This window comes from Falco rusticolus, chromosome 18 (assembly GCF_015220075.1).
Source record: "Falco rusticolus isolate bFalRus1 chromosome 18, bFalRus1.pri, whole genome shotgun sequence".
In the NCBI taxonomy this organism is placed as follows: domain Eukaryota; kingdom Metazoa; phylum Chordata; class Aves; order Falconiformes; family Falconidae; genus Falco; species Falco rusticolus.
In genome coordinates this window covers 2,694,439-2,834,501 of record NC_051204.1, presented here as the reverse complement: position 1 = coordinate 2,834,501, position 140,063 = coordinate 2,694,439, and the positions used below count along the sequence as shown (strand labels likewise).

The 140,063-nt window shown below is 45.0% G+C and overlaps 5 protein-coding genes across 20 annotated transcripts; 3 read left to right on the top strand and 2 right to left on the bottom strand.

Moving 5' to 3' along the window:
* Window positions 1–26,043: 26,043 nt before the first annotated feature.
* On the bottom strand, window positions 26,044–50,940 carry BRCA1 (BRCA1 DNA repair associated). Of its 4 annotated transcripts, XM_037411042.1 has the most exons (23): window positions 50,681–50,940; window positions 50,139–50,238; window positions 48,059–48,112; window positions 47,648–47,728; window positions 47,056–47,144; window positions 46,039–46,184; window positions 45,235–45,343; window positions 44,244–44,289; window positions 43,636–43,778; window positions 39,813–43,175; window positions 39,059–39,144; window positions 37,282–37,456; window positions 35,922–36,054; window positions 35,592–35,758; window positions 34,828–35,153; window positions 34,092–34,179; window positions 32,524–32,601; window positions 32,005–32,045; window positions 30,592–30,675; window positions 30,124–30,178; window positions 28,873–28,946; window positions 28,310–28,370; window positions 26,044–27,244 (listed from the first exon to the last, which is right to left on the bottom strand). In XM_037411042.1, exons 2-23 carry the CDS (start codon window positions 50,216–50,218, stop codon window positions 27,141–27,143), a joined length of 5,583 nt encoding a protein of 1,860 aa, XP_037266939.1. In that variant the 5' UTR covers window positions 50,219–50,238; window positions 50,681–50,940; the 3' UTR covers window positions 26,044–27,140. The 4 variants fall into 4 exon arrangements, with proteins under 4 accessions (XP_037266939.1, XP_037266938.1, XP_037266940.1 ...); XM_037411041.1 differs by lacking the exon at window positions 50,681–50,940 and having other exon boundaries at window positions 45,235–45,340; window positions 50,139–50,227; XM_037411043.1 differs by lacking the exon at window positions 50,681–50,940 and having other exon boundaries at window positions 43,020–43,175; window positions 45,235–45,340; window positions 50,139–50,227.
* A 361-nt stretch (window positions 50,941–51,301) lies between these two features.
* NBR1 (NBR1 autophagy cargo receptor) lies at window positions 51,302–70,914 on the top strand. Of its 9 annotated transcripts, none has more exons than XM_037411056.1 (21): window positions 51,302–51,496; window positions 53,774–53,836; window positions 55,162–55,180; window positions 55,562–55,584; window positions 56,440–56,655; window positions 57,211–57,285; window positions 58,401–58,618; window positions 59,645–59,809; window positions 60,308–60,514; window positions 61,802–61,961; window positions 62,448–62,735; window positions 63,177–63,329; window positions 63,814–63,889; window positions 64,248–64,358; window positions 64,876–65,037; window positions 65,141–65,275; window positions 65,945–66,308; window positions 66,590–66,693; window positions 67,239–67,317; window positions 68,062–68,167; window positions 68,542–70,914. In XM_037411056.1, exons 1-21 carry the CDS (start codon window positions 51,338–51,340, stop codon window positions 68,713–68,715), a joined length of 3,057 nt encoding a protein of 1,018 aa, XP_037266953.1. In that variant the 5' UTR covers window positions 51,302–51,337; the 3' UTR covers window positions 68,716–70,914. The 9 variants fall into 9 exon arrangements, with proteins under 9 accessions (XP_037266953.1, XP_037266960.1, XP_037266951.1 ...); XM_037411063.1 differs by having other exon boundaries at window positions 51,303–51,496; window positions 66,590–66,684; XM_037411054.1 differs by having other exon boundaries at window positions 51,304–51,496; window positions 64,849–65,037.
* Window positions 70,915–71,225: 311 nt separating this feature from the next.
* TMEM106A (transmembrane protein 106A) lies at window positions 71,226–81,965 on the top strand. 3 transcript variants are annotated; one of them, XM_037411076.1, is made up of 8 exons: window positions 71,232–72,136; window positions 72,771–73,001; window positions 74,046–74,109; window positions 74,553–74,712; window positions 75,819–75,959; window positions 77,045–77,088; window positions 77,705–77,758; window positions 79,771–81,965. In XM_037411076.1, exons 2-8 carry the CDS (start codon window positions 72,788–72,790, stop codon window positions 79,889–79,891), a joined length of 798 nt encoding a protein of 265 aa, XP_037266973.1. In that variant the 5' UTR covers window positions 71,232–72,136; window positions 72,771–72,787; the 3' UTR covers window positions 79,892–81,965. The 3 variants fall into 3 exon arrangements, with proteins under 3 accessions (XP_037266975.1, XP_037266973.1, XP_037266974.1); XM_037411077.1 differs by having other exon boundaries at window positions 71,232–73,001; XM_037411078.1 differs by lacking the exons at window positions 75,819–75,959; window positions 77,045–77,088; window positions 77,705–77,758; window positions 79,771–81,965 and adding an exon at window positions 75,444–75,812 and having other exon boundaries at window positions 71,226–72,136.
* A 194-nt stretch (window positions 81,966–82,159) lies between these two features.
* Window positions 82,160–95,498, top strand: DHX8 (DEAH-box helicase 8). Its single transcript, XM_037411053.1, has 23 exons — window positions 82,160–82,304; window positions 82,658–82,743; window positions 83,340–83,412; window positions 83,848–83,933; window positions 84,555–84,664; window positions 84,773–85,072; window positions 85,366–85,510; window positions 86,071–86,274; window positions 86,763–86,850; window positions 87,163–87,260; window positions 87,581–87,728; window positions 87,877–88,058; window positions 88,499–88,693; window positions 88,897–89,082; window positions 89,589–89,799; window positions 90,137–90,318; window positions 91,059–91,199; window positions 91,518–91,673; window positions 92,481–92,618; window positions 93,037–93,165; window positions 94,234–94,430; window positions 94,564–94,743; window positions 95,279–95,498. The coding sequence occupies exons 1-23, from the start codon at window positions 82,193–82,195 to the stop codon at window positions 95,496–95,498; spliced, it is 3,567 nt and encodes a 1,188-aa protein (XP_037266950.1). The 5' UTR covers window positions 82,160–82,192.
* Window positions 95,499–105,522: 10,024 nt separating this feature from the next.
* ETV4 (ETS variant transcription factor 4) lies at window positions 105,523–123,408 on the bottom strand. 3 transcript variants are annotated; one of them, XM_037411070.1, is made up of 12 exons: window positions 123,164–123,408; window positions 122,983–123,079; window positions 122,453–122,500; window positions 117,163–117,216; window positions 113,400–113,526; window positions 112,057–112,215; window positions 111,396–111,640; window positions 109,125–109,196; window positions 108,960–109,028; window positions 108,399–108,619; window positions 107,260–107,361; window positions 105,523–106,619 (listed from the first exon to the last, which is right to left on the bottom strand). In XM_037411070.1, the coding sequence occupies exons 1-12, from the start codon at window positions 123,206–123,208 to the stop codon at window positions 106,404–106,406; spliced, it is 1,455 nt and encodes a 484-aa protein (XP_037266967.1). In that variant the 5' UTR covers window positions 123,209–123,408; the 3' UTR covers window positions 105,523–106,403. The 3 variants fall into 3 exon arrangements, with proteins under 3 accessions (XP_037266967.1, XP_037266966.1, XP_037266968.1); XM_037411069.1 differs by having other exon boundaries at window positions 108,960–109,196; XM_037411071.1 differs by having other exon boundaries at window positions 108,399–108,481; window positions 108,960–109,196.
* Between the last annotated feature and the right edge of the window lie 16,655 nt (window positions 123,409–140,063).

The following is a 140,063-nucleotide window of genomic DNA, read 5'->3' as shown; positions in this document are numbered from 1 at the left end:
CAGCGCTGTGGCTGTGCAGAGCAGCTGCCACCCAGCCCTGGCTGTGGGTCTCCCTGGGGTGCCCCTTCCCCCCGGGCAGCCCCAGCTCAGGGGTGGGCTGCTGCACTCCTGGGACCCTGCACTGGCGTGGGGCTGGATCGCAGCTCAGGAGAAACTGCTCCGCATTGCTTTGTTAAATCCTTGCTCATCAGTGGCCTTGTAAAGAATCAGCATGTGAGCAAGTGAAAAAAATAAGAAACTTCATACAGCAGCGACAATGCTGTATGTGTGCATTGTGTCGTGCAAGGTACAATGCATTGCTGAGGCTCCGAATGCTGCACTGTTTCTGGGTGTAATGCAGGGCAGTTCCACACCCCCCTGGCTGGTGCACAGGACAAAATGGTGTATTTTCTTTCAGGAATCAACCTGAATTCTGTCATTTTTTCCATTCAAGCCTAAAAACCATCCCATGTGTCTAGGGTGGGATGCCTTCCAGGGCAGCCAGTTCTGCAGCAAAGAAATGGCATGGGTTTGTCCACGGTTAAGCTGCCATTGCTCAAATGAAACTCTGCTTTAAAAACCAAGTATCATTGAGTTAATAGATCGATATCTGCCATTATCTGATGAGAATACCTAAAATACAGCTCTAAAAATCATATAGGGCTGTAACATACTGGAAATCTTTTTCTCGCGGGACATTTCACTATTTCCATAGACTTTGGAAAAGGTGATACTGTAAAGACACCAATGCAACAACTGGAGCTCATGAAAAGGAGATGCCTCTCCCATTTTGAGCGGGGTTACCTGTTTTTAACAGTTCTGGACGCTTGCTGAAAGAAATTATAAATATTACAGGTTCTTTGACGTCGAGGTTAAGTGCAGTTAATGAATAATCGCGTTCCATGGTGGTAATCGGTTTTATCTGCAGGGCCCCAGTTGTCTGATAATTTCTTGTATGGCAACATTTTTCTGGCTCATGTCTAGAATGTGAATTCAAATGTCAGAGCAGCTCTTGAGCTGCCACGCACACTCGGATTCATTCCCTGTCTGTGCACCCAGTGCTACGGCCAAGTAATGGTACAGCATTTAAATCACGCCACAAAAGCCGTGCAAGTGATATCTCCGGTGGGAACGGTGGAGGAAGAAGAAGCATTTCTCGGTGGTTAGCCTGGTGGGAGTGAATGTGACGTTAAGGTTTGCTCTGATGAGCCTGCGTTACGCTGGAAGCCCTCTGAGACCTCTTCTAACGGTGAAGCCCATCACCAAGGGGCTCAGCGCCAGGCGGGACTCCACGCATTAAGAACCTATGGATCAGCACCAGCCTTTTAAGCTAGAGAAAGAGGAAGACCTACCCCTCCTTAATGATATGCCCCAACTCAATCCCATCCCATGATTTCTAACAATATTAGCCGCCTGAATGATCTTTTCACTAATCATCCAACCTAAGCTCCTACCGTTCACCCCTACCAACCGCCCCTCCGCTAAAGCCCAAACTCCCAACAAAACGACCCCTTGACTCTGACCATGAACTCAAGCTTTTTGGACCAATTCTCAAGCCCCTGGTCCTAGGCATGCCGCTAGCCCTACTCTCCACGCTCTTCCCCTCCCTCCTATTCCCCTCCCTCGGCACTTGAGGAATCAACAGTTGCTTCTCCGCTCTTCAATCATGACTCATTCACCAAATCACAAAACAACTAATAATACCCTTAAACAAAAAAGGCCACAAATGAGCACTAATCCTCATATCCCTAATGCTGCTCCTCCTCATAATTAACCTGTTAGACCTACTGCACCCCCACTACCCAACTATCTGCAAACATAGCACTAGCCTTCCCTCAAGGGTGAGTTTACGGTCTCTGTAATGAGCTCAGGGGATCTTTACCTCTGATGGAAAATGCTGATTTAAGTCAAAGAAAACCAGCAGGAGGTAAAGGTTCCTTGAGCTGTCTAAGCCTTGGTGCCCTCGCTTCCCTGGGCTCAGGGTTGGGGATGGAACAACGCCTGTACGCAGGCAGCACCGGGGCATCTGCTATGTCCTTCCGGTAACGTTAATGAGAGATAATTCATCAGTATGTGTGAGAATGTGTGAGAATGGCAAGAACTATAATAAAACTCTATTATGATTCCAAGTTGGGTTTTAAGTGTTAATTAATGGGCACCTTCCAAGGCTGGATAACGTTACAGTGACAATTTCCTGAGAGCAATCCCATCTTTACTAATTAATCTGGTATTTAGTGTAATAGCATTGACCATAGTGAACTTAAATTATTGAAAAGAAATATATAAAGCCTTTATTAATCATTAATAGCATCTTCCTGGTATATTATTTTAATAAAGTTCCATGACCTGCAAGACTCACAGCCAGAGGAGCCCAAGGGGAAAGGCAGTAGAATGGATGATCAAATAGAAAGAAATCAAAAGCCTTTGAAGGTTTCATTTTTTCTGTCTCAGTTTACTTTCAAGCTCAGGGGGCATAAGGTCTTCCCAGCTTTGCCCGCTAAGTTTGGGTCTGACTGCACCAGGAGAGGCTGCAGCAGGATGGCTGGGATGCAGCGCACCCAACATCTCTTTGAATCCCAAATATGTTTTTGCTTTCGGACAGTGAAGGGAAACTCCCACCCGAGGCTCCTCAAGCCGGACTGTCAGAAATGGAAATCAGCCACAGCTCCCTGCGGGTGACGCCAGGAACGGACCGAGTGGGGTGGAGGTTCTGGGTGGTCAGCCAGAGAGTTTGAACCAGGCAGGGCCCAGTGCAGCTGCTGCCTTCGGGCTCATAGCTCTAATTCTAAGGTGGGTTGGCTGCGAAGGATGCTTCACCTGCAAGGGAACCGGCACTGCCTCGCCGTCTCGCATGGCTGCGCCGCAATAAGCCTTGGTATCTTACCGACAGCCTATTGCCAGTCAAAAACGTCCCCAGTGGTATTTAAACACATCTGCTCCCGCCTACGTGCCCAGGATGGTCCTAGAGGCTTGTGTGGATGGGGCACCACCAGAGCTCTTCCTACTCGGTTTGACCGACTCTAGGTAAATCCAGCAACTTTCCAGTTTCCCCACGGGGCTGGCTGTCAAATGCTGCTGCAACTGCAGCCACAGGGGTCTGGAAATGAATATTTGATATCTACTGATGATTGCACATGTAGGCAAATGAAAGCCAGCCGTTTGACATCACCCACAGAACCCTTTATTGCAGATCTGATGGTTTAGGCGTGCTACCGCTTCGCTACAAGAATGCATTTGCCTTCAGTCTATTTTGTGATGTTTATATACACTTCCAGAGCGTTCAGGCCTCCACCCTTCCAGGAATGAAATGAGATCATTTGCTCCAAAACCATCAGCCTCACATCTTTTGCTCTGATTTGAACTTACAATCTCCAAACTCTGTTATTTAATAACGTGGGGTTTAGTAACAGCGGTATAAGCAAATGCCCACACACTTCTGGATAACGTATTACTGTATTAGTAGTGTATATATATATATAAAATATATATAATACATGTATTTATATGATGCCTGGTCCTGGAGCTCACAGCCTGCATGTATATAACACATGTATATAACATATACATGTATTACTGTAGAGAAGTTTGCTTCTATTAGGCCAGTTATTACAATGCCTGGACAAATCACAGTCTTGTTATGTGGGGTACCAGTTTTTCAATTTCTGCATGGCAAAGTGCATATATTTTATAAAAGCACATTATTGTTATTTCTTTGGAACTGTGCAGTCTCCAGACAAAGGTAACAGTCCCTTGCTGTTCTCCGTTTGATGCACTTAACACTTCATGATGGTTGCCCTGCCTCTGTTCGGCACTCTGCCTCTTTTTTTTTTGAGCACCAATGCACTTTTGAATTAAACATTTTCAAATTTGAAACTGGCAAGCCTCCAGGATCCCTTAAGCTAAGACATCTGAAAAACCATCACGTTTTCAGCAGCCACTGGCCCCCTGGCTTGCACAGTAACATTTTGATTCCGTATTCCCCCGTGCTTTGCCGATTTGCAAGGGGCTGCGTTGGGCAAATTCACGTTTCAGCTCTGCCCTTTGCTCACTGCCTGAACAATCTGATTTCCTTTGGCTGGGGCATCATCTTGTTATGTACAAACTGAGTACATGCTGCTGTTTAACAGACAGACGTACAGTGCTCTTACGAAGGGTAAATAGACTGGAAATGCTGAATTCCCATAGTATTTAAAGGAATCAACGCAGAGACAGGAAAACAAGCCATCTAGCACAGCACGCAGATGTCCTTCATGCTCAGCTGCCTGTTGGCTCACAAGTGAGAGATAGATAATTACCAACAATCTTCGCCTCTACAAAATATTTTTACAAGTAACAGGAGAAAATAATCTCTGATAATCCCTTCCCTGTTAGCGTGTCTTTTCCTTTAGGAGCCAAGTTTTTTGTGCCCGTATTCTCTGACTTCAAAACCTACAGGCATCCTCACCCACAGATTCTCCAGCACTGAAACCAGTGTGCATCTGCAGTGTTAACGTGGAAGCTCTGAGTACAGACGCACAAGGGAGAGTTAATTTTGCTGTTGGTGTGACCAGCATAGCAGAGTCCTGTCAGAGACGGTCTCATCCACTCTGTGAAGACCGCACAGGGCTTAGTTGGCTACAGGGAGTCTCGGTGCTTTGCCGATCTAAAGTATCTTCCTCCATCTCAGAGTATCTCACAGCTTCGCCAGCCTGAGGTGCTGAACCCTGGCAGGTGAGCTCCGTGGTCCCCAGCGATCCCTCTCTGCTCCTGCAGCTGAACCGCTTTGTGGGGATCATGCCCATCCTCGGACTAGCTCCGAGGTGACACGGGAGCGGGTGGCTGACCCCAGGCCAGGTCCACGCGGGGACATCTCCTGCATCTCTTTTGCATCCTGTTGGTGCCTAGGAAGCCAGCTGCTCTTCCCAGGAGATATTCACAGCTTGCTGCGTGCAGCCAGCTGTTTCTCTGAGCCGTGGCATAAGCCTTGTGACATTTGCTGATGTGTGCACAGTGTGCACAGAGGCAAGTGTACCAATACCTACGTACAGCTCAAAAGCTGTGTATCCCCTATGTCCAGCTTACACAACGGAATGCACATGAGGCAGGAGACTTTCCTGATGTCTCTCATTCTACTTTGTAGTTGACTAAGAGCCTTTGACCGTTAACAAAGGCAAAATGCCTCACTATGAAGACTGATGCTGCTCCAGCGTGGCAGGCAGTGAGCAGCAAGACCGGGCTGTGTCATGAGACAGTCAGGGAACTTGCAGCTTTGCTTTACTCCAGCACTGCAAGAGCATCCTGCCAGGCAGTGTCTCCCGAGCCTCTGTGTAGCTAAACCTGCTTCCCCTTTCACAAAATCTCCCCTGCAGACCTGCCTGCACGGGACCGATTCTCTGACAAACGATGTGGTGGCAAAAGGAGAAGGGGCGACACAAACAGCCCCTTGTTGATTAACACTATTACCACCCCCAGACCCCGTGTGTGCGCTAACAGTGGTCACGGCACCATTTCTCTCGAAAACTTCAGGCAATAAAGGAAAAAGAAAGCTTATCTGCAAGAAAACACAATGCTAACGGAAGGGCTGCAAGCACGATGCCTTGTGTGGAGGAAAACCTGGGCATGTGCCCGGATCCTCAGCTGGCACCAGCAAAACCGCTCCTGGCCTGAAGTGTGGTGCTGACTCCATGATTAAACAGGAGTTGTTTTGTGGGCCTTTACTTCCCCGGGGAAAGCCTCCGTTTGGGTGAGATATACGCGAGCAGGGTGCCTAACGGGAATAATGTGTGGCACTAATTCATCGGCCTGGCAGCCCACCCTTTTCCGTGGGAGATCTTTACGGGAGCATTTCTGCCGTGAGAGTGCCACGCAGCCACCAGCTAGCCCAGGACCAGAGGCGGCGTAATTCAGATGTGACAAATCTCTCTCACACAGAGATGTCACCGGGTACCAAGCAGAGACAAGATACTGTTCAGCCGCTCTGGCTTAGGGATACCTTCTAGTAGGTCAGAATTCCCACTTCTGCCTTGTCCCCAAGCGAGTTGTCTATTGCTGGAGCCATTCCCAAACCTGCTTTTCTGGTCTTTCCGTGTGCAGTGTGCAGACGGGTTAGTTCCTGCTGTCCCAAGCCCAGCCTTGTAACTCTGTCACCATTAGAGTCTGGCTTGGATGTGTTAAAATACAGCTGGGTGTGACATAAGGGCAGTTAGAAGCCACCACCTGGCAGAAAGCTCTCTGTGGGCAGGGCTCAGGATCTGGAGCTCCTACGGGTCATGAATTTAACCATCTCTGTCTGACCTCTCCTGCCTGCTTCCTCTCCTTCCCCTGGGCTGTGCCGGCTGGGAGCGCCGGGACCCAGCACCATTTCCCACCGTGCAGACACAGCATTTGTGCAGTGAACTCCGGGCACCGGGATGCAGGAGCTGCCCTGAAGGGATGCAGGAGCTGCCTTGAAGGGATGCAGGAGCTGCCCTGAAGGGATGCAGGAGCTGCCCTGAAGGGATGCAGGAGCTGCCCTGATGGGATGCAGGAGCTGCCCTGAAGGGATGCAGGAGCTGCCTTGAAGGGATGCAGGAGCTGCCCTGAAGGGATGCAGGAGCTGCCCTGAAGGGATGCAGGAGCTGCCCTGAAGGGATGCAGGAGCTGCCCTGATGGGATGCAGGAGCTGCCCTGAAGGGATGCAGGAGCTGCCCTGAAGGGATGCAGGAGCTGCCTTGAAGGGATGCAGGAGCTGCCCTGAAGGGATGCAGGAGCTGCCCTGAAGCAAACACTGAAGCCCTGCAGACACGAAAAAGATCCGGCAATGTCAGTTCCTCCGTGAGCTTCTCTTCCTTCCCATTTTCATGGGTTTGATTTTCTCAGCCTCTCCTCTCTTTACACTTTTCTTTCCCTCTTTTCACTTCTCTCCTCCTTTCTCACATTTCTCCAACCCACTGGGATGGGTGACATGTTTCGGCAGAGGCTGCTACAGGCACAGCCAAGCTGGACACTTGGGGGGGGGGGGGGGGGGGGGGCGCGCTTGCCCTTGAGACCCCCTTTCGTAAGAAGGAGCTCTCGGGGGGCACACGTGCCTTGATTTCCACCAGAGCCCGGAGTTCTTAGGGGCTGAGAAAGTGGAGGAAGAGATGGTTGAATAATTTTGATTTGGGAAAAGCCCCACACTTCTCCAGCAGAGAGAAAGCTCTGCAGCGGTAGGGGGTATGCAGCAGCAAGGAGCAGCGGGGGCCAAGAAGCAAGACCTGCTCCCAGAGCTGCCTCACCGGGAGAAGGTCCAACCCACATCACCACGTATTGAAACGTACTTTGTAAAAATGCAGTTCTGCTCTGCAAACCTGCAAGGACCAACACGCCTCCCAGTAGAAACCATTTGAGAACCAAACTGTCAATACGCAGAGTTCCTTTTCTCCCTTACATTTTAAGACATACTAGATGAATAACAAATGCAAACATTAATAGTTTACAAACAACCCCCCCAAAAAACCAAGCTGCAAGTGCAGCTATTGATTTTTATTTATTCTTTCAGGTTTTTACCCCTTTTTATGCTTTTGTTGTCATAAGACTTACGTGAAGAAATCAGATACTCATGCTTGCAGTTTTTGGAAGCGCTTTGACTGAGCATCAATCTGATTATTTAGTGCTGTGCCTGCACCAGAAATTAGCAGATAAACAAAGAAAAATAGTAGATCTGATACATAAATGGAAAAATGTCTGTACATTTTCCTAAGCTGCCTTTGGAACCAAACCAAGCAATTAATACTAGGGAGTTTCCATTAGCTTTTATATTTGATGGCTGCTAGCAATATTTATTTAATATCTATTGGAGAAAAGGTACCATATTTTGAGGTGACTTGGCATGATCTATTCTGTTTGGTCAATATTTGCCTTAAACACATTTAACAAGAGCCTTTTCCAAGATGGTCAACCTGTCTTTAGACTTGCTGATGGAGGCAAACTTGAGCTCCCAGCACAGATCACAAGTAGAAGAGGAACCCCAGAGCCCCCGTCAGAAGAGACCCCAAGCAGACAAGAGCCAACCACCCAGCAGGGCACCCAGCAGGGCAGAGGGGACACCCCAGCTCCGGCGCTGCTGGTGCTCTCTGGGAGCACCGGGTGAGGTTCAGCCCCACCTGAGATCCTGAGCTTCTAACTTAATTCAAACACCCAACGGCTAACAAGCCATCCTCTTTTCCCTCTAAGAAAATACATCTCCTTTGTCCCATATTTACAGGCAGGGATGAAATGCCATTCCCAAACTGGAAATACTTTTACTTTTGTCCAGATTTTTGGGGATTAGGTCCAAGCCAAACATTAAACAGCACGTGTACCTGTGGTGCACAAATAACCACATCCTCTCTCACAGGGTTTCCATCTCCATCCAGAGACAAACAGACCGACCGAAGTCACGTTCCGCAGCGTGGCACTGATGCAAACCCCTGTACCCAGCATGCATGTTCCATCTTCCCCACCAAGTGGGAAACAGCCCAGGCGTGACATTTCCTCCCTGTCACTCTCCCATTTGTATTTCATTGGCATTTCTCAGCACACTGCAAGCAAATTATTCAACAAGCTAGATACCTGTGGAGAGAGGGCATATAAAACACCTCTCCAGCCAGCGGATCATCAATAACATCCCGTGTGGATCGATGAATATTTTCCATTAGTGTCAGTCAGCCTGTGAAGAGGAAGGGAAAGGGAGTAAGGCTATTGAAATGATTTTCTTGAGTGGTATGTGACACAGAGCATCGCTGAAGGGCTGCCTCCTCGCTCAACTCACCGTGGCACAGGGATGCAAAGGCAGCGGCACGTGGCAAGGTCTGGTCTCTGCTAACTTCAGCAACAGCCGTTAGGTTAATCCTATACCTTCTCAGCCCATAGGTTGATTATTCTTTAATAAACAGCTTATTCATGCTCACTGAGTTCAGTCAGCACCTTCTTTACAATAGCACCACCAGTAAGTCCCCGACAGCCCCACTGTGACACAAGCTAAACTGAGCATCCCAAGGAGCCTGCTCCTGCCCGTTCCCACAATTTCCTGGGGATAAACTCAGTGCAGCTCTGTTGTTGAAAGCTCAGGAGCAGTTGAATTATCAGCAGTAATTTTAGGTGGAGCAGGACAGTGCAGATGGGTACACAGGTGGGCACAGCCCTTTTGCTATCTAGGAAAGGGTCTAATCACAGGATGAAACAGCTGGGTGTCATCCTGGAGCCTGTCAGTCTTGCAAAACCAAACGATCCTAGTCCGTCTTTCATCGCAGGCGCTGCTACGAGTTATTAGCGATGAAAGGACTCCCTAGCAGCCCACAAATCCATTACAGAACACCAGAATTTCAGCCTTCTCAAGAGAGAAGCCTGTGCCAGACTAATAACTCTGACCTCCACTGCTTCAGCTTCGGTTGAGGTTGCTGGAACGCTATCAGGTCCCAGAAAGTCCAGAGTTTAACAGATTAAAAATTGTTCACAGAAAATGAAGTTTTCTCATGAAATTTGTCAAATGCACCAGAAATTCTAAGCAAACCTCAAAACTCTTGACCTGAGTTCTGCTTTGATTTTGTTTTCTGGGAATGAAGGGAAAAAAAAAAAAGTGTCTTATTATGCCTAGTGTCCCTTGGCACTAAAATCACAGTGTTTCTTAACAATTTTAGTAATATACACCTAAAAACTACTTTGAACCTCTGAAAAAAGCCTCATAACACGATTTTCTAACAACACTTTAGCAAAATTGATCCCAGGAGAAACCAACGATGTAATATCCTACGCTGAAGCATATTCTCATTCTACTAAATGCTGTTTCGAGACTCCAAAGGGTCAGGGCAAAAACTTACTACATAATTTTGTTCAGACACTTTTATTTGAAATCCTAGTAAGTTCCTCATCCTGGCCTCGGTTTAACACATTCACGGATTAGCTGCCACTGTTTCTATTTAACAAGGAGGTCACAAGAATGGGAAATGGAAAAACCTGAAGACTTGATTCTTATATATGCTACCTCTGGCTTACACCGCTCCGACATAACGCAGCGTCCATAGCCCATCCCAGCCTTTGCAATTGTGCAGGAAAGCCATAATATAAATGTAATCAGGCCCGATTTGAAAACCCCTGGACCACCGTCCTGGTTTCAGCTGGGATGGAGTTAATTTTCTTCTCAGTAGCCAGTGCAGTGCGGTGTTTTGGCCGTGATGTGAGAACAATGCTGATAACCGCACTGACGTTTTTAGTTGTTGCTGGGTGATGTTTATACTAAATCAAGGACTTTTTGGTTCCCTGGGCCCTGCCAGCGAGAGGGCATGGAGGGGCATGAGGAACTGGGAGGGGACACAGCCAGGACAGGTGACCCAAGGTAGCCAAAGGGATATTCCATACCATATGGCATCATGCTGGGTATATAAACTGGGGGAAGAAGGAGGAAGGGGGGGGGACATCTGGCATTATGGCATTTCCCAATTAACCGTTACGTGTGACAGAGCCCTGCTGCCCTGGGGGTGGCCGAGCACCTGCTGCCCATGGGAAGCGGTGAATGAATTCCTTGCTTTGCTTTGCTTGCGTGCGCAGCTTTTGCTTTACCTGTTAAATTGCTCTTATCTCAACCCCGGAGTTTTACATTCCGATCCTCCTCCCCATCCCTCTGGGTGAGGGGCAGTGAGAGAGCAGCTACATGGGGCTGGGTTGCCGGCTGGGGTTAAACCACGACATGAACCCTCACTGCTGCTGCAGAAGTGTGCCGCCGTGCCATGCCGTGCCGTGCCACTGTGGAGGTAACTACATTTGGGAGCCAGCTACACAGAGGTTACATTTGGGAGCCAGCTGCGCAGAGGTTACGTGCTGCAGCAAGACAACGGTGTCATGCAGGGCAAGCAGAAGCTGATGGGCAGGGCACAAAGTACCCCTTCTGCATTGCCAGGCGTGCTTCCGAAAACGTGTTATCGGTTCAGAAGCGAATGTTTGTTGTTGTTGAATAGCATGGCAAAGTATATGCAGTAGCGGTCAAACAGCAAAACCCCCAGGCTGGGGACTCAGAATTATTCGCCTGTGATTTGTTTATCTCTTTAGTTGGTAACAAACCAGCCTTTTTAGCAGTTTCCAAGTGTAATACACATTGATAGTGTGCCTTGGTCAAAATGCAAGAAATATAACCGAAGGCAGGCCTCCCCCTGCAACCCACTCATATGGGCACCCTGATAAGCTTTAATTACAGATTTGACCTTGGTCTTTGTCTGAAGAAGGAACATAAGGATGAGATGCTGTATAATTGCTGTCAGAAGTGGTTTTGCTCATTAAATGTCTACATGAGGAACCTTCTTCAGTTCTTGGTGTTGCCAAGTGGGCTCTAAGGAAATTAAAATCCTGGGTCTTTGTAATCGTCCTTATAGCCAGTTGGGTGATAATTAATGAACATACCTGACATCATTAAGCCAGCACGTATTCCTCTGCATCACTAGTCAGCATGAACTGTAAGGGTGGCGTAAAGAATAGCAGTGGAGCATTGGAGGAAGGAGCTGCTGGAACAAGGAGAGAGCGGGGGGCTGCAGAAAGCCCACGGACCAGAAAACACCTCGTGCTTTCTGCTGACAAATAGGCACCTTCCTCCTGCTTGTATCCAAACCACTGAACGTATCCACAGGGGCCAGGGGCCCCTGCTGCTCACCATTGCAAACCCATGAATGTAGCCTTCCAAGCCACTCTAAAGGTCATTTTCCATTTCCTTACAAGAGGGAATGGAGGTATGTAAGGATGCATTCAGGAACAAAGGAAGAATTGGTGCAAGAATTAGAAACAAAACTCTGTTGGTATTTTTTTTACACCATTGAAGAAAAGCACTCCCCCCAACCCCTGCAAGGGTAAAGCTGGTTTCAGCCAGAGATAAATTCTTAAGAACACGGCTGAGACCTTTGGAAAGCGCCCAGAGATAACAGTGAAGAGTGGCATAACAACCTGAATAGCATCCCGGGGAATTGTGCTGTGCATAAGACTAATCTCATTTTACTCACAGCTTGTATGATCCACCCGGGTACACCTGCTACATTCAGCAGCACCGTGCAAGTCTTCCGTCTGCGCGTAGCAGCCTATTTGATATCCCCAGGAATAAGCAGGGCTGGAGCCTTTTCTTGTACCTGTTACACTCACCAGCAGCACAGATGTTTCTCCACTGTGTTGACACACCTGCGTGTCTGTCCCTAGTAAGTAGAGAGCCCAGTCTCAAAGGGTTGCCTGTAATTCATTAAACCAAGAGCTCTGGTATTGCATCTGACAATCAGGAATAACATGCTGATTGTTTTTATACAGGAGCTGGGAAGCGAGCTAAATCAAAGAGAATTCTGACATAGATTAGGCAATCCCTGAGATAATTACTGAGTACACTGAACAGAGCAGTGTTTACCTACATATTAATGTCTGCCCATGTATTTATCTGTGAGATTATCAGACACTCTCACCCTGCCCTCTGCTTCCTCTAAGTTTACGCCTGAGAGTTCATGTTTGCTCATTACGCAGCTTCTCAAGCTGGGCTTTTACCTTTCCACCCACTCTGCCCTAGGACTTAATTCTGGGTTTACAGGCTCTAATTAGCCAGCAGTAATTTGACGTTGACATTAAAAACGCCAAATTCTCTTTCAGAAAAAGAAAATGGTCCTATTCCATCCTAGTGGTAGGAAAGCTCTGCAGGCAAAGATGGGCATTGCTGAGCTTCCCACTCTTACAATTCATCCCACGGGATCTTTGAGTGCTGGGGCGGCTTTCCCTGCCTTTATCCCGGTGCTCTCTGCTTGTGGAAGCTGCCGAGCACGGAGATGCCGAACCAGCTGCCATCCCCAGGAACAGCGGGGCTCTCACCTTAGCTTTGCTGCACCAAGATGCTGCTGCAAACCTTGCTGAAATTCCCCGTTTGCAGCAGGTGCCACAATCTCAGTGCCTCTTGTGCTGCCTTTTCGCCCCTCAGTTATTCATCTTTCCTGTAGATGTTGTCAGGACACCCTGTCCCCTGGAAAACCCCTGTCACTTCCATAATAAATAAGCAAAGCTCGTCAGCGCTGGACTTTCTACTGATGGCTTTTCCAAAATTATCCAGAGAATGATCAGTCAGCCCTCTTAAGACAGGGAAAGTAGATTGTGTTGAATGGGCTTGTGTCCTCCTCCGCCAAGGTGTTCACTTGTTCGCCTTTCCCCCGCCGAAGGGGTATTTTCACTTCAGAGCTAAACCCATGGAATAGTGTATCATCCCTGAGCAACGACGGGAGGTGGAGGGAAGGATCCAGCTGGTCAATAGGTCAAACCAACCTGTGGAAACAGAGGGGCCACCACCCTGGTTTGGTGAGGTAGGGAACAAAGGGCAGTTTCATATTTATTTATTTTTTTATTGCTGGTTGCCCTGAAAAACCCCGATGGAACAGGTAAAAACCAAACTTCCCTGTACACATAGATTTCTGAATGGCTTGGGCTGTCCTCCTCCTGCCTAACAAAGTGCAGTCCCTCCAAGAGACGGGAAACGTCAAACCGAGTGGTCCCAGGGACGCCTTCCACTCCCGAGGCCACCTCACAGCTCGGATGCGGTCAGGCACGGTGGGCTGGGTGGCAGCACACCCCCATGGGTGCTGCTCCTCTCCTGCTTTGGGATCCCATGTGCTGGGTGCTACAGGATGACAGAGCTGCAAACGGGTGCCAGCTTCCCTCAACCTGGCTTCAATCCCATCCCTCGGGCTCTTCTCTCGCCTGCTGTATCTTTCTTCATCTGCCAAAACTGGGGTCACTTCTGCAGCTCTGGATGTGTCTGACTTCAGGGTAGAACCGAGTCTGACAGGCAGATACGTGGAAATGCTGTATGGAATGCGACTGGGCTTATTACGCAGTTATAAGATGCTGAGCGCAGACTCGCCAGGGATCCCAACAGAGGGCGTGGGGACCCAGACGGCAAAGTTCCAAAACAAACAGCCTCCCACCGCAAAGGCGACAAGTCACCTTGTTGTCAGGCTGCTGGGGACTATCCCGCGTTGACGGCTGGCCGGACTGACAGAAGAGGTCTTATCATCTCATTTCTATAGCTCTAAGATAAGTGCCAAGAGGATTCCAGGTCTTAGGAAGAGGCAAGAGCTTCATTTAGCCAATCCTAACAGTCTGCCTGTGGAATTAAAACACGTTTCCTGGCACTGAAGAGCTGGCATCCTGTAAGGAATTTTTTTTTTTTTTTTTTAACGAGCCCTCTGCCCTGTCCCTCTGCTGATTCAGCATCTCTCCCCTGCCCTGCTCCCAATTTGTGTGCCAGGACCTGCATCCCCTGGAACAGCCTTCGGGGAGTCTCTTTGCCCTTCTGATGGCCTTGGCTGTGCAGACTCCGTGCCGTTCTCAGGCTGACTCCATGCACTGAGCATCCCGATGTACTTTTAGTACAGGCCATTGCAACAGGGCTGGTAGATGACGTCTGGTACTGGGGTAACCAAATCCTGCCTTGAAATTTAGACACACAGATCGGGTCTCTGGAGCTCTTTGATGCACCCCCTCCGACAGGTGTGATTTTCTACTGAAAGGTGCTTTGATCTTAGCACGCAGCTTTGCAGATTGGAAGGAAAGAAGGGAAGGAACCACTCCGTGTTTCTCGAGCCTCAGCAATACTCGGAGCACTATCGGAATGCTCAGGTCCCGTGTGGCTTCGTGCACTCCCTGGGTGACGTTTACAGCTTTGCTCGCGTCTTGCGTGGCCCAGGGATGGCTTGGCACTTGCCAGCTCCATACAGCAATCCTGGCGTTCTGGCCAAAAGTTCAAAGGCAATAAAGCAACACGAAGCCATCCCCACGTTTTGGCACACTGGAGTACAGACTCAATTCCAGGAGAAATTAAACGTGAGTCCAGGCTGGGTTTGTGAGTATGCATAATATTGCTTTTTTGCCCCCTTTTTTTTTTTTTTTAATTTTTTTGAAACGTATACTACTGAAAGGCTGGAACCTCCGACAACTCTACTAGGCTGCACATACCCTTTACATGATTCTGTCCCTACCTCAGCAATGTTCTCCACCTACTACTGAATAAGATATTAAGCACAGGACTGGTTTCACCTATTTTGTGCTCAGAGGAAGACCAAGATTGGAGCGCCGGGAAGCACCGCGGGGAGAAGGGCAGCCTGCCAACAGAGGTAGGCAGAGCCAGGCTGACGTAACGCTGCAGCAGAGCCAGGGGAAGACTGGAGCAGCAATGGTATCGTGGGGTGAGGCTGTGATTTGTGTGCACAGATGGATGGGAAGGGATGCACGTAAGAATCCAGCCTTGTTCTCACCTCTGACGAGAGCCACTGATCTTTTGGTGTCCTGGCAAAGAGATGATGTAAGAAAGAAATGCCAAGTTCAGAGTATGGATCTGAGGCGAGGAGAAGCACAGGGAAGATGCTGAGGTCCCTGGCAGTAGCACTGCCTTGTTTTTCTGCGAATAGTGTCCACCCCTGTCATAAAGTTCTTTCTTCTGTTCCAATAAAGTGCTCCAACCCCCTGTATTCAAGAAATGACAGAGAACCATTGATCTGAGGTGAAAAAAAAATCAAACTGCTCATGAACCACTTGTCTTCCCCATCTATTTACTCTGACCTCACCTGATTTTTTTTTTTAACAACTGTCACTTAATCGTCTTATTCCATTTAATCAATCCACCCATTGTAATTAATTGAAATGTACGCATGCAAAATGGCGAATGCTTTTCTCAGGAAGGGCCTTGAGGGAATGTGCTGTCAGCAGCGGCGCTCTGGAAAGCTAGTTCCATTTATATACATGAATAAATACAAATGCTGATGACTTCATGGCCTAAATATTAATGCAGGTAATTAAACATGCTTATTCGGGCAGGTAACAGCATGCCAGGCCCTGGCCTGGGGAGGCTCCGTGAACAGAATCTCCTCCCTGAGCCTCTTGCCCTTGCCTGTGCTGCGTGGATGTTCTTGGCCCTGGATTTATCTCCACAGAAGGGTGGGAAGGGGAGGCACAGAGGCAGGCAGGCAGGCAAGAGGATGACGTGCAAGGCAGATGAAGTTTCCTCCTTTTCTTGTTAACATCTAGGCAGCAGAGCACGCCGGGCATGTTGCTTTGAGGTTCTGAGGCTGCAGCATGGCTCCTGCTGCCTTGGCCTTGCGCAGACATTGCAGCCGCTCGCCCTCGGCTGGGCAGCCTCCAGCCCCCTTTTCCATACACCTCCGGGAGCCTCCCCAAGGAAAAGCAGCAGGACTGGGCTCGGTGCTGCCCAGAACAGCCCCCCTGACCCCGCCGCCATGGCACCCTGCAGCAGCGCTCCCCTGGCCTCGAGGGCCTGCTCTGCACCTGCCTGCGGCGCCGTGCTGCAGGGTGCTGAGCCGGGCTGCGCTGCTGCGGCTGCCTTGTCCTTCGGGCCTGCTTGGGCACCCCTGCGCCATGCCCTGGTCTGCAGCAGCCAGCCCCAGCACCTCCGCGGGCATGCAGCCCCTGCTGCAGCAATCCCAGCCGCAGCCCCCCCCCCACAGCCCAGTGACCCCCAGGCGCAGCCCCCACTGCAGCACCCTGCAGCCGCAGCCCCAGCACCACCACCCCCCCCCCAGCTGCAAGACCCCCAGCCACAGCCCCCCTGCCGCAACCCCCACCGCAGCACCCCCAGCCACAGGACACCCTGTCCCAGCACCCCCCCAGCTGCCGGACCCCCCCCCAGCCCCAGCAGCCCCCTGTCCCAGCCGCTCCCCCAGCCAGCTCAAGGCTCAGTACTCCCTGTGTGGCTCTCTAGAACTCTAAGCTTTACGAGTTTTGGGTGCTTCAAGGAAAGGGAAAGTAACTTTTAAACAGAAGGCAAGACCCTGTGCCTTGGGAAAACCAGCTCTCCTTTCCCTCAGGACATTTTTCCCTCCTCTCACAGGCCCATCGAAGAGTTTCTACTTGGAGTAAAAGGCAAGGAGATGCATGGCACGTTGTTGCAAAAGAAAGTTCCCATCCCTCCCAGTCATAGCACTGAAATGGTTCCAGCCAGTGGCTACCCCTTCTCCAGCCTTGTGCCTCCATTTACAGGATCAAATAGGGACCGCTAACGTAGAGATCTTAATTTCCAGCACTATTATCTGATGGAAGTATGAGAAAAACTACAGCACCCCTCGGAACGGCTACTTACTCCCAATAGTACAGCCACTCCCTGGCTTTTTACAGCTGTTTTTGTTCAAATCCTCCATAATTGTGGAGATTTAAAGGAACACTCTGAAGGTCAAGTCCGAGCCCCCATCTTTTTTCGTTTACCCACCTAGGTTTTCCCTACACCTAGCCAAATCCTCAGCTGCTTGGGTTTAATTTGCAGCAGCAGCAAGCTTTGTGCTTGCTCGGGGACTGGGGCAGGGGAAGCTGCAACCCCTATAGTCTGGTTGCCAGAGTCAAATTAAGATTAAGAAAGGGTCAGTGGTTTTTAGAAAACTGCGTGGTGATCAGCAAAATAATGAGCTGCTACCATACAACAGAGGGTTTGCTGTTGGTTTTTGTTGGGGTTTTTTTGGTGTTTTTGGTTTTTTTTTTGGGGTGTGGGGGAGGCAGGGGGGAGGGCTGTTTGCTGCCAGCAGTTCTTTGATTAGTATTGCCAGCACACGCTTGCACAGATGCACGTCTGGTTGCTTGGCTAAGGGTAGAGACAATCCCGGCTTCTTTCCACCTCTGCAGCTCTCAAGGGAAGGATTAACTGCAGGACACACCACACAAACCTCTCTACAATTCACTGACTCTATGAAAAATAAAATGAATTAATAATTTTACAATTAAAATGTCCGCGCTCAGCAGTTCTCAAGGAATGGGTACAGAACTCTGTGCTACGCCAAACGGTCTTAAACCTGCACCCTTTATAGGGAATTACCACTGAGTTTTCTTCCTGGGATAAGGGAAAAGAGGTTTTATTCCTCTGCTAACCTAAAGCGATAGCTCCACAAGGGAAAAGGGCATCCTAACGGGTTACAGGATCAGGTGCACAAGGCGTAAGAACTTAGTCCCCCAGCCCAGCGGTGATGCTTGGGCTAGAGGGACAAGAAGACCATCACCCTCTGGAGTTCCCCGCACATCAGAGCCCTCCAACCCAAGTAAAGGCTTCAGTTCCCTGCCATGAGGAATAATCACAACCACCAGGGTGAGAAACAGGTTGTAGAAAACTCTTTGAAGATTTCCCTCACACACACAGAGCTCTAGCCACAGCAACAGTGTCAGACACTTGGTTGATGGTGAGGATTTGGGCACCAACTCCTTCTCCTCTAAAGGATAAGCTTTTGATTTATGTTTGGCTAATCCTGAACAGGTTTGAGGCATTTCTCTCACCAGTACAGGTGATTTTCCCCAAGAGATTACTTAGGAAATAGAGCCTCAGTGAACGAAAAAGTCCTCCAAGCCAGGAATGAGAAATGCGTGAGAGCGCAAGCAGAGGGGAAAGCCTCCGCACACCTCCTCAGAAAGTTTCTGGAGAGGTTCTTATGAACAGGAGAAAATGAACAAAGGAATTAAGAGCTCGTGAGAAACGGTTGACCCAGCATCCCTGCAGGAGTGGTATAAATAGCTGCCCTGACTTACTGCATTCACCTTGGAGTGGTCTGCCTTTTGTCAAATCTTGCCTGGTAAATGCTTGAACAGCATCTTGGCAGCAGCTCTGCCAGCTTCAGGAAAAGGTTCGACCTTAAACTTCAGGGTTTCCTCCTGTTCTGCACCTTTCCACCGAATGGGCTCCAGTAGCCTGCAAGAGCCAAGCCAGACCCTAACACAAGCCACCGTTGTGGGCAACCCTGCACCACACAGGAGAGCTGCCTCCAAAGAGCACGCGTACAGCGCAGAGTTGTACACTTACACCAGCTTCAGCTGGAACGGTGCTTTCACCCAGCCCACAAACCGCATTTCAGCAGGACAGCCCAGGCTGATAGCTTTTCTATCTTCGGCTCGCCATTCAGCTCGGGGAGGGTTCCCTGCCCAGTAAAACGGCACAGAGCGACAGGCTGGGAAGTTGGCCATGACACAGACCCACTACACGTCGCCTGAAACATTTCATCCACTCTAAATTCAGTACCACCCCTTCCCATCTTCGACAGGCTGCTAGAACAGAGCCCACAGATCAACCAGCCGCGGCCTCCACCCAACCCCCAGCTGGGGCAATCCTCCTCATCTTTAAGACAGGGCACTGGTGGTGTGAGCCTGTTCGCAGCTGGGTTTTCTCATCAGCTAGCTTGGAAGCACCTGGCACATGCACGTTAAGACAGGGGATTGCCCTGTACAACACCTGCAAGATGCATGCACGGAAACTCGGGTAATGACGCAGCTTTTCTGGACGTTTTGGTTCAGAGGGAAGAGAACTTAGAGGCTGCTTGGGAGATGCCCAAACAGACAGTCTCCGATTTCCTTAGCTGATAAAGCCATAGAGCATCCAGGAGTCTGTTTGCTGGATGGATTGGAACCGGACAGAAGCAGAAAGGAGCGTAATGGGCTTAGGCAGGAGAGGCATGTGGCTGGTAACACTCGATGGAGACATGCATGGTAAGTGCAATGAGCCAGGATGGCTACTAGTCCAGCGTCAGGAGGATTAGCCGCGCACCTGAGCAATTGTTTGGATGAGCAATAGCACTGTTGGGCAGACACAGGGAAGCCAGCTCGTATTTGTAGGGTACCATCACCACAGAAAGAAAGAACCGTTTCACTCTACGGCTTGGTCCAGCTGAGCACAGCCTTTCTGTTGTGCTTTTCACCCAGGAATTGGGTACTGATCCAGGAGGGAGAAGATAAGTCAGACCAAAGCTTGCTTTTCACAAAAACAACTTGTCAAATCTTTGTACGACTAAGTGCTTCCTTTCAAAGCCTGCAATAACCAGACTTGCAGCTAAAAAAAAATAAATCCCAACAGTTTCTCCTGTGACCTTTTGACTTCCAACAGCAACTTCAGCACTGGAATTATTCTTCTGCAGGCAGGCAGCACGTCACCTTAAGTTCAAAAGTCCGCTTCGAGCCAGATGCCTATCCTGAGCTGCATTCAGATCTCCTACCTCTCTAAGGGCTAAGTGCTACCGGTACATCGCAGGCATGGCAGTGGGCAACGTATAAGGGAGAATCTGGCTAAGGATTTGACCAGGTACATCAAGGTACAACTGCTTTGCATCCTGCCTTAGGGAAAAAAAACAGCGATCTGCTAAAGGTCTGATCTTTACAGTAAATAATCTCCTGAAAGCTTTTTTTTTTCCCTAAAAAAAATTAGATATTGCAGTAGCAGCACTCAACACATGAATAAGTCACAGCCTGCACCAATCTGCCCTCCCTCACGTGCCTGTGAAGATAAGTACCTGTTGCCTGCCAAATACCATCACTCCAGCATTCTCAACATTAAAGGCTCTGAGTCTGACGAGCTGTGAATGTCTTTGCTCCACAGCAGAACAAGGAACTGCTTTGCAGAAGTGCTCTTTACATCAAAGAAACAAGCAAACAAGAATTGATGCTTTTCAAGTCTAAGCTAAGGCTTGTAAGCTGCTGGTAGACACATCATAAATAGTACATCCTTTCAAACAGACAAACCTGCATAGGTAAGAATCAGTTCAGAATCTAATGAGTGTATGACTTGAAAGTAACTGTGCCACCCTCCTCTGTTGCGTGACCTCTTGGTAATACACTGGCTCAAAGCTAAAACTACCTGTCTCAGATCCTGGCCCTTTCACAGACTGCGAGGAACAAAATCTCCAGCCCTTGTCTTGCTGCTACCCAGCAGTTTGCTGCGAGTGATACGTACTTTGGACAAAAGGCAAAGCAGGAGACAAGACACTCTGTCATTCCTACCTAGGAAAGGATGAAGAGATTAGTCACACACAAATGCTTGGAAGGACTGTCAGCACCAACGCTTCTCTGCCTTCCTTAAGTGACTCCTGAACTCAAGAGCACTGCTCCTGGGAGAGGTGGCTGAGTACCCAGCAGCCGCCTTTGTGTGTCGGTCTGTCACAGCGGCCCTAGAACCAGGCGAGCAGCACAAGTTACAATCCACATGGTTTCACTTTGCTCCAGCAGCCTTTACAGGACACAGTCACACCACCAGCACAGAAATCAAGATTTCTTGGCCTTTGAAAAATGCACTGCTGTGCTTCACAGGTGAACGACTTGGTAAAGCAAAGATCTGACGTGCAGGCATTCTTACACCAGTCCAACACAGCACCGTACGAACCACCTCTGAAGTGCAGAACTGCCTGCAGCCACCTCTGCCACCCCAGAACAGAGCCTGCGCCCCCCAACCTTACCCCACAGGCAGCCCCTGCACATTCCCCCACCTGTCAAAGTGCTGCATCGATTCCATAAGCACAAGTCTTGAAGACCCTTTCAGAAAAGCCCTTCTCACCTCTTTTCTGGGAAGGTGTCTGCTCTTACTGCCTGTTCAAGAAAAGCTATTACCTATACTCCAAACAATATTATATCAGTTTTATCTTCTTCAGCAAACGCCACTTGGTGTAGACGTCAAGCACTTAATATACAGCTTCAGCGAAGAATGGCGACGTGCGACTTGCGCTAAAGAATCCCTGCACAAAACCTGGAGAGTCCTTTCGCGGTCCCAGGATCATAGTTAATATTCTGAAGGAGAGCCAGCAAACACTCAGAACATCGGGAGAGGAGGACAAAGCCCTTACCTTCACTGCTCAGCCTCAGATCGCATCATCTGTCCTGCGAACCAGGTGAATTCATGGGCGTTTTCTACTAAGATGAATCGTTATAGATTATGCACAAGGTTTTTATTCATAATATCAGCAAAATAAAACTGACACCAGACCCAAGATGAAAACAATCCAGCAAATCACCAAGAATAATTATAGGAACACGCTGAATATTTCTTTGATTTACCATTAACTCTAGTAATGAGTCAGACAAGTGTTCTAATTGCATCGATGAATAAACTGTTCTCTTATAAATGGCTTCAGATCTGCAAGGAAATAACTCTTTCTGTATGGATCCAAATGGAGAGGGAGGATCTTAAAGAGTAAACTACTTCAGCAAAAAGCTACACGTCTAGTCGTTGCTGCTCATCAGCAGTACTAATAGGTCAGGTACTGAAACACATACAACTTCACAGAATTCAAAAGGAACACCTTTTCAGATTTAAGGCACCCAGAGAAAAGCCAATGTAAGGCAGCAGAACAAAGTTGTTGCAAAAGATACTTCTGTTGAACAAATCCCTGTCATCCCATGCCACAATCTGCCTCCTCTCACGGTGAAGGAGCCCGTGGTCTGGCAAACAGACGCTGTCTGGGGCTGGGATGCCTCCAGCCTGTACACAGAAATGCTCCCAGATGCACCTATGACCAGAAACAAAGTAGGGGCAGTAATATCTAACCTCAAACAGAAGGGGAACAAGAGAGAAGGCTCAATCATATCTGTAAAGCGTTTTGAAATCCACCATTTAATGCAGTTGGTTTATGACTGAGCAGTGTAACCCAGGCGGTGCCAGCACCATCTGCTCACCAGAGCCCATGGTCCTTCGGTCAGCTCGCACCGGTCTTGGCGCAGAAAAGACCCAGGCACTCTCTATAACATCATCAGTGAAGTATCATGAATCCTTGCTCCACTGTGGGGCTGTGTAGAGAAAGCCCCCAGCCAGGCAGTGCTGCAGCCCCTCTGGGATCCCACCTTTCCCCCCTGGAAGCCCTGTGCCGCACCACCACCACGTCACGTTCTGCCACCGGTCCCTACGCAGGGGGCTGCTGCTCCTTGGAGGGAAGGAGCTAGGTGAGTTGGAGTTCTCATAAATCAAAGATGCACTTTTGCAAAAAAGTCCCTTTCCAAACAATACTGACAAAGTGAAGTGGCTAGGCAGGGAGTGCAGGCTGAAGGGCTCCCCCTCCCTCTAAGCCCCCCCTGCCAAGCAGGAAAAAAGCGGGGGGAGATCTCTGTACAGCCCGATCGGAGCAGAGCCTGCTGGGGAAACCCCAGCTGCTGCCTTCTCCTTCCTTCACCTCCTACATATGTTAAGTGTATTTGCCACTTTAATATCCTTTTAGAGCAAGCCTCAAAGCTCATTTGCAATGCATAATGACTACAAGGCTCTGCTAGTAGATGCATTTAAAACCTCTACGTTATAGCACGGAGAACAAGCCCCCCTTCACCTCCTTTTTGAGCAGAAGCTGCCGCCCACAACTCATTAGGGATGCAAAGGGTGCACCCCAGCAAACAGCCACCAGCACCACCAATCACCCCTGTACCGAGGAGCCTACAAACCAGGATGCGGAGTCAGATGTAGAACAAGCAGTGTGCCAGCACCATCCTGCATAGTCAGGTTGTAGTTAAAACCTGACATAATTTGGCAGCTGTATTAAAGGGGATTCTTAGTTATACCCCACCCCCTACTGCTTTAGCCTTCTCCAGGCTAAACAAACCCGGCTGGAATTTCTAGCATGTGGACTCTTTCAACATATTAGCCTTCAACATGCATGCCAGGCAGGTGTTTCAGTACCCGCAACAGCTGCGATTGCACGTTAAAGACTTATAAGCAAGGAGGTAGACCAAGGAAGGAAAAAAGAGGAGTGACAATCTGGTTCCGCCTCACCCCCTTACATGGGAAGCGTCTGGTACAGCAAGGAGAAAGGCATCAGAGGCGCTGCACCAAAACATTTCAGATACCGATGTGCTGCACCATGTTCCAGGAGAAGGGCTGCCGTTTGCTCTCCCAAGGACCAGAAGCTCCCTTTGAGAAGCAGTAAAATCCTACATCAAAATTCAATATTGCCAAACGCAAAGGGCTTTTAACTACTGAGTAATATTTTTACTTTGATGCTTAATTACCCCCTACAGTCCACAACCCTCTCCCCGTTGCTTCAGTCTGTGGCCTCCACAATAGCTATGCAGCAAACAGCGATTACACATTTATTCCAACACCGCTAATATAACCCGAGCGGGCTCCGTCAATGCATAACTCCATGCTGCCTAGCAGCAAAATGTAAAGGACAGTCTGAATTAACAGGCTCCACACCAGCATGGCTGATAAGAATTCAAGATAAAGCTATACCTAATTAACATACATGAATTTTAACCAGGAATCCATTCCCATCTATTAGAAAATAAGCCCTGGACAGCTTCTATCCCCCTTGCCTCTCCCCGGCTTGTTAACAGTTTTGCTGGTAAGGTAAGGCAGCTTCACAGAAATACTTCAGCTCATTTGTGCTGGTGAAGAGGCCAGCCCAGAGCCCCAGAACAGCTCCGGGGGCATCAGGCTTTGGGCTGAGCCTGACTTCAGATGCTGCAGTAGACAAGATCCAGGCTAAATGTTTTTGATGAGCCTGCCCAGGTGCTACGCTGTGATTCCTCCTCTACATAACTGAAGGCTCAGTGAAGTCAAGAACAACAGAAACCATGCATGGCGGAGCCAGACATCAGGCAGAATGTATTACCCCGATTCAGATGCTAAGGATTCTCAACAACACCTTAAGGGGAACAAGGGACCGGTTGCAGCAATGCCAGAGACAAAGCCAGCCTGTTACTGCCCTGCGCAGGTCAGCTCTCACGGGCACAGGATGTACTTTGTTCCGCAGAAGTAGTAAATCCCTCTCCTTTGCATTAGGAATTAGTTAGCATTTAATAGCCTAAAGAAAAGGAAAGAATTCAATTGCCCCCCAACCTCCTATGTAGTGTTGAAAGCTTCCATACAGGAAAGGATAACTCCAGTGCACCAGCTCCTACTGGTCAGCAACAGCGTGGCCTGACCACGGGGTCAGGGCAGCCCGACAGAAGCCTGGCACAAAGCTGTGGCCAGCAGATTCCGCCTGCGGCCAGGACCGCGGCAGGGGGTCTGCACACCAAAGCACAGCACAGCTCCGGCTCCTTGGAAGTTGACCCTAACACAGCTGCATCGGGAACAGCTCTTGTTAAGTTTCAAAAGCAGAGCAGCTTTAATTACAAATATAGCACTTACCTGATGGCAAAGCCTCAGGCAAACCTCCAGCAAGCACCAGCCTTCCCTTTGTTTCTTCCCTCACTCTAGTGAATAATATAAAAGGCACATGCTGCTTACTAGGACAGTTTGTGTGTGCAGCCCCTTTAACTAGGTGTCTAGTTCTTTAATGATGTTTGATTCTACTTGTTACCCTCAGGTAATTACTGTAAAAGGCACAGCAAGGCCTAGCCATGTCTCAAAAACACATTCACCGCAGAGGCTGCCTACCCTGGGAAGCGTCAGAAAGCAAGCTGCTCCTGTGTGTGAGCAACCAGGGAGGAAACACAGCTTGATCTTCATGTATAAAACGGCATTTCCGACCCACAGAGTGGCTGGGATGCTCCAGGTACTGGGACTTTATTACTGAAGTCAGACTGGAATAGTCAATCCGGGTTCCATGGAGGCTACACCAGCCCCTCTTCAGCTGTTTACTCCCCAGGATATCCCTCCTTTATGTTTAGCCAAACCATTTTGCTTCATTCAGATCTTACATGAGATGCAGATTACTCCAAATGTTCACAGATGATACTTATTAGAAGCAGTTTCCACAAATCTAGTCTAGTCCCCTCCAAGGAAGAGGGGCGATGTCACGGGTGTCACTCCTACAGACAACTCTCTAGCTGGAGCTCATACCTGACCTGCTAGAAAGTACAACCTTTGCGTTAGGATCTGAGGGACAATTTCACAATGGCAGATGCAAAACAGTCTTGCTTGGCCTTTCGCTTGCATCTAACGGGCAACGTTTAGTCATGTCCCCCAGCTATCTTTTCAAATGTAGATTATAAAAAGCCCCACCACACACAACTAACTAATGTAAGCTCTAGAGATAAGAGCAGCATCAGTCTGAAGGTGAGGCTGTGTTTAACAGCCTCGATAGTTATGAAATAGTCACATAAAAGAAAGCAGTAATGTATGTCAACTGAGCAAATGCTTCCAGCACTTACACTACCAGCAGCAATGCCTAGTTAGGCTACATTTGCCTCCACTTGGCAACTACAAGCCACTTGATAACACAGTTGCTTCTCAGGTTGATGGAAATTACAATTCTGATTCCAGCTCTGAAATTCTAATTTACATTTTTTATCTCTTCCAGCAAGTCTCCATTCCCCTTCCCCATTCTGAGAGGCTGGACTTCAGATATTTTTTCATATATACCTCAATGCAAAGACTGACTGCTTCACATGAGAGTAAACAATTACGTAAAATACTTGCCAAAATAATTTTATTGCCTTTGAGCATTCCAATATTTATAAACATACTTTCTATAACTTTCCAAGACAACCTAGCAGCATCTGAGCACTGAAAAACTCTCTGAACTTAGCTACAATTTTAAAATTTTGTTTAAATAACTTTATGAAAACAGGTTTTCTTTCTGCTCTGGAAGTACAAAATTATTTATAAAGTTGAATTGTCTGGCAATAGAAACAAGCGATACTTTCTTCCACAAAAAGCAAATATTCTTTGCAGTCTCACTTTGCAGGCAGGGACTATTAGAAGCAGATTCTTGCAGGGCTTATTACAGGTCACTGGGATCCTGAAGTACATCAGTTCATTACCTCTTCATAGGCGCCACAGATGCTCCTCAGGTATTAATAAGATTGGCACAACACCGGTATAGGCTTGTGGTTTTAGGGATTGGTTTATGCTGACAATCAAGTGTTGGCTTCTCAGGGACTGTACTTGTGGAGAATCCTCCTGGCTAGGGCAAGCTGGCACTTGTATATACAACAAGACAGCTGTTTGTATAGTTTTCAACACAAGTACAACCCATGGCCTGAGATTAATCAGGGTGAAGCATTAGTAATCACAAAATAATATTCCCTTGTATTGGTATACACCCTTATTCAAGGTATGTATTTATGGAAAGTGAAAATACGGAGGTTCCTCAGGAGTGTAAGTACGTTTTAATTCAAGCCCTGAGCACAGTATTATGCTTTTAAATGACTGTCTCCAAAACACCCTCAAGTATATAAACAGGAACTGCCTGCAATGGTAAATAATAAATCACCATTTCTCTGAGGAGGCTGTGTTCTACATTTTCTAACTTTTAAAATTTGTTTTACATTAAAAGGACTCCTTTGAAATTAGAAATGTTAAAGAACAGTAGGTAATTCCATCTTTACATGGTAATGTTTAAGTAACTTTATTGTTAATAGAAATCTAGTTATTTTACTCTGAACAAGAACACTACAGGCACATAATCTCTGCGGAAGTGACTTAATTCTCAGTCCTTAAAATAATTACCAAATTATCAGCACTGATGAGAATTTGTGAGCAATGGAAAAAGAACTGCAGATCGGCCTTAGGACACAAGGTAAGCATCCAACTCCTGGCACTCATAGCAAGCAACACTGTCTAATACCCACTCTCGAGTCACCATGGCAACATTGTTCTTTCGCTGGATTGCTGTAAAACAAAGACAAAAAACAATAAAACCGTCACCAATGAGTCAAAGCAAGCTTTAGGTGAGCTCACTGATGTCTTTCAGGTTAAGCTATTTGCTTTCTCTTTGACATTTTAAAGGCCTTGATAAAAACCAAGAGTCTAAAACCCAGGACGTGGCACTACTACTTTTAACAATGCTGGTAATATTGCTGCTCCAAAAAGAATTAGCTGTTTGGCAAATGGTCAGGCAGGAAGTTTTGAACATCACAGAACAAACACTAAAAGCAAAAAGCACAGTCCTTGTTATCTTTTAATTTAGGACCTCTGTGACAGAGCCTCAGTTCCTGTCTGCTCAGGCACAGAGTATGAGACAAGCAATGAGTCTCATTAAGAGACAAGCAACAGAAGATTACTGAAGTGCTCCCAGACTGTTCTTCACCATTTCAGGATCTTTTGCTTTATTTTCTCATTTTCCCAGTGCCATGGAAACAGCTGGTTTTACATCATCCTCCTGCTCCATCTCTTTGTTGAACTCCACTGTAGCCTAACTAGCTCCCATTCATCACATAACTCCCACTATCTCATTTAAAAAGTAAGTTTGTCTGGAACACTTGCACTTTCAAAGTCTCATGGTTTCTCTGGAGCATCTTGATTAAAAAAAAAAAAAAAAGGCAAAGCTATATCAATTAATGCTTTTAGCTAGGTACTCTTGCCAGACCAAGAGAATCTTGTCCCATCTGAGGCTTTCTCCTAGGTCTCACTAATCCCCTACAGGCATGCCTCCATACCTTTTAGAAGGTATCTCCAATTAGAAAAGTTTCTGTACAGCTGATGATATGCAGAACAACAGAGCCAAGAACAGGATCTGCCTGCCAGACTACCTTTTAAGATTCTATTGCTGAGATAATATACCTTGTCCTTCTGGATTTTTCTTCCAAGACACACATCCACCTTCAGACACAGTAAGATTTTATTTTGATTTCGATTTCTCTACAAACCTCTCTGATAATTAACTTCTAAAAGGATGGAGGTGATAAAGACACTAATGTGTACCATAAAACAGTCCATGACAGTGTGTCATTTTACCTCTATAATCTGTGTTTTCCATCCAAGCATCTGGCTGCACAACCACGACAGCAGTAGAATTCTAGGATTTCAAGATAAGAAAATAAAAACGCTACTGTTATCTGTCTGTCATTAAATCACTCGCATCTATCTGCAGAGTGTGATAACTGGGCTAACTCTGCTTCAGTGCATCACTTCAGAGAGGACTTTAAGAAGTGGTAGTAGAAGGAGAAATACATTTGTTCCAAAGATTTTTTTTTTTTTGTTATTTCTCTCCACAAATGCTGTGACTAAGTTAAGGCACTAAAGGCTTTTTGCACGGGAAAGTGAGGCTCAGTGCTGATTTCAAGAGAGATTAGCTATCTAGCTAGAGTACTCCGATACACAGAGTAGTCAGAGCCCAGAACACAAGAACTGTTGCCGTGCAGTTTGGCAGCATTACTGTGCAGACAGTTCTCTCCAACATACCTGTATGCGTTAAGTCTTTGACAAGCCCATAAAGGCCATGTAACCTTTCAACATGTTGTATATTACTTAACTACAGACCATTCACTATGTGAAGCGCAACATTGATTAACACTTACTGCTGTGTGTGAGAACAGATGAGGTTGCTTCACGACGGTAGCACCACAAAGCTCCACCATCCATTCTAGATGTTCTGAAGAAATCACATATAAAATATTGAAGTAAATAGATTGTTTATCACGTTGAGACAGATACTATTCCCTAAACCCTCATGTATTTGCTCCAAGATGTAAACTATCATTTGAAAGAAATGTAAGCCTTAGTAGAGAATGTCCTTTCACTTTCTAGCCTGCGGAGGAACATTAACTCACTTTCTTCCCTTGCCCTATAGTCAGGACTAAACAAAACAAAACACTCCTGAAAAAGCAAAACATCACATGCCCAAAACTTAAGGAGAAAGACACTAACAATTTATTTCCTCTTATCATAAGTATATAAGACATGAAATTAAAATTAGAAATCAGAACTGTGATTATCCGTCATTAACAGAAGTAGCCAAAGTATTTAATTTCCACCAATTTGTTGAATTGATGGTGAAGATGACAAATAAGTCTCTCAAGTGTAAGAGCCATAATTGATGATTACTGCAGCAGGTGAAAGCACTGCATCCTCTGCGGTAATTACTACAAATGTCAAGAGACATGAGGATATTTCACCCAGTCAAAAATAAAGCTCTATTGGACAAATCAGAAAGTGCCTGCTGAATAAGGCAAAAAAATGGGAAGAGAGGTACAAATATTTTCAGTAGAAAAATTCTATCTTAAGTTTTCAAAACATCTACTATACTTTATTCACTTTCAAACTAACAAAAAGCAGCTATCCTGCCCAGCATTTTCTTTGCATATAAACTTCTGGCTTTGTTGTGTGTTTCACTTAACATCTGCTGCTAGAGAGAAATTACACTGAGGATGTGTTAACTGCTAGAAAAAGGATACTAAGACAGAAGAAAAAATGCTGATACAAGTGCTCAAACACTTCTAAAGCAATTACCAGACAGCATGATATTAATGCTTTTCCTTCATTGCTAGAGAATCAAACTAGGTAAAAGGCCTGTTTTGAAATACAGCAAAATTCCCAGAGCAGCCCTCTGCATCCAAATAGAGAACAGCATTTCCATCCTGTCTGGAGACAGAACTGGATAAAGTTCTTTACCCAGCCTGTACCTCATGTAGGCTTTTTGAAAGTTTCAGAGTAAAAAATACAAGAGCATCCAAGAAGAGGTCCAAGCAAAACTCTGGTGAAAGCACACAATCCCCCCCCCCAATATTTTTGATGCTCAGAGTTCATTTAATTCCACTGAAATGACACACCTGTAGTCATATCAATGAAAGGACCATAGCAACAGATCTCAAAGTCTTTGAAGATCTGAAAAAACAAGGAACACATTAACAAAGAACATACAGTATTGTTAAAGGACAATACTTAATCTGCTGGTTTCATTGCAGCTCTAGGACTGGTTATCAAGCTATCACTATTTCACAAAGTATATCTGAAGCTCTTGTAACCTACAAAACGAAAGAATATCATAAAAAAACCCCAACCCTGTGCTATCCTATACTGATGTTATAAAAAGATAGCATTCACTCCAAGCGCAGTGAGTCACAGAGCATAACCACTCTGCCGCTGACAGGGCTCACTTTTCACATATAAAAATGCTAAATTTGTACAACTCAATAATACAGAACAGCAGAGAAATTGGAAGAAGATCCAGATATTCATAGCCACATATATGAAACAGTCACAGCAGGACAGGATTTTCATCCCTGATGTGCTTATACCTTCTCAGTCAGAGACTGTCTAGCCCTCCTAGGACCTTGGTGGTTTCTCCCATTGATTACATCTCCTCTAACTTCAAAGTCCTCCTGGAAAATAAAATAAACAAGTAATCAGTAATTAGGAGACTGAGAACACTTTCCTGGTCAGTGTTCTGCATCAGAACAGGAAGAAGTCATCAGATTTCAGAACTGGAAACCTTGCTATTAAGTGAGCATGGAAAATTAAAAGGCTTTTCAGGAAAAATGGAGAGCAGTAATGAACCCCTGCAACATCAGACAACTTTTAAAGACAAATTATAGTTGCTACATAGTAGTCTAGCAAACTGTATAAAAAGAAGGGCTACACTCCAACACTATAATTAACTTATCAGTAAAGTCTCATTTGATACAAGTTACCAGTACATAATATCTGGATCTTCAACATCTATTTTATTTCAGGGCATTCACTTCGGATACAGATTAATAACAAATACAGTGCTGCGTTTAATAATTTCAGGCCTACATCTGACTAACTCCCATTTCTCCAATACTTGCTTGAAACTTCTCCAAAACTTCCACGCAGTCTAGCCCGCTACAAGAGTATGAAGAACACCTACATATTGACAGTTCACTTTGGGGAAGAAACCCCATCGTTTTCGTTATAATTGCAGGCTCTTCTCCTTGCTTGAAGCAATGTGACTGTATGACAATGTTAACAGCTGTCCCACATTCTAGCGTTCCCAGTTAATTCTGTAGCAACTTCCCCCTTGCACCTCAAGCACAGAAGGGCCTTTAACACGCCTTCCTAGGGCTTTTTTGGTGCCAAGATTTTTTCTTCTTCACCCTTGGCTTGACAAAAGGGCCTACATTTCATACCAGAAAGGGGGCATTTCTGCTCAGAGATCTATGAAATCCAGGCTGTGTCACTAAAATGACATTCTCCAGAAATCTGAACTAGAGAATGAAAATCCAAATACTACCCAGGAATACAAAAATCCACTTAAATCAGTCATATCAAATAAGCCAGTTCTACTAGGAAAGGTAGAAAATGCTGGAACAAGTTTTCAGTAGTTGACTACTTTAAACTTTAAAAACAAAGCTATGTATGTAGTTATGTTCCAATGTTATTTCCTTAAGCAAACAGCAGATCTTTTCCTCTATGCTGTAATCCATCAATATCAGTAGAAACACTTAAAAAATGCCTATCACCTCTTCCAAAAAATAGATCCATTATGCCTCCAATAACAATGAATACATATAGCCTAAGTGTGGTATTTGATCCTAGCATTTGGTAAAACTAGAATCTCAGTTTTCAGAGCCAAAGTTACATCTATTAAACGTTTAGACAACATCTGAGGTTACTAATAGGTCTATCTGTGTAACAGCATTGCCTACACATTTGACATATCATTCTTAAGATAAAACAAACCACCTTACCTCATTCAGTATCCTGCCTTCTGTAAAAGACTGAATTACCCCTAAATAAAAAGATCAGAACAGGACAAGTCATTTTATATAGCAAAATTGTTCTTCCACTACCAACAGTCTGACTTCATTGCTACATTAAATCCAAGGTATTTGTACTAGAGGGAAACAATACCACCTGATGCCAAAAAGAATTTTTTTACCTTTTATAAATAATATTATTTTTGCACTAACTGAGATGCTATGCATCTCATTTAAATTAAGAGGGAGGAAAGGCTTTTGTCAAGGTGGGAAGCAATCCAATGTGGTTATCTGAAAGCAGTGAAAGTATTCAGAAGAGAAAGAAGTTTGATGTTGCTGTTTGTTTGGGGTTTTTAAAATACATTAAAAAATATATTAAAGTATCTAGAAGAAACTCTGCAAAACAGATGCCAAGACATGAAGAAATCAGGGTTTTTTACTGGAACAAGTGAAGGGTATATTTGTGGCAAAAAGCAGAGACCGTTCAGCTCCAAAACAAGTTATACTTACACTGGTAACTAACTACCCATTTTCTTCCTGCAATACCCAGGAAGTACTTCAGTGTCCGTTCGCACACCAGCTCCTGATCTGCAGAGCAAACAAGAATAAGACCTCTTTCAGTTTTGTCATTAGTGAAAAGAACAGCTCAGGTGGTGTGTATCTAAAACCAGAAGTTTCTTGCTAAGTACAGCAGCAAAATACCAAGACCATTTATAGAAAGGTTCCAAAGTCCTACTGTCCTGATTCAGGAAACGAGCAGAAAGTAATCAATGTACAACTTCTGAACCCTTTTTTAGTTATTCAGTAAAGTTAAGAGGTAAGAAAACCTGTGAATGCTAGTCAAGACAGAGGGCACTAAGAGTAGGATTCGGTGCCCATACATGTTGGCATACATTTTTAGATGACCAGCCATTTAAGATCATCTTCTGTTCTACCAGCGCCACAGCTTCAGAAGGCAGTTAGTTTATCCTATCTGTATTTGTACGAAAACAGAACAATCCACTTCTCCAAAAAACATACGGTCATGGTGTCTATGATAGCCTTCCTGAAAAAAAAGGCAAAAATTAAGCCCATAGACTTGAAGTAAGAGGATTTTCTGGCTCCTTTTCTATGCTGGTTTTCAAAAGCAAGAAAGGCTTGTGTGGTAGACTGTATCCAAACAGGAGCCAGCTAGAAATGTTGCTACGAAGCAAAATGCAAGCATAGCATATAGCATACCCACACCCAGGTTTGGCTCAAAATATTTAGCTTTTTAAGAAAATATTGGTTAAGAGATGTGGTAGTAAAGTAAAGAACAAATGTAACCTAAGCCTAGACACAGAAATACAATAACTTTAATTTTACTGATGAATGTTACGCTTTTCTGAAGTCAATATAATGCTACGTTTCAGATTGCAATACATTTGTCAAATTTGAAACTGTATTATTGCACTGAAATTTCTATAAAGTCCCTTAAAGCTTTTAATAACGAGATTCTTGAGTTCTACTAAAGAGCAAAAACTAATTTAAGTACCTTAATTAAGCATGCAAATAATAGTTATGATGAAATATTATGGAAGCACACTTTCACTATCTACTACCAGCAGTTATACATACAATTAAGTCCTGCTTCCAATTTTCTATTAAACATAAGTTTCTTTCAAAAATTTAGAAAGAAACAGCATTTATAATCCCTGTAAGAAATTAGGAAACTAAAAATAGCATCCAACTTCCAGAATTTCTATATCTCATTTTTTTAGGTACTATGTTGTTTTCTTTTTTGGTTGGTTCTGAACTACTTCATGTTAACATGCACTAAACAGCTGAAAATTGTGACCAAACAGCTGAAGGAAAAAATTGAGTAACATTAGCTTCAAATCACACAAGGCAGCAAAACATACCCTCACTCTGACTCTGTGAAACAGAATAAGAAAGATTCCCAAAGTTTAAACAAAAAAATTATGATAGAGAAGAAAATAATGAACACCTTCTCAAACTTATTCAAATTTTTGCTGAACCGCCTGCTTGTTGGTTAGCCTTTAGTTAAAATTCTATATGATGTGTAAATATAGGATTTGTTCACACAGCTCCCAACAAACCTGTTTTTATTATGACATGAGTTGTTCCTTCAGTAATGTGATTGGATAAAGTGCTCTGAGTTTTTCTTGCAAACTTCTGGACCAGCAACTGAAAAGCAGTTAAGAAAATTAATAGCTAGCAAAACATTAAAAAACTCAACATCTCAAGTTTATAGGAGTCTGAAGCAATAATGTAATTAAATTAATGGTTTTATTTGTGTATTCTGTATATACATTTGAATGTATCTTTCCTTAAAAGTCAGTAATTTTGGCACCATTCAATAGGCTGAAGTAAAGAGCTCTCCTGACAGTAGTTTATAAACCTAAAGCCATATCCTCCTGGAAATGGATCGTAGAAACAGGTTTTTTAGCAATTCAGAATTGATTAATTACAGAAATGGATCAGAATTTGGGTAAAGCATCATCATCATCTGAGAACATCAAGGGAACTACCAAAGAAACTGCCCCCTCCCAGCCATGCCTCAAGGCTTTATTTCTAGAAATAAAGTTCTCTTGCTTTGGAATGTGTGTTTTTTCCCCTGGACAGTCATTTAAAAAGTTCAAATTTCACTAAGCTTCATGGTGCTGATAGCATTCTGCATATTTTTAGGAGTGAAAAAGTTTGACTTGAGTCACTCCATTACTAATCTCCAATTCCTGTAAGATTAATTTTCACTGTACGCAGACCTACGTTGAGCACTAGAGGTAATCAGGAACAATTAACAAGGGATCTCTAAAGCTTCTGGGAGATACTTACATTTTCACTTTGATTCAGACCTGATGCCACAATTGACATTTCTTTCCTGTTAGTCACCCCCGGACTTGTAGTATTTTCTTTCCCAGCTGCATTGTGCAGAGCAGATAGAGGAAGACACACACTTCTCTTCAATTTATGTTCTTGAGCGCAGCTTTTATTAGCTTTCTGAGCTACAACAGAACTAATTGTTGCTTCTTCAGTTCGAGGGTTAAGAAGCCTTACAGAAGAGGAAGAGTTATTTGGAATCCTGGTCACATTGCCACAGAGATTTGATAAGACAGACGAACTGTTTAGCCTGGTCCCAGATTTCTGCTCATCTGCGTTTTCTGAAGGAAAAGAAAAATTGTTCCTTGAAACAATTCCATCTTGTAGTCATGGTGGAAGGCTGTTGCTTTACCTTTTAAGTTTAGTTGCTGCAGTCACTTCCTCTCCTTATTTATTACCACACCTTTACCTCTATCATTACTTTTTCCTGACCTATAGCTGAGACACTAGAATATCTTTAAAACTTTCAGTATTGTATCTCTCAAGAAATGCCAATTTATATGCTAGACTGATAACTCCCATTACTGTCAAAATGTCCAACCCCATCCTGATGGGCAGCTATACAGTTGGGCTACCAAACAAAAAGTAACATCTTTTTAAATTGACCAGGAATATTTTAAAATCCTTGATTTACAAGAAAAAGCTGTGTCTTGCCTGTATGTAAAAACCTGAAAAAACAAGCAGAAATCAAAGTGCATTGGATCCCTCTTAAATGTTACCTGCTTCAAGTTGGCAATGACTATATTCTTGTACCGCTTCCTGCGCAGGTTTTGTCTTTTCAGAATGAGCTTTGTTCTTCGGCATACTGTCACACTGAAGACCTTTCTCCAAATGTAGTCTCTTTAACGAGCGGGATTTAGAAGATGGAAGCAACAATTCTGGAGACCTTGAGAGAGGGGAAATTGGTTTTAATACTTTTTTTACTATTCTAAACAACAGAACCACGTAGCAACAGCTAACGTACTGTAATTGCTCAAAAGTTGAGAGGTATTTAATTCAAGATTTTTTTAAAATAAAAGATTAGAAGTAAAAAACAAACACACTTTTACCTTTCTTTTTCTAACTCTTTGGTTTTATTGTTGAGAGAATCACTTGGCATATCATGGAGATCATTGGCTGACAATCCCTCTGAACTTCTGCCTTTATGATTTTCAAAATTTCCTTCTGAGGTTGACTTTGCCCCTTTAAAACAGAAAAATAGGTCTTAAACAAGCAAAATGAAAGCAACTGTTCTTAATTGTTTCTTCAGGTAAGAAGTCAAGCATTCTCTAAAATCTCAATCCAGACACACTTTAGAGAGACAAGTGTCCCAAAACAGAAATTTACACAAAATGCTAAAGCCATTTGAAGCACAGCTAGCAACTATGTTTTATTTCACATACCAAATCATCTACAAAACCAAGATGTCAGTTATGTATTAGATGGAAAAAGTAGGATATAAATAGACCAAGGCAAGTTTACACCATTTAGTGCAGTTTATGAATCCCCTCAACGCATTACTGTATCTCTGTTCACAACCTGTAGAGGCATTTATTTGATCGCTAAAGATGCCTGTAATCTGTATCAAATCATCAATAACTAATCAGTTTAAGTTTTTACAAGTCTGAAATCCATATTCTAGTACAACCATGTAAACACGCACTGTATTAACGGAATTATTTTAAGTAGCTTTCCTGTCTGAAGGAAACTAATTATCGATTTGCTGACTTACATCTTCAAGCAGGGTGTTCATAGTTGCCTCATGAATTTAGCTTACTGAGCTTCCACGTCACATTTCAAAGTCTTCTCTATGAAATAATATTCTCAAACTGTAGTAAGGTCGAATGCCATGCAATTCAATGAGCTTGTTAACTAAGCACGGATTCTACCCAGCCTGTTCAAGGGATTTACACACCACTGTAGGTATTCTCCTCCTCTCTGCTCAAGATCAGCAGCCTGACCTGTACTGTGTTGCTTTTGACAGCCAACACATACCCAACCTAATTTCTGTCTTGTTCCTTGATGCGCTAAAGGACAATTATTCTCACAGCAATAGAGGCCAAATCCTTTTGGGTGTTCAGCCACTGTGCCATGCCCCCTTACCCATTCCAGTGAAAGAAAACAAGAGTACAACTATAACTGACAGAACAGCAATGTGGATTAGTACTGCTAAATCACAAGGCCTACTCACACCATTTGAATAATTACACCATGTAATCTCACAAAGATCTGCAACAGGAGTTTAAGCTAGGTGTAGTAGCCAAGTTATAAATAAAACATGCATGTCTCACTGAATAGCTGAATTTAGGTAAAATTCTGCTAACACACCGATTTTGAATTAACACTATAATTTGTGGTAGAGGGAAAAAGAACTAATAATAGTAACAACTGTTTGTAAGAAAGCTGGGAAAGGTTTTAATTGCTATTTACCTCTTCCTTGTTGCATTTGTTCCATTCCAAGTATTCCTTTGCCACTGGAATGTGGCAGTTCCCTATGGATAGGTGAAAACCCACAGTCCTGACTTCCATGTTGCTGTAGCACTGCTTCAAGTACAGCCATTTCATGCTGAAGTTTTTTTAGGTTACTCTGCATAACATTCTTCTCCTGCAAAGGATACACAATATTGCCGACATTTAGCCAACTGTTTTAAACAGTAGATTGTTTGGTTTTGTTTTTTTTTTTACAAACACTTGAAAATTAGAAAACAGCAAAATTATTTTCAATTAGTTTTTACCGTATGTTCAAAAGGTCACTGCAGTGCTTTTACTGTAACAAAAAAAATGCACATAGGCTACATCAAAAGCAAAGAATGCAAACCACCACACAGTCATTTTGCTCTTCAAATTATTTCAGTTTAGGCTGCTCAGACTTTAATATGTCAGAGAAAAAAAATAATTAAAAAATGCTACACAGATTTATTTAAAAGTAATTTTGTCTCAACTGCATCGGTTTACTTTAGCCGCTTGAAATGAAGTTTAATAGTGAACATCAAGTATTGAGCTTCTGCACTTTCCACCATTACTGCAAGCCCTAAAGACATTTTTATTTATTCCTTCTAAACAATTTCATCCTATTCTTCCCTTCTCTATCAAAAATTACTATACCTTCTATTAAAAACATGCCATATACATCTCCCCATAAGAACAGCTCAGGCTTTCAAAGAATCCTTTTAAAAACCAAAAACCTCCACTACACAGGATAAAGCAGTTTCCACAGCGCTGAATACTACGTTCGTAGCTCTAGCACTGGCACCAAGTGGAGCTTGCGTGTTACTGAATAAAAACCTCCCAACCAAACAGAACCCCCCTACCACAAAGAAACCAAAAAACTCCCCAAGAATTCATACTGCCACTATTCCATTTAACCCAATATATCCTGAAATCTATCCTGAAATATATCCTGAAACCTGAAGGTCTATCAGGGAGAATGTCCTGCCAGTCGACTCCATTTTGCACCGATGCATTAAACGGAAGAACCATCCATGAAGCACAAGAATTAAATTCAGTCGTCTTTGACAGATATTAAAATGCATATGGGTTGTTAATGCTGAAGGGAGATTTGTCACAAGACCTACCTTGAAGTTACAGGATAACCCCCACCCCCCAAAATGAAACACCAAAACTAAAAGCCCCAGCCACCACCCTCACCACCCCATTACCCAATACATCAAGTCAGGCCATTAAGCCATAATTAATAGCAGAGAAAATACACTGTGCTAGACACACCTTTCATTGGACAGTGCCTGTAGGGTCTTATATCTATAACATTCTAACATGAAATGATTTAATCATTACCCCTAGAAGGCAAGACTCCATGCAGCTAAATATCATCATGTAGCAAATCCAATCCTTCTCACCAATCATTATAAATTCCTATCAATGAAGCTTTTAAGTACAGGAAGCTGATGTTTCCAGCACTAGTCAAGCATGGAGATTCAATACCTAGCATCTCCTACAATTAAGAACTGTAATCAATACCACATAACAAGTTACAGCCATTAGAATGTAATGTTACCACGGAAAGTGAAGTTGGACGAGTAATGGCATAGAAGCAATTCTACAATTCTTCATTACTCTTGGAAGTAATCTAGTGACACAAAGAATTACGATGAAAGCAGTTGCCTACTACACTGCCCTCACAGCTTTCATATACATGCTTATATCCTAGAATGTAAACTACTTTTAGAATTTAGTGCATAAAACTTACCTGTGTGGTAAGGATTTCACCCTGAGAGAATGGTTCACATGAGTCTTCCACATAGCTGTTTTCACTGTCATAGCCAGATCCTTGACCTTGAAGGAGGCGGAAGAAAATCTTAGTTAAAGAAAAAAAAAACAAACCCCAATAGTTATCTATGGTATCTTACCACAGAGACCTTTTAACCAACTGTTAAGTATAAAGTGACAATTTTTGAAAACACTCAAGTTAGAAGCACAGATCTACTTTAAGTGAACATTTCAAAGAATACCATGTCACACATATGGCAAAGTAACTAGAACTCAAAGTGTTTCAACAGTGATGAAAGAGCCCTAAATACTTATGAAAGCCATAAAAAGGTCAAAAAAAGCCCTACAGAATTCAACAGCCAATTTCAACAAATATTTCATCTGGGGAAACAGCTTAGGTAGGCTTTATAAAACTTTGCTGATAGATGCAAGTATCATATTACAGTAAGAAAGCTAGCATTTCACTCAGAAATTAATTCCCATAAAACAAACTCAGTCTGGCCTCTCATGCCCAGTCTATTCATTTTTGCTCTGAACAAAGAAACTGCAAATTCAGGAAAGAAACCACTGAGGGTTTTGTTTGATTGTTTAGGGCTGATCCTTTTTTTTTTTTTTTTTTTTTTTTAAGAATGTAAGTACCACAAATACAGAACTAAAGTTCCTATGCAAACAGCAAAAAAGCAAGGAGCAATGACATTACAAACAGCTCCAGCGATAAAAATCTTGATCTGTACCTAGGTTTGTTCCCATGTTTGGGTCTTCTTGGCATTCCTCTTTGAAGTTAGTTTTGCTTCTCTTCAGCCCTCTATTACAACCTTGAAAAGTTGTACTCTCCTTCACATTGCTCACTTGTTTGGATGTATGACCTTGTATTAAAGGTTTCTTTGGCTCTTGTGCTTCATCGATGGATTCTTGAGACATGTTGGACTGGGAAGAAAATAAGTTGACTGAGCATTCTGACTCCTGGCTTGGTGAAGCACATCCATCGCTTGGGGCAGCTTCAGGCATTTTCTGCATGTTGTTGTCATCATGACTTCCATCACGAGGTGATGTGACAGGACTTACTGAAGACTCTTTCTCAGGTGTCACTTGTTTACTGATCCCCAAAGGCGTGCTTACTGATTTGCCATTTATTAATGTCTGAAAACATGGTAAATCTTCATCTTCACTACATTCTTCATCTGAAGACTGCAGTTTCCGTGCTCTTCGAGATCTCCGAATACCTCGAGGTCTCGGCTTAGAACTAACATTACTGTTGTGTAGTTCTTTGACCAGGGCGGTATCACTTTTCACAAACACAGCAGATCTCTCTCCCCTATCAGTTTCAGAAAAGCTGATGTTCTCTTCAACGTCAGAGCACAATAAGCCATCAGGGGTTTCAGATGAACCTGAAAAATCACCATTCCCTTTAAGAGGTTCTTCTAGAGCCTCTGTGACTAAACACTCAGGTATCCCTATGCTAGTAGTTTGGCTTGCTTGCCCTTCAACCCCCTTTACTTGTTTTCTTTCGCTTTTGCTACATTTTTCACCGATGACTTCATAGCTGAATTCAGCAGACCTTTCCTGACAAGTTGCAGCACAAACTGTTGATCTGGACTGAAAATGTAGCATTGGTCCTTTGCTGTGAACAGCTTTGACCTTTCCTGCTTGACTGCTTGCTGAACTGAGGCATATTTCAGTGACTGTGTTTAAATCTGTTCTTTTGAAAGCGTGCTCATCTGTATTACTCTGATCACTTGGGGTTCTGTTACTTTTGCTTGGATTCTGTCTCACCTCACTTTCTATCCCTATGTCAGTTGACAGTGTCTTTTCATTTCCCTGTTCTTGTTGCGATCTGTTTTTGTCTTCAGTCCTAGCAGTGCCCACTCTTAGCGGTGTCAGATTCCCTTGACTTTCAGCTTGCGAAGTATCTGCTTTATGTTCCCCTGTGTGCAAACCTTCAGCACTGCTGACAGAACAAGTCATAGGACTAACACAAGCAGATTCATAGGTTTTAAGCTTCTCTTTCTCACAAACCCTACTCAAGCTTTCAGCAGTTTTCTCTTCTTGCAAGTTTTCTGTTTGTAAATATTTCCTATGCTTATCTTCTACCTGATCAGTACAGGATATCTTTAAAGTTTCAGAAGCAGCATCTTCTACTGCACATGCCTTCACGTGAGCAGGATAAAGGCTAAATGATAGACGTTTTGAATGCCTAAATATATTTCGCAGATACTGTGTGTCTAACTCGCTATCTTCAGCTTCCTTGGTCAATTCCAAAACATTTTTAGCCACTGGTGACTTTTTGGTTCTGAAGTCCCCTGGAACATTTTGTGTATCATGCCCGCTGTCCTGGGGACTAGTAGCACATGATTCAGTCGGCTCTTCAGTTGGGTGGGAAGCAGTTTGCACAACAGTCATTGAAGGAGACTGTGCGAGGAAAGGGCTGCCTAGTATTTCACCTTCTTGCGAACCTGTATCAGCTACAAAGGAATTACAATTTGAATGCTGACATGAAGGTGTAGGATTGAAGAGACTTTTCGCAATTTCTGCAGTGTCAGATGAATTCTTTAGACCGATCTGTTCTTCAGCTGCTTCCAGATGGCTACGCTTCAGCTTCCCGAGTGGCTTGTAGCTCAGAGTACCCTGGGGCTCACAGAGGTCTTTGCATTCAGAAGTGTGAACTAGCACATTGCTTTGGACTCCAAAGACAGACCCTTCACAATCGCTGTCATACTTTCTTGCTCCCTTAGTTACTGCTCCTTTACCTGTTTCTTTTGCCATTTCTTCAGAAAGTAACTGAAGCCTCCTGCTGCGCCTGACTTGTCTTTGCTCAGAATCAGCTTTCCCTGGTTCGTCACTGCTTGGATAGCTATCAATCTGTGGCTCAGCAGAATCAGGGGAAACAGAACTTCTATCGACTACTAACTGTAGAGCACACATGGTTCTACTAGATCGCCTGCATCTTTTTGCTGCAGAACTTTTTTTAGTGCTTTTCTGATCACCATTACTCTGTTCTAGCTCCCCATCACAGTGCTTGCCAGTCACCCCTTCAGTTGCTTTTTTCCACAGGGATCCTCCTCCTTGCTCAAGTTCTGCTAGCATATTATCCTCTCTATTAGAGAGGTGACTCTCATTAACAGCAGAGCCTTCATCACATCTTTTCTTTTCAGCATCTCCAAGGTGCCAGTTAACACTTTGAGCGCACCTATCTGCCTTTTCTGTATCCTTTTTCTTGATGAAATCCTCTGGTTGTAGGAAACTGGCATTCTTCCTTTTTCGCTTTAGTCCATCTTTGCTGGAATTAGTCAAGCTCTTCTCCTTGGCCACATCTTCCTTTTTTGTAGTAGTAGTAGGTAAAATGTCTCTTACAGTAACAGGGGTATTTGACTTCCTCTCTCTCTTGTATGTTTTCCCAAATATTTTGTCTTTGATGCTATCTGCTGTTTGTTTTGACCATCTCTTGTTTCCTTCAACCACTGCAACTTCCATGGAATCTACCATAGGGTCAGTCTTTTCTGAAATACAGGAATCTTTATCTGATAAAGATGCATCTCCTTCACCTGAAGCATCAGTTGCTCCAGCAGAATCATCCTGGGAAGAATTGGAAGATAGAATCTCGTTGCTTTTTGAAAACCATTCATTGACTTTCTGAATGCTTTGCTTCAGTCTCTTCCTGGAGACTCGATTCAGGGTAGCACAGGGAAGTGTCTCTGGCTGAAGTAGTTTCTCCACAGGAAGTTCTTTTTCATGGAAAGACTCATTCTCAGGTTCCTGTACTTCCACAGCTTCCACACTTTGTACAACAGTATCTATTTCTTTGCTTTTATCCAAGTTCCTCCCTGAGCTATCTTTTAAGTCAAACTCTTTGCTTTTACTATTGCACTGAGTTTGCTCTGCATCCATTTCTTCTGTGATCTTAAAGGAAGATGTGTCGCCATTTCTTAAGGGACTGGCATTACCTATTCTGTCACACTGCTCTGCAAGTAGGTCTAGGGCAAGAACATTCGAAGGAGAACTCTGATATTCAGTCATATTCACTTGGCCAGGTTTGGCATTTTCAGTGATGCTCCAAGTGTTTTTCTTGCTCAAGTTTTCCTTCGAGAAATCAACTTCACCTGAAGATTTATAGGTATTATAAATTATTAAGCCCTATTTTACACATACAAGAACAATAACAGGCTTAATGGCTACTTTGTTTTAAAAGAACTGTTCTTATTTCCCCCCCAAAACAGAGTATTACACTGCACCAAACTCCCTGTAGAGAAAGGGAGAAAGATCAAATTACATATATGTTCATCCAACTTCTTACTACCAGACAGTGCTCTCAATGTGTATTATAAAGGGTAATATGGCGTATGTAGAACAGAAAAAGTTTTGTACTTTGATCAAGTTACTTTTTTCCCTTCTGTTCCTGTGTACAAACTATCCACACTTTAAGTTTCTACTCTACAATATACTGTCAGTAGCTGTATCAACAAAACTACAACATACAAGACTGCAAGCACCTACACTGAAATCAAAATGTTAACTTGTGGTCTTTCTTTCAAGCTTTTGTCACCAAAATAACAAACGCACCTACGACATTTGGTAGAATTACTTCTTTAGCACCCAGCATGTCAGGCTGATTATTGCAAGAATATTCTTTCCCTTTCTCAGCATTCTTAAGTTCTTCTAGCTTTTCTTCAGATGAAGTCTGAAGTGCTGCTTTGTCTTCTAATCTGTTGGGGAGGGATATCTACTTTCACTACAGAGAAAACCACAATAGATATAACAGATGATACTTAATTTTCCCTTCTCGCTCTCTGAAAGTTTCTGGAGGAGCCAGGCTGCATGATTGACACTTGCTATAATTAGATCCCTTCACAGTTTTAGGCCATTTCTTAAAAAGATTCTCTCTTATACTTCCCAAATTTAACATTTACTTTCTAAAGCATAGTACATGCTTTTCTCTTGAAGATCTAATGTCTGTGTAAGCAATAAATCCTTTAGAAAACAGCTTTAAAGTATATTATATGACAAACTGATAGGAGTCAGCTACCCATTCTACCCTGATGCCCTCGAAGTTGAAAATCACTCGTCAGCTTGAAGAATTCTATCAGTCCTATTCTAAAAACTAAAACATAGAAATGAGAATACTGAACTAGTCTTTAGAAAGTAAGAATTCCTTAATCACCTTTACTTACCCAATATTGCTTGCCTGTTTAAAAAGCTCCTCAGATGAATCGGAGCCTATAAAAGAAAATAATCAATCAGTTACTCTGGTTGAAATGATTCAGAGAAAGATGACTTGCCAGATTCAGTGTTTACCATCACAGAAGCATGCATGCTTATTTGTTCTAGTGATAGATGCTTTCAACTTATTCAGTGAAAACAAGTTCAATTGTGCAGTATTTTACCTAATTATAATGATTTCTATGTACAAATATGTACACGGCTCCAGCACAAAATTATGTTTAAATACAGTGACTTGTAACAGAGAGCTACTGAGTTAATTAGCTAAGAGTTAGTTTCCGATTTCTAAATTTATACATGAAAGAGCTGCTAGTATTTACATTTTTGAAAGGGAAGTTAGAGAAATACATTCAAATATGTGTCTCTGACCCTTTGATCTTGGAAGAAGCAGTAAGAAAAAAGAGGCAATGAACACTATCCATTAAAAGGAGCAATTTCTTCCTTGAAGACACTAGGAGAAAATAAACTATGCAAAGCATCTATCTTTTTTCTATCAGCAGTCAGCAGCAGATAAAAAGGAAGTTCTGAAAAGCTAGGACAGACAGAGATGAAATACTCCTTTCTCAGTTTTCATTCTTATCTCTGGTTATTAACTAGAGCCTCAAGCGCTAGTGCCAAGGCTTAATATTCTTTACAAAACAGTAGTTATCACTGGTTATAACAACTATAACTTTCTTCACATCTGTACACATCTTTTCTTTGTATCTGGTACACTGAGCCTTTAAGGTTTACTACAGCAGTATAATTTCCTACAATATAATAAATCATGTAAAACCCCCTTTGACTTACCAGCTTGGAATTGTCAATCGTTTGACCCTTTATTCTCATTTCGGGTGTTAATGAGAAATCAATGTTTATAGAGACTTTGGACTTCATCACCTTTCATTACATTGCAAACATTACAAATAAGCTCAACTAGTGTGGATCTACAACAGATCTTACCAAACTCTATATAAATCCCTTTCTGAGAGCCACGTTTCTGGGTTTTGTTTCTTAGTGGACACCCTTTGACCCTGGTGTTTGTAAGCTGTGTATCCACATTAGCTTCCTGCTGACAGAAGAATGGAAAGGAATAGTTATTTATAACAGTAGGCTATTTCCAAAAAATAAGTAGCAATTATTAAAATACAGCAGGGGGCTGGCTGACACATACAAACTAAGTATTTAAATTGACAGCCTCCATACAAAAAATCCAATACATGTAATTTATCATACTGATACCCGTAATGGAATGTGCTAATAGAACCAATCATCACGCATTTAACAGCTCAAACCATTACCAGTTTTGTCTTCCTTAACATTCTATTCAGCATAGAGCAGATGAAACAAGAAACAAAGCACCACAAACTCATACACATAGCAATCACTAAGTTTGGTAATATCTTAAGATTTCTTAAGACATATTCATGGTCCTAACGCTAAAAAAGAAGTAAAAAGCCTACAAATAGTTAGACAGCCTCATTAAATAAGCAGTATGAAAAAGCTTTAAATCCTCCTTTCAGTAACAGAGCATATTATGGCTGTATTATCTTTAGAGTTCAGGTCTTCTTATGCAAACAACTTTAAGTGGGTTAGGAAGGCAAAAATATTTACATGTCCTTGTCTGGAATGAATATTCAAGTCAAACAGTGATCTGAACACCAGCCAAAACCTCCTATTCCATTCATTTATGTATATGCATGTATACACATTTCAAATAAAACATTAAACAACCCACAAAAATAAACTGGGTGGAAGAAAAGGTACCAAGGTGCAGTTTTCTTGTCCATTTTCTTTAGCACTTCTTTTCCTGTTTCTGAAGACCTTACTTTGGATGACAAAACTTTCTTTACACAGGGACTCAGTAGCAGTGGCTTCTGTGGATGTTTTAGGAACGTGATGACTGTTTAAAACTGAAAAGTGTCAACAGGAAAAAAAACTTTCTTAAATGGGACATGACAACAGGTATTATATATTAATAAAATAGCCTTGCACAGACCCTATGAAACTAGCGTATATACAGCTAAAATGCAATTATCAAAGAAAAAACTGATTAACTTTTTAGTCTGATTGTTCTTTATGAGTACTATTCAAGTATTAAGTAAAATTTGATCTTGCCAGCTAGTTTTCTCAACCAATTTTGCTTATATAGATAATCTAGCCAGAACAGGATCTAACGCTGGTGATTTTAGAATGTCTGAACAAGTTGAAAAGGAAGTGTAGTTTTTATAGCACAATATACTAAGAAAAAATTCACCCACCCCCAACAACACCTTGTTTCCCAAAATATAAAGCAGCATGCATCTGACTTGCCAATATCCTTTACAAGACATTGAGTACTAGGAAGGATAAATTGGATTCCAAAAGGATATATCTGAATGGGGCAAGTTAACATACACTGTTGTACCACTTGCTAATTCAGGCTCTAAGATGTCTAAGAAGTTAAAGCTGCAAGGTTGGGCATAATCAAGAGTGGGACTTTGTCACACAGCCATAGACTGAAGGTTATTTGGTACACATTCAGCCATATTTCAAGAATGGAAAATAAGATTGGTCGGAGTCATCAAACACACTAAAAACCCTTCAGATTTGTCAAGAGGTTATTGAAGGGAAAGCTTGGGAACTTAACGAAACTTATGCTTCTACATCCAAGAAAAAAAATCTGATAATTCTTTCCATACCAAGTACTGCACAGTAAACAAGATACACTGCAAATGCTTATGATACAAACGTCAAAAACTCATTTAAAAAAAAGAAGCGGGGGTATACATTCACAACACTTACACTTTACTCCAGTGTCAAGCTCAAACGCATAGATAGTTTCCAACAATGCTTCAATTAGTTGCTTAAATCTGGCATTTTCTCTCAGACTTCTGAAATAACATTACCGTATGAGTTGTTTTAAAACAGCAGATGTAAGGGTCAACTATTAATAGTTCTCCTTTAATTTAGGCTGAACAAAAAAAGGAGTAAAACTCCGAAGTGGAACATGAGACAATGAGAAATTGTTGCCAAGTAACACCACAATTCCCCAAAACAACCATTACTATGGGAATTAAAGCTATCACAAAATGAAAATTTCCTATTTTTCCTCACATAGGTTTAGCATAGAGAAATTAGTTGTAATGATTGAACAATAATACAGTCTATACTCGATAGCACAAACATTTGTTAAGAATGGCATCTTCACCTGCAGTAACTTGAAAAAAGTTTATACTGAGGTAAGGCACTAAAGAATTACTCCTTTAGAACTGACAGTTTACTTAACCACCTTTGTTTATTTCAGTCTTCTGCTAAGATGTTTTTAAGACCATGATTAACTTTTCCTTAGAGTTCAAGCTTTTTATCCTCAAACCCATTTGCAAAGATGCATTACCTCTTGGTAACTTCAGTCTTACACAGAGGACACTGTACCACACCTTTTTTCTTTCTATTGAAGAGCTTAAACATGCAGAATCTAGGGGAAAAAAACCAAAGAGTACTCATGATGGTAACAAAAGGGAGGATTTTATTTTCTTTAAAACTGAGCCCGGGCATGCACCACTTCATAGAAAACCTTCATTATCAAGTTGAATGCCTGTATTCCTGTTCTGGTGTTATGAATAATTAATCAATCCCCTCCAACACATCTGTGAAACTGCAGTTATTATTCAGAAATAACTTCCCCCTAAAATATTTACATATTCAGTTACCAAATCACAGTATACATCGTTAGCATTAAAGAAGTATATATGGAGAATAAGAACAGATTGACTAAGCATTGACTTATACAAGTTTTCAAACCTACCTGCAGAATACATGATCACATTTTGTTGAAACTGGCTCTTCTACCATGTCCAAACTACAGAAAGAAAACATAAGGAAAACAAGAACACAGAAGTTACATATAAAATCGCAGCAACAAAGTGAGATTCAGAAATACAGCCACTTTCCTAAACTTTAAAAACATATCTTGGTGGGGAAGAGAAGTAGGACAGATTTGACAATTTCTCATTTGAGAACCTGGTACAGCAACAAATACTGTCAATACGCAATATATACTTATCTACTAGCTCTTCACCATCTTTGTCTGTCTCTGGAAAGAGGCAGCATTTCATCGGGGCAGGAAACTTGGTATTAAAACAGTAAAGTCATCTTTTTCAATGCTGACCTCCAGTGTCAAGAGCAAAGAACAGAGTAGTTCTGTTGGGTTCAGGAGTCCAGTGGACTCTTACTGTGTCTGTGTAAACCAGATGCACACATGTCGACACAAACTGTTTAAGTTATTCCTTCCTCCCAACCCCAGTTTTCCATTCTAAATCCATTTCTGTCTAGCACTGTGTGAAAATTAGCATTTAACTTTATCCTAGCGCTTTCAGAAAAGCTCTAACCAATTCACTTCAATTCATCTTAAAATATAACCTACCTTGAGCACACACTAAAAACAAATAAATAATTTAAAAAAATACTGCTCTGATTTAGGCATACATCATGTTACAAGCCCTAGTCACATAAAGATTTCATGAGTTTCATAGACCGTGTATGTACATAAGGAAGCATCTCTGTGTTCTGTCTACAACCTAGTACTATGTAAAACAGTTTATGTAACGATTCCAATTAAAACACCACAACAATGTAACTTGGACAAAAAGTCAGAACAAATATAATCCTATTATTGCAGAACAGTCTAACTTGTGCCTATAGCAAAATACACCAAGAGCCAAAAGCAGCCTCAGCATTCCTCAATCTCATGCATTCCTATTTTGGGATGGTTTAATATTTTAATTTTCCATAATAGAAAAGAAAAATTATAACTTAATAACCCATATGGAAATGAAGTGAGGAAGGCCCAACTTCACCATATTCACAGCCTTCTGCCCAGTTAATAATTACCAACAAAACAGCTAAGTGCATTTAAATCCTGGTTTTGAACTGCTGTTCACAATGCGTCTTGCTATTTAAGCTGAACAGTACACACTTCCATGATCTTTTTTGCACATATGCTAGAAAGTAGACATTGAAGGTCTCCATTCCACATTAAAGTCAGTTTTCCTCCCACCAGTCAGCAGTACCAGACTGTAAAGTCACTTTCTGATACATGTCATTATTACATCAAATCCCACTTGCAGTAAAGAACAGCAAATATAGGAAAAGGTTTCTATTCCAGCTCTTGTAACATTATTTGTTAAACCAATGAATAACTAAACCAGCCATCCAATGCATGCATTTGCTCCTCAAAAAGCATGCTGCCCCTTTGGAGAAGGTTGGACACGAGTTTTTTTCTGCAGAGCTCTGCAGACACTCTATGCTTTCTCCTTGGTGCCTTTGTAAAAGATGTTATCACCAACACAGAAGTTACTTTGGTTTTCCAATGGCAGTAAAGTAAAATCTTTCCAAATGAATTTAAAACATAAGGCTCTAAAAACCTCTGCCAGCATAGACAAAATAAACGTCAGCAGTCTGATTCAATGTAAGCAAGTCTTTCAAAAGCTTATCAGACATTCTAGGTATGTAGGCTTTAACTAGAATCTCTGCTATTTCCGTACTTATTTGCATTAAAGTAGTACAAACGTCACTTACCTTTTAGACACAAAGGACAAAGATCCAGGGTGCTTTACAAACAATACTCTAATGCAATCAGCTACGTTTTTTCCCTAACTGGATAGAGGACTGACACATTTAGGTTAATTAGAAAAGAAAAATGTACTAGAACATAAGAGTAAAACAGGTTCCATCTTTCACTTTCTCGTTTGAGTCTTATGAAATGCCAATATACTTAACATAGAACTCTTTTTGCTTTCCAATAGCCCATATAGTGACAAAAGCATCTGAAAAGAAAAACAGAAGACTCAACTATACTAAGAGTTCATATTATTCTCCTGACATACCATATTGGGCACTCCAAGTTCTTCCACATAGCTGAAAGAACATTTTGTACATCTCCAATAGCAATCACAGAGAAGTCCATCCTTCACATCCAAAAATGCTCTACAGGGGAAAAAAAACAAAGTAACAGTTTTGTTTCTGACCTGCTGCATCCCACGACCATGCTTTCTCCTGTCGGGCTGTTCTATAACATGCTGAACAGCATCAAATACTTTGCTGCTATTTCTTGCGGGAGACTTTACAGCACTGGTGGAGCTCTTACTCTGAATGTTTACAATTAAAACCTGTCAAGCCTCTTGTAGTCAAAAGGGCAAACGGAAAGGGTTTACAGAGGTAGCATTCAGCAGAAGCTCAACAAGGGGCCGCAGAAGCAAAACAACAACAACAACAAAAAAGGAGTTTTGTAGGTGGAAAAGGTTGTAAAGGAGACAGAAGACAACCTGATGCAAAGGACCCTGGGAACTGCCTGCACCAAGCAGTGCAGGTAAGACCCTACAGCAAACATCGCAAGCCCTAAAGCAAAGAGAAGCCGCCTGGCCTTTACCGGAGCAGGAACGGGCCCAGCAGCGACGACCGTCAGGAGGCCGGGGTGAAGCTGCTCAGCACCCGGCTGGCCAGGCTCCGGCCTCCTGGTCCTAGCCTCTCCGCCGCCGTGAGGGCGGCCAACCCACCCGGAACGCTGCCCAGGGGGAGGCAAAAGCCAGCGGCGGCCAGCCCGGAGCCCCTCAGCCGCCCTAAGGGGCCGCTCTACAGTGTCGCATTTCGCGCCCTTTCCTCCTTCCTGCGCAGTATAGCCAGAGAGCCAATCACAGAGCGAAACAACCACACGTGGTCTGAGAACCGGTCTCTTATTAGCCCCTTCCCGACACGTGACACTCCGGCTCCTCCCACGGCGTGACGGAGCAGGGCAGGGCGTGGGTGATTGGCTCTGCCGCGTAACCCCGCCGGGCGTAGCTGGTCGGAGAGCGCAGGAGCAGCCGCGGCGCATTGTGGGAGCTGCGGCGCGGGACCGGAAGTGCGTGTCTGCTGGCGCCGCGCCGCGCCCGCGCTTCCGCGCTCTCCGGCTCTGTTTATTGTTGTGATCCCACAGTGTTTGGGTCCGCCCCCGCCGACCAATCAGGGCGGGAAGAAGGATGAATGGCAGGCGCGGCCGCCAGTAGTGCCGCGCGGAGCGCACGGGGCTGGCCGCGCTCGGGCCGCCATGTTAGGATCGTCGGGCCTCCTGACAGGGCTGCCGTGGGCCGCTCGGGAGCGCGGCATGGAGCCGCAGGTGAACCTGCGTGTCAACTGCCGTGGGGAGACCCAGAGCTTCCTGGTGTCCGACTCGGCGCACACGACGTGGGCGGATGTGGAGGCCATGGTGAGCGCGGCCCGCCCCGCCGTGCCCGGCCGCGGGGGCCCTCGCTGGGGCGCCGGGAGCGTCAGCGCCGGTCCCAGGGCCCAAGCAGCGTCTCTCTCGCCTGCGAAAGCCGTGTCAGCCATTGTGCAGGCTGTTAGAGCCAGCGTTGTGTGCTGCTGCGGTCTCAGGTTTTCTGTTAGTCTTGACAGTAACTTTTATTGTTGTTATTTCCTTAGAGTGGTGTGGAAAGACTGGTTTGGGTACAGCTGCTTGTGGGACGCTTGTTCTGCGTGAGCAGGTGGCCTTAGCTGCGTGCTTTGCTCTTGCCAACAGTTACAGATAGTTGGTTTTACTACTGTAGCCCTATAAAGTGCCCTCTGTGTCTCTTATCTTCCATCATTTTACCCCTTAAAGTAGATATAGTGAAGTAATACTCTGCTGTTGCTTGTAGACCATTTTCCTGAAGATTTGGCTTTACTCTCTGGGTTTCTGGACCACCAGTACGTTTTTGGTTTCTTGCCTCCTGGTGCCTTGTGTGTGCTAGTTTAGATATAACTGGTTTTGTCCGTGAGCCAGTCGCTTATGAAGGTCTGTACGTCATGCCCATGGTACACTGAAGAGGTTTTGTTTGGATGTTTATTTCCAGTTAGTGCAAATTCCTGTATTGGCTGAGGTTCAAATTTTGTAGTAAGGATTCCCTTGTTTAAGATAAGCCGCGGTGGTGGTGATGATGATTATGTAGCAGCTGTTCTGGCTTTTTTTTTTAATCCAACTCCACGTTGTATCTTAGGAGATCTTGCCAATATTTTATTTTCTCTTTTAGTTCTTATTGTAGCTGAGTGTACTTTGTAGGAGGTTATTGCATTGTGAGTTATTCAGATGCAAAGTTTGAACTGCATCATCTTCAGTCATTGCATTTCAGTCTTCTAGAAGAGGCGCTACTTCAGGCTTAAAATACTTTGGGGCAAGTAGACCCTGCGGGAATGTCTGAACTAGTCAAAATCCTACTTATATCAAAGCTGGAAGCAGATTGATGTGTATGCGCGGTGTTGCCCTTAATTAGTCGCAGAGAGTGTGTTTGTTCAAGGTGTGGTGTTCTATTACCATAATGTTTCTCTGACCAAGGTAGTACCACCGGTGTTTCTGCACTATACTGTGTGAGTTACTACCTCAAGTTAGCGTCAGTTAAACTGTGTCTTGCCTATGTTTTAATGTCTTATTAAATCTGTGTGGTGTTTATCAGGGATAACCTGATCTCTGGTTCTAGCCTGAATTTTAGGGTAACGGTGTGGGGTATAGGTGATGTAGATACAGACCACAGTTTTTTGACAAGCTGAGTTGATTCTCTCGCTGCGCTCCCAAAATTAATTTGGGGTATATCACCAGAAGACCCAGCCTGTAGCACGTTCATTGCAGAATGTGTGTAGCTATATCAGTGTGCTCTTGTGGTGCCATGGAAGTCCCAGCTGTCTGCTGTCTTCTAAGGCTGCTGGTGTTCTTCTCTTAGGTCCCGGCTAGGAGAATGTGTCTTGGATATATCAGTTTTTCAGAGTCTCTGTTGAGAAAAATACAGCTTGTGTAAGTAAATGATGCAAAAACGCATGTGAGCCTCAAAGACTGTTACTCAACGTAGGGAAATAATCGCTTTCACTTACGGTTTGTTTAATGCTCTTCATTCTGTTCTCCCAATGCAAGATACAAAATAGCTGCTCAGCTGTATTCTCTTAATTCCGATCTCTGTAATGGATTTTTATGTTGATGTACAGTGCATCAGCCAGTGGGTGTTAGAATGAGATACTGCACTCTTTTTAGTACTTAAATTAATCCTAGTTGCTCAAAACACAAATAGGTTTGTGGAAAAAAGGCTGAGCACCTGTGTGAGCTGTTCCTGGTTGTTTCTTTAATGTAAAAGTTAGCATCTAGTCATTGTTGGCTTTAGCCTTTGTATAGTGCAGTGTTTACCATGACTGAGTTCATTAACCCTGAGTTAATAGTCCTCTTATAATGGAAAGGTTATTATTATTTAGTTTGGGGTAAACATTAACTAGGGAAGGTGAGACATGAAAGAAAAGATTTTTTTCAGTCTAGAAAGTTAGTAAATGTTGGAGACAAGGCACTGGGGAGAGTTGTTCAACTCCAGAAGAATGGATTTTGTAAAACAGTGTTTATTTCAACTGAGAAACTGAAGGGAGGGGTGGAAGGGTTAAAACATTTTTCCCTATTAATGATCAGGATTAATTGAAAACATCTGTAGTCCTGCCTCATTGTGGTTTTGTGTCCTTTTTTTTTTCTTTACAGGTTAAAGTTTCATTTGACCTGGACAACATTCAGATCAAATATATTGATGAAGATAATGATGAGGTAAAATACCTGCTACCCCACCCTTCCAACAGCTCTACCAAAGTGACTGGTGTGAACCTTTCTGCTTCTTGATAATATGTAATGGGTCCTTCAGGTGTGTCTATTATGCAGATCAGAGGTGATTTTTTTTCCCCCTTTGATAAGAAAATAGCCATTAGTCTCGTGGTTTCACTCTTAATGTAGCATATTTAGTTTAAAATGTTTTTTTAGAAGCTACTGCCTTTCTTTTTCCCACACCGCAGAAACAGCCAGTGGTTCTGTGTGCTCTGGGGGAAGCATGCTTCAGTTAAGGGACTTTTTTATTTTTCATAAGAATAAGGTAGTTGTTACAGTTTGTGTTTGCAGCCATGGTAAACCCTTGTCTCTTCAATCTACACTCCTTCCTCGGAAAAATGTAGGTCCCCTGTCATTAGCATGTGTTTAGTTCAGTGATCTGGTCTGCTCAAATCCTCTGCTTGTTTTATGTAAATGCTATAATCTCCAAGCAGATTACTGACTCAGAAAACAAATTGGTGTATACTTCTAGTTGTCCTTGTTGAGTAACTTCCTGCTTGGCATAAACTCATCCTTTCATATTCTATTTATCTAGAGATTTAGAGTAGAATGTAGCTCTCAGATGGAATGTAGTTTTTGCAAGCTCTGTGTTCCACTACTTGGTTTGTAGCTCTACTAAATTGCAGAGACGGGGCTCTTTTTTAAATTATTTTTTTTCCCCCCAAGGGGACATGTCAGGATGTTTCCAGCCACATTTTGGGAGATTTGTTTTCCAGCCTGTATCTATATAAATACCTAGGTGCATCTTTTAAAGATCCTTTTTGAATGCTAACAGAATGAACATCATTCAGGATTGTGCAAAGCTGTAGTGATTAAATAGCTGCTTGTATTAGTAAATTCTGTGTGCAAAATTGATAAATGAGCATTTGTAGAAGTTAGGCTTGGCTTGTGTTTAAATTGTAGGACACTGAACCGTTAGTTTGTTGGGTGTTACAAGCAACTGGTTCCAACCTCTTTGTACTTGTGTAGCAAACCCAGTGGTACTGGTGCCAGCTTCCTTCCAGCAGATGAGACCACACTTAGTCTGGATGCTGACAGGTGCTAGAGACCTTGCTTATTGTGCAAATCTAGTAAAGAACATGGTCTACTCCAGAGCACCACAGCATTGATTAATGATTAAAAGCAGGAGCAATAAGAAATATTTGAAGGAGTGGTATTTTGGAAACTGAATAACAGTGTGTGTATTCTGAAAGTGTGCTTATTTGAAGAGATTGTAAGAGAATTGCAAAAACGTATCAGTAGCTATAACTCACTGTTTTTTCTCTTTGCAGGTGTCTGTGAATAGCAAAGGTGAGTTGCTGCTTTATTGAAGTAAAATCAGTAAACAGACCGTAACTGTTGTTCATGTTTTTGGAGAAGAGTTGAGAATGCTTGATTTTTGGATTTTACGTATGATTTGGCATCAAATTCCTCCCAAAGGAATGAGTCTTTGATCCACGAAGTGGATCAAATTGGAAATGACTAAATTAATGGAATGTTAAGTCTCTAGGCTGTGAACACGTTTGCTTATTGGCATACATGTGACTACTTTTTTCAGTAGCTGTATATTAAAAGAATTTACAGATGGTATGGGAGACACTTCTTGACGTAAGGGTCCCTGAATAGTGTGTTCTAAACTTAAATCTTTTGTTTGATAGTGGAAAAATCACATTTCTTTCCCTTTTTCTTTAGAGGAATATGAAGAAGCTCTGAAGGTAAATGCTCTCTGACTTTTCCCTGATAAGTTCATCCTTCTCCAATTCAGATTGGTGTAGCTGAGAAAAAAACAGCATTACCTGGTCCGTGGCAATAAAATAGTTCAGTTTTCTGGCTTTGTACACTAGCTTGAATGTTTTCCTACGATTTTTTTCCATCCAGTCTAAACTTGATTTGTATAAATTAGTTGATTAGGCACTTGTGATTCAGGGCCCTGAGCAGCCAGTTCATCAGTTAATTGACTGGCTATCTCAAACGCTTAAACAGTAATCCCATGTTTGGAGGTACTGGGCTGTCATGGGATCTAAAGGGATCCTTTTAAAAGTCTTGCCACGTTGACTCTATTGCCAGAGAGTACATCATTAAAGCTTTAATTGATATCAATGCTTAGTTACACTTGGACAAAATAAGAATTGTATTCCTTTAAATTTTGGTTGTACAATATTACTGCTTTCAGAACTTTTGGCTCGTGGTTTGAATGTTAAATCTGGTAATGATCGTAAATTCAAATTGACTGTAAGTTCCCGGACAGAATCTGTATTGTTTACTGGCTAATACAAGCAGCTTTTATTGTAGACTGAAAAATTCCTGTAGAATATCTACATAATTATCCTTTTGCTTATAATAAACTTTTTAATAAGCATATTAGTAACCTTTATAAGCATATAAAGTAACCTTTAAGAAAGGCAGAATAAAATATCAGCTGAATATACCTTGGCATTTCACTCAGTTTTTCTTTTTGTGTTAGTCTTTTCCCAGCCTCTCCAATGTAGTGTAGTTCTGTATTTTTACAGGATTTTGTATGTTAGTTGTAAGTGGACTAAACATGGTGTATGTATGTAATGTTTATTCAGATTGCAGTTAAACAAGGAAATCAACTTCAGATGAATGTGTATGAAGACAACTCTTCTCTGAAAGAAGCCTCGTATTGTTCTTTGCATCCACATGAAAAAACTGTGTCAGGAAAGATGACACTTGATAAAGATGAGAAGAAACCTCTTTTGCACTACTCTGTGCTAGCTGAGGGGTTAGAGGAAGATTTAAAAAATGAGACGGAGCTGACAATTCAGGTAGGATGTAGAGCTGGAATATATATTCATTAAAACAAAGAATTTATAAGTGTAATTCACTTTATAGACTGTCATTTTAACCCATACAGAAAAACTCTGACTTCAGAAGTTGGTTTTCATTTTCAGCTACCTGCACCCATTGAAGCTCGCAAAATTGTTTGAATGTCTTCAAGAGGATATTTTGATGCTGCATTTAGAAATACAGATTCTTTCATGTTGACCACTCTTAAGTATTTTAATAAACAAAGTAATTGGCCTCCTGAAGCCCTGACTGTCATCTAGTAGCATCTGGTTGTCCTGATTTCTTTAGCATTGATGTGTAATTACACTCAAATGCTAATAAGGCAGAAATCTTTCAGGAAAATGTCAGTGGCTTCCTTGTGTTGCTTTTCTACTGCAACTTTTCTGAAGTACTTAATCTTTTTTTGTAAGGATTCTTGAGAGCTGTTTGAAAGGGGGTTAACTTGCTGTATTGAAGTTTTTTTGCAGCTTTGCATACTTAAGGTTTGTGACTCATTTTTATGGTGTGTGTGTTTCGCGTTTTTTTTTCCTCAGGAAAAGTTAAATCACACTAGAACTGGAAGAACAAATGAAAATCCTCCAGAATGGTTCACTAGCTACTTGGAAACAGTAAGTGTATTTTCTTCTGAACTTTTGAATTCTGAAGGGAGGCTGTGGATAGAAAAGATACCTGTGATGCCTAATTCTGTACATCTGATCACTCTTGCTCTTAGTACTTGTGAGATCTTGTGAGGATCTTAAAAGGGCATTTAGGCATTTGTGGTGGTAAATGGAAACTAGGTGTCTGACTATGGCTGTACAGTATAGGTGTTACCTTAAAAAAAAAAAACGTGGATTGTTTGGTTTGTGCACCTGACTAGCTTGAGTGTAGTTTTAAGTAGCTCCCATGGTAGAATCCTTGTTGCACTCCAGATAGTCATAGGAAATTCAGGGCACAGCATGAAAGAGCGTGAAATACGGTGTTGCTGTTGGAGACTCTTGTTTGACCAGTTTCAGGAGGGTAATACTTAAGGTTTCCTGAGATTTGAAGCACAGCATTTGATGACCTTGCTTTTCTTGATTGTTCAGTTTAAGAAAATTCTTTCAGGAGATCCTTGAGTATAACATACAGGTTAATAAAATGTGGTTGTTAACTTGTTTTTAACAGCTAATAAACATCACCTAAGAAGCAGTTAAGATGCAAATGCTAAGAATTAATTAGCTAGTGAGTTCTTGAAACTAAAAGGTACAATGTACAGGAGTGTATGCATTTGTTTTTAAGTTGTTGGGTGGTTTTTTTCTAGAATCTCCCTTCCTTTGCCACCTCTTTATACAAACAAAAGATACGGGAACTTAATGGTTGTATTTAAAATATCCTTGGTGAACAAAATCAGGACTTAATGATAGGGACTCCACAGGGGTGTGTTTGGAGTTGTGTTAATTAGTTTCCTTCCCTTTGTGTAAGATTAGGGAAGAAGAACCTTAATATTGTAAGCATGAGTATACGATTTTTAATTTGCCTTGTTAAAGCAATGGGCTTGTATTTTGTAAAATACAAATCCTTTGAGGAATGTGACAGTTGTTTAATTTCATCTGGAATGTGCTGGGGGGATGGGAAGTGGATGCTGAACTGCTTTTGTGACTTACAGATTGGGAGACTTGAGACGGTGTAATCCAATTTTGTTTTGCTGCATAGGTGAGTCTCGTCCATGACTACTTTATTTTTTTTTGGTTTTTTTTTCCAGTTCAGGGAACAAGTAGTTAAGGAAACTGTTGAGAAACTGGAGCAAAAGCTGTATGCGAAGCTTGTTCATCACAATCAGCCTCCAGATATTTCTGAGAGCTCTATTGCAGCAGCACCTGCAACTTCAGAGAGCCAGTTGGGGAATGGCAACCAGTGTGACTGGCTGATCTCCTGCTGCAACTGCCAGGCCCGAATTGTTGGAGTTCGCTACCAGTGCAGGTAGAATATGAGGGGTGGGAGTGTGGGAAACCTAAGATGTAGGGTACATGAGTGAGTCTGAGCAACTGTCTTGGTGTTGCAGACCTCTAATCAGCAGCATGCCGTACGTTTCAGAACATCTAGTGTGTCTCACAAACAGCTTATGTTCTCTGCTGTGGTGGCTAGACCTTATCTGCATAAGAGCAACGTTAATGCTATTTTGAGAAAACATGATTGTTAAAGTGAGAGAACTTGGTAACACTTGCTTTATTCTTAAACGCTCTTTACCTTTTTTCCATATAACATGCAGTAAAGGAAAATGTTTTGTTCAGTTAACTAAACAAAAAAAAGCGAAATATATAATCACCAGTTTATAGTAGTCCTTCATTTAGTTCCGACAGTCAATGAAACTACAGCAGGTCATGCCTTTTTTTAATGATCTCGCTACTGTCAGTTTAATAATAGGAAATAAGTTCTGATGAGTGTCTTAGGTGTCAAAAGTGAGTGTTTTATTTGAATGAGGCAATTGCTGTAAAGCTAAGTATTTTAGGACTAAGCAGCAGCAGTGGATGTTTGTTTTTCTTGCTGTCAGGAGATGACAGTCTGTTTTTTACTAGTCCTGTTCCTGCAGGACCAATCTGCTTTGCTTCCCTGAATACTTCAGTTTACTTATCCTCTGTATTTTCATAAGTATGATGCTGTCTCTGGCATTGGAATTCGGTATGTTTTATCCTTTATAGCAACAATTGTTAATCACTTGGGCTAAAGGAAGCATCTGTTTCTTTCAATGTGTACTCAAGAAGGAAGTAGGAACTGTGCTGGCGGTTTTGCCAAGAAAGATACTGATCTAGATATTCCAGATGGCTGCAAATATTGATGTATAAGTGAGAGAACCAGCTTCTCTTTCGCTCGGGCACTGCTTACAATGGTAGGATGGTACAGGGCTGTTTATCTGCAGAAATGTAAGGATTAATTATCCTTCCGTGTCTTTTTCTACTGCACTGATTCTTTGCCTTTTGGTACCCTTCTGCCTTTTCTTCTGTACAGCCTTTGTCCAGCCTACAGTATCTGTGAACAGTGTGAAGCAGGAACATATGCACATGATCCTAATCATGTTTTGTTAAAGCTGAGAAGACCCGTGCTGTGTATTGCTGAGAATTACAGCCTTGCTGAGTGCTCACCTCGCCTGCCTGCTACTCTGGAGCAAGTTAGGTAAATGGTGGCACCTGTCAGTACCTGACAAGATGATCCTGAAAGCAAAGTGGAAACACCTGTATTGGGGTTGATGTTCAGCTTTTATGTTAGATTTAAGATGACAAGAAATGGAAATGGTACTGAAACTTCATTGTGAGTAGCTAAAAGTAGCTATATACTTCTGAGTGGCCTAAGTCAGAACTCTTAGTGTTTTTAATAACGAAGTACAAAAGACAAATCTCATGTCATAGCTGGGTAGCAAACTTTGAGAGCTTGCTTTTTTTTGAGAGTATACTCTAATCTGCCTTTAAGTTTGCTTTTTCACCAGGGCCACTCAAAATATCTTCACAAGGAACTATGAAGATGTTCTTTTAAAAAAAATTTAAAATTTTAAAATACAACATAGAAGTATGAGACATTTCCTTAGTGTTCCCTTTGAGACTAAGACTGTGCTGGCTAAAGCTAAATTCTAATCAATTTAATGTATCGTAACAGAGTATCTTATTCTTTTTGCAGGCTTCAGAAACAGATGGACAAAAGATTTCTGAAGGCAGAAAAGCAAAGATTACGAGCGGAGAAGAAACAGCGAAAGGCAGAGGTCCGAGAGCTCAAAAAGCAGCTAAAATTGCACAGGAAAATTCATCTGTGGAACTCGGTCCATGTATTGGAAACTAGTGGCTCACCTACTGTGAAATCTGAGAGCCTCCAACCTAATACCTTCCTGTAAGAGATGATGTTAGCAGAGCATTTCTTAGTTGTGCTGTCTGATCTTTCATGATGAGACCAAGCTAAAGTGTAACTAGAGGAAGGTTATGAAATTATTCATTTAAAGTATTATTTGTTGTTGGACCTTGAGAGAGTTCTGTCTAAATGCAGTTTGCAAGGTCGGGTCTTCTACTGTTTTCAGCTGGGAGGAGAGTAGGAGAAGAAAAAAAGTAGCTGATGGCTATTACCAGAAACAACGATTTAGGTAGATTTGGGAGGAAGGTGAATGCCTAGGATTACGGATATATGCATGCATGCGCCTACAGTGTGAATTAATATTACTGCTACTTTTAAAAAGTCTGCATCTTCCTGCTAAATTAAATGTGTCTACATAAAGTCAAGTACATTCTGTGTCCTATGTTCGGTGCTTTTTTTTTCTTTTTATGTGATCTTAGGCTGAGGCTCATGAAACGGCAGCCTTTGCAGGCAGACACTGCATTTTCCATTCGCACTGGTTTTATGAATGTACAGGTGTAAAACTTCTATAGTTCAGTTTTCTTTAATTCTTCCCTAATAATAAATATTTAGGGTATTTAAATGTCAAATTAACATTAATCAGTTACTTACATTTGTAGGGAGCTTGAGATAGCTATCTTTGCTTCCTTTTTAATGACCAGGCATATTACAGGAACAAACCCGATGCTAATTTAGTTACCAATTCTTCCTTTTAGATCTCTTAAAGTTGGCATGCGTGTTAGCTGTTTCACCAGTCCTCTTTGTGTGCTCAAATTAACAGTCAAGCTTTGGATTAAATCGATTTTTGAGCCCCTTTCAGGCAAAAACTGTGGTATCTTGTTGAAAAATGTCACTTTTAAGGCCAAAGAAGACACTAGCAATTAGGCTATAGTACAATCTTTTTTGATTCAACATCATAAAGATAATGACTTCATTCTCTAAGGGAATAGCATAGCCCACAGTGCTGTTAGACTAAATCAAGTGAAGAACAGTGAACTTTTCTCTGTTCAACCTGAGTTTTGTAATTATAATAATATTCTTCCAAATACGCAAATGTTGATTTGATGCGTTGTGTTCCTTGGGCAAACGAAAGCAAACTGCTATGTGGTGTTTAGACTTAAGATGAAAACAGTAGCTAAAACATTAGAAATTTGAAATATTTCTAGAGGTAGAAGAAGACACACTAAATGGCCTTCTCTGTTTTCAGCCAGTGAAATAGCAGCTGAATGACTTCCTCATTTTGGTGTTTTTTTGATACATTTTTTGTTTTTTACCTCCTTCCAATTCCAGGAGTCCTAGTCAACCCTTCCAAGCAATTGTCCCAACACTAAGTGCGGTATTTGTGGATGAGAATTTGCCAGATGGGACTCGCTTGCAACCAGGAACAAAGTTTATCAAACACTGGCGAATGAAAAATACTGGCAATGTGGAATGGAGCTCAGACACAAAGGTATCTTGCCTTTGCTATTACTTCTACACGCTAAAATAGTTCTGGAAGATAATACTTGTATGCATTAGGAATCTGAATTCTCTCTCAGAACCCATTTAGGATTTAATTTGGCCTGGTAATTCACAAGCTGGGAATTCCGGGGCAATAAGCTGTCTAGATAATCTTTACAACAAGATTAACATCACCCTACATGTCTTCCAGTGCTGTTTTAATGTCCCAGTTCATGCTTGTTTGCAACAGGTGTGTTGCTTTTCTGACTTCAAAAACCTTTCTTCTGTGACTGTGTTCATGCAGAAAGATGGTCATATCTTCTTACTTTGTGGTGATAGTGACTAATGCGAGAATATTTACTAGCAGCCTCTCTTCTCCGTGCCTGCTATCTGCAAGGCCTTTCGGCAGAGGAACTTTTAAGTGCTCTTTACTGCCTGTAGTTTGCAGAGAAGCTTGCGAAGTTAACTTTTGCTTTTTTTCTGTTGTATGTTTCAGCTGAAACTTATGTGGGGAAATCTGACCTTGGCATCTGCTGAGAAAAAAGATGTGTTGGTGCCATCCCTTCCATCAGGACAAGTGGGAACTGTTTCGGTGGAGTTTGTGGCTCCTAATATAGAAGGAACTTACACCTCTCACTGGAGACTGTCACACAGAGGGGAACAGTTTGGGCCCAGGATCTGGTGCAGTATTGTTGTAGATCCCTCCTCAACTAATGACTATCTAGAAAGCAGTTGGAAGAATTCTGATTCCTGTCAGAAGGATAAAGCTTCCAGCACCAAACAGGCAAGTCACTCATCTGAGATTTTGGGCAGTTCTGAATTGCCTAGTAGAAGGAGCGATGTATATTGTTTGGTGCAATGACATCCCGAACTATATTAATTTCTAGAGGTTTCTTTGAGTTGCTTGCTTCTAGTTTTTATTTTTCAATAGAAAAAACCCACAACTTTTATTTCATTAGTAAGTCCTAAAACGGTCACTTTTTGGCAGGCATGGGATTAGTTATCAGTCTGTTGCCCCTATTTGTCAATTATTTTTTTTTAACTGAAACACTGCAGGATTTCTCCCTGTTCGATCTTGTCCTTTTGGCTCTAAAGTGAGTTGAATTAAATCTCTTTCAAGTTTCTTGTGTTATTATACCCAAAGTGCAGGCTTTACTTTTGATGGAATTGTTTATTTGCTGCCTGCCTAAGGGGCTTCTTGGATCTTACTTATTTGCTTTTGCAGGACGCTTCCTTAAAGACAGAAGCAGATGCTCAACTGATGGGTGAAATCATGGAGCAGGCTGAAATACCTCTGCCAACTATTCCTTTAAAGATCAAAAATCTGCCAAGTGAGAGAGAATTTTATATCCCATCTGTTGATCTCCTCACTGCACAGGTAAAGCGCTAAAATTCATGTAGAGATAAACCATATTGGGTTTGATATCTAGGTACATAGGCATCCATAAAAATAAAAAGCTTCTGAGCTCGAAAATAGCCACTATATTTTCAAGAAAAGTATGTTGCATTTTGTATAGCAGGCATATTTTCCTGAATTAGTATCAGGGACTGTCACTGTGGAAGGTATGTGCAGGACAGGCTAAGATTCTCAGAGTCACAGAGTTGGGTCTTTCTCTGGCCCCTAACAAGGAAGTACTTAGCTTACAAGTACTTGCAAGTACTTAGTACTTGCTGCCCTAATTTGTGTACCATGTTGTGTGATGTGGGTGTACATTATGGGAAAACTGCTCTGTCTGAGATCATGCTGAGTAACAAAGAGCGGGGGTTATTTGTAAGTTACTGGGATCTGATGCTGGGAAGTGCAGCACAGGATTAAATTTCAGGGTTTGTTGATAAAACTGCACGGTGGGTTTTTTCTGTAGGATTTGCTGTCCTTTGAGCTGTTGGACATCAATATTGTGCAGGAATTGGAGCGAGTGCCACACAACACTCCTGTTGGTAAGCTTCTCATATCCTCTGTGCTGTCTCTAGCAGACAGTTATCCTTTGTGTTTTTTCAGTTTTGGCTTCTTTTCAGCTTCACATTCCCAAGACCATATGATTCCAGACATTTGAAGAAGGCTGCCGTTTTCTTTGCCAGACATTTGAAGAAGGCTGCCGTTTTCTTTGCTCAACCAGTGCCAGTGTAATGCAAAGCTAGTTGTTTATTTCACCAAATTGTCTTATAAGATAACTGGGTTTCTTCAGTCTTGGAAGAATATCCCTTAAAAAAGATGAACTTCTCAAGGTTGCCTCCTGGAGGAGGAAAGGTTCCTACTCCCTTAGTGTCTACAATCCTTGCTACCTTTGTTTTTCAGACATGACTCCATGTATGTCCCCTTTGCCACATGATAGCCCCTTGCTGGAGAAACCTGGCTTAGGTCAGATAGAGGAGGAGAACGAGGGGAGTGGATTTAAACCGGTGCCTGGTAAGCACTAGTTGTGAGGAGCTTGGGGGTGAGGGGAGGAGAATATTGTCATTTCTGTGCAGTCAGCAGACTTGGTGTCTAAAAAGCATTCTAGCCTCCTGTGTTTCCCTTCTGTGGAAAAACAGTTGTTTGGCCCATAAACCTGTAGTCTGATGCTGCTTTCTGATTGTAGAGGTGGGAGCATAATATATGTAGAACTCAGAAGTACAAATGCTCTCTTGATTTGTCCAGCCACTAGAATTGTTGGGAGAATTCACAATTTGCCCTTTATAGACTAGATTATACTCGGACAGTCAATGCCTCAAGCGTGGCCCCCATACTTTTAAACTATTTTCACATTCAACTTGAACTGAATTAAAAAATCTTTCAATTTTTAAAAAGAATTAACACACAGAGTCAACGTTAGCCTTGGCTAGCCTAAAAAATTCTTCTTATACTTACATTTCCTTGTTGCAGTGTTAAAATAATCTGTTACATCTCCCTTTCAAAGGAATGACGGAAGCCTGCTTTCCTGCAGATAGTTGTATAGTGAAAGTGAAAGCTGAACATCCATGTAACCAGGAAGAAGGGGAAGAAGATATGAGTGGGACGCAGTTTGTCTGTGAAACTGTAATTCGCTCTCTGACCCTGGATGCTGCACCTGACCATAAGCCCCCACAGAAGAAGAAAATCCTCCAGAGTAAGTACTGTCTTTAGCTTTGCGGTCAGACATTGGCCACAATTTGCTCTGTGCTGCAGGTGGCAATACCCCTTTAATTTGTTTTTCCTGATCGTTTTATTAGGCTCTTTACAAACATTGCAAGACACCTTCAGCTGCAACATGACAAATAAGGAATCTCCTAGGACAAAATCTAATTCCACTTTCAAAAAGGAAACAAAGATTCATCAGTCAGAGGCAATGGCAGAAAATAACCGTGGTAAGTAAAACAGGTTTGAATTTAAGATAAAGCTGCAATAAGGGCTAAAAAAAATAAAATGCTGGTGTAAAAAGGTCTGACGTGGTTCTAAGAAATTGATTCTCATTAGATCAAGAGAATCATATCAGAAAATTAGTGTAAATACTCTGAAAAATCAGCTAGTTTAACAGTTGCTTTAAAAGAAAAAAGTGAAATTGAGACATAAAGGTTCTAATCTTTATTCAAGATTGGTATTCAATTCAAAAAGGGTATTCAGGTAAGTGTTCATGTGTTAAGTGTGGCTGGTGCTTCCATATTTTGTATGTGTAGCTTGAAGTCAGTGCTTTGAACTGTAATGCAAACTGTAATTGAACTGATGCGTGTAATTTAGGAGCTGAAAACCTGTTGTTCAAGTTCTCAGTGTAGCTCTTCCTGTTTTCGTTATAAGCATTAATAGCAGCAGCCTATCTGCATAGACTTAACAGTAAGATCTATTACTTTTTCATGCTACACCCCCCACCCCCCAATAGACAAAGAAAATTACACCACTGCTATCGGGAGCAGAGGTTTAGGGCTATTTCTGAATAACTTGCCTCTTGTACCTGGGACAGTACTGTCTTTGCTGTTAACAGTTGTCCATTTTGTATGAATAATACTTCACTACCCTCCCCCCCCCCCCCCCCTCATTAGGGGACCATCTCCTGTCTGATGAGAGAGCAAGCCCCTGCAGTGACACTGGCAATTCTGATGAAGAGGAAGATGATGATAAAGATGATGTTCAAAGTCAAGGCTCTTCTGCTTCATCAGAGGATTATATCATTATTCTCCCTGAGTGCTTTGACACCAGTCGTCCTTTAGGGGAGTCTATGTATAGTTCGGCTCTTTCTCAGCCCAGTTTGGAAAAGACAGGAGAATCTGAAACAGGAGCAGAAAATCCAGAAGGGGAGAGGCAGCCACAGATCCACAGCATCAACGATATTTTGACAACTTCACAAACACTGGCTGTAGTACCACTAACCCCAGAGGTTGTGGACACCTTACCACAGACACAAAGGTATGTGTCCCAGACGAGAGCAAAATGGTTGTTAGTGTTGCTGTAGAGTCTGCAGGGTGTTGTGCTTAAGTTCAAACAGAAATTGTTGCAACATAAGTGTTGTCTCATACTGGAGTGAACATCCTGAATCCTGCAACTTCTTTATAAAGCCTGTACTCACTTGATGAGGTGAGTGCAAAAGAGGGAAAGAAGGAAGCGTGTGAAGCATTTATTTTCTCTGTTGATCTTGACTTAGACTTGATGAAAGTAGTATAAGTAACTCTTTTGCCTTATGTTCTCAGGAATCTTGCATCTCATCAGAATCATATCTTCCAAGAACCAAACATACCGGCTTCAGAGAATATCTCTTCCACTCCCCATAATCAGACAAGAGAAGGTATTGACAGTACGTAATGAAGGGTGCATGCTATTGTTATTTCCTGTTCCTTATGCCTTGTATTGGATTTAGTGTCTTGTTACTCTTGAGGAGAGCAGAAATCTGCCAAGTAATATTGTGAGGGGTTTCTGAGTGTTGAAACTTATTATACAGAAGATTTGATTAAAGAAGTAATTGGATTTGTGGGTCAATTAAGAGCATGTATTCATTAGGGGTAGTGGGAGGATACTCGGAAGTATTTGTAGGCATCTGGAAAACTACCTTGCTCTGGAATTAATGATCTATGTATTTAAGCTGTTACAGTCACTGGGAGTGCAGACAGCAGTTCACCTCATGTTAAACACTCGCTGACTAATCAGCCAAATGACTTCTGAAGTTTTTTGATTGTTTTGATTGCAGTGAGAATTCTGTATACCTAGTTTGTGTGGATAACTAAACTTGAAAGTACTAATTTTGGACTGTATCCTACTCCTTTCCATTTACATACGTGTTGCATCTCTTCAGCTTCTCATTAGTTGGACATGTTGACATGATATTTTTTCTTCCTCTTCCAGAACCCAGCGGTGAAGACAGTCGTGGACCAGGATCTTCTGAATTTCCAGCTAGTAAACAGAAGTGCTCGGAATACCCAAGGTAATGAAACTGAAGGCTGTAACTTCACAAATACTATTTTAAAATGAGAACTGCTAAATTAGGCACCTAGGAAAAAGCACTGGCTTACAGTTTTCATGTAGTCAGTAGTTTGGAGAAAGGCTTCCCTTCTTCAGGGAAACGTATGCTGAATTATATAATGCTATATCTTCATAAGATCTCAGTTTCTACTTAAACACAAATATAAAGGATGCAGAATTGACACGTGGAAGTATATGAAGAGCCCAAGCTGAATCCTTCTAAAATTCTGTGGTTTTTTCTTGGAAAAATCTCAGGATTTTTAAAATAGGGATTTTGTTAGTTTAGCTACTAAGTCAAACTCCTTAAGATACTAAGACTGGAGGACTAAGACAAAACATTGGGCAGAATATTAAGTGATTTAAGAATTGATAGAAGACAAACAGAATCTATTGTGTCACAGTGCACAACTTTCATGAATACTCTTTTGGGTGAGAATACTAAATTCTTCACAAAAGGCCACGTTATGAAAGTAAACTAATGTGCTTTAGCATAAACCCATTATTTAAGAGAAGGTTTCAAGTGAGAATGAATGAGCTTCCTGCATCCTTCCAATTCCTGGACAGCAATGATTCCTTTGGATCACAGGTGGTTCTCTCCAACCAGAACTAAACCTCAGGTGGCACATTAATAGGGACAGACTTGCATTTCATGTGAAACAAACACGTGGCTTTGCTGACCCTAAAATAATCCCTGACTTCTCTGCAGATACCCTCAAGGAAGCAGCATTGCAGGAGAACTAGTTAAGGGAGCTTTGTCCGTTGCTGCTTCTGCCTACAAAGCATTATTTGCTGGACCACCCGTCCTAGAACAGGTAAATGTCTGTCGTGTATGCTGTGTGAGTTTCACGGTGTCAACCTTAAGTTTATAAAGCATATACATATAGTTTTATCGCTATTCTCTATAGGACTTCTTGGAACAGTAAAACGTTAAGCTTCATTGCATCCATTTGAAGTATGCTGCTCCACCAGCAGATAGGGAAATCCATACCATGGGGATGGAAGCATGTGTCTCATAGTCATGTGAGACTGGTAATTCACCTTGGAAAGTGAGCATAAACAGCTGAATTGTGGGCAGAAGGGCCTCTGTGCCTTAATTACATCCCAGTATAATGCAGGACAAGTGCTTCAAATGGCAAAACCAAATTATCTTTTTATAGCTTACCTTACAATCTTTTGTTTTTGGCAGCCTGCAGCTGCAGAAGAGCGCACTGCCACTCTTCTGTCCAGTCTGTGTGAGATGGGGTTCTGCGACAGGCAGCTAAACCTGCGCTTGCTGAAGAAACACAACAATAACATGGTTCACGTGGTAACTGAATTGCTTCAGATCAGTAACAGCGACTGGTACAGCAGTAGATACTGAACCTTCCTGGTGGAGAAAGGAGTAGTCTTCGTTGGGTAAACTCTGGTTAAACACTACAACAGTAGCAGGCTGCTCCTCAGCTGCTTTCTGTTTGGAAGTGAGACTAAAACTTTGGCTTTTCTCTGAGCGTTTGACTTCTCTTTTTTTTTTTTTTTTTTTTTTTTTTTTTTTTTTTTAATGGAAATGTCAAATAGTGCTTGTCACAGCATCTCATAAATTGGAGACCAGAAGAATTTCAACTGTTATTTGAACCTCGTAGTTAAATGAGTAGTGTTGAAGTCTCTAATTTCATGCTGAATCCTATTATCAGGGAATCCTGTAGAGTTACTTAAACTTCCACCCAAATGAAAACTTCCCCTTTTATTGTGTGTAAGAGGTTTGGGTTGTTGGTTTTTTTGGGTTTTTTTAGGCAGCTGGAAACTTGTTTTGTTGACTTATAACAAGCTTTGGAATAGGAACCAATGTAAGATGCTGCTGTAAGATGTAGTCTTGCCTAATTTACAAGAGATGCCCACAACTAGCAAGTTGTTTCTTCTGATATGAGTTAGTAATTGATTTGTCCAATGCATGATAGTAATGTAATAGATTTAAAACTTACAAATGATTCTTACAAGAAAAAGTTTGCTCATACATGAAAAAGTCTTGAACCATCAAACAACTTCTGAGAAGTCTGAAAGTGTAACCGCTGTTAAACTGATGAATATCAGGAAAGTGATTTTTTTCTTGTAGCAGAATGAAGCAGGAGAGTGAATTTACCAGCAGCAATTGAGTCACATCTAGTAATGATTGTGCAAAACATCTGCCTAATGGGAAAATATAGCCCACATACCATATTCTGTTAAAAATGGAGTGTAAGGGTAGGAAAGGCCTTTCTAAGAATCTCCACAGACTTTTTGTAAAAAAAAAAAAAAAAAAAAAAAAAAGTTAGATTTGACCACTGTTTTCAGTATAGTGTAAACCTCTTACTCTGTTAATACCACATAGAAGAATGGAGGAATGTGTAGAAACTCAGACCTGGAGTACAAACTCTGGTAATGTTTAGGAATGGAAAGAGTGCTTGAGGTAGGGATTGTGTGAGTTAATGCGTTTTTCAAACTATAATTTAACTTAAGCACTTTTAAGTGTACGTACAGTCTTTTGTGATGGTTCTAGCTGCTCCTGTGTTTCCATAGACACATCTGTAGGATTCATGTTTCTCACAAGATTTTGCTTCAGATGCCCGTATTTAATTTGGAAATCTAAGAATTCCCTTCTAAATGTGCTGAGAGAGATTTGATTCTGAAGAATCAGAAATGAACTACATACACTGCTGTGCAGTGGTGTATCCATAGATAACTCTTCAGAGTCCAGTCCCTCTGAAGGTGACGGCAGTGTTGGTTACGTTCTTACTTCCAAGCAAACTTTTTTCCTTGCTGCAGTAAGAGACCATTGATTCTAAAATATTTTCTAGTGCTGCTGCTTCGAACTAAGGTGTTCCTCTTTTGTCACAACGTTAGCTGAAGAAGTAGCAGTATTGTGACTGACCAGGTGATCAGTAGTAGTAATTTTTTTAAGAGACGTAATACACTTAGAGATAAGATACCATTCAAAGAATTAAAGAAAAAAAAATGTATCATACCATTTTTGTTTTAAACCTATTTTTATAGATTGTGGAAGATATACTCTTAAATGTTTATTTTGAAATACAGTAGAACTATTTTGCAGTGTTTCCCATCTCTCTGTACACCAGTACAGCTGTCTGCTGTGGACCAGATAAAGATCCTTCTGTAACTTGAAACTGCTGGTTTTTTCCCCACATTAACTTGTGTGTACTGTTTTGAGTACTTCTTGGCTTATGCCTCTCTGGAACAGGGAGGAGGAAAGGACGGTGAAGTGCAGTAGCTGGTGGAACTCTTAAGTGTAGCGTGGTTCCTGCGTTGATCTGGACCACCCAGCAGGACACATGTTCTTTCGGTGTGTACGTTCGTACGTAGCATGTTGATGAGTTCTATACACTAACGAAACACTAAAATGGAGGAAAGGACACTTCATTGCAGATTGAAATGTGAAGTGTGAAATGCTGTTTTCTTTAGATTACTTTTTACTAGGGTTTAGATAATGTATGCTCAGGCTTAAGATAGATATATTTCTGTTGGCTTTGTATATTTTGTTAATGGATGCATGGTATAATTTATAATATATTCTATAGTGCAGACGTGACCTCTGTATCTTATTTAGGGCAAGCACTTTAAAGTCAACTGTGATTGGGGGGGGGGGACGGGGGGCAGGGGCCGCCTTTTCTTCCATCCCTACAATAAAACTCTTTATCCCTCCGGCTGTCCCTGGGGGTCTTTACAGGTTGGGGCCGATTCGCCCTGCGGGTGCGAGGGCTGTGGCCACCCAGTTTCCCCCAGGAGCACGTGCCCTTGGCCGTAGCTGTTCCGCCCCGCAGTGCTTTCGGTTCCTCTCGGCTGCTGCCTGCGGTGGGGGCCCGGTAAGCTGGGGTGGCCGGAGGGGTGGCGGTGGGGCCAAGGGGGTGCGAGGGGCAGGGCCCCGGGAGGCAGCTGCAAACGGGTGGAGCTGGTGGGGTGCTGGTCCCTCTTGGAACTGGGGCTCGTCGCAGCCGTTGGGTTCTGCTTCCTCTTGCAGACCTCGCGGGGCAGCGGTAGGGGTTATGGTGAACGTGGAAGAGTGCCGAAGGGCCGTGCCTGAAGGGGTTAACCTTCACCACCCACTACCTTCCGCTGGGTCTTTCCGATGTGACTTTGCCAGCTTTTGTGGTGGTTGTCCCAAGTTCTGCGAAAAGGCTGCCACTCCTTCCAGGGCTGCCACTCCTTCCAGCTGCTTGTTTCCGACAAGCTGGTAAACATTAACAGAGCGGAGGTAGAGCTGCAGCTCCTGGGGCCCTCGGGGGGGCTGCAGCGGTGGGGACTGGCCGTACCACGTAGGGAGGCCTTCCCGTGGTAGCAAACCCAGCTCCTTCAGCCATCTTTGTCCTTCCCTTCCCCTCCGCCGGCTGCCAGAGGGTGGGGAGCACTGAATTACCTCGAGCCTCCGAGCAGCGTCTTGCAGAATTTCCTAGTCCTGCTTGCTGACGGGTCCCTCCGTGGCCTTCCAGGGCTGAAGGAGCGGAGCTGCGCCCGTGCCCTCCTCCCTTAAGGGAAGGAGATCCCGGTGGTTGCTCCTGGTGGTTGTGTGGTCAGCGAGGAGAATCGGCCCCCAGGTTTGTGGGCTGCGGAATGAGCCCCATGCTCCGCAGCTGCCGCCGTGGTTCCCTGCTGCCAGGCGGGGATTCCCATCGCCGGTGTGTCTTGTAACAGAACCCGACGGGTTATTGATGCGAAGCCCCTGGGGGCAAACGCAGAAGCTGCTGTTTATCGAAGCTGAACGTCCTGCCGCCGAGTTGCTGAAACAAGGCTGCCCCGGGGAGAGGCTGGCGCAGGTAGGAAACTATTTCGTGAAACATCCGTTGCTTTTTCTCAGCTTGGTATTGTTAATGCTTTTTGGGAGGGTTGCTAGAGCTGATGTAAAAAACTTTGAGCCCGGCAAAGTGAGTTCAACTGTATTTCTAACTTTAAAAAATATAATTATGGCATATAAAGATAGTTTATCTACTCTTCTATTCTGTTTGAGCACTCTCTGATCTTAGTCAGGCTACTGTTGCTGTTAGGAACACTGTGCTGGATTGGGAATGTCAAGGCCTGGATGTGCAGGCGAGTTCCCTGTTGGATGGAGGTGAATAACAACCAGCCAAGAACTTGGCAGTTGCAGGTTATGTTGTCGTCTCGAAACCTTCAGGAGCTTTGAGTCAGTGTTCCCCTCTCTCACGGAATGCTATGAGATAAAAAACCTGGTGCGCAGTTCCTTAGAGTGGCATACTCAGACCCTGCTGCAACTGGGGTGTCTGGAAGATAAATGGTTTTAAGAGAGTCACTTGCAGTAACTTCGGAGCTGTGCTTCAAGAACTTCCTAAATGTTAAGGCACTTGTGATCTGCTACAAATGCTGATGGTGCTGCTCTCGGAGGCTGCTTCACAGAGGCACTTTTCTGAACGTATTTTTGCGTTGGACACCTAGTGAGAATTCTTTCAACCATGGGTGGAAAACTTTCGCTGTTGTGGAAAACACCTGCCCAAAAGGAGAACGAAGGCAAGCTGATCTTACCCGGGCAGCTGGATGCTGGAGATGAAATCGGCAGTTACGCCAGTATCAATGACTCCGCTCTGCCCTGTGGACCCTGCGAGGGCATTGCACGTCGCGGCTGTGTCAACTGTCCAACGTGTCAGGGAACAGGAAGGATCCCCGGGGGTAGGTGAATCTTCTGTGTGCCGTGTTGGTGCTTTTTCAGCCTTCTGAGGTGGGTACGTCTCTCTTTGCCTAGAGACCTTGGTTGAACTAGTTGGTCTTTATCGTATCTAGTCTAGGAATGTCCTGTCCTGGTACCTCCAGCTCACCTGTGACTTCTGTGTGTGGGAGGGCAGGTAGTGCTTTTCCTAGGGGGATTACTCGAAGCCCACCCTGGTTGTTTCTGCCCAGAGATTGAAATGCTCAAACTGTCACCAAAATCAGGAATCCAACCTCTTGACACCAATGCAGTATTAAGAAGCAGACGTTCCTTCATTGCACCGCCAGGTGCTGGGTGGCATCTCCACAAATCAAGCACACCTATGCAGATTTCACCCTTACATTTATACACAAAAGTTAGAAGGTTGTACACTCCCGGTTCCAATGATTGCTTAGTGATTCGTATATAATTACAGTATCTGCTGGGTCACCCTCTTCTGTTGCTATGCTTGCGCAGAGGAAGTGTCGTCACCTGGGCAAGGGTCTCCTTAACCCGTGGGTGTGTTCTTTAGTGTTATAATGAAGGTAGTTCACTTTGGCACACCTTAGAGCTAAGTTTAGTTGCCAAGTTGGACTGCTGGATGTCTGCCTCGCCACAAGTGGTCCAATAACTCATCCTATACCCAGTAGAACCCAGGTGCTCTGGTTATGGTCTAGAGAGCAAGGGCTTCAAGTTACACAGCTTCAAATGACAAGAACCCATACATCGTTGGTTAATAAGTGTTAACATAATGCAAACGTAGAGCCTGGCTTCTTAAAATCAAGCTGTCCCTGTAGTTAACAGTTTCACAAACAAACACGAAATATAGAAAGATTCAGTAAAACTTGAAGACAATCCGCAACAAAACCGAAATCTTAGTTGTATCACGCTTGCCTTCTAATTGGGCAATATCGCTTGTGAAATGAGTGCAGATGGACACCAGGCTGCTGTGCAATGTCCTGCGGTGCAATTTGCTTTATTTACTTCTGTGCTTAATGTGGTCTCTAATCTGCTGCCACCTCCTTCAGAGCAAGAGAAACAGCTGGTGGCTCTGATTCCGTACGGTGACCAGAGACTGAAGCCTAGACGGACGTAAGTCCTGTTAAACTTTCCTCTTTTCTCATCTTTTGAATATTTCTTCTGCGTGTGAAAGAAAGCCCCAGTCTTCTGGTGTTTTGCTCTTTGTGCTCTGTCTTGTGGTAAGTTTGGTGTTTCCCATATCTTTTCAGAAATAGCAGGTGGTGGACAGCCTTCTGTGTGGGGTTGTTGGGGGTCTTAGCAATTTGTACTGTGCCGTGCCGTGTCAGTGTGTGTGACTCTTACCTTGCTTCTGCTGTGATTTTTTTTTTTTTTTTTTTTAATTGGCAAATAGTTCTGCTCAAACCCATCCCAGTTTTCTGGCACCCAAGCTTTTATCATCTTTTCCCTTGGAGCTGAAGCAGGACTGTAGGTGCTTGCAGCTGATAAACCAAGAGAATGGTTTATCAGCTGGTGGTGCTGGTGATAAACCAGGTGGCCCTGGTGGTGTTTTGCAGGAAGCTCTATGTGTGCCTTGCTGTGATGATTTGCCTGCTGACAACATCTCTCAGTATTTTCTTCCTGTTTCCTCGCTCCATCGCCGTGCTGCCTGCAGGGCTGAACGCCTCCTCCATTGGCTTTAATGCCACCACCACCAGTATATTTCTCAACATGACGGTAAGCGCTCAGCTCGCAGTCAAAGCGTGGATCTGAAGGGCTCCCTGCTTATCGCCTGTGCCGCTCCATGTGCGCGTGTCGTGGTTTAACCCCGGCCGGCAGCCCAGCCCCACGCAGCCTCTCTCTCACTGCCCCTCACCCAAAGGGATGGGGGGGAGGATCGGAATGTAAAACTCCGGGGTTGAGATAAGAGCAATTTAACAGGTAAAGCAAAAGCTGCGCACGCAAGCAAAGCAAAGCAAGGAATTCATTCACCGCTTCCCATGGGCAGCAGGTGCTCGGCCACCCCCAGGGCAGCAGGGCTCTGTCACACGTAACGGTTAATTGGGAAATGCCATAATGCCAGATGTCCCCCCCCCCTTCCTCCTTCTTCCCCCAGTTTATATACCCAGCATGATGCCATATGGTATGGAATATCCCTTTGGCTACCTTGGGTCACCTGTCCTGGCTGTGTCCCCTCCCAGTTCCTCGTGCCCCTCCATGCCCTCTCACTGGCAGGGCCCAGGGAACCAAAAAGTCCTTGATTTAGTATAAACATCACCCAGCAACAACTAAAAACTTTAGTGCGGTTATCAGCATTGTTCTCACATCACGGCCAAAACCCCGCGCTGTACCTGGCTACTGAGAAGAAAGTTAACTCCATCCCAGCTGAAACCAGGACAGCAGGCTACCTGACTGGTCACTGTCTGGAGTTAGTCTTGCCATTCCCACCATCGCAGTCCTCTTTCCAGCTGTTTGGAATCAGCGTCTGGAGCATGTTACAGCATCAGAGGTGCGGCTGGCCTGGCTGCAAACAAGCAAGTCGCACCAAGTGGCTGAAGGGGCTGTGTAAATGCAGTGCTGTGATGAGTTCTGGGAATCCTTTTGCATCCTTGAGCTGCTTGGTTGTCCCCCTTGGACTGTCCTGGGAGACGCTGCGGAGCATGTGCCTCTGTGGCCGGGTTGGACGTATGGCTGAGGATGTGAAAGGGACAACGTGGCCCAGCGTTGCTGTGAGCTCATAGCAGGGATATATTTAAAGTAGCTTTGCAACAGGAACATATGGCCCTGCTGCGAGGTGAATTGTGGTTTGCATTGGGTTTTTTTTTTTTTGTTTCTCTCCCTAGAACGTGCTGAACATAACTAATGACAACTTCTACGTGGTCACTGTTGTGCAACTAGACGTAGAGGTTTTGCACCAGTCCATCGTGGTAGGGAAGACTACCATGAAAACCCTGCTGAACATGAACCCTTTGCAGAGCGGCCAGGTGAGCTCTGCTGTTCCTTGTCTTTTCTCCTAAACTCAGCTGGATGTCCTGGACAGGGAGGTGCTCCTTGTACACTTCATCCTCTCTTTTGTCATCTGCCTGCAAATACCCAAAGCTTTTCCCCATGCAGCTTCCACATCCCACTTGGGGAAGGGGTGTTGTAAGAATTTACGTGTTGCTGAGTTTGAAGTTAATGCGTTCCTGGGTGAGGAGCATCTGCTCGCTCTTTGGGTAGCAGGCTCGGTTGCATCCTTGCTTTAAAATGCTGGCAAGCTTAAAACCAGGTTAGACAGAACCCTGGTGGGGTTTGAGCACAGCTGATCCATCCTTTGTATAAAGGTCAGGCATGTAGCTTGGGTGACCTTTTTAAGGCCTTTTTAGATCTAAAATTTCTGAATCTATTTTCTTATCTACTGTTAAAAACAATTTTTAGGCTAGATCTTGAAATTCAGGTTCAGATACCTAATTTTGAGTCCTGCTTTCCCTACTTCAGCTCTCGGAATTGTGTCCTAACGTAACTCTAGCTCATGCGTACTTCCTGCAGGATGTGTCCTGAAAGGTCGTTTTCCTGTCTTAATTCTTCTGATGTAACTCCTTTTGAATCATAGGCCTGTGAAAACATGAGCCTAGGTCTACCCTAAATCTTGACTTTCTTATTTCCCCCTCCCGTTTGTCTAATGGATGGCTTTATAGGACTTGAAATACCAAGGAAATCGGTGTGCTGTAAAGAGTGGAACGGAATAGAATTTCTTTTCTTGTTTTTTTACTGAGGAAAAAATAGCAGGCCTAGTGCTAGCCAGCAGTGTGCAAATAATAAGTTGCATTCCAAGTCTCGTGATTTTCAGGTACTCAACATGTCTGGTAAATGATGCATTGCTTATTTTATCCACAATATAGGGATTAACCACAGGGAACAGACTTTAAGAAAAGGCTCACACAAGTGTACTAGTAGTGTGTGTATGAAAATGTACTACTAGGGAAAATACGGATTAAAAGTATTATTTAAATGTAATAGCATATACATTGCAAATATAACAGTATACATTACCAGTTAAATGTGCTTTCTCTCCCGTTCGCATTTGCAGATCTATTATATGGTGGCCAGCAGGATATTGGATGACAACACCTAGTGAGTATTCTTGAATATTTCTTCCCTTGGTTAGTAAGTGATGCTTATAGGCTTTTCCTGAGTAAATTCCTTGTGCTGGTCCTGTCTGTAAAGAGGAGTGTGTCCTTCCCAGTTTAATGTGTGAAGCTATCTGGATATGTGTGGCACACCCATTTAAAACTAATTTCCTTTTCTATGTATTGCTATTCTCAGCTTACTGTTGGTTCAGCAATGTAGTTTTCCATCCATTTTGATAAGTGATGATATTTGAAGTCGAGGTTGTCATATTTAAGTGCTCTGTTAGTGAGCAGCTGAGTACCTTGTACAAACTGCATTTCTCTGCAAATGGCCAGCAAACCGTGTGAAGTTCACAGCAGCCAAAGTTTTTGTGCGGACAGGGTGGTGCATCGCACGTTTACAAGGGCTGTGCTTAGTAAATCCACAGTTACACCTGGAAAACATGTTTTCTAGATACATTTTTCATAGCTGCTGGTGTGCTTGAAGAACTTTGCCTACATAGCGGTTGTCATAATATTGCAAAGACAGACCTTTTTGGAGAAGCAGTGGAGTAGTTGAGGAGAGGAGATGAGTGGTGCAGGCAGCTCCTGGGGAACTGACTCTCTCTTTTCTCCTGCAGTAACGTTTGCACCTGGACAAAAGTCAAAGTTCACAACGTTCTGCTGCATATACAGTAAGTGATGCCTGGGTTCAGAGCTGTAGCTAACATTTGTCAGCTACATTATTTCTTGACGACCTTCTTGAAGGTCTGCTGTCACTCTTCAAGACCAGGACTGCCTACAGCGTAAATGTGCTGTTACCCAGACAGGTGTGCTGGGGTGTGAGGAGCAGATAACTCTTCAAGGCTGTTGCTACCCTGAGAAATCCCCTGTCACTGTTGTTTAAGGCAAGCTGGCCTGGCAAACTTTATTCTGGAATACTGGTTGTAGCTGTCGGAAGCAATTTTTCGGTCCAGGACTAGAAGTACTGACTGGTTTGGTTATGCCTGCCTGCCTCGTGGTGCTGGGGGCAGACTCATGCCTGGACTCTGCAGATGTGCGGATGGTTGTCTCCAAGTGTTCCGAGAGCAAAGCAGGACAAAGCAGGCTCTGGTGCGCCTCCTGTTATCCGTTCAGGGGACGGACCAGATGACCATGTTCAGCTTGACCGTGCTTTAGGGTATGACAGCCCCTGCTGGGAAAGCAAGTTGAGGTTGGCTGTTTGTAGAGGAATGAAGGCAGTGGGTTGATTGGCCTTAGTAATATGTAGCTGTGGCCTTGCACTGGGCTATCTACTGCATGTTATCAATGCTAATCAACCCACAGCCTTCAGTCCTCTACAGCTGTTCCTCTCTGCTAGGAAGGAGCATAACTGCAGTTTTGTCATACAGCTCCTGCTGGGACAGCTTCTGGCCTGATTTAGAGCTAAACCCGGGGTACAAGATGGTGAAGCTCTTAGGAGGAGGTACAGCAGCACTAAATGCCTCCATGCAGCCATGAAACGAGAGTGGTCCTCATTAGCTGAGTTTAAGCCACTCTGGAAAACCCTGCAGCAGAAATTGTCTTTTAATGTAGCCTGTGCTCGCCAGGTGGATCTCCCTGTGCATATGGGGTGATGGACTCCAGGTTGTGAGCCTGCTCTTGGAAGATGGACCTGTAGGTTCACCATCTGCAGGCTGTTGTCACAGAGTCCGTCATAGATTCCTTCAGGAATCGTAGAATCATTCAGGTTGGAAAAGACCTTTAAGATCGAGTCCAACTGTTACCCTAGCCCTGCCAAGTCCACTACTAACCCATGTCCCCAAGCGCCCCATCTCTGTGTTTTTTAAACTCCCCCAGGGATGGTGACCCCACCACATCCCTGGGCAGCCTGTCCCAGTGCTGGGCCACCCTTTCCATGAAGTTTTTCCCAATATCCAACCTAAACCTCCCCTGGTGCAACTTGAGGCTGTTTCCTCTTGTGCTATCACTTGTTACTCGGGAGAGGAGAACGACCCCACCTCACTGCAACCTCCTCTCAGGCAGTTGTAGGGAGCGAGGAGGTCGCCCCTCAGCTGCCTTTTCTCCAGGCTCAACACCCCCAGTGCCCTCAGCTGCTCCTCACAGGACTTGTTCTCTAGACCCTTCACCAGCTTCATTGCTCTTCTGTGGACACGCTCCAGCACCTCAATGCCTTTCTTGTAGCAAGGGGCACAAAACCATACAGGGCTCGAGGTGCAGCCTCACCAGTGCCGAGCACAGGGGGATGATCACTGCCTTAGTCCTGCTGGCCACGCTGTTTGTGATACAAGCCAGGATGCTCTTGGTCACCTTGGCCACCTGGGCACACTGCTGGCTCCTCTGCACCCCCTGAAGTCCTCTGTTGGCAAACAACAGATCCAGTGGGCACCTTCCCTAGCTGGCTCACCTGCTGTGTCAGGCAATTCTCTTCTGCACACTGCAGGAACCTTCTAGAGTGTTTTCCTTTCTGCTGTGTTGTATTTCCAGCAGACACCTGGTAAGTTGAAGTCCCCCACGAGAACAAGGGCTAGCGATGGTGAGGTGTTTCCCAGCTGCTCATAGAATATTTAATATTTTGCCTGCCTGTTTGCCCTGCTTGGGTGGTCTCTAACAGACTCCCACCATGATGCCTCCCTTGTTGCCCTTCCCCCAGGTTCTTCCCCATAAACACTCCACCCGCCCTGTGTGCTCTGCTTTTCCCTCGCAGGGGGACCCTGACCTGCACATACCTGTGTCATTCGGAGCAGCTGGCTTTTGAAGACTACCAGTACGTGGACTGCCGGGGGAATGCCACGCTACCTCCCCCTTTGTACCATCTCCTGCCGTGACAGGGCCAGGCTGGCAGAGCTTTGGGGCGCAGTGGATTCCACCACGAAGGAGAGCTGTAGGGAGACAAACTTCTGGGCTTCTCAACAGAGGAGGTTCCGTGTTTCCTGGATAACACTTGCATCTCTCAGGTGAAGATGGGAACGTACTTAGCATTATCTTGGATCTGCTGCCTTCAGATCGCAGCTGGCTCTTTTCACTGGCCTCACCATAGCTGATGCTTCAGCAGGGTGCCCAGTGCCTGGGCTGTGTCTCCGTGCCCGATCCCAGCGGCTTTCACTGCTACTTCAGAGGCAGCACCCAATTAGGCTGACTAGATGTTTCCTCCTCGCGTAATTTGGCACTTCTGAGTATTTCATAACTTGCAAAAGAAGGACTATGCTGAGGCTTTCTGGCTGGATCACATCTGCACCACCGCATTGAATGAAACTTGCACAACCTGCAGATAAGAGCAAGAAACAGGACTGATGTATCCATGTCTCTGAGTCTTACGAAAAACTACTGCGTGTCATGGAAAAACACCTTGTGAGAGAGGCTCTTGGGTGACTGCTGTTTTAAGCTGTCCCGTATTACAAGGGAGAATAGGCATTTTTGTATATACGTATTTTTAAAAACATGCTCATCCACTAACTGTTCCTTAATGACATCCATTTCGGTGAGAAGAAAATGCATTTTGTACCGTGGACGAAAAAGATTGCTGCTTTCCTGCCGATGGCGGTTGGGGGCCAGCACATGCTGTTTGTTGTATCGTTCCCCTGTATGCTTTGGCATTTAACGTTTTAAATGTGAAGAAGCACGGGATAGTTCATCTCTAATGGGAAAAGCTCAGTTTACACCAATGTCAGGAAGCAGCTGGGGGGGGGGGGTGTCGTGTATCGGTTTGGTGGGGGGTTTTTTGGTTGTTTTTGTCTAAAGCTGCAGAATTACCCAACACTTTACAGGAGGAGCAGCCTCAGCAGCCTTCTCTCCTCTGAGGGTGGCAGTGGGATCCCCCCACGTGAGTGAGGTTAAGAGTTACCCCTTGGGTTGCAGTTTAGGAGCTGCCTGGTGCATCCCAGATGGTCAAATAAGAGCCTGGGAGTTGCTGGACTGAAATCTTTTCTCAGTGGTTCAGCATGTTCCTGTGTTGGTCCCACTGAAGGATGGAGCCAGGGCATTGGAATAGTTGGACTATTGGAGACAGTCTCTGCTCCTACCCCAAAACACGCTTCCCAAGCCAGCGCATCTCCCGGGGCTGTTGCAGGGCTGCTCCTCATGGCCCCCTCCATCCCAAGAGGCTGGAGCAGTAGCTATCGGCTTTCTCCCTGGAGCAGGGATGGAGAAGCTCCGTGTCCCACTCCAGCAGCCTCCCTGCGCATCAGGACTCTGCGGTGCCTTCTGCATCTGCCTGGCTGGTGGGTCCCTCTGCTGCAGCTGTTCCAGCTGTGCCCCAGTACCTGCTCCTGGGGAAGCTGGGGGGAGAGATGTGCAGCCGAGACTCACCGTCCTGGGGGGCAGAGGCTGGATGGGGTAGCTGTGCCAGCTGTGATAAAAGCTTAGAAATCACTGGATTAATAGGATACGGAAAACTCAGAATAATTAAAATTCTCTTTGCATGTACAAAGAGGAGCTTCACAGGTGACTTTGCAAGTTAGGCCCGGTCCTGGGGCCCGCTGTACTGGTAAGGTGGGGCTGGGATGCTCCTGTGCTGATAAGACGACACCGGTATGTGAACGTCTGTGCCCTGAGCCAGGAAAACTGGGTCTGTCCTGGGTTTTGGTTGGGAAGGAACTGGGGACACGACTGAGTCTGCACGAAGAGGGAAGGTGACAAGAGGGAGACTCCTAAGCCTTCATCCTCGGCGACCCCCACGATCCGCACCAGGAGAGAGTGTGCAAGCGCAAATGGGAAGAAACTTCTGTTAATGACTTCTTGGTAGACTAATTACCCTAACCCAACCTATTCTCGGGCATCGATGGAATATGTATGAATGTAAACTTTAAATCGCACGTGCACAAAGAAGTGGGGCAGCCGGTGCTTTTGGAATTATCCACCCTGATGCCCGCCGGTGAATGAAACGCACTGCTTTATAACCTACCCTGAGTTATAAAGTTTAATTCCGCGGGGCTGTGCCCTGTGCGAGGGTTTCCGGCGCTACCGCTCCGCCCCCGCCGGTCACAAAGCCGGTGTCACAGAGTGGCCCCAGGCACGAGTCGCTCTGGCACCCTCCGCCCTCTCTATGGTCAGCGCCCGCGTCGCCGGCCGGGGCGGTCGCGCCCCGGATCCGGAAGTGGCGCGGCGCGTGCGCGGTGGCGGGAGGGATCATGGCGGACCTGGCGGCCATGGAGGAGCTCGCGAAGCTCGAGTACTTGTCGCTGGTCTCCAAGGTCTGCACGGAGCTGGACAACCACCTGGGCATCAACGACAAGGACCTGGGTGAGCGCGGCAGGGCTGCCGGGGCATGGCTGGCCGGTCTCTGCCGCGGCGCGGGCCTGGCCCGGCGGGGGGAAGGGCGGGCGTAGCCGTTTCTGGCGACCAGGACGAGTCTTGTCAAGCGGCTTTTCGAAGTGAGGAAACCGCCGTGATTTTTCTTAAAAACGCGCTTCGCTCTGGGCTCCTGCGAGAGGCCTCGGGAGGCGGCCGCGGCTGCTGCGAGCAGCACTGGGGCTTGTCCGAGCGCGGTGGGCTGCCCTGGGCCCTGCCGTTGTGGCAGCCTTGACCCAAACACCAAGTACTTACACAGCCTTTTAATTATTTGTTCTAATTTCCTTTCTGCTGTTTCTTCACAGCCGAGTTTGTGATAAGTCTTGCTGAGAAAAACACTACGTTTGACACGTTTAAAGCAGTTCTTCAAAAGAATGGTGCTGAGTTCACCGTAAGTGAGATCTGAGTGTTATTTATGTGTTGTTCTTGTCCTTGTATGTTTTGTAGACTTTTTTGTTTTAAGTGTGAGGAGTGACTATTGGTCTTCTTCAGCTGGAAAGCTGTACACTAATTAGCTTTTGAATATGCCCATCTCATCAAGCAAAGCCTCCCCCCTCTCCTTTTTTTTAAACTTTTGTAATCTTTGTAAAGCATCCTTCTGAGAACTTGGAACTGCTTATTTTCTTGTTGAGTGTATAAAATACAGAAGAAACAATTTTTCACAAAGGCAAATGTTGTTGTAAGTCTTTTAATGATACTTGGATGCTGTGATCATGAGTTTCTCGGAAATAACTATAGTTGGATTAAATAGGTGGTTAAAGGTGATAAGTATAAAAGTCATTTACATGGAATTATCATAATCATCTCCGATTCAACTTACCTCTTTTTAGGATGTACATGAAATCCAGTGTTACTTTCTAAAAATGAACCTGCATCTTCAGAATTGAGCTTCTTGTCCTGCTAATAAACCCTCACTTGTGCCTTCTAATAATGAAAAATAGCGTTCAGGTCATTTCTTAGATTGAAGTATTTTATTAAATTTTTCAGGATTCTCTTATCAGTAATTTGCTGCGCCTCATACAGACAATGCGGCCTCCACCAAAACCATCTACTAGCAAAGGTAGGCGTAATCTTGTCTCTTAATGGTTCAGTGTAAAAAGGAAAACGAAACTCTTCAGTCTTTTGTAGGTTTTGGCCCTGTTTGGTGAGGTTAACGTAATTTATTGCTCTAGTCCTGTAAGGCAAGACCTTTTATCTTATCATTGCAGTCAGAGTCTCTCTGTTGTTAGTGGTAGATTAGCAAAGCTGTTTAGGCACTCAAAACATACTGAGTACGCTATTCAGAGTATTTCTGTATTTCACAGATTGACTAATCGGAATTTATTTTGTAGGAAGGTAACACTGTAATTTTTGAAATGGATCTCTGTATCGTGTCTATCAACCTTTGCATTCAGGTGGAAGTTAAACTTTATATTCAGTTACAGAAAAATCAAGAGCAAATAATTCTTGTTCTTCTAAGTTTGTTTTTTTTTTTTGTTTTTCATCTCAAAATCAGAGACAGTTGTCAAACCCAAATCAGAGAAGGAAAAGTTGAAGGAATTGTTTCCAGCCCTTTGTAGGCCAGACAATCCCAACGTTAGGGTAAGGTCATAATTTCAGTTTTATTTTGTGAGTATGTGAAAACGTAATTATTTTAACTTTTTTTTCCGCTCTTATTTTCAAGGGTTTTTTCATGTTAATGCGAGTGTGTCACACTAATGCATGCATAAAAGCGGGACTATGAGAAGTGAAATCCAAAAGAGGCACAGGCCGGTGTTATTGTATACAGTTACCCAGAACAGCCGTTACAGCAGTTGCCACGTTCATACTGTTTTGCAGAATACCTGGAAGATGAGGCTCTTGTGACATGAAATGTGTAGCCTGGTCTTCCTTATGTAATGTTCAAAGTAACGATGGATTACAAACTAGATAAATATTTTGAACATATAGATGCTACAAGGGACTGGCGTTTTATATTTCTGTAATAACTTGAAGTGTTGAGATTAAGCTCTCTTTTGTATAAAAGCAGAATTGTCTCAATATTGTGCCAAAATAGGGCGATAGCTTTATTACTGCCCCCCCACCATCACACAATGTGTCTGATCTTTCTTTATTTTACATTCCTTCTAAATAGATATGCATGTGGTTGGCTTTCCTGGGGATTAATTCTCTGTTGCAGACTTTTTATCAGCCGCCCTACAGAATGGTTCTCTGTTCTTGCAGAATATGCTGGATGAAGATGATGTGAAAGTGGCAGCTGACGCGCTTAAAGAGCTTGAAGCTCTGATGCCTAGTGTGGACAGGCAGGCCAAGCAGAGGAGCAGTGACCACCGGTAGGTTGCTAGTATGTCTTTGCGGGATGAGTATTGGCCGTTTGCATTGCCTGCTCGCTCTGTTCGTACGTGGAATTTCACTGCAGATGTGTAATGTTTGTTTCTTAGGGCAAAGAAAAGGAGGAGGAGCCGAAGTCGTAGCAGGGACAGGAAACGAAGGCACAGATCTCGCTCTAGGTCTCGGGATAGGAACAGGGGAAAATCCAGATACCGGTCAAGGAGCAGAAGTCGGAGTCCCAGTAGGGACCGTAAGGACCGAGAGAAGTACAATGAGAAAAGCAATGAGAGATGGAGAGACAAGCACATAGACCGTCCGCCACCTGAGGAGCCTTCCATTGGAGACATCTACAATGGCAAAGTCACGAGTATAATGCAATTTGGATGCTTTGTGCAGCTGGAAGGACTAAGGTACCTTCTGATGTGCACAATGAATCTGCTACTATTCCTTCCGATTTTCTCTTTTCTGCTAGTATCTTAAAGAGGTTGTGAGCCTACAATAAGGGATGCTTGGCTTTGATGCCAAAATGAGGGTCTCTTTCAGCAAAATAAATTCGACAGCAGAGAATGTTCCTATAAAAACCAGTTTACGAACTCACACAATTGGTGGACAACAAAACATTTGAATTCAGACTCTGAATGATCAGAGGAGCTGTCGGAGTAATAATGCACGTCTCATACCCCTCTGTTTGTTTCACCTGCAGGAAGCGTTGGGAGGGCTTGGTCCACATCTCAGAGCTTCGAAGAGAAGGACGGGTTGCCAATGTTGCTGATGTTGTGAGCAAAGGACAAAGAGTAAAAGTCAAAGTGTTATCCTTTACTGGCTCCAAAACAAGCCTGAGCATGAAGGTATGGAAGACTTTCTATAGTGCTTATAATAGAATGCATGGTGCCAAACTTCTTAAAGATTACCTCTTTTGCTATTTTTTTATCTGTCTGTTGAAAACTAATACATAACCATCCAAGTGGGAGTTAAACAAATTGAGTTACTGTTCTGTATTTAAGTGGCTTATTACTGTTTACTCATTTTCTGTAGGTTCTTGTTTTTGATGTAGTGTTCCTAAGAATGTTTCCACTTGGCATGTTAGCTAAGTGACAAGGCAAACCTCAAGCTGTTGCTATGTTTGTCTTCCTGTTTCAGTCTCAGGGAAGTATTTCATTTTACACTAAATCACTGCTATTGCCAAGGCAGAGTAGAGTGTTCCAGGCCTTGGGGTATACTTACTTCACAGTACCAGCTGAAAAAAAATTTAAAAAAAAGCACGCAAACCAGCATTTTCTGTATATGGGCTGTTGTCGGCAGTAGTTTCTCTGAGAAGTGTACTCTGCTTTTTCTCCTGTGTTAGAGTTAATAGATAAAGGGAAGTGCAATGTAGATAGAACTGATTAATTAATCACTCGTAATGTAGGATGTTGATCAAGACACTGGGGAAGATTTGAACCCAAACCGGAGGAGAAACCTGGTTGGAGAGAGCAATGAAGAAACTTCTATGAGAAACCCGGACAGACCCAGTCACCTGTCGCTGGTGAACGCCCCGGAGGTGGAGGACGATAGCCTTGAACGGAAACGCCTCACCCGAATTTCAGACCCAGAGAAATGGGAAATAAAGCAGGTGTGTTTTGTACTGAGGGAAATAGGGTGTCAGAAAAGTTGCTAGCGGGTTTCGTGAACTAGAATACAGCTCCATTGCTGTTCGTCTAACTTACTCCTCACCTCTAAATTGCCACCTTCTTATGATTTGGGACTTTAGCTAGTTCTAACTGTAAAGTTAGCTCTGCTTTGAGTTGGGCCAGGTAACTTCCAGAGATCGCTGTGACCTGGGGAATAACTCCGGTGACACTTGGGTGGTATTTGGTTATCGGTGCAGCCCTGCCATGCCGAAGCCAGCTGTCTCATACTCATGGTATTTAGAATAACAAAAGGACTATTTGCTCAGAGACTGGATGACATGGGGAGAGGTGCTAGAATGTATTTTCCTTTTCCTGAAATCACAACATTTCTTTGTTCCTGTTTTACAGGTCTGGCAATAGCCAGACCTTGTAGGTATGAGTTATGTTCATTTATGGGAGCAAATTCATGTTGTATACATTCTCTTCCCAGATGATTGCAGCTAATGTGCTTTCCAAGGAAGAGTTTCCTGACTTTGATGAGGAGACTGGGATTCTTCCTAAAGTTGATGATGAAGAAGGTAGGATTTCCAAGTAGTCTTCTTGTTGTTGTAAATTCCTTGTGTTTCGGATTGTGTTTTGATTCAGAAAGAGATGATGATACAAGAGGATGTGAAGCATCTCACAATTTGCTCTCGTAAACATTTGGAGCTAGGGTTGCTCTAGCCTTATTGTTAGTGACGTTTGGATGTGCCCTGTCTGTGCATTCTTTTTATTTGTGGTGTTTTCACTTTTAAAACTAAGCACTTTGTCAAGCACTGTTTGAAGAGGTACTTTTGTGTACTTGAAAGATCTTTAGCTTTTCTATAAAAATTGTCACTTGTGGATTTTAGATGAGGACCTTGAGATTGAGTTGGTTGAAGAAGAGCCACCATTCCTTCGAGGTCATACTAAACAGAGCATGGATATGAGTCCCATCAAAATAGTAAAGGTAAGAGATTTCCAGGACTAAAACCAATATGGTTGATTTAATTAAATAAATATCGTGGAATTTAATAACCAGTTTTCCACCTGGACATTTCCACCTGGGAGCCCTGAAAAACATTACCACTGAACTGAAGGTCCTTTCTTTACTTACCAGGCTGGATTCTTCCTTAACTGTAGAATAGTAAGTGGAATAATAAAACTGGTTGCTGCTGCAGGCTAATGCACATTTCGTGTCACATAAGTGTGTTAGAACATACTTTCTCTGTTCTGCTTTTTCTTACTGGAGGACTGGGACCGCTTGAAATCTTTTTACTTACTTTCCAGAATCCAGACGGTTCCTTGTCCCAGGCTGCAATGATGCAGAGTGCTTTAGCTAAAGAGAGACGAGAACTTAAACAAGCCCAGAGAGAAGCAGAGATGGATTCTATCCCCATGGGACTCAACACACACTGGGTGGATCCTCTCCCTGATGGTATGTCTGAACACATCTCAGTAGGAACTTAAAAAAATACTTAAACACACAAATATAGAAAGCATGCGTATTGGAACAGTAGGAGCAGGATCATCAGGGTCTGTGCTGTGTGAAACTACATGCAGTGGTGAAATTGTTTCTTTCCTAGTGGATGGAAGACAAATAGCTGCAAACATGCGAGGTATTGGGATGATGCCCAATGATATCCCAGAATGGAAGAAACATGCATTTGGTGGCAACAAAGCTTCTTATGGTAAGAAGACGCAGCTTTCCATCATTGAGCAGAGAGAGAGTCTCCCAATCTTCAGACTGAAGGAGCAGCTGATACAAGTAAGACTCTTGAAATGGCATTCTTGTTTGAGCAAGCAATAGTTTAAAGTAAGTATTCTTGGTTCAGCTTATTGACAGGTGCATAGCCAGTTGATAATTTTAAGTGCAGAGCTGTAGTTTGGAATAATTATTTTAAAGGATCATATATAGCTGTATACTTCATTAAAGCTCCAGATATTTGTTGATATAAGTCAAAATTGAAGCCAGGATTGTGTCGGCAAGCGATGAGCCAGATAAATGGTTAAGCAGTTTGCTGACTTGATCAGTAAGAACACTTGTATGATTTTTGGTTTGGTCAGCTGGAGCAAGAGCAATAGGTGCTCAGTCTAGTCCTAGATACGCTATGTTGATTTTGTTTGCTTTCTTGGGTTCTTTTGGTGTTTTTTGGTTGTTTTTTTTTTATTTATTTTGACAAGTGTTTCTATTACGATCTTTTCTAGGCTGTGCATGACAACCAGATTCTGATCGTTATTGGAGAGACGGGATCTGGGAAAACAACACAGATTACCCAATACCTGGCTGAGGCAGGGTATACATCAAGAGGAAAGATTGGATGTACTCAGCCTCGCAGAGTGGCTGCAATGTCTGTTGCGAAGAGGGTGTCGGAGGAATTCGGATGCTGCTTGGGACAGGAGGTGAATTTCCATGCTGAAGGACATGCCAAAATAAGCATGAGTAAAAATGGGAAAAATCAGTACTGGAGCTAGTTTGCTTGTGTGTTCATGTGTCTGTTCCCTTGCAGGCTGTGAAATGAGCTCGCAGAATAATAAAACTGGGAATTAACAGTGCCAATAACTTAAATCTGTAGCTTCAGTTTCTGTGCAACTCTTCTTTCTAGGTTGGCTACACCATTCGCTTTGAAGACTGCACCAGCCCTGAAACTGTGATCAAATACATGACGGATGGTATGTTACTGAGGGAGTGCTTGATAGATCCTGATCTGACCCAGTATGCCATTATCATGCTGGATGAAGCCCATGAGAGGACCATACACACCGATGTGCTCTTCGGACTGCTGAAGAAGGTAATGTCACATCTGATTTTTATTGCTTCAGTGTCCTCTGTATGCTGTGTGTGGGTAGGAGCACACAGGGAAAGGCAAGGTCACACAAGTCAAGTTCATTCACGTGCTCTGAGCCTTTTCTGAAGCAAAGCAAATGCTCGTAAGGGTTTGTAGTCCAAATTTTCATAAGATGAGCTTTTGTGTGAAGACAAAGCAGGTAAAATTCAGCAGAAACAATGAGAATTGGCAATCCACGATGCTCATAATGGTGGATGAGTAGAGGAGTGTTCTTGCTTTGCTCTTCCCTCTCTGACAAAGGCTTTCCCTAATAGGTGCTGCTAAGAAAGGTTTGAAATGCAACCTTAGCAGTCAATTTTTTGAAATTCTGAGGCTGGAATGAGTTGCTGTCTACTCAGGCATTAAAATGCCTGATACTCCTGGTCGTATTTCTCTGACTTAAGTCAAGTGGTGTATGTTAATAGTCCCGAAGGCAATAAATGACCTGAGAACTTTCTATCCTGCTATAGACGGTGCAGAAACGGCAGGATATGAAGCTGATAGTGACGTCAGCGACGCTGGATGCTGTGAAATTCTCTCAGTATTTCTACGAAGCACCGATTTTCACAATTCCTGGCAGAACATACCCAGTAGAAATACTGTACACAAAAGAGCCAGAGACAGATTATTTGGATGCCAGTCTGATCACAGTAATGCAGATCCACTTAACAGAGCCACCAGGTGAGCGGAGAATGGTGTAGAGTTATTGGTGATTCAAGGACTCTTAATACCTATGAGCAAGGTCATTCTGTAAGTCACGGATCATGTATTAGTAATGTGGGCAAAATGCTCTTGGCACGACCATCTACTGTTTGCAAATACAGTAAATAAAATGTTGAAAAAGTTGAGTGAGAGACAGAAGTACATTGCTTCTGGCTAAGAGTTGCTGCCCAGGGGCCAGCAAGACTTGGGGATCCTCTGCTTTAAATGGAAAAGGTGAGGGATCGAAATGTGGCCATGCAGGAGCTGCACAGAACAGAATTGATTCTGTGGGTGTTTTCATTTCTTTCCTGTGTAGGTGACATTTTGGTGTTTCTGACTGGTCAGGAAGAGATTGACACTGCCTGTGAAATCCTCTATGAGAGGATGAAATCTCTAGGACCTGATGTGCCAGAGTTAATTATCCTACCAGTATATTCAGCTCTACCCAGTGAAATGCAAACCAGGATCTTTGACCCAGCCCCACCAGGAAGCAGAAAGGTAATTTCAGCTAAGTGTGGCTTCATCTTCTGCTGATATATTATAATGATGAGGTGTATTATGCTGCTAATCATACTTTTTTTTTAGCATTTCTGATTCTGTTAGTTACCGCTTCAGACAAAATGGTGTAATTTTGGAGAAAAGGTGTCATACGTAGCGTAGATCATGTTTTTGGTTGCATACATGCCTGTACGTGTTACCTAAGCCGTTGAAAATGTATATGAAAACATATGGTTTAGCAGACCTGTGTGGAATGTGCTCGACGTGTTTTTTAATGCTGCCTTTCAAGGATATTAACTTTAATGAGATCTAAATGCAGTTCCTGTTGGATGGATGTAAATTTCCTACCAAACAGCTAGTGAATATCTTGAGATAGTTTTCTGGAAGATGCTTCTCCAAATACGCACTGTGTTTGAGTGGTAGGCAGGAATTCCCCCTGACGTCAGTGCAGTCTGCTTACGAACTTACAGTGATCTTTCACTTGCTTTTAATTACAGATTTTATCATGCTTTTCTCCCGTATTGCCCAAATCTAAACCAAATGCAGATACTTAAAACCTGTCCATCTTTGACAGTAGGTAACTCTTCTTTCTGTTCCTCTGTGAACAGTTTATCTTTTAAGTGATAGTAGTTGCATTTATAACAAACTGCTTGCATCAGGTAGAGTGGATTAAGTTGAGGAACATGGTTGGCTTGGCAACCAGACACAGAACTGGTGCTGAACCAAACTGTTGTTTGCAGGTTGTCATCGCCACTAACATTGCTGAAACATCTTTGACTATTGATGGAATATATTATGTAGTTGATCCTGGCTTTGTGAAGCAGAAAGTTTATAACTCCAAGACTGGGATTGACCAGCTGGTTGTTACACCGATTTCACAGGTAGGCGTTCTGTGTTTGACTCTCTTTTTATTTTTTATTTTTTTATTTTTTACTTCCCCCACCCCCCCACTAGTAATGTGTATCTTGATGATGTGGCATTCAAGCACATGGAAGTAAAGCGAAGACAATAATGAAACCACATTTCTGATAACTTTCGGAGAGGCCTTGAGGCTGTGCCTAAAGAATACATACTTTCCTGTGTTGTATTGAAAATCTCTTTCTAATAATAGGAAAAAACTTGTGAATAATGATTTTATTTTACTTGTTTTCACCTGTGCCTGTTCGGACCTGTTCACTGAGATGTCTTGTAACCTTTAGGCTCAAGCAAAGCAGCGAGCAGGAAGGGCTGGAAGAACAGGCCCAGGAAAATGCTATAGGCTATACACAGAGCGTGCTTATCGAGATGAAATGCTAACCACCAATGTGCCTGAAATCCAGAGAACAAATTTGGCCAGTACGGTGCTTTCCCTGAAGGTGGGTATTTCAGCATCTTGTAACAAGCCAACACGATCATAAGCATTTCAGTAGATGAGTCTGTGCCTTTATGAGCTTCGTGAAGTGCTTGGTAGTTTCAGATCCTTCTAGTCAACGGAGGTATTTTGGAGGGGAGACTACATCAAATCCAATTCTCAGGCACTGAGCTTGCTCCTCCGTTTTGCTATTGAGGGTTGTAATGTTGAATGTCCACCTAAATGACTGGCCTCAGCTGCACAGAACAGTTAGCTGCAGGAGGTCTGAGGAACAGGAATCTTATGTTGTTAACCGATAAGATGCTTTTTTAAAGTGATTTTTGATCTCCAAACTTACACATATTCCAAATGTGTACCACCCCTCTGGGAGTCCGCAGACTGGATCTAACCCAGTACATAGCAGCTGGGGAAGCTGTTGCCTTTCCCCCTTTCTGGGAACAAGGGGAAGTGTGGAGATGTATTTAGTGTGCATTGGAGCTGTCAAGCCACACTGGTTTACAAGGCAGGAAGTCCGCAAAACCAGCGTTTAGCCTGTGTGTCTCCTCAATTGAATCATCTTGCCTGGGAGGTGTATGGAACCGGTACCAAAGAGACCAGCAAACTGGATGGGGGGTGAAAGCCAATGCAGATTATCTCAAGTGTAGAAATACAGCCATGTGTTTGTGACTGCCGTTACAGTCAGGATAAGGACCTGAGGCTAGCGTTGCTTAAGGTTCTGTAGTGCCTCATTGTTTGAGGGTTACGTGTCTCTGGCTGGAGTTTGGTGTCTTCCTTCTCAGTGTTTTGAGTTTTTTCCCCTCCCTCTGTTTAGGCTATGGGCATCAATGATTTGCTCTCCTTTGACTTCATGGATGCTCCCCCGATGGAAACGCTGATAACTGCCATGGAGCAGCTGTACACTCTGGGAGCTCTGGATGATGAGGGACTGCTCACTCGACTTGGGCGCAGGGTAGGCAAAATAGAATACTTCTTAGCATGGGCTGGGTTGCAAATATTTAGGGGGTGACATGAGAGTACGTGTCTAAGGACTTGCCTGGCACTGTTAGTTTCCTTTTCCTATTATTCTCTTATGCTTTATTGGTAACTTTTTGCTTACCATAGTTATGTACCTTCTGCTTTTTAAGGAGCTGCTAATATTTCTCCTCATTCATAAGGTTGCTTTTATTAATGTTTAAAAATTTCGAAGTGTCGGGATATTCTTGTGATAGTGAATATGGATAAATAATTTGCTTCATGTTGAGTAAAGTTACTCTGGGTGTAAAGCACGCCACTTAAGAAGGGAAGCATGAAGAAAGAGCAATGCCTTGAGAAAAAACTCGAGATTTTCCCAAGATGTTGCAGGGTACCCTGAAACACCTTTCTTGCAGATGGCAGAATTTCCCTTGGAGCCTATGTTGTGTAAGATGTTGATCATGTCGGTACATCTGGGATGCAGCGAGGAAATGTTAACAATAGTCTCCATGCTCTCTGTACAGAATGTGTTCTACAGGCCAAAGGTAAGGAATGCAGCCAAGAAGCAGCAGTGTTACAGTTTGGGTGCTTTTTGTGTGCCTGCCTCGGGTGTTAGAGAGTGAGCCTATTTGCCAAAATAAACCTGTAGCTCGGTTTTACTGCTCATACGTCACATTTCTGTTGTACTTTTTGGTTAAGTACCCTGTAGGTGTGTACGTTGGTGCTTTCTTTGCAGATGGGAAGATGGAAGTTAGAAGTCTCATATTCTCTTTTGCATTTCCCAGTAAACACATACAACCCTAAACCAAGTCAGTCCCGGCTCTGTTGTTCAGAACGCCTTTGTCATTTTCAGATACGCAGAAGGTATTTTTTTCATGGCAATCCTATGCTGTGCTGATTTCTTTTAAGTCAGCAAGCAGCAGACTATGCTGTGGTAGGATTCCTCAACAGCAGCCTCCTCTTGAATCTGTTTTTTCTTTGTTATGTTGGCCTGCTGCAGTGCAGCCTGTTAACTTCAGTTCTGATCTGTGTAGCCACAGTGTTTGATTAATGTTTTATCTTCAGATCGGAGAAGTGGGGAGAGGTGGGTAGGCCAGCAGGGTCAAAGCTTCGGCACCTTGGTTGATGTGTAATTGAGGTTCTTCTAGAGGAATAAAAAACTAGGTAGTTCAATGCATGCATATGCTTCGTACAGCGTAAATGAGCCATTTACTTTGAAGCGTCCTTTTGAAAATAGGGACTGAAATTGAATAAAAAGTATCAGGAAAAAACCCAACCAGACAAAAACAGTTTTTCATCATGTCTGGTGAAGTTCTTGTCACCCGTAGGAGAGTCTTTAGGAGAGTCTACATGAGGTCTCTTTGGCAGGATGGGTCTAGGCTTTCCTTTCATACAGGTGTAGTTTTGGCTTAGTGAGAGCAATCCCAGTAACCTTTAGATTCTCGTTACTTGGTCCTTAGTCACTCACCACTCAAAATTTTATGTTGTTTTCCCACTTATATCATGGTTCTTGAGAGACTTAAGAAGTTGTGGTAAAACTGTCCTTCATGTTGCACGAGGATTGTCTCTATGATGTGATATGATACCTGATTGATACATATTTTATGTGTTAGGATAAACAAGCACTTGCTGATCAAAAGAAAGCCAAGTTCCATCAAACAGAAGGTGACCACCTCACTCTGCTGGCTGTGTACAATTCCTGGAAGAATAATAAGTTTTCAAACCCCTGGTGCTACGAAAATTTTATCCAGGCCCGATCCTTACGCAGGGCACAGGACATCCGCAAGCAGATGTTGGGCATTATGGACAGGTGAGCATGCCAAGAAGGAATTGGTTTTCTTAGTGTTCTTACAGTGTAGTAGCTGAACAATCTGATGTTGGTCACTGCACCCAAAACTGGAGAACTCTTAAATTTTTTTTTCTCTTTAATTCTTCTCTGACAGGCACAAGCTGGATGTGGTATCCTGTGGGAAGGCAACGGTTCGAGTCCAGAAGGCCATCTGTAGTGGCTTCTTCCGAAATGCAGCAAAGAAGGATCCCCAGGAGGGTTATCGGACACTCATTGATCAACAAGTTGTCTATATCCACCCATCCAGTGCTCTCTTCAACAGGCAGCCAGAATGGTAAGAAAGGCAGTATCACGTAATTTTCTCTTTCGGTTCAGACTTCAAAACTGAAAAGGTTGTGGTGTGCGCTATTTGTGGAGTACAGATGGAAGTATAGGCTGCTGATTTCTCAGCAGTGAGAAGACTGAGAAAATTTCAAGAGCTTTTGGCTCTTTCTGCTGCTAAAATCAGTGCCTGCGCAGAGGTGAGAATTGTTTTGTGAGCCAGGGCCAGGCTGGCAGCCCACAGCTTTGTGTTTCTGTGTTGTGGAAGTGAGTTTAAAACACAGAGTGTTGGAGGGTGAGGGAGGAGAGAATTGTTTTAAATGGATTGAAGTAGTTCTACGCTGAAGAGTAGTCGTGAAGTAGGAGGGGGAAAAAGAAGATAGTTCTTCTGGATGGTTCTTTTGGAGCCTGTGTTGTAGCTTGTAAGGAGCCTTCTACTGAAGGAGGGTGAAACTGAAATAAAGGGGCAAGCTTAGATACTCCAGCCTTTGTCTTGTCTCTTCTTGTTTGGAAAAAGTGATTTCCAAAGTTGCTCTCCCTTTTTACAGGGTGGTGTATCATGAACTGGTGCTGACCACCAAGGAATATATGCGTGAAGTGACGACTATCGATCCTCGCTGGCTGGTGGAATTTGCACCAGCTTTCTTCAAGGTTTCTGATCCAACCAAGCTGAGCAAACAGAAAAAGCAGCAGCGGCTGGAGCCCCTGTACAATCGCTACGAGGAGCCCAACGCTTGGAGGATATCACGTGCATTCAGGCGGCGATGAGCCTGGTTCCCCCCTGGAGTCTGGCTGGGTTTGTAGTTGTGGGACTGCAGTTTTTCCACTGTTGCAAGTGTCCTGAAAGAAAGGCGAATGTCAGTTGAAGCTTACCTACAAAATGATCGGAAAAGAAGTGTTTTCAGAGCAAAAGCACACGGGGGCGATGTGTGCTTGTGTTGGCTGCCCCTCGGATTCCACAGCTGGTGGCCCTGAGTCTTCTCAGTGTGTTGAGTCATTTCAGAAACAGTTCTTGGAGCAGTTCTTTAGTCATTCTTCTTTTAAGAGACAAAACTTAAGACTTGGAGATCTGGGCGCTGAGCTGAAGAACAGCAAAAAGATAATGATTAAAAAATAGTTGTCCACCACCATAACTGTGTTCTTAATGATCAGGCAAATAGATGCTGGAATAGTTTGTTTCTTTACCCTGCTGCAAGGGATTTATTTCTTCTTATGCTCTTGGACAGTGGATGTTTTTTGGGAGCCGCTTATTCTCCATTTTTCCTATTTTTTGCGTTTTCCTGTTCAGTGTAATGATTTGTCTTTCATGCAAGCCATCTGTGGTGAGGTACTTAGCATCTGCAGCTTTGGGCGAAGGAAGGAAGGATCCCTTGAAACCCGGCTAGAATGTCAGTTATACTTGGACAACGGCACAGGTCAGACTGCAAGCCTTATCCTTCATCACCATCTCCTGTGTGCTGAGGGCTAGTATATCAAACGGTAATTAACCACATCCACTCTGTAGCACGGCTCTGTCTGTGGACGTAAGTGGTTACAGATGTTTAGACTTTCTAGACAATGTGTCATGTGTTTTATTTCCACTTACATTGTTTGGTGACATCACAACTGTTGGTTTGGTTTTTTTAATAGGATATACTCTTACAGCTAAAATGTCTGTAAAATGTTGTGTAACAGTTGCTTGTTTAAAAACAAATTGACTATCCAGTGTGTGCTCATGCTGAAGCGATCTGTAAATTATATTTTTCTGTTGCAAACAGATGAAACGCATTTGACTCCACAGCTGCAGGTACCCAATTTTTATTTTTTATTTTGTTCCCAAAGCTGAGACATTTGCTAAAATTATTGTTGGAAAGAGTAGAATTAAGTTGGCTGGTCATTCTACACTCCATGAATTTGAAGAATGTTTCACACTGAGGAGTAGCTATACAAGAAATCTGTATTTGTGTACAAAGGTGGGCAGGAATGTTGTATATAATGTTTTATGATGTTGTATAAATGCCCTGAGCTTTCCCATGGTGTTAAATAGTTAACATAAAGTTAAATAGAATTAGAAAGTTTGTAAGTTTGGAGGCTTTTTTCATTATGGCATTAGGCAGAGTAGGTTGTCCTACTGAATACTCTTCCAAGCGTATTTTCCTTCCATGAGCTCTGCAGGTACATCTGTTACTGTTTTCTATGAAAATTTGCACTTGACTTTCAAGAGTCAAATGAAAGATGTAGAAGAGAAAATGTACACAGTGGAAGTCCTAGTTGTACAACATCCTTTGAGGTATTTCTGTTGCAAATTGATTTTGTATTTGCTTCTCCAGTGTAGCCTCTTTACAGTAGGGGGAAATACATCAACAGAGGATTTTCTTTTTTACAAGTGAACAATTGTCATCTGTTCTGTGTGTGTTATTTCTTTCCTTGGTGTAATTTTTTCAGTAATAGGCTTCAATTCCCTTACAGAAACTTTTCCATGTTGACCTCAGCTGCTTGCTTTGGGAATACCCTACATCTAAAACTAGCCTGTGAAACAAGAATGCTGGCTTACAAGTTTGACCCACTTACACATTATTATTTTTTTTTAAGCAAGTTTTACCAGCCTCTTGGCTGCTCTGAGATTTCTGAGTGCAACATCCTAATGTCTTCTACTCTTTATGTGATTTTTAGTTGGCAAAAACCTGAAAATAAGCTGCCTGATCCTAGGATTAAACCACAGGCTTGATGCTTTGTCCTGGCGGTGCTTCGATAACTGTATAGGTGTTGTAGCCCCTTGCGGGGGAAGGTGTTCTTCAGCTCTCCTGTGCTCCTGTAAGCACTTGCCAACCTGCCTCCATCTAAACGAGCTGCCTTATTTTAAACGGTATAAATTGTAGCCAAATGGTTCATTTTAGCTGTACTGCCTGAATGCGCTAGAAGTGGTAGCACAAGTTTCTTACCTCAAGGCAAAAACTCTGCCAGCAGAGGCTACGTGTCTTTTTGGAGGCGCTATGTTTAGTGTAACGGTTAAAATTTTCCTGAGTAATGGAAGTACGTGTGTGTGTGTGTCTGCAATCTTTGCCACCTTGCCTTTAGCAGGTCTCGTGCTGCAGAGGGGGCTGGTGTGGGGCAGAGGGTTTTATGCACGTGCCAGGAGGAGGTGGTGTGCTTGCCCTGTCTCCAGCCTCCTTAGTGGCAGCAATGGCAGCACCTGCAGCCAAGGAGCAGCCCTCTGCCAGGCCTGGGTTTGGTTAAGGTGTTGAAAAGAGGCTTCAGCGCTGGTTAAGGGGGAGAACTTGGGCTGCCAAAGCCCTGGGGTTACTGTTGGCAGAGACCAAACTGACAGTAGTTTGCCCCCTGTTCACTTGTAGCTAAATGGGGCTGAGAATAGCCGAGCAAGAATAAATGGAAGGATAATAATATGAGTGCGGTTCCCACAGGAGGCTGGCAAAATGGTACCAGCCGTCAGGGGGTGATGGGGTGTAGCTTGCTGCTTCCCCCCTGCCACCCCTTCTCCTTCTGGAAGACCAGGGAGCAATGTAAAAATGCTGTGTGGTTCCTCCGAGGAGTTCCAAGCCGTCTGAACCTCCCTACTCCTTGATAGCTCTGTGGCTCGTGGAACATGGAAGTAGCGTGGACCAAGCAGTGCTGGTTCCTGTCCCCGCTCTGATTCCCCAGAGCTTGATGTGTCCCTCACCTGGCAGGGGAACTCTCGGGGAGATAGGAAGTGTTCCGAATGGATGGAGCAAACAATCCTTTGTCTCCAACCCCAGCAGCGTGTGCCGTAGGCTGATTGGCACGTGTTGGCTGATTGTCACAAGGGAAAGAAGAACTCATATTCATGTGTGCATGCACGCACACTCACGTATCCAAACCCAGCCTTTTCCCCTTAATGCAAGAAAGATAAATATGATTTTTACAGCCAGCCCCGTACATGTTCCATCTGTTATAGTAACTACCTGAACCTCATTAATGGGGTTGTTACCGGAGCCAGTGTGACAGCAATGTGCTACTTACACAATGGGGGTTTTGTTTTTTTGTAATGCAATTTTCATGAGATTTGTGTGACAATTGCAGAAGGCTGTGATACTGACCCATTAGCAGTTTCATGGAATTTTTCATTTATGAACGTATTGTTCTTTCAAGCCAGCTGGGAATACGGTGACTGAGTATCTGATTTTAGCAAATGGGTTTTGTATGTGCATATTCTCTAACCTACATAAATCCTCTGGCTGGTCTGTCCATACACTGGAGGTGGAGAACTGGGACTATGCTGATCTGGAGATGTTTGTTTCCTTGAATCAAAAATGATCCTATAGTTCTTGTGATCCTATAGTTCTTGTGGCTGGTAGGCCTGGGGGTCTCTCCGAGCATGGCTCTGCTCTGCAAGCGATGCTGAAAGCAGTGCTTTTTTTGTTTAGTGTAGAAAAGTCTCCTGTCTGAGGTCAATATTAGATTACTTTTACTAGAGAAAAGGCAAGGAGGTAGAAGTGAACTGGATCATACTTGATCAGCAGCAGATCCTGGCTATTTTGGAATGTGAATGTTAGTTTCTACCATTTAGGTCTGCTGCAGCCACAGGGTCTGAAAAGCCTGCTGATGGAAATCCAGTGTTAGATTTTCTTCAAGTTCAGGAAACAAAATCTATTAGAGGTGTGGGGACAAGTCTTTTAAACTCTTACGCATCTCTTGCCTTTGGTTAAATCTCCACCATGTCCATTTAGGATTTAAACGTGCATGTTGTAAAAGATTCTGCGCTGCCCTATCCCCCTACGTGTAAGCCTGGCTCCCTGAAAAGTTGAGGTGGACCCATGGCTTTGGGGTGGATTTGGTTTTTACTGCAGTAATTGGAATGCTGTGTTTCTCTCCCACACCCTCCAGGCTCCACCTGTGTTTGACCTCCACAGAAATGAAGCTCTCGGCCTGGCTCTGAGGCAGGATCAGCAGGAATTCCCTGGCCACCTCTGCTTCCAGGTGTTTGGAAGAAGACCAGCCACCAGCAGCCGCAGGGGCTGCAGTAGCCTGTCCTCCGAGGGAGCCACGTGCTGGGGGCACAGGCTGTGCTGTCAAGGAGGGAGCGCTCGGCTGAGCAGAGCCAGCGAAGGGGTGAGGACCTGTGGGGTGACGCAGCTGCTGCTCGGTGTCCTGAGGGCACACGGGTGCTGCTGCAAGCGCTGCTCAGTGTCCTGAGGGCACGCGGGTGCTGCTGCAAGCGCTTGTGGGTGCTCTGAGGGCACACGGGTGCTGCTGCAGGCGCTGCTGGGTGCCCTGAGGGCACACGGGTGCTGCTGCAGGCGCTGCTGGGTGCCCTGAGGGCACACGGGTGCTGCTGCAGGCGCTTGTGGGTGCTCTGAGGGCACACGGGTGCTGCTGCAGGCGCTGCTGGGTGCTCTGAGGGCACACGGGTGCTGCTGCAGGCGCTGCTGGGTGCTCTGAGGGCACACGGGTGCTGCTGCAGGCGCTGCTGGGTGCCCTGAGGGCACACGGGTGCTGCTGCCATGTAGAAAGCCGAGCTCCCAGCCCTGCTCTCTGGGAGGGAAGGTGGCTGGAGGCCATTCCCTGTGCGTCTCATCTTGGGTGTTGTTGGATCCTGGGGGTCCTCGCTGTGTTTAAGCAGCCCCGGGGCAGGCAGGCAGGCACCGTACGCCAGGGCACCCCGTGCAGTGCTGGGCCAGTGTGCAGGGTCGTGGCAGCCATGCTGGGCCGTGTTCTGCGGCCGCCTGCGCCCGGCCTGCGAGGGGACAAGGGTGCCTGGCAGGGTGCAAGGCACCCGGGGCTCGCCCTGCGCTGAACCAGGGGTGACGCTGGGCTAAAGGCACCGGTGCTGAGCGGGGGTGGCCACAGGCCACTCTGCCGCACAGGGCCAGGCCGGGGTGGTGCCTCCAGGGCAGGCTGGGGAGAAGCCCCTGCAGCTGGCGGGACCCCCACCATGGCTGGGAGCAGCCCCTGGGGAGCCATCCCAGAGGCAGAGCCGGAGCCTCCCGGGGGTCCACAGCCGGCGAGGCCTTGGCATCCCTGGGCAGGAGCAGTGGGACAGGCTGCAGCCCCGCCAAGGTGCCACGCGGCTGCCTGCGCTCATCTCTTGCTCTGTTGCTCTTAAAAGTAGGCCGATCTCCTAATTTCTCCATTATGTGCGTTCTTGCAAGTGCTTTTAAAACACCCTATCTGCTGGACTGTTCAATAGCGTTTGTTTTCCTTCGATAACCTTTCCCCTTCATGAGGTTGGGTTCATTTGGTTTGGGGTTCTTTAATTGGGTGGAAATCTTCAAGGAGGTGGAAAGCGGTTTGGTGGACGCGGCGTGGCCGGACCCCGCCGAGGAACACGCCGCATCGCGGCCCCACAGAACCAGAGCAGGAAGGACGGCAAGGGCAGAGCCTCCAGAACATGCGTGAAGTTAATTCAGGGAAATGGAAACAGGTGCCACAAGGCAGCAGCTCAGCAAGAACGTCAGAGGCACTTCAGGTGCCATTAGCTATTTCAGCTAATAAGCTCCCCTGAGATACCTCCCTTTCTGCTGCTTTGCTTTCTCACCTGATACCTGTCCATAGTTCCACAATGGCCAAGAGAACAGTTATTAATCTCCTAACCAGGGGCTCTGGCTAAGCAGTGACTCTCTGGTGCAAAGTATCTTCAGCTATTCTTTCTTTTTTTTTTGTTTACCTAGAACCAGACTCAAGCCACCCTTTAAAGACTTTGCATCAGAAACAGTGTCAGAAATAGCGTGGCTCTGTGCTGACCATCCCCCTGTACTCGGCACTGTCAGGCTGCACCTCAAACGCTGGTCAGTTTTGGGCCCCTTGTGACAAGAAGGACATTGAGGTGCTGGAACGTGTCCAGAGATGGGCAACGGGGCTGGATGCACAAGTCCTGTGAGGAGCAGCTGAGAGAACTGGGGGTGTTTAGCTTGGTGGGACCTCATCAGCTACCTGAGAGGAGGTTGCAGTGAGGTGGGGTCGGTCTCCTCTCCCGAGTAACAAGTGATACGAGAGGAAACGAGTTGTGCCAGGGGAGGTTTGGTTGGATATTGGGACAAACTCCTTCATGGAAAGAGTTGTCAAGCACTGGAACAAGCTGCCCAGGGACGTGGTGGAGTCACCATCCCTGGAGGTGTTTAGAAGACGTGTAGATGTGGCACACAGGGACATGGTTTAGTGGTGGACTTGGCAGTGCTGAGTTAATGGTTGGACTCGATGATCTTAAAGGTCTTTCCCGAACTAAATGATTCTATGATTCCTACGTAGGCTGGTATCTGTTGATACGTTCTTCAGAAAGAGGAGTGGGCTGCACAGGGCTGCGCGTGGCTGCCCTCCCCAGCTGCAGGGAGCAGGGAGGGAGCTCTCTGTGCTCCCCTGTGCCTGGCTTCATGGAGCGAAGGGCACGCCACTCGTGTGGCGTCACCTCATCCCCAAGCCTGAACACCAAGCAGAAGGTCTTCTGAAGACTGTCTCACGGAAACCTTCGTGGGAGTGTTTTACAGGGTTGGGTGGGAGCTGCTTATCTCCCTCCTGGAAGCTCGGCTGTGGCAAAGTTTGTGGCTCGGTCTGTGGGTCACCAGAGCAGGGAGATGGCGAGTCCCTCAGGCTGACCTGGCACTGACAGCCCTAGTGCTGCAGGGGAGAACATCCCTCTTGGGCTCGGGTTAAAAGCACTGACCTTCTGGTCATGGGTCATGGGCAGCTCTGGTTTCCTTTGCTCCGCTGAGCCTCTTAAATAGGTGTCAATGACAATATGCTGTACACCCGTGTCTGTCCGGTACAGAGAGCTCGATGCTCCCACCAGGCCCTGTGTGGTGGGACAGGAGTGGAACCAAAGGGTGTCTGCTGCTCTCCTTTTGAGGTGATGCTTGTGCAGTTCGTGTGGCTTTTGGAGCCTTGGCCTGGCCAGGCCAGAATTCGTTCCTGGCAGATCTCATCACGGCAGTCTTCTCAGCACTAAGGATGATGCATCGCCCCTTCTGACCTGCCTGCAGACCCTAGGCACGGCGTCGAGGCTCAGATGACATCAGCCGTCTGTGCAGTATACAGCCCGAAAAAGATGAATGCACTTTCTAGTAACTCTCTTGCCTTCCTGTTAAGTGCTCGACCCACAAACTGAGATTTGCTCCTGTCCTTGTTCTTCATTATCACTATTCATTCTCATGCAAATTGCACGAGATAGTTCAGCTCTGCTTGGCAACCCTTTAACACTAAGGGTAGTCCCTTTGCCCTAGATGGTACACTCTAAGGGTACAGCTGGGACATGCTGTAATGTTACATGTTAATTATTTACTATAACCAGAAAGGAACTTTGCATCCTGTTGGAGGTGATAGATTTATGGTGGTTCCTGGTGGGCTTTGTACTGTTGATGTAGCAGGAGTAACAGCAAAGCCATCGCAATAACAGCAACACACAGGGGAAAAAAAAAAAAAAAAGTTCTGGAAAAAATTACATTAGGAAGAAATGACTGCTGAGAATTTATTTCTGGCTGGTCCCAAAGCATCATCACATCCTGAGGAATAAGCCACTAGAATAGATCTTGTGTATAATGAGTAAACAATGGTAAAGAAGCGTGAGAATATTAGGTATATTTGCATCCAGCTGTCAGAGTGTTTGTCATGAGCAGAAGTCTTGTGTTTAGGGGATTTTCCTTGAAGAACAGTGTCTGTCTTACCTTTCCTACCTGCTTAATGTTGTGTGAACTTGTGTGGTGAAGGGATACTGCCTGGAAGGTGTGTTACGCTGGCTGTACGTGCTGTCACCCGGTAACGTGCGCTTCTCCCCACACAAGTGCCGAAAGCACTTGGCTCAGGAAAAGACAGCTCTGCTGTCTGTGCCGAGAGCGGTTGCAGCTTTGCTGTATGAACAGGAATGTGAGTGACTGGATAGCAAAGCTGAAACATCTTCTGTGCGGTGGGTTGCGGCTGGCACTTTCAGGACCAGCATCAGAAATTTATGACGCTTGTCTATTACCTCCAACGTCTTCCCCTCATCAGCTGCCTCTCCGTCTTGCTGAACTGGAAACACAAGAGTGTATTTATTGACTCCCAGCTCTCTGATCTGGTGGTTATAAATCTCTGCCCTTTGGAGGTTACTGCCCCTCAATTATGAGAACCTGATCTCGCCGATTCCCAGAACTGCTCTGCAGCTATTGATCAGTTGCACTGACTCGACAGGTAAACCCGAGTGAAACATCGAGCTCAAATGTCATCCAATTCCCCTTCTGGAAGGAAAACTGGCTGGTCAGAGGGTAGCCTAAGGAATACTGGATAAATGTAGAATCTTTGGGAATGCTGCAGATTGAGAGAGCAAATAGAAGCAAGCTACTGGTCTCATTCATTGGAAAGAGAGTTGCAGCAGTTGGAGCGTGCACCTACCTATAAATCCTTTCCTTGGGAGGTACCCGACTCTCTTGAGGAAGGTGCGGTGTGAAAGGGCTCCTCCACCTCTGGGTAACCCCTGTCCTTGCTGTAGCCTTTGCCGAGGCCCACGTGGGTGGCTGTGTCCTGGCAGGCGAGCTCTGCTGCCTGGCACAGGGTGCCACTCTCATTGCTGGCATGCCCTGTGCTGCCCTGATCCTGTTCCCAGCTCAGCGGGTGGTAACGCACTGGCTTTCCTGGCAAGCAACCTGGAAGTGCCACTGCTCGGGACAGAGGCGAAGTTTAGGGAAAAAGTTTATTAAAACCATGGAGCTTGGCTCAGTGGCCAGTGTACTGTCAGCATGGGAGCGTGGGCGACGTTCTCTGCAGCTGCAGAGAAATGTTCCCCCGACACCAGGAGCAGCCAGACATTACGTATCTCACTGCGATCTTTCAGTCGTGGTTGTATGACTGGTTGCAATCGTGTCGAGGGAGGGTTCGTTTCTTTAACTCCACCAAGATTCAGAAATAAACATCTGGATCAGCTACCCAAGGGTGCGGGCTGGTGCCGAGGAGATGGGCAAAGCAAGCTCAGAGGGTAAGGCAGGACTAGTCAGGGGCTGAATGAAGGTGCGCTGGCCAAAGACAGACCAATTTATTAATGAATAGTATTTTTACACTCATAAATAGTAAAGGCAGCTTATACCAATGGAAGGGTTCCCCTCCACCATCACTGCTAGGACACCAGAGGATGTGTGCTTGCCAGGTGGGAGCAGGGCAAGGCAGGAGGGCCAGGAGCTGCCAGAACACCAGGTCTCTGGACCACACAGGGTACACAAAGGTGCTCAGCAGAGCAGGCTGCTCGGAGTATCTGGCCTCTCGCCAGGCAGGGAGAGCAGCCTTTCCTGGCCCTCATGCCCAGGGACAAGGCTGGGAGGGTTGGCATTAGCCATGCAGGGGAGAGCCATCAGGGGAGATCAGGCTTTCAATCAATATACAGAGTTTCCTCTACAGGCTACCACGTTGGCAGGACTGGCGCTGCTCTGTATTCAGCAGCTGGAACATCAGCCTGAAGCAGTAGCAAACAGGCTTTTTCTGTATGGCTACACTGTGCTGCTCCTTGTTGAACCAGGCACATAGTCAGCTGCTAGTTAAAAAGTGAGGCACCTCATAATGAGGATGCGGTGCCCCCACTGTAATGTTCATTATTGTGGGGAAAAAAAAAACAGTCAAAGTTTAGCTAAGTTGCATGTGCTGCATTGGGCTGCTGCTAACTGCCTTTCCAACACTTCAGAATTTCCCTTAAACACGCAAAAATCTGTGGAGGTTAAGTCTAAAACTTTAGATATTGAAAACTACGTATGGTTTAGGTTACTTTGTAAAGCATTTTCTTAATGCACCTCCAGCAGGTTTTTTTCTTGCCTTAGATGATTTTCTAGTTGAGCCCAGGATGAGCACACTCAGGAGTCTGACAGGTCTTCAAAGAACCCAAGGATGTTTGTTAAAGTTGTTTAATTTGGAAAAGTCACAACCATACAATGAACCGGAGCCTCAGGCCTTGCTGCCTCCCGCAATCTCTCTACCCGAGGGGGATGCTGGCTTAACCTGTGCCACAGACAGATGCAATCGGGCAGCTCTGTAGTTCTGCTGTATTGCATGGTGTGCCATGTACCCCAGAACTGCTCCAATTTCGGCCAGTGGCTCCAGCTACCCCACTCAGAGTGCCCGAGTACCAGAGAGCCCTGGCGTGAAGCGTTAGGAGCAAGGTGATAAGGCAGGAGCATGCACGTACAAGACAAGTGGTGTTGCTCTTTTCCTGTGGTCTGTGACGACCGTGTTGCAGCCCACCTGAGAAGAAGGCAAGACTGGCCTCGCAGAGGTGAGTCTGCGTGGGTCAGAGCCATCCCTTGCTGAGGGCAGGTTATACAGAGGCTCAGCACCCATACAGGAGGAATGGAGCCAGCAGCCAGCATCGTAACATCCTCATAGTTAAAAAAAAAAAAAAGAAGCCCAGTAGGACTGGCATCTCCTCCCTCACCAAAGAGAGGGACTGCGACAGGCTCCTTTGTTCCGGCAGCAGTTACCTGACATGCTGCTGAAGCTGCAGCTCTGCTGTTGGGACGATGTCTGCATTGCTGAGAACAAGTCTCACCCTGACAGATATGAGGGTCTTATCGCAAGCACAAAAGAGCCCTGTCAACTGTCAGCCGATTATCCATGTGTGTACCTGAACGCTTTTCCTGACCAAAGCAGCTCTTCATAGTTTGTTGCATACCCTAGGCTGGCCTGGAAAAATGCTTATTATATGGATTGAATCCTCACCAGATGTCTCCTTATATACACGAGCAAGAGCGGCACGGCGTGCTCCCAGCAATGCTAGTATGTGTAGCCTTTGCTGTAATGCTGCGGAGGGAGGCTCCCATGGTCTGGCAGGTAAGTGGCATTCTCATCCAGGTGAGAAAGAGGCACCGTGTCCTCCTCGCTGACCTGCCCGTCAGCCTTCGGAGTTGGCCGCTGATTATCAAGGAAAGCCAGAGAGAACAACGCTTCAGGTTCACACACAAACTTGTACACGTAGCGTTCTCCAGCCACCTGCAGGGAAGAGAGGAGACGAATGCTGCAGGCACACAGGCAGCACTAGGCAATGCTCCTCAGCAGAGAGAAGGGCTTGCAAAACCAGCTGGCTGCTCTAGCCCATTGCCCTGAGACACGCCAGAGCTGTAAACTGCTCCTTGCGCTGTCCTCCTGCTGCTCTGATCTCCCGTGGAACAGCTCCTGGGAAATGGGATGCTGCCAGCTCACTTTGTCCCAACAGCAGCAGCAGCCCCTGACCAGTCTGTAACTGTGACATAATTACACTCACAGATGTCCTCTCCAGTGCCCTGGATTGGGAAGAGACCACCCCTACTACACAGGACCAAGCCCCCAGCAGCCTTTCTCTCACCAAGTCTAGACCAATTCTATTTCCTCACAGCTGCATAAATTCCAGCTCTCCTGAGGGCAGACACGTACAGAAAAAGAAAGAAATCGCGATTCCCCTTTATTTCCCATATATAAAGCCTAGATTCAGCTCCTTTACGCTTTCCCCATTTAACCGCTGCAAAGAGAAGTGATGGGGTGATGAGCGCAGGGTGACTGGCAAGGCAAGCCTGCCAGAGCTGGAGAGATCCCCATCTCTGCAAGAGAAGCATCACTAAAGGCACAAAAAACTCCGTCTGCTTTGCAAACTGACCTTCTGCATGATGCCTTTCTCGTAATAGTAGCGAAGGGATCGGCTCAGCTTGTCGTAGTTCATGGCCGGACGGTTCTTTTGGATACCCCACAGCCTGGCTACCTGTAGAATAAAACATCAAAGTGCACAAATTTCTGTGAACCCAGCCCAAGGGCAAAAGAACATTATCCAGCTGATTCTCTTTTGAGAAGCAAACATTTACAATGCTTGAATAATAGACTCACACAACAATTATTTAGCAGCTTTTAAACAGGAAGAGTAGAACTCAAACTGAAGCATCCTGTATCACAGAGAAGCATTCCCCTCACCACTACAGAGCTCATTTGCTGTCACCACTTCTCACTCTCTGGTACTCTGAAAGCTTGAGGATGTTGAAGGACTGCTTCATCCTCTGCTACTCTTTATCTTCAAGGATCACATGTTTACCAGGAGCCAAAGTGCAAGGGAACACCTCCACGGGAAGACCCATGTGCCTTTCTTCCTCCTACTACATGATTTTCAGCTTTGTCTATGAGACTCGGAAGTCTGTTGTAAGCACGTCAGCCCACCAAAACAACTCACCTGCGCTGAAAGTGCCCATAAAGGTTAATATGTAGCAAGAACAGTGCTAAACGCAGCTCTAATCGGAGCAAGACATGAGCAGATATTACAGACCCATCTCCCAGCTATTGTCAGATTTTACTGGGGTTTTTTGGAACACGGCAGCATTCGAAATTACACTTTAGTTAATGGAATTTTGATATAAAAATATATTTAGACTGGGATATATTTTCTTCCAGATTTTTAGGAAAACTGCCATCAGTGGGGTTCAAAACTCCAAACCTCAATGTCAACCTGGAGTACGGAGTGTGGTAAGACAGCACAGGTCACTGCAAGCTTAAGAGTAAAGCATCTGGGGAAGTGGAGGCAGTGGGCAATTTGACTCACTGCATTGCTGAGGCTCTAAACTTACAAACAGCCTTTCTTAAACCTGGTATTTGTGTCACCCAAGTGTTTTGACCTCTTTAAAAACCCTGGCTTGCTGCAGGGTCTGGCAAGTACCGCTGGTAGGCAGGAGCCTTCACAGGGCAGAGAAAAAGCCACTTGGGAATGAATTTGTAGCCTCAGAAACAGCCTGTAGAGAAGCGAAATAGTTTCACCTCTTCTGGCTCAATGAGCTTGAACTCCATCCCTCTGCCAGTCCAGGCAATGAAGTGGGAATTGGTTGGATCGTCCAGTAAAGCTACAAGAAATTGCCAGAGCTGGAGAGATCCCCGTCTCTGGTGTGCAGACCCTTCCCGGTTCCCTCCAGCTTTCTGCTTCTTGCCTCTTGCTGAGAAGAACACACAAGGTGTTCCTAAGGGTAACAGTGCAAAAACAGCTGGGAAAAAAAAAAACAAAAAAACAAAAAAACAAAAAAAGCACACATTTCACAATTCTTTACCTGGAATATTTAAGTTCATATAGAATAGAGTGGCCAATTCACCAGCAGCTCTTCCAAGAGCAGCTCCGATGAACCTCACAATTATGCTACTTATGCTAGAAGGCCTATTTGCTGCTAAAAAAGCTCAAGAAACAGGATCCCAAAAAGCCAGGTATGAACCACTAACACACCTACAAGAACACGATGTAACAAACTACGCGGACAGCGGCCAAGCGGCTAGCAAAGATGCTGGATAACCCCATCTTACACCCAAACTGCAAGCCATTCTTTCTCTGACCTTCACAACTTTCTGGAACGACACAGACATCATCAGTAAAGCAGCTCATCGGCTTGTCGTACCTGCAGGCTGCAAGAGAAAGCAACACAGGCAGTTGTAGGCAAAGAAGACAGGGCAGCATCAAGGGCAGTGCAGGGACAAGATGACAGGCACCGAGCTTCTTACCTGACGGATCTTCTGTATTTGAATGGCTTGAATAACTCTCAACATTTGCGTACGTGTGATAGCCAGGAACATCTATGGAACAATTAACAAACTCATTTAATTAAAAGCACAGGAGGCGGAACAATCTTGTTCTCCAGAGGTGGATAGGCAAGTGCAGCCATCTAACCAACTTAGCGCCCTCCTAAAGCATTAGTGGCAGACTGGCAACTTGTTATGTCTCACCCATCCCACCACAACTTTTGCCTTCATTATGCTTCCCATTGTTAATTACAATAGTAAATTTCGGTGGTACTAACACACGACATCCTTCAGAGTAGCCAGGATAGCCCGTCAGTCACCTATACACTCTGAACACAAAACCTTGGACGAGAGGCTAAATTTGTGTGCTGCCTCTGCCTACTCCTAGTTGAAGATAACTATGCACTCTGCTACTCATTTCGTGGGTGAGAAGGAAAAGGCATTGCATTTTTCCAGGGGTACTATGATGATATTAATGAAGAACAGCAGCATCTGAATGTTTACTGCAGACAGCATCTCACAAATGTCATTTCAGATATCCCGAGTCTCCCTGGCTTTTTCGCATCATGATGGGGCATTGTCACAAACAGTTGAGAAAACATAAAGGAAAAAAATAACTTGATTTAAAAATAAGCAGAAAGTCTTTTCCTAATCTCTCTGCAGTGCATATTGCTGCCTGGGCACTACAATTTATCTCTTCTGAATCATGTGTTTTCTGAATCAAAGCTATTTTCTGTTCACAGCCGAGATGGAAGCTGTAACCAGGAGCTTTGGAAAGATTTACCTTACATCTCCCTCACACTCCTGTGCTAAGGGCAGAAGGGTACTCTGAGCTGACACACTGTGTATTATTACAATCGTAAACTACTCGCACAGAAAGCATTCTTCTGGGTTTGCACATTTTCCTCCCCTGTCTGGCCAGAAGGACCCAGTGAAAGTGTAACACCAGCACAGCCACAGCGATGATTCTATACCCTCAAAGGAGCTTTTTATTTATGCATTTATTTCTGCTAAATACTGCAACAATTCAAAATGTCCATTAAAATACCCAGAAACCAGAAGTAACATTCCCTCTAGCAGAGTGTACTGTGAGGTCAGGGTAGCAAGTCTTTGGACAGATCTGCTGAAAAAATAAGATTTCTCCCTTGTGGAAAAATAAGAGGATTGCCTGATCAATCTGGTATCTAGAGAGCTATTTTTGGAAATATAAATTATTTTCTCTTGTGATGCTCTGCCCCGTTTCTATGGGAAGTAGCAGGTGGAGGCTGGCACGGCAAGAGACACGGAGCAGCACAGTGCACGTGGCTGAGCCAAGGCAGACCGGGCTCCCTGCTTATCCCGGTCCTTGGAATTGTCCGGTTTATTGTTAGCCACTCACGTCTCTTTAGACCGTTTCAGACTTTTAGATCCGTTTGTCAGGCCAAAGCTGGTTTATCTTGCATGGTAAGCTCTGAAATGGGGCACCAGTTTCCAGCGGGTGTCAGCTGCTGGGGCCAGACCTCCGCCGTGATGGTGACACCCACTGGAGCTGGCAGAGCTGCATCTTTCTCTCCATTTTGTGAATTAAATTCTTCAGCCTCCCAGCAGGGAAAAGGCACAGGGCCAGGCAGTGTCACGAGCTGCAGCTCAGGGCTGTGCCTTACGATCCCCACGCCAGAGCAGCTTTCCTCTGCCACTGCTCGCAGATCCCCTCCTTGCTGCAGGGATCCGAGACAGTTTTTCTGTACCAGCTCCAAGATACTTAATTCCTTCCTTTCTGCTGCTATTTACAGAATGTTCTCAGTATAATTTCTTCAAAGCTGACCTCACTTCTCTCCCTTTCTATGACCTACCAGCTCAACACACCCCTGAAGACAAAAACTCCCCCTGAGAGAACTTTTCTCCATTTCTGATAGTGCAAGCGGGCTAATTATGAATTTTGAGTCTCCCCAGCGGCTATTTTATTTCCTTGGAGAACAAATGCATGCCTTTAATCCAGCCTGGCTGGGTTTAACATCACCTTCTAGCTCCTGTATCTGGTTAAAGCTTTCCACTATCTCCCAGAAAATCCTTCTTGGAACACAGTACAGAAGGTGAATGTCCCAGCCTTTTCTTGGATGCAGTCAACAGACAGAGCCGTTTCCTGCTACACAGCCAGTTTTCCAGGAGCACACACACTCCTGAAGATGAGGCAGCATTGTGTCAAAGCCCAAGAAGTGGTGGATGTGTGATTGCTCACCCCCAGCATCTGCAATCGGAGCTAGCGCTGCCTACCTGCGTCGTACACGTAGTCCACCTGCTCCTGCTTGACCACCTCAGCTGCTGGGTACTGACAGCTGCTGCCTGCCTGGCCGGCTTGCTCGTACTGCGGGTCCTGGTACTCCTGCTTGAAGCCCTGATGAGGGTACTGGAGGCAGGGCTCGGACAGCTGGTGCTGGTAGGTGCTGGGGTCTTCCTGGGCCAGGCTCTGGGAAGAGGGGAAGGAACAGCCCATCTCCGCAGGCGACTGGTACACAGAGCTAGGAGAGGGGAGAGGACATGGGATGGCAGCTTGCTTGGCCCCCCGATCTTGGCCCTGGTGCAGGGCTGCTTGGGGGGGACAGAAACTGCCTCAACCCCAGGCTCTTTAGTAGGGCTGTAGGAGCTGCACGCATCGCCGGGGCAAGGAAGGGACGCCAATGCCAGATGTTTCCAAGGGCAGCAACGCAGCCCATCACCCACAGAACCCGACAGGCTTAAGGTTATAGCCTCCTCCTTCAAACCCTAGGCAGCAGCGGTGGGTCCGCTTTGGACCCCATCCCACTTTGGATGGGACGGGGGGGTCTTGTGGTTGGTGTAAACCGAGCGCTTTAATCTGGATGCTGCAGCCCCCCGCCCCGACTCACCCGGCAGGGCAATCCTTGCCAGTGACTGCCCCCTCCTCCCAGTAACTCACCTGTGGTCATTGTGGTACCCACAGCTGGAGGGGGGGTGGGGTGGCCCCGGAGGGGTCAAGAAGCTCCTGTCCTGTCTAGGGAACTGCTGGAGCGGTGACTGTATCGGGGTTCCTGGGTCAGGGGACTCAACGCCAACTTGGCTGGGTTGATCATAGGCACTGGGACAGTCAAACAGAGAGTGGAGCGTTATCGTTCTCCGAGAAGGACCGGTGGCAGCACCTGGGGAGGACGTGTCACAGGCAGACACGCTGTCCCTCTGCACAGCCACCTGGGCCAGAAAACTCCCAGCATCAACTCCTGCCTTCCCGAGCATCGCTTGCCCCTGCGCACAACAGCAATGACCCGAAAATGGGAGAAGGTGGTGATAGAAAGCTTAGAAATCACTGGACTAATAGGATACGGAAAACTCAGAATAATTAAAATTCTCTTTGCATGTACAAAGAGGAGCTTCACAGGTGACTTTGCAAGTTAGGCCCGGTCCTGGGGCCCGCTGTACTGGTAAGGTGGGGCTGGGATGCTCCTGTGCTGATAAGACGACACCGGTATGTGAACGTCTGTGCCCTGAGCCAGGAAAACTGGGTCTGTCCTGGGTTTTGGTTGGGAAGGAACTGGGGACACGACTGAGTCTGCACGAAGAGGGAAGGTGACAAGAGGGAGACTCCTAAGCCTTCATCCTCGGCGACTCCCATGATCCGCACCAGGAGAGAGTGTGCAAGCGCAAATGGGAAGAAACTTCTGTTAATGACTTCTTGGTAGACTAATTACCCTAACCCAACCTATTCTCGGGCATCGATGGAATATGTATGAATGTAAACTTTAAATCGCACGTGCACAAAGAAGTGGGGCAGCGGGTGCTTTTGGAATTATCCACCCTGATGCCCGCCGGTGAATGAAACACTCTGCTTTATAACCTACCCTGAGTTATAAAGTTTAATTCCGCATGGCAGTGTCAGTACTGCAGAAGCTGTACGGTAACTCAGGCAAGCAGCCAGGACTGTGGGCGACGGTGCTGGGGAGCAACTTGCCAGGACAGATTTTGGAAAGCAATGCGGGGAGAGAGGCACGTGACAGATGCCAAGACTGCTCTCAGCATCAGGACAGCTGAGGAACAGCACTGGGAGAAGAAATAAAGGGGCAAGCCCAGACCCCTGACCTACTCTACATGGGTCTGGGCTAACCAGTGCCGTAAACACCGGCTGAGCGAGCTGCCCTGAGCTGACCCACCGGCTCATGGGCATCGCAGCAGCCAGACCGGTTCGTTGTTGTAATTATTAGATAACGCAGTAGCACTTGGTTTCATAACAGCTTCTGCCCCCTCCCCTTCCCCCATGTAAGCTGTTACCTGGTGTAAAGGCACTGCTCGCCATTGTGGTACTGGGATGGCTGCTCATGGTTGCAGGACAGTGTGAGGTCCGAGGAGGGACTCTGTGGCTCCTTTTTAATCTTAGCAGGAGGACTGTGAAAAGCTACTGTGGGAGAGAAATGAAAGGTCAAGTTGACGGTTTTTTCTGGTTTACGGAGAGGCAATTTTATCAGCCAGTGAAGCCAGCAGAGATGCCACCACCTCGTCCTTGCTCTGCTGGCTCCGAGAGAAACCAAATACCAACACACCCAAGTTCACAGGACCTCCCTGAGCTCTGCCCTTGATTTAGTAATGTTTGTATGCTACATCGACCTTAAGAGCAAATCTTAAGGTAGTGTTAACATGCTCTGTGATAATCCAGAGCGCTTTGAAAAGGATTTAGAGTGGGTATTTCCTTAAGCTGTTCAGGGCTGGGACAGACGTTTCCTGTTGTAGCATGCACATACCCTTATTTTTCAACACATAAAAGCAAAGTTTTGATTTGCATCAGGTAAAATATTCTTTCCCTGACATACCTGGTAAGCATGTCTTGTGAGTAACATTACCATGTAGCACTGTGTTAAGTTGTCACACACTAATATGATGACACATTGCAGATTTCCTGATAGTATCATTTGTCCTGTAGGACAGTAAATGTAAGATTTTTGTACAAACAGCTGCAAAAGCTGAAGGTTTTCTGTGGGAAATGCTGTTATATGTATTGCATATCGTTACAGGCTGTCCTCAGGCTAACTTGCTCACACCTTACACAAGTAAGTGTTTTCTCAGGCACCTAAACTGCCTTAGGTAGCTACAATCCCTTTCCCAAAGGAACAGCATCGGTGGTAAAGCACAGTCCAAAGCAGAAGTCTGACTTCCAAGTCCTTGCTTTTGCTACTATATACCCCAAATTTCGATGAGCAGCTTGCAGTCCTCCCAGTAGCCTCCCTTTGAAATATCTGATTTCATTAATTAGACCAGGTTTATACTTTAGCCCTCAGGAAGGCAGCCAGGGTCTCCTACAGGGTATTGCGATTGCTGGACGGGAGGCTGCTGCGCTGGCACTCGGCAGCTACCTGTAGAATCTCAAAATGCAGCTTTTCCTTCGTTGAATTTCGATGCTAATAGTCCAAGACCCCTGAACGTGGAACTGGGGGAATCTCACACAACACCTCTGCTCGTCCAAAACACCAGTGAGAGTCTAGGAAAAAAGTAAAAAGGTTCTTTTTCATTTTCAGTGCGCTGGCCCGATGTAGACAAGGAGGGATATTTCTGGCCTGGTTAGAATGTCAGGAATAACAAGTGTGGGTTGCAGTTTACAGCACGAGGAAGTAGGATGTGGGTACTGTTACTCCTTATGCTTAATTAAATCCAGCAGGAGCAAAATCCTTCACTAGCTCCTCAGAAAAGCTTATCCTGGCTGAAGGACACTGTGAGCATCTTCTGCCTTTGCCCCTGGGCTCTGCTGCTGCAGGAGGTCGCTGCCACTTAGGAAGGAAAGAAAAGACACCCCAGAGAGGTACATAGGTCTAGGTTTCTTTTTCAAACAAGAGAAGGATCTGCCCCCCAAAACAAAACTAAGCTTTTCATAAGGCTGCCTGCAGTCCTTTGCCAGGTTACTCCCAGCTCCTCAAGCTGACATGATGCTGCTGACAAAGCCTGGGATGTTCAGAGCTGCGATTGTCATTTCAAGGATGGAAAGTAACAACCTGATCTGTTAATACCTCATCTTTTTGCTGAGTTTATATCAGGACTGACCTGAACTGTACGTGCACCAGCCACCCTCAAGCCAGTTCTCCCTCACATAAAGGGCTAATTGTGCCTTCAGACAGCTCTCCAAAGGGCTGGAGAAAGGGCTGCTGCTGCCTCTCACCACAGGACATTAAGGCCACTTTCTATTGCGAACATCTCTCCCCAAAAATCGTTTCTCATCAAGAGGGGGGCAAAACCCCTTCAAACCTGACTCCTTTCGCCTGCCTTCGGTTTCAGCCTACACCAAAAAAAGCCCATCTTCACATCATGCCAGCACCCACAGGGATCCAAACAGCTTGACAGAATAAATGAAAATAAATCTAATCTGTAAAATGCCAGAGCCTCCGATGGCTTCTGGCCCCTACCCCCTTCTAGAGGACAACCGGCTCCCCCAGCCAGCCCTGGGGCTGCTGTCAATCGTGGCAGAGGGGTCCCTGTCCAAACCGATGGCAGGTGCTGGCTGACCCAGCATCCTGGGATGGATTCAGTACCCCAGGCATGATGCTCCTGCATCTGTGCAAACACCCCCAGCCCAGAAAAGGCTCAAAAGAGAAAAAGGTCTTTCTATGCCTGGGGCACCCACTTCCCTTCTGCCTGTCTGTAGCAGCTCTTTTCGATGTCTGGAGTAAACATATATAGAACCCATCTAAAAATGCTGATGTGTCGGCTGAGTCTCAGGGGGAAAAAAAAAATAAAATTGCTCTGTCCATTACACTGAACTCCATTGAAGTTTCAAGAAGCGAGATGCGCTAGGAGCAGCCAATTCTTTCCGGCCTTGAATTGCTGCAACAGGCTATCGCATTACAACTGGCTCATTCATTCATTCATTCATTCTGAGCGAAACATGGGACCAGACCTCTCCTTGGTTCTAGGTCAAAAAGAGGAAGAAACAAGATATATGACTCAGAGAGCAAGCCCAGCTGTGCTGCAGGGCCAAGTCCAGGGAAAGGAGGTAGGCAAGAGCAACCAGTACAAGCCCTTCGGTTTAGTTTTCATGGGGAAAACTGCCCTGGGCAGAGGGATATCAGTGTAGGAAGGTCACCAAAGTTGACTGCACCAGCTTTAACTGGAGATCTCTGCACTCAGTTAGCTGCTAGGACATATATGTGCCCAGGGAACGGTCAGGCATCCTCCTGTAGCCTTGGCGTGCCTGTCAGGAGTCAGGCTCAGCGTTCCTGCGGCTGCTTGCAACAGAGCTGTTCAGAATAGTCAATATTCACTTCAGGCATGTGGTCTTATCCCAGCATCAGCTTCCAAACAAAACGGTGGCATACTGGGAGGGCCAGCTGAAGAGGGAAGCAGGAAGAGCTGGATGGCCACTGTGCAGAGGGTTCCTACGCGTACGCTTGCACCTGAGCAACGCTCAGCTCCTTCATCTGTAAGAGGCTTTGACCCGTTCTCAGAGCAAACATCCACATTACTGTTTGTACGCTCCCACAGGTGATCTGTTCGCTGGGCAGTTCCTAAGAACAGAGGGCAAGCAGCCCAGACAGCATCTCTGGGACACCGTGCCCTCACATTGGGGCAGGCAGCAGGCAGGACCATCACCTCACAGAGGCCATGCTGGCAGCGGGTGCTCAGCCAGAGGCTCCGCAAGTGAGCAGAGCCCCCAGAAAGCACCTGCAAGAGACACAGCACCCTTAATTCCACATACAGTCCCATTTCTTTTGCTTTGGGAGGAGCAATAGCAGAAATTTTACCTTTCATTGTCACCATAGTGCACTTTCTCAGCTGTTCAGGGGTGCCTAATTACTCACCCGTACACCAACTAAAACACATTTCTGTTGACATCACTCTGCATAAGGGACCACGGTAGTTAGCACCACAAAAAGACATTTTTGCATTGCCCAGATGTGGCCAGCTGGCCTGGTTTGTTTGTCCCCATCACACCAACGCAGAACTAAAATGAGCCTCCGTGTCTGTGTGGTGTGTTACATTTCATGTGTTTCTTCAGCTTAAGTGTATCCTGCCCTTCTCCTGTGAGATGTGTGATCACCTCCACGATACTTACAGTTTTCTGAATGTAAGTCAGGCACAAATTGCTCATCACTGTCTGGAACCTGAGCTGCCAGGGGAGGGAGAGAAGAAGGGGGGCAGGGAAAGAGAGAGAGGAGAATTAGATTTGGCACTCTGTATGATATAATTAACAGCAAGGTAGAAATAAACCCAGGCAGGAAAGATCTGAGCTTTTTGCTGGGATGCACTTTAGCGACTATGGATAGTTTCCCTTTGGGATTAATGAATACAGTTCTTCTGCCTGCAGATTTACCCCTTAACAGCCTGCTGGTTTCTTTCTCCCTGACCTTGGAAATTAGGACAACAGCAAATTTATTAGCTCAGGGTTCACAGTTTTCATTAGAAACACAATATGCAGGGATTGTTCAGAAACAACTACTAACTGATCAGTTTGGAAAGGCTATGCCAAAGCGTGAGCACAACAGAAAACACCTATACCTTCATAGACAATTTTTTCAGAAGCTCCAGAAAAATCAAACAACTTGGTACTAGTGGAATAGGCTACAATTTGTAAATCAGCAGAATGAAAACATTTTAGAAGAAAAAAAAAAAATTCAAACTATCTGGTAGCAGGAGAGGGAAATGGTTAACAGTGCCTTGCACGTCTGTAAGTGTGATTTTGCAAATTTGAGGCAGTGCTGGTGTAACAGCAAAAACCTGCTCTTTCCCCGCAGATTGGTGCAGTAAAGTTTTTTATTATTATTATTATTATTTGTTTCTGGGCATCTGCCCTGTGGCCAGCATTGTTAGTACAACTCCAAGAATAACAGTGAGGTCTGAGATACTTGAATATCTCCAAGATGGTCTAATTAAACACATCTGAAAATCTGCTGAGGCCTCGTTCACGTTGGAACAGCCCACCTCACCGGAACAAGATGCTGCTCAATGTGGTAAGCAGTAAAATAGTTAAAAAGCAGTTAAAATAGTAAAATTAGCAAAGAAGATTCAGGCTTAGTGCTTCTTTTAGACAAACTGATGGGGCTTACTCCTACTTTATATATAAATACATATATATAAGTTGATGCCTCTTCACCAGTCAGGGAGTCACATTTATTCTGATTTATGTGAAAGACTAGAATTCCAAAAAGCTGTAAAGCCCACAGGGATATAATTTCCCACATGGCAATGAGGATTAAATTAAAAATGGAAGTGCTAGAAGAGTTTTTCACTATGTGCTTCACAGTATGTTTCATCACTTCCTGGAGTAAATATTGATTTTAAATTAAGACAAAGACTGGCAGCTGTGCTGTCCCTTATGGCATCATTTGTGCCAATTCCTCATCTGCCTTTCCTGGTCTCCAGCTTCAACCAGTCCGTCCGTGGATCACCTGCCACAGCCTGGCCTCAGCCCATGCCTGAACTGCAACAATGCCATTGCAAAATGGATAATAAATATATAATAAACCAACGAAATGGCACAGTGGAAGAAAAAAGAATTTCAATGTCCTTCTTCACCCACAGGTTGACCCAGCGAGGTACACAGGTGTGTCCTTGAGAGATTATTCCGACATACAAAATCAAACGTTACAGTAGCCTGTAGTGCCATTATGCTAAAATTCCTGCATTGAGACAGTGTATAGGTAATTAGTGCTTTTCTGATTTCACAGAGGAACCAGCTACATAGTCTCCTCCAGCTCCCGCTTCCCTCATTTGCTGAGAAAAGCTTTAATTGGCATTGCCCTCGTGCTGAATGAACAATTCATTCGGATCCCCACCACCACCCCATAACTACAACTGTGCTCCCGCCCCCATCGCACGGGCCGGTTGGTGACCCCCGTCCCTTCGCAGGATGGAATGCTGCTCCTGGACAGCCTGCACACAAGCTTGTGTCGAAGCACACATCACATCCACATCCTTAAGCGACAGGACACCAAACCAGGACAAAAGTCGATGTGGCAGATTCCTCCCCGACGGCAGCATCTGCATTTATTTACAAATACTTTTGCATTCTTCTCTCCCCCAGGAAGAAGAGGTGTTAAGGAAGGAAAAGCAGTACACCCACACACCCCCCTGATGTCAGCAAGACACCGCTGATCAGAATTTAGCCTGTATTTTAACACGCAGCTATTTTTTCTCCGTTACTCAGAGCCATGGTCTCAGTCCATCTCCTAGAGTGGTCCCTCCATCCCCCAGCGACTAAACACACAGAGCTGAGCCGAGCTTTTGGGGGTGCCCTGGGAGAAAGTGTGGGGAGCACTTTCCCCATAGCACATGTGTTGAAACACTTATTACTTCTAACAGTTATTTATGGCCCTTTTAGTGCCGGGGAGGGAAAACTTGCAGCAGATTATTTCACAAAAATCACGAACTTGTGGAGAGAACTGCTGCTGCTAGTACGTAACAGGCAAACCCAAAGCTTGCTCTCCCTTGGCTCTAAAGCAAAGGTGATGGAGTCAGAGTAGAAGGACACGAGGAATGGAAGCCCTAATCTCAGTCACTTGAAGCCAAGAGAGACAAGACATGCCAAAAATAAACCGTAGGGAATAACTCTGCATGAACAGGCAGCGGATTAGAATGGAATGAACCAAGCTCTTTGCCCTGCGATTGCTGTTCCTTAAAGTAACCTGTATGACAAGAACCTGGAAATATAAATGATAAAAGGCAGGGAACAGGAAAAAAAAAAACAGCCTACAAAATTCATTTTATGAATTATCTTTACAAAGCAACGTTGTGATAGAAGGAATAGCGGGGATCACGTCGTGTGAACTGGGTTGGGCTCTCACAGTGTGCTGCCTGGAGTCGATGGCATCGGTGACCATCTCATGGAGAGAATTTCATAGCAGAAGCAAGAGACTACAGAAAGGGTGTGAAATGAAGGGCATGGCTGGAGCGAGAGCATGCAGCCTCACTACTACTGGACAGCGATGCTTTTGCAGACAGCTACAGTCCTACGCTAGAAGGCTAAAGAAAGTTGAAATTTTTATATTGCATTATCTACTTCGGAGAGTTGCAATACAGATAGACATTTTCTTGTTCTCCCCAATCCAGCATCTATACTTAAAATAACTGGGATACCCAATCAGACATTTAAAGACCAACCCCTGGCTTATTGTAGCCATGCAGACTGCACGCAGCAGCATTTCCCACACCTCTTTCAAGATCTAGAGCACCGTAACTAAAGCTTGCTAAGGTTACGCAGCGAAGGGCATCCCTCTCCTTGCAGTCCTCACAGATCACCAACTACCTGCCCAACTTCTGTCCAAGGAAGCTTTTTGTTTCCCCGAATGCCAAATAATTTTATAAATTATATGGCTTGCAATTAGTTCCATAGAGTTATCAACTGCCAGCTTCACATCATTGCATTCTAACAGATTCTGATTAAAAAAAACAGCATAGAAGAAAATTTTGGATTGCTAGTAACAAGACCTAGGATTTTTCAGCATCTGTTTCTTTTAAGAGTCATCTATATGCAGACATTATTATTTTACCCTGCAAAGGAGAAATCAGGTGTTAATTAACACTGTTAAAAATATTCTAAAAAGCTAACAAAGAGATTGCCCTGTGAATGAAACCACAACAATATATAGAGGCACACACACATGCAGATACAGATGTATATGTGGTTTAAATTTGTTAACGTTTTTCATATGGCTGATTGTGAATTTGTATTTCCAGTTTGCTTCCTTCCCAGGTTTGTTTCTCTTTTACTTCAAAAGTAACACCAAGAACTGTGAATAAAATAAAATTTCTTAACTGGATGTGGTAGAGGCAGAGAATAAATAACATATTACATATTTTCCCTTCCTTTTTCTTCTGCATTGTTCATTTAAGAAGGTACTCTCAAGTTTTCAGTTGCCTTCATCTTGTGAAGAAATGCTAACGTATAGACACATACAAGATATTAATGACATAAAATATTTCCACCATTCAGCAAAATAATTTCATATATGGGGAACTAGTTTCTCCCACAGTGTGGAATATTCAAACATGCATTGAAATTCCCCAAAATTTCACTTGGACTCTGACTAGATGCTATAAGCTGTGGCAAAAATATACCTGCCTATATTCTAGGGCTTGCATTATCATTTACTAATCACGTATAACAGCAGATTACCTCTTTCTATACACTGCTGAGACCACAGGCAACCTTCCCTCCACCCCAGTGCGCTTACAAATTCATTCTATGAACACTCTGCTACTGACAAACATATAGTAAGAGATTTCTGCAAAACCTTTGGATGAGTGAGATAAAAAAAATATTCAACACTAGGAAGCCTAAAATTGAAACGCTACCAGAAATCAATTTCAAGGCAAACTTATCAACAGCTCGAGGTTTTTGAGGATTTAAGAGAAACCAGCCTCAACTATGTGTGTACATTCAGCAGGTCTATTAGCCGACCAGTAATTAATACCTATTTTTACCTATTTTTCAGCTCTGATGTACAATACCAGAGTGTTTCAGCCCTGGAACAGCCCCCAGGTAATTCTTTTTGCATCCTGACCATCACGCTCCTGATCAACATCATTTCAAGTCTGAAATGGACACAAGGCATTTGATATTTTTCCCCCCCTAATTGTCTTATTGCAATATAACTTTTTGAAGGCTTTAAAAAAAAAGAAATAATTGTTTGACAGGATTGTCCTTCACTTGTGGTAAAGTTAGGGAAATAGCTCTGCTCAAAGTGCCATGCGTATTTTTATGTCATCATTATTAAGTACCTACATCACAGTAAGTGCTTTTATATTTATCAAGAGTCTGTACTTGAGGATGTGTTTTGAATTTTCTAGAAAATGGATCATTTGTGATAGTAGAATCAGAACAAATTCCCCATGCTGTTAAAAGATGGTTTCACTTGGAATTAACAGGACTCCCTGGGATTTGAATTTTCCCTCTTCTTTGAAGGCAAACCAATTCAGACACCAAACTGAACAGCGTGTAAATTCCACAGGAAGGTCCCTTCAAAGAATTATCTTAGGGAAAAAAAAAAAAAAAGAGTTGAGAAGCGCTTCGCTCCTGGAATTAAAGGAATAGGGGTTTTTTGTTTGCTTAAAAAAATATCAACGTTCTGGCAACCAGCAAAGATAAGTGACAAATCAGCGTTAACACCGAACCAGTTACAAGTAGCCTGAACGGAAAACTGTAACCAGGAAAGCGGCCAACAGCCCGGCCCGTACATAGGGAAATGCCCCGCACAAATGTGCCATTTAGGCTGCGCCGCCCCGGGCCCGGGTGGCGCCTCGGGACCCACCCCCCCACCCCCGTCTGGGGGGGGTCAAACAAAACCCAGGGGGCACGGGTAGCCGAAGAACGGGGGGCAGGGGGGGAAGGGGGGGCAGGAGCCTACCTTCTGTCAGCCAGGCCTCCTGCAGCCGGCTCAGGACCTGGAGGAGCTCTGCGTGATAAGCGAGAGGCTTCCTCAGTGGAGCGCCGGGGGGGGTCAGCGGGACGCCCCAGCGCCGGGGCGGGGCGGGGGGGGGGGAGCGGGAGGGCCGGCGCCGGGAAGGGGGGGGTCGTGGTGGATCGGCGGGACGCTCCGGCACCGGGAAGGGGGAGGGGGGGGATATCAGCGGGACACCCCGGCACCGGGAAAAAAAGGCGGGGTGGGGGAGTGGGGAGGCGGAGGGGGTGTCAGCGGGACGCCCCGGCACCGGGAGGGGGGAGGATAGATGGGTGGGACGCTCCGGCGCCGGGAAGGGTGGTGGTGATGTTGTCACCAGGACGCCCCGGCGCCGGGAAGTGTGTGTGGGGGGATCAGCGGGACACCCCAGCACCGGGAAGGGGGACGGCCGGGACGGGGAGGCGGGGGCGAGACCCCGGTCCCTGCCCCGAAGCCCGCAGCACCCCCATCCCTCCCTGCCCCCCGCCCCGCCTTACCTTCCGAGCCCTGCGCCGGGGGCAAGCCCGGGGTCCCGGGTCTCTTCCTAGCGCCCATGGGAGCTTGGCCACCGGGGGCCGCCTGGCCCGGAGGCTGCTGCGGGAGGAGCCGATTAGCGCGGGGTCCCCGGCCGGGGCGGGCCCAGCCCGGAGCCCCCCGCCCGCCGGGGCCGCCGCTCACCTGCGGGAGCACGAAGGGTACCTGCTGGTCCGGGAAGCCCTTCATCCCGCCGCCGGGCGCTGCCTCTCGGCTGCCACCTGCGGGGGACACAGCGGGGGGGGTCGCGGCGGGCCGGCTCCCACCTGCCGGGGCCAGCGGCCACCACGGGACACCCCGCCCCCGCCCCCGGCGCTCTCGCCGCCCGGCACGGGCTGCGAGCTCCCAAACTGGGGATATGGGCCGGAGTGATGCGAGCCGAGCCGAGCCGAGCCCCCGGCCCGGGACAGCGGCCCCGACCCGCACCGGCGGCGCGTGGCCCACGCGGAGCCCGGCGCGACCCCGCCCCTCCCGGGGGCGGCCGCCCATTGGCCCATCGCCCCGCTCACCGCCCCGCTCGCCCGCTCCTTTGTTTCATCGAATTTTTTTTGTGAATGAAGCTCCGGGCTGGGCCACGCCCGCCAATCCCGGCTCCTTCTGGCTCTCACCCAGTGAGAGGTGGGAGGGGCTTTCTCCTTCAGGGCCAATCGGATCGCAGCACTCGGGGCTTCATTCAAGGACGGAGCTCCCATTCATAAAAAAACCCTCCCGAAGTTCATTCATGAAAGGCTGCAGGGGCGCGCCGGGCCCGCCTGGCTGCGCGACCGCCGGGGCTCCCGGGGCGCTCCCGGCTCCAGCCCGGGCCCGGCCCCGCGCAGGCCCTTGGGGACAGGCTCCAGGCACGTTCCGTTCTGTCCTGGGCAAGTCATTTAGGTTTCGACAAGATCTGGAAAAAAAATCTCACTCACGCATTCGGAAGTGAAAATAATGAAAGCCCTAGCTACTGAAATCACTTCTGCTCTTACAAATGTTAAGGGACAAAAGCATAAAATAAAACCCCAGGCCAGGGATCTGCACCCCAAAATAGCGTTTTTGGGAGCAACTGTGCATACCAGGTGCTGCTGCCTGTGCCATGTGCATGCATCCTCTTCTTTTTTTCAGGTTTGTCCTTTAAACTTCCATGATCATATTTAAAACACTTATTGATCCTATTTATCCTATTAAAAATAGCAGTAACAGTTGGGAGCCAGCGGTAAGAAGGTCATCGTTCACGAAATGTCACCTCCTGGAAGAGAAGTAGATACTCCAGAGAAAAAAAGGGGAAATTTATCCCAAGGGCTAAATGGAACCTGAACACTTTTGACACGCTTTCCTTATAGTAATCATCACTGGTGTGACACACTGATATGCTCCTTTGGAAAGGTGTATCTGTTACGCAGAATAACAGGGTTTAAGTATTTTGTTGATATATATTTTTATCTTTCTGCTGGCAGACTATGGCTCCAGTGTTCCAGGAGCCCAGTCTGTCAGGAAACCCGACTGGAACACGGCTCTGACCCGTCGGTGGGAGCAGACCAAGACCATGCCAAGTGCCAGTAAGGTGACATCCCGCAGCTGCTCCCACATCCCCAAACGTCACAGATGTGGTTAAATGCAGCACTGGAATTTGAACTTGCTCTGGTTTCAGAAAACCACTGAAGCATATGAGTCAATCTTCTGAATTTTTGGGTTTACCGAAATTTGTTTCTGCTCCATGTATTTTTTAACAATTGATTCAGGCTGTTAATTTTAATCCAGTTTTATCAAAGAACTGGAAAGAAATGTTCCTCCTGGTTAGATTGTTGTTAGGCCATTTATACTTTACATGTCTTACAAAATCTGTCAACAAATACTCAGGCTTTGCATTTTTACTTATACTTATCATAGCAAAATGGCACTTTGACTCTTGGTTATTTGTGCTACATTTCCCGGTTAAGGGATCATGGGACCGTTGTTACTTTAGACCCGATTTCAATACACAGCTGTGCTCTGAGCTCTGAACAGGGTGGGATTTTCTACTGTAGTATTTGTTTGCTACACGGTGTTCTAATTCCACATCCAAGTGGCAGTAAGGGCACTGCTGGTGTGGGAGGAGCCTTCGCTCTCAGCACAGTGTCACTGTGGAGGGGGACCAGAGACTCTCTAGAGAACAAGAAAGGAGCAGCTGAGGGCACTGGGGGTGTTTAGCCTGGAGAAAAGGCAGCTGAGGGGTGACCTCCTCACTCCCTACAACTACCTGAGAGGAGGTTGCAGTGAGGCGGGGTCGTTCTCCTCTCCCGAGTAACAAGTGATAGCACAAGAGGAAACAGCCTCAAGTTGCGCCAGGGGAGGTTTAGGTTGGATATTGGGAAAAACTTCACGGAAAGGGTGGCCCAGCACTGGGACAGGCTGCCCAGGGATGTGGTGGGGTCACCATCCCTGGGGGAGTTTAAAAAGACTTGTCTTTACATTTTACATTTTACATTTTACATTTTACATTTTACATTTGTCTTTACATTTTACATTTAAACATTTTAAAATGTTTAAAAAACATTTTAACCTGGGGACATGGGTTAGTAGTGGACTTGGCAGGGCTAGGGTAACGGTTGGACTCAATGATCTTAAAAGTCTGTTCTCACCTAAACGATTCTGTGATTCAGTGGTTAGTGGCCCCAGTGGTCACTATGGTTCATGAATGCATATGTGTGAATGAAAAAGCAGAAGGGTGCAGTGCCGGTGTGGGTGCCGGGACCGACTGCGGGCATTTGACCCAGCAAAGTCACCATTTGTACCAAACAGGCAGTAATGCTATCTTTTTTTGCTATGACTGAGATGTATTGGCAGTACTATCAATGACTTTTTCTATTTATTTGAATTAAATTAAGGTCAGCTTATTGCTGTTTGTATTGGGAGCCTGCTGCCATGTTTACATAGGTATGTGTATTTATGTCCATACATACCTACGTAGGATACCTGAAATTTTCCTGACACCCATAAAAGTAGTCTACAGAAGACAAACTACAGAAAAGGGTTTTTTTGGTGGCTGCACAGAGGCAGGATCTGTGACAAATTTTGCAGGATTTTTTTTATTGCTTTTGAGCCTGTAAAAAATGCCATACAACCTACTTAGAAGAATGTTATTAATTAGGGCTAAGAATACTGGTCACTGAAGGGAAAATCACTGAGAACCTGGGGCTTCCAGATGAAACCATATTATTATAACTCACGTCGTTGTAGCTTTTTTCCCCTTCTAACCCACACTCCTAGAGCAGATTCAGGTTTTAGCATCCTTGGTTTGTCAAAAACATTAACTAGCAGTAAAAAGGTGGAAAGCTTGAATCCTGAGACCAAGAAGGTTAGAAAGCAGACGGACATATGGAACTAAATTGCTAATTTTATCATTTAAAGTACCTTGTGATTTTGAGTCAGTTTCAAGAGAACTGGGGAAGGACTGAGATTATTTTTTTTTTAGTTTCGGTTAGCTAGCTTTGGCATTCATATAAACTGATATATTGTACCTTTTGTTTCTAGGAAAAATTTTGACTCCACTGAGCAGGATTCAATAGGCTGCTTCTGAGTTCCAGTATCCAGGCGGTAATTAGTGATAAAGAGAGAAGCAGCATAAAATTCACAAAAACAGAGAAATATTTTTCCTCCGTGGGTCTGGGCAACTTAATCCAATTATTTGACACATTTCACTTACATTATGAGCTCTTAGGCTGGGAACCTGAAGCACATAGTACCTTGCCTTAAAAGCAAAGAAACCATTAAGCAACAGCAGAAGAGGTGCAGTAATCGAATGGGGCAGTCATTATCATGGCACAACCCATCTGGGTGGCGAGTTAAGTATCGCAAAGTGAAAGTGATGCTGCTGATCATGAGCAAGGCCAGGCTCTAATTTATCCCTTGGTGACAACGATGGCCTTGGGAAATGAATCATGCTTTAAATCAGTTTGCCTGTCCACCTACCTCTTCCTGTGTTCTGTGCTTTCCTCGGTGAGCTCTATGAATCCTTTCTTCTATTTTCATAAAACTGAAACATTAACAGTATTGTTGCTTAATAATTTGGAGCACGCAGAGTTTAGAAATGGGGCAGGAGAGAAGACTCGGACTCCTGGAAAAGCTGTAGACTTTGTATCAGGAAATATTCAGGATGGGCACAAGGTTAGTAGGAGTTATAACAAATGATGTAGCTTGCTTGCTTGATAGTTTCTCCTCTGTTACTCCTGTTGTACAAATATGTCACATCTGTTTTCAAAGCCTGACTAATCAGATGTGGGAATATGGTTCAGGATTTTCTCTTTGCAGGCCCAGCAATTAACATTCAGAGTGATTAATTACCATCTTTTTTTTTTTTCTTAAAGCCTAGAATGTGTGAAAAGTTCAGAAGTGATACACAAATCGGAGGGGAACTGATTCTTGGTTATGAAGTATTAGTGATGTATTTGTTCCGACACCGTATTCCACGCTGCCTGAGCTGTTTTCGCTTGGCTTACACCTTATTTTTCTTAGTTACAGAGTTGTGTGTAATCCCCCTCCCCCTTCTGTGTCCAACCCCATGATTTAACTTTCCATCTATTGTACTGGTTTGAGAAAGCCCAGCCCTGAGCTGCAGATGCATCCCTGGCAGCCTGGACCAGCCAGGATTAGTGCTACATAAAGCTCCCGGTGAGAAAACCTGACACAAACAGGAACAAATGGCAAATGTCTTAGAAAGTGACAAATGGGAAGATGACAAGAGTAGGTAGTGTAGAATGGAGCATGAGCAGACCCGCAGTTTTATTAAGAAAAATAATAAACAGCTGTATGAAGACCTTGGGTTTCTTAACATCAGGCATGAAATCAGGGCAGCCACTTTCCAGCATCCTGCTGTTCCTTGGATCAGGAATAAGGTGCTGAGTCCAGTCGCTGCCTACAGATACCTGCCATCTTCACCTCGCGGGGTGATGCAGTATCCAATAAACCACAGAAATCCTGCTGCTGGAAACACCTGAGCAGCAGCTGTGTGCAGTTCCAGCTCAACCTCACGAAGGACAGTGTGCAAAGAGGGGGGTGGGGAGGAGGAGCATGTGCCCTGGATTGTCCTAATCCTCTTCCCTCCGCCACTGCTTCTCTGTCCCTTGCTGTCTGGCATGTGGCAGGAAACATCGAGCTGGTTTCTTACCCTAAGTTGCAGACGGCTCTCGGTCCTTTTGTCTTGCCATAAGTAAAAGACGCAATGTCATCCAACCTCCAAGAAGGATGTTTCATAGAATCGTAAAATACCAGGTTGGAACAGACCCCAAGGACCATCTGGTCCAACCTTTCTTGGCAAAAGCATGGTCTAGACAAGGTGGCCCAGCACCCTGTCCAGCTGGATCTTGAAAGTGTCCAACGTTGGGGAATCCACCGCTTCTCTGGGGTGATTATTCCAGTGGCTGGTTGATCTCATTGTGAAAACTTTTCCTCTTGTGTCCAGTTGGAATTTCCCCAGGACTAACTTGTACCAGTTACCTCTCATCTTTACCATGTGACTCCTTGTAAAAAGGGAGTCTCCATCTTCTTTGTAGCCACCCTTTAAATACTGGAAAGTGGTGATAAGGTCCTCCCTAAACCTTCTTTTCTCAAGGCTGAACAAACCTTGAGTTCTTTTAGCCTTCCCTCCTATGGCAGGCTTCCCAGTCCTTTGATCATCTTTGTGGCCCTTCTCTGGACCCTCTCCAGCCTGTCCACGTGGTTTTTGTACAGTGGGGACCAAAAGTGAAGACAATATTCTAGGTGCGGTCTGGCACACACTAACCAGAGTGGGATAATGACTTCATCTCTGCTGGTGAGGACCTTGTCGATGCAACCCAGCATCCTGTTGGCTTTCTGGTGCTGCAGCAGCACACTGCTCACTCATGCCCAGCCGCTTGTCCACCAGGACCCCCAGGTCCCTTGCCACAGTTTGGCCGTGTCCCCATCATAACTCGTTTTGAGACAAAAAGTGAAGCAAAGAAAAGCTGTCCCCAATGAACCGCAAAACCAGATCTGTAGTAATCAGTCCATATTCCTAGAAATGGAACAGATATAATTCGCGGAAGACTAGGGAAGTCTAAATTGCAGGCACAGTTATTGATCCTTGGAATACGCAGTATGTCTTCTCACTATTAAGTTCTCTTTCTCAAGCCTGAAGGTGTAAATTGCAAAATTACTTTTGTTCAGTCTCCTCCTGCAAGCTGCGAGAGGATATGTGCTAGTAGGAGTTATTCGCTTATCATTTGAATGTCATGTTTTAATTTCGAGATGTCATCTAGGCCATAGGATTGCCACTAGCCCAGGGAACTTTGCTGATGAGACTTGCCACTTGCCATGCTTTCCATCTCTTCCTATAGTGAGGGTGGTCCCCGTGTGCAATGAAGAGTCCGGGCAGGTTTGTTGCACCTTTGTGGCTGCCTGAGGCACAACACTCTGGAGAAAGCAGTTTTCCATAAGGTCTTGTGAATATAATGCCCCTTTTTGGTATTCATGCCAGGCACTTTTTCTAATGTTCTGAATGAGAGAAGGCAGTTCAGGCACTTTGTCTGCAGGAAGGAAGCAATTAAATTATTAGCACTTTGAGAAATTAAATTATGTAAGTTATGGCTGAAGAAGTTTAGCAAAATGTTATAATGTAAGAAAACAATTAAAAAGAGTTATATAAGGTTGGGTGGCTTCTTTATTGTGATAGAGTGGTCAGTTAATTGATTGTCATATTGCTATAATGTACCAGGGCAGTTGTGAGAGCAAATAGAGAATGTTCTGCTGAGGATGTATGGAGATGAAGTGCAGAGGAGGGGACATGTCTTGGGGACCGAGACCCTCAATCCCTTTTCCCTTTATCCATGAAGAGACATGAAGCCCAGAGAAATTCCCTATCGTTCTCTTCAGCTTCCAGGGCCTGGCGCTGCAAGGTTACCCTCAGGACCGTGGGGTGGGAAACAGCTTCAGAATTGGATCCCTAAAGCGGGGGAAGCAAGGAGGTTGATCGACCAGCGCTGGCAGCGGAGCCGTGCAGCTTCATGCCACCAGCATCCTCTTCCTTGCTGAGAGCACTCAAACCCTCCCGGGCTGTTAGTCAGATGTTTGCTGAAAGAAGCTGGAAGAAAATTATATCCTTTCCCATAAGCCCATGACCCTTTGTTTAGTACGAAGAAAAGTGTGTTGTTTCTGGCCAGGAAAGCAGCTGTATTAGAGGAAAGGAAATTAAGCTGAAAGTAGCAAGTTGCAAATCACGTGTATTGTTGCCCTGAAGAATCAGTTTCTCCAAACCTTTGAAGATAACTCCATGCTTGCTGGTACTCAGAGATTTTACACTAAGCATGGGCAGTGCCACCTCTTTGGCTTCATTCTTTAGTGCAGCCCGTACCTTTGCTCCGGTCCTGTCCTGCACCTTCATGAAGAAACAAGACTAAAAAAACCCCAAAATACTTTTGGGTCATCAATGACATCCCCCAGGGCAGACCAGGGGCTTGTGTGCAGCTCACCAGTCCACCTCTGGGGCTGGGGGTGGTGGTGGGGCCAGGGACCCAAAGGCAGGAGTCCTGCTTGCAGCTCCACCACTGCCTGCATCTGGGTGAGCTGCTGTGCCTCAGTTTCTTGTCTGCAGAGGGATGAGATATTTGTATGCTTCATGGACACTGGGCATGTGTCCTTAATTAGTGCTTGCAGAGTACTGAAGCCGACCAGAAAGGGGAAAGGATTGGGTTAAACTCGATTGCAATGAAGTTTATAACAATTTTAATCATAGTAATGGCTTTCTTATAATAAAGTTAGGCACCTTCATTGCTCCAGTTGCAGAAATCCTAGCAACTTCTCCCTAAATGCCTGCGTGTTACCACTTAAAAAAAAAAGAGGCACTGGAAGGCATATGCAGGTGAAAGATGTGCAAAGGTCGTCACACTGCAAAATGTGACGGATTTGGGGAAAAGGCTGGAAAGCTGAAGAGAGTCACACAGCTTGAGCGGTGTGAAGGATGTGATGCTGAGAGAAGCTCGGAGGGGCTCGGAGCGTGGAGCCTGCATTGTTTGGGAGCCAAATGGGGGCTGCAGCTTTTTTGTAAGGTGTTTGAAGGAATGCTGCCTTGATTACCAATTTGTGCTTCTAACAGACATGACCTTAAGGCCTCCAGTCTTTCTTTCGTATAGGATAAGGCAACAGCAGGAAACGTGAAAAGCCAAGAGTGCACAGGGAGTGCCCCCAGTGTACTCATGTCTGTAACTCGCCTTTCTTTCCCTTTCTGTGCTCCACGCCTCATTTTTTACTCTTCAAAAACCCAACGACCCAACAGCAAAACCTGCCCTAAACCAATCTGCTCGGTTTTGTCTTGCAAGCGGTGATCTGGCGATCTGTTCTTGTGGCTGCTGGGGTGACCAGGGATGAGCACAGAGGCACTGGTGTAAGACGGAGGGGATTTGTCCCCCAGCACTCAGTCCTGCAGTGACCTGCTGGGAGGTGGCAAAGGCCAAAAACATCTGGGGCAGAGAGGAGGTGAAGATGGGGCTGGTCATGGCTAAACCCTCGGTTGAGGTGGGAGAGAGGAGCCCAGGCTTCGCTCCTAGGCGTAGGGAGGAGGTGGCAGAGCAGAGGCGTAGCTGTTAGTAGGTACAAGCAGCTCATCCCATTACGGCTGAAGGAACCACCGATAAAAGGGAATCGATGAAATCCCTTTTAAGCTGGTGGGATCAGTGACCCAGGGAGCGGCTCCCCTGCAGGAGAGGAAATGATGGTCTATAAAGCGCGCAGGCAATGGGAAAAATCTATTAAAGCGAGTGAGCTATAGGAAGACCTTTGGTGTTAACTGAAACCTTTTGGAAAGAAGCCACCAAGCTCCCAGCGGACTTTTAACCCTCCGTGTGCCGGAGAAGGGCCCTGTGTGCTGCTGCGGACAGCAGGGGGCGCTGCAGGCGGCGCCGCGGACGCGCAGAAACGGCGCAGGGGCTGGGGGGCTGCGCCGGGGGGTCCCACTGGGAACGCACCCCTCAATGGGGCTGCGCTGGGGGGTCCCACGGGGAGCGCACCCGCGGTGGGGATGCGCTGGGGGGTCCCAAGGGGAAGGCACCCCGCGCAGGGGCTGTGGGGCTGCGCTGGGGGTTCCCACGGGGAGCGCACCCCGCAATGGGGCTGCGCTGGGGGGTCCCAAGGGGAACGCAACCCGCGCAGGGGCTGTAGGGCTGCGTTGGAGGGGTCCCACGGGGAGCGCACCCGCGGTGGGGATGCGCTGGGGGGTGCCAGGGTGAGTGCAACCCGCGGTGGGGCTGTGGGGCTGCGCTGGGGGTCCCACGGGGAGCGCACCCGCGGTGGGGATGCGCTGGGGGGTCCCACGGGGGGCGCACCCCGCGTGTGGCTGGGGGACACGGTGATCACCGCTCTGGGGCCAGGCTCATCGTGTGGGACGACGGCCAGACTGCGCCCCCGGCCAAACAACCGCGCACCGCACCGCACCGCACCGCACCGCACAGCACCTCACAGCCGGAGCACCACACAGCACCGCACACCCGGAGCTGGTGCACCACACACCCAGAACTGGTGCACCACACAGCTGGAGTTGGTGCACAACACAACTGGAGTTGGTGCACTGCACACCCAGAACTGGTGCACCGCACACCTGGAACTGGTGCGACCGCACACCTGGAACTGGTGCGCAGGTGCTGGTGCCGAGGCAGCCAGCCGAAGCCCAGTGCTCAGCGTGGCACCCAGAGCCTGGGACAGCACAGACGTTGGATCTGATGGATCCACCATCAAGAGTGCAGCAGGAGGGAAAGGGTGTTCTGGCACCCAATTTCAAACTAACCCACCCAACAAAAGACGTTGGGAAAAAGAAAGATTCCATTTCTCGTAGGATTCTTCTTTGGGTCCCCGAAGCGGCTTTCCGTTGTCTAGCTTTAGACAGAATTGATTGATTGTTAAAACTAGAAGAGAAAAAGCAGAGTCTCTGCCTTGCTACTGCCTCTTCTCAGGAAATTGCTCCGTTATGTCAGAAACTAAACAGGGATCCAACAGCTATGGGAACATAATTAAATCACAACAAAACAGGGAAAAGCATCTTGAAAGAACTTATTAACATAGACCTGAAAAATCTAATAATTCAGATTATGCTATGCATTAAATTCCAGCTACGGTTAATTTGGCTCAATTAACTTGTAAAATATTTTTACAAAGTGCTAGATCATCTGCCATCCCCATTCATTACATAAAACCGAAGAGGTGTGATGCAAATAATCAGATATCTAGAAAAACTAGTTATCCAGAGCTAGATCTTGATCAATCAATCAAAACTTTGTTCCTGCACATGAATTACAGTAAAGAAGCTAAGAATAGCCATGTGGAAGCAGAAGTATTAGTCAACTCCGTTTCCATATTTTCAATTTTAAAAATATTGGAAGTAATACAGGAGCTCTGCCCCCTGGGATGCTCGAGCTTTTGCTTTTCTCTTCTTGCTGCCTCTGACTTTTTTATTACATGTAAGCAGAAAGGGGGGGGGGGGGGGGCGGGAAGTCTGTAACCACCAGGAGACAGGGTGAAAACCATGTGTAACCTCTGCTCTTTTTGAAAGCAGTAAGAAAAATCCATAGAATTACAAAACTTATTTTTGAAAGAAGCTGCCTTGGGACTGGAAGGTCGTAGAGCTGCAGGAGCTGAGATTTTTCTTCCTGTCGTAACTGTTACATTAAAACTCCACATTCTGAAAGTCTGAGAAGAGGAATATGACTTTTATCAGATTTTTACCTTGTTTTCTTTCCAAACTGTTCATGGTGTTTGGCCAAGGTTTGACAGAGAGAACTTGGTGCTTGGTGGGGGGAAGAGGCGAGTCACCCGTTTCCAGCACCATCTCTGAAGCCCCGGGGTGTGTGAGCTCATGCTTCTTTGCCAGATAAACTGGTATAAGGCACACTGAAAGCCTAAATCTATACAAATATAATATGTATTTTATATTAAATGAATTCCAAATGGGCTATTTAAAAGGCATTTTGATTTATTTTAAGTCAGCATAAATGTGCGTCATGTAATAGTCCACTCTTGGGCTCGAAGGGGTAAATGGTGTCGTCGTTGTCAGACTGTGGGTCTCCGTGGAAGCCAGGAAAATCTTCCCAGTGCTGCTGTAGGTGACGGGAAGGGGGAAGGGGCAGCTCTGCGAGCCTTGGGGTGCAGGCATGGTGAGGTGCCTCAGCAGCAGATGTATGGACACAGCGTGGTCCCACAGGCTCCCGGGATGCATCCTGCCGGAGCTGCAAGCCCTCCCGCTGTGCCTTCTCCCACGTAAGGGGCAGTCACTGCAAAAAATCCTCGGCTCTGAGCCGAATTGGAATGACTTTTCCTTAGTAGCCCAAAATAATAATTAAAAAAAATGTATCCAAGTTTCTGAAATAAATCTTTACCCTTATTATAATTTTCTCTAAGATTATTTTAGGAATTGCTCACAAGAAAAAAACAAAACAACCCACCCATAGATTTCCCAACCACTTTGGTCACTGACGACGGTTTAAAGCACCTACCAATTACTTCTGATTGTCAGTTTTCAGTGTAAATTCGTGGTGATGGACTGGCAGGATACTTCTTTGGGACAGACTCCGCTGTCTGTCCGGGATGTTGCAGCATCTTTCTCCTTTCCAAAGCGCTCCCCTTTGTAAGAGCCCGTGATGCTGGAGTCATGGATCCAGGACCTGGCAAAGCCACGTGTCTAATATTACTAACACACCTGAGTGCTGTGTTGCTCGGAGCTTTCACTTTCCTTCCCCATCACCTAAAGGTTTGTTTCTCCTGTGGCATTTAATCCTTGTGCAGCCTTGGACAAAGGAAAAAATACTTCTTTGGCTTTTATGAGGCTTCCAACTACAACACGGTGTCAGGGATGGTGTTTCCCATGAAATGCTGACTCAGCTTGTCTCACCCGCGGTGGCCCTGGCCACCCAGCGCCGGGACATCCCTGCCACGCAGCGATGCTGGGGCTCAGAGGTGTTGTGGTCCCTCCCGTCGCATGGCATCTGCATGGCTCTGAAACGTGAAGTTATAGTGAGCCCAGGCCATGGACAGCAAGGCACCGTGATGCCAAAAGGGCACAGAGGAACTGCTCAGAGATGAATTTTGTCTTTAAGCAGCAAAAATATTTATTTTGTGCAGCGTTGGGAAGCTAGCTGGTGTGCACCAGGCAAACTAGCTCCAAAGTTTTCAGTGAAAAGTCAGTTTTTGTGAGAGGTTACATCTTTACATATATATTCCTTTAATTTTGACATCTACTCATCATATTCATTATAGGTGGGGTTTAGGCAGAGCTTGAGGTGGCATCTTCTAGAATCATCTTTTGGGAGGATTCTTGAGTGGTCGTTTTGTTCTTCGGCCTCATTCTTGGGGGTCACTCAATCTTCTTCCTTGCTTAAACCTTTCAACTTTCTTTGTTCAGCGATCTCCTGACTCATGGTCTCCTTATCTCCTTCAGGTGCCCACCTTATCTTGTCTAATTATTCAGAGTCCTTTCCTTTAAATCCTCAGTGGAACCTTTTCTTATTCAGAGTCCATTCCTTTAACGTTGTCAGTGGAACCTTCTCTAACTATTCCGAGTACATTCCTTTCTCAACACAGAGCATCACCCAGAGCACTGTACCAGACTCATCCTGACTGATCTTTTGAAGACCTTGCTCTGTTTCAACCGTACTGCCCTCGCCTTGGCGTGTCACAGGCTTTCATGGGAACAGGGGCTGCTTTGTGACTTAGGGAGGAAGATACACACTTTAGAGCAGGAAATAACAACACACACACACGCGCGTCCAAAGCTCTGGGTCCCAGAAGCTTTTGGAGCCTGGGAGCGCGCCCTTGCTCTGACAGCCCGGGCAGGAGCAGGGAGCAGCTAGGGTATGCCAGCCACCATGCTGCTTGATCTGTTGCGAGGGTCAGAAAGGAGTTATTTGGACCATAGCTCAGTCCTGTTTTGCTCCCTTCATCATCTGTGTCCCCCCAGCTCATCTTTCCTCCCCTTCCTTCCAGCGCAGGAACTTTGTGCTGTTTTAGCCAAGGTGGCTCTTCCAGCAAACCCCGTGCGTGGCAGAACCTCCTGAGCCAAGACAACCCCCTGTGGCTCCTCCTGTTTACTTCAGCAAAGAATGAGGTGATTAATGAGGCCAAAACACAGCTTTTCTCCCCAGGATCCACAAGAGAGGCACAGCTGAATAAATACCCCATGTTATTGCAGCCTGTTTGGTTGGGAGTTAAACTGCAGAGAGCAAAGAGCGCTGCCAAATGTGGTTCTTGCCACACTCTGCATCCATTGGCGATCTCACAGATGCGAGCAAGTCGGAAAGATTTATAAGGATGCTGGAACCGGAGTGCTCTGGGCTGCTGCTGGGGGCAGGGGATGACTCGGTCTCATGCTCTTCTGCTCTCCCAGCATGTGCCTGGACATGAAGCCTCTGAGGTGCAGCACAGATGATGCAGTGTGAGCCGGTTTTTTCATCATCAGGCATCTCTGCCCTTACACAGCGCTTTGCACCCCTCCACACTGATAATTCATTCTCCTAAGAAACTTTATATGGTTTGGGCTCCTATCCCAGTAGAATAGTATGGAAAGATGCTCTTAGGGCACAGGAAGGCGAAGGGTTAATGCACTTTCCGCTTAGCAGGCGAAGGTACGTGTGAGCAAGGCTGTGTTCAGTAAGAGGCACAGGATCCTGTGCAGAGTTCCTAGAACCACCGCTCCTGGGCTGGCAACAATTTTTCTTTCTCTCCTTCCCTTCCTCTGCTTATTTGAGTAGACATCAACAGGATAGAGGTGATTTTTCTGCTTTGAAAAATAAGTAGCATCTTTGGACAAAATTATCCCATGAAAGGACTTCTGCGCTGGTAAATTCTTTCTATTTCATAGCTAGGGAAGTAGTGGAGTGGTATAAAAAAAGTGAGCATGCTGGGATGAGTTTACTTAATTTTCATTTTTTTCTTGAATCACACAAGTGCCAAACCCATCAGTTCAGCTGAGTTACTTACTGTCAGGCAGACCAGCCTTCAGAGTGGTCCGTATTTTCCTGTGACTCCCGTCTTCCCTGCTTTTGGTGCTATTCTTGTCCATTTCAAGGTGATCCTCTGCCCTTTGTAGCTCTAGAATAATTGTGAATGTGTTGTCCTAAATGGAATATCAAATCTTTGGAAGGGAGGCTAACCTTATTTAACACCAAGCTATTGAACCCACGAAAGATGCTGGTTGGTATCTTGGTTCATATGGTGGCTAAAGCAACATGAGTGCTCAGTTCCGTATTCTACAGGGGGTTTCTTACCTTTTTTTTTTTAAAAAAACCAAAACACCACAAAAGCCCAAGTTACTAGTACAAGACCTGCAGTATGACATTCCTGCTGGTTAGGAAGGAGTAGGAAAGTGTCTGTGAGCTTTTCAATCTTTGTTAGTGCTTTTGCTCTCCGCAGGTTGTTTCACAGACTTTTGTTTGAACATCGACAAAAACTGGAGATGAAAAAATGAAAACAAAAGCAATGAAAAGACAAAATTAAGTCTTCAGGATGTGTACAGTGCTTAGGTCTCAGTAAAAACGTGCTAGCAGGAGGTGAGTGCTTCCCCTCTATCCTTTAGGAAAGGGGAACGCAGAAGGGTGATTCCCACTTGCTGCAGCCTCAACACACCATGTGCTTCCAGAGCTGCACAGAACGATCCAGGTTAAAGCTTGCACTGGTGTCTGGAGGAATCTGGAGCAGCAGATGGAGTAAATTGAATGGCATTTGAACGGTTTCCAAAACCTGGTCATCGCTGGGTTTGCACATCCCTTTCTCCTGCGCCATGACAAGGCAGAGCTGTTTGTAGTGGCTCTAGCGGTGATGCTGCGCGTCTTATTTCAGCTGAAATAAGGTCTTTTCAGGGTCGATTGTAAGGCTCAGCCTCCTTGCTGGGCTTTCCGAGCTTGACAAAGTACCTTTCTGTATCGGAGGGCAAAAGGCAATGCCCAGGGTTTGCGTTCACCCACTGGTTTCACTGGGCTCATCAATGGCTGCATCTCATGTAGTTAACAACAGGTCACAAAGTTAGCACGAATGGAGAAGTTGAGTCATATCTAGGAAAGAAAACACAGGTTGGTTCTTTTTTTCCCGAAGAAAATCAGTATTGAAGGAATTTATTTTCATGTTTTATTTAACTTCTGAAGTGTGTTAACATGCCTTGGATTTGCAAATAGCGTAACTCTTCTGTAATCCTTTTCTAAAGCCCCCAGAGAAAAGAAAGATGTTGATTTAAGATACACAGCGAAAGGCACAGGGGAACCTGCCGAAGGCTCCTACTGCTCAGGGTCACAGGTTGCACCGCACAGCCTGCTGGCTTGGCCTCAGGCTCAAGGTTCTTGAGTGATGGAAAAACATTTGACATTATTTCTCCGCGAGCCCAGCTTGCTAACATGAGCGAACACAGAGACGCTGTAACTAGGACAAATACCACCTTCCTCTGAAATTTCCAAACCTCTTTTTTTTTCCCCTCTTTTTTTTTTTTTTCTTTTTTTCCCCTGTCAGATTCCAGACAGATTAAATTTTCTTGGCACAGACCCATTCCTGGCAACATCCCTCCTCTAAATCATGGTAAACCAGGACTGGAAGGTTAACTGACTGACATGGTGGGAAGAGAAGGTGCCTGGCTTTGTAGATCAAATACAGCCTCATCTGCCTGCTACCCTGCCTTCTCCCTCAGGTCCTGCCTGTGCTATTTCTCATTTTCTGGAAAATCCTGATTTTAATTTGATTCCAAAGGTTGCTGAGCCCGGTTGATACTGTCGTGTGTATGATAGTGTCAAGAGCGAGTACATTCCTCAGATCATAAATCATCTCAACCTGACCCCAATTAACTACAGACCCTGGATTTCATTTCTCTCCCTTCTTACTAGCCATAACAAATTAGGTCATTCTGTGTCAGTGGGACGTCGGAGCAGACACCACTGGGAAAGTCACAGGGGACTCCGGGATCCAGTTATGTTGCAGGAAGGCTGAGGGAGATGGAACTGGTTGTGTCTTCCTATTGCTTTTAAACAGGAGCCATGGGATACTCTGCAGCACAGCTAAAGGAATTTCATAAAGACACAGGAAAACTATACATCTTAAAGTTATATTTAAATTTCGGTCACGTAGAGGAGAGACAACCTTTGACATCTATGGCTACCACTCTTGCATAATATGATGGAGTTCTACCTGTCCAAGCCCTCGTGCAGAAATCCAGCCAATCAGTCAACCACCTCACGAGCTCAGATGTACGTTGTAGACACCTGAATTGCCTTCCCCCATTGAAGACTCCTTTGTTTTATGCAACGCACTGCAAAAAGTGTGTGGGGCTTGTGTAAGAGACCGTGCCTCCGGCTTTCTTAGAAAATGCACTGCTGGAGAGGTGATGGTTGATAGATCTCTCAGCTTTGATATGTTCTCCTGAGCTAGTACAGCACCACTGAGAAGGATTCATTGTTCTGTGGAATAAGAGCTTTCTGTGCAAAACGCGTCCCAAAAAAATCAAGTAAGTATGGAAAGGGTGCAGGATCCATCATCCCAGAGGCTGCGATTTGCACCTTGGATTTGAACAGGAAAATCCAAATGACTTTTTCTTAGAGTTCACTCTTTTCACTAGGTTGTTTTACCAGTAACACTCCCCCAGTTCATCTAATGTCAAGTCACAACAGCGCAGTGACAATACAATAATGGTGAATAATCAGAAAATCCATCCCTGTGGAAGGGCAAGTGGATCAGTTTTCCAAGGACTACCAGCAGGAGAAATTTCCCAGGTACCCTAGATCCCTTCTCCTTTAGAAAGCTCATGGGATAAGATGAAAAGAGATGCAGAATTGAATCACAGCTGCACAAGCCTTTTTGAGGAAAGATAAAGGGAAGGAAATGTCCATACTGCCTGTGACTCTGAAGTTCTGATTCTTTTTTCCAATTTCTAGCTTTTTCCCCCTAATTTTCTAATTTATAATTAATTTTTTTTCCCTAATTTCTGATTTCCAACATTTCTAATGCCTCTTCCTCACATACAGATTGTCTCCTTGACTGGAGCAGACCACCAAAATCCTTTATTAATATATTATTGGTTATAGTGTAAATTTTACAAAGCATGGAAAAAACCAGAAAC

What these genes read in the sequence shown, in the direction of transcription:
- BRCA1 (XM_037411042.1), bottom strand. Translation starts at nt 50,218, where the DNA reads ATGGACTTCTCTGTGATTGCTATTGGAGATGTACAAAATGTTCTTTCA. An exon ending in AGGGATTTATATAGAGTTTG is followed by an intron (nt 44,290 to 45,234) that starts GTAAGATCTGTT and finishes TTTCTTTTATAG; the next exon opens with GCTCCGATTCATCTGAGGAG. An exon ending in TTTCATTGATATGACTACAG is followed by an intron (nt 28,947 to 30,123) that starts GTGTGTCATTTC and finishes TGATTTCTTCAG; the next exon opens with AACATCTAGAATGGATGGTG.
- NBR1 (XM_037411054.1), top strand. Translation starts at nt 51,338, where the DNA reads ATGTTAGGATCGTCGGGCCTCCTGACAGGGCTGCCGTGGGCCGCTCGG. An exon ending in TCACTAGCTACTTGGAAACA is followed by an intron (nt 57,286 to 58,400) that starts GTAAGTGTATTT and finishes TTTTTTTTCCAG; the next exon opens with TTCAGGGAACAAGTAGTTAA. An exon ending in GCCACACAACACTCCTGTTG is followed by an intron (nt 63,890 to 64,247) that starts GTAAGCTTCTCA and finishes TTTGTTTTTCAG; the next exon opens with ACATGACTCCATGTATGTCC.
- TMEM106A (XM_037411076.1), top strand. Translation starts at nt 72,788, where the DNA reads ATGGGTGGAAAACTTTCGCTGTTGTGGAAAACACCTGCCCAAAAGGAG. An exon ending in AGACTGAAGCCTAGACGGAC is followed by an intron (nt 74,110 to 74,552) that starts GTAAGTCCTGTT and finishes GGTGTTTTGCAG; the next exon opens with GAAGCTCTATGTGTGCCTTG. An exon ending in AACGTTCTGCTGCATATACA is followed by an intron (nt 77,759 to 79,770) that starts GTAAGTGATGCC and finishes TTTCCCTCGCAG; the next exon opens with GGGGACCCTGACCTGCACAT.
- DHX8 (XM_037411053.1), top strand. Translation starts at nt 82,193, where the DNA reads ATGGCGGACCTGGCGGCCATGGAGGAGCTCGCGAAGCTCGAGTACTTG. An exon ending in GGTGGATCCTCTCCCTGATG is followed by an intron (nt 87,729 to 87,876) that starts GTATGTCTGAAC and finishes TTTCTTTCCTAG; the next exon opens with TGGATGGAAGACAAATAGCT. An exon ending in TTCAACAGGCAGCCAGAATG is followed by an intron (nt 94,744 to 95,278) that starts GTAAGAAAGGCA and finishes CCCTTTTTACAG; the next exon opens with GGTGGTGTATCATGAACTGG.
- ETV4 (XM_037411069.1), bottom strand. Translation starts at nt 123,208, where the DNA reads ATGAAGGGCTTCCCGGACCAGCAGGTACCCTTCGTGCTCCCGCAG. An exon ending in GGAGGCCTGGCTGACAGAAG is followed by an intron (nt 117,217 to 122,452) that starts GTAGGCTCCTGC and finishes CTCCCCTGGCAG; the next exon opens with CTCAGGTTCCAGACAGTGAT. An exon ending in AGAAAGGCATCATGCAGAAG is followed by an intron (nt 106,620 to 107,259) that starts GTCAGTTTGCAA and finishes TCTTCCCTGCAG; the next exon opens with GTGGCTGGAGAACGCTACGT.